We start from the raw sequence: 124,136 nt of genomic DNA, 5'->3' as shown, positions 1-124,136 counted from the left end.
ACTGAATAATGAATAAACATTTAGTAATTTAGAGATTGATAATTTTAGTCTAGTAACTTAAATTGCAAGAGTTATTGAAGCAAAAATTATAATTAATAAACGCAAAGCAAACAACATTGGAAATAGATTTGACGCAAGAATGCAAGTGAAGTTATATAGGTAAAACAAGGACCGTATAACCATCATGTCTATGAACTGAGCACTTGAAACAAAGTTAACTTGATTATGGTAGGGTTGTGCTCACATAATACAGATAAATAATGCAACGGTTAAAAAGATATGGAAAATGCAGTATTGAGAAAAACATACATATATATACATTATCTGGAAGAGCTTCACTCACCCAACAGTATTGCAGAATTAACTTGATGCATGTAACTGTCTTGGCAGCATTTTAATTACTGAATTACACCTGGCTTGAATGGAATTTAATTATTACCTCTGTTCTGAAACGATATGAGACAAAAGGATGCATTGAGTAAGAAAATTGGTTAATGACACAGATGGGTTGAGTGGAGAAAAGCAATAATGCCTTCCGGCAACACCATGACAGCAAGTGTTAACTGAACATGTGATAATGCAGTCTGACCACTCTAATGTGACCGCAACTACGTAATCGTAAACTTGATGTTTACATTTTTTGGTGGGAACTCGTCGCGACTGATTTCTGGACAAGCTTCACTGCATCCTGATCCATCCAACATACCAGAAACCTTACTTCTTGCAAAAGGTTGGTGCAAGGCCAAAGATCTTGCAATATTCATCCACTCTCTGCACAGTGGCAAGTTGTTCCTGAAATCTCGTAGCTCCAACCATAAAACGTGACAAATTTTTAATACATTTGGAATCTCCCAGCCCAATAGTTCACTTTGGTTAACAATTAGATAGGAGGCAATTCATCTGGCAGAAATCTTGGGGCTCCAGAAATGGCCGGAAAGATCTAGTTGCAGCCCTAAAGGTAGATGTTTTCCATGCTTGAGCAGAAGAATGAGGAGATTAACAGCCATTCTCCTTGATACTGATAGAAGTTTAATTGGGAAGTGAAAGATGAATGAAAAAATTCCATATATACTACTTTATTTTATCCTATTTGGAATCCATTTGGAAGAGACTGTAAAGATACTTTGATAGGTTAGGTACTGTAAAATGGGGTAACTTAGACTATTTTTTTTAAAGATGCCATTATTTTACGAGCTAAATTAAACATGCAAAATACAGGACGTGCGGGAATTCTAAGAATGGAAGTTCACTTATAAAAAAGCTTTCCATCCAAGGTGAAAAGCTTTCCTTTGATAGTGCTGACTGACTATAAATGAAAAGGTGGATTAAAAGTGGACAAACTGTTTCAATTGTATAGACAATCAGGTTTGTTATAGAATTATTTGGATGTCTCTTCACTCTCTTGCTTGATAGATATTTTTATTTTATTTAATGGATTTTTTGAACATTTTCCAGGCCCTTTGTTTATAATAATCAAGTTTAAGTTGCCAGGTGCGTGGGAATTTATTTTGTCATTTTAACAACCTGCGCGGTGCGCCGTACTACGTTGGTAAAAAAATGCGCCGTGCGCCGTACTTTAGAAAGCTAAAATAGTTCTACTATTTTAGTCGACAATATACGCGAGTATATTGACTACTCGAGTCAAACTGACAATAATAAAATGTAAGACATGTCCGGGTTACTTCTGACTCTTCCGGTTGTCCGCCTTGTCGGATACGGAACGTACAGTAATCGTAAACTGCGGCTGTTATACATATGAAATGTAAACAGACGGTGTTCAGTGTTGCCATATGACTTTGGAGAAAATTTCTTCTAAAAAAGATGGCCGTGATTGCGCGAACACGTGCACGAAGATAATCAATTTACATTACATTGCGCCAACTGTGCACAGCAATAGCTTAAAAAAAGTGAAAATGCGTGGGAAAATTCACCAAAAACATACATCATCCTGAGTGTAGTTTAAGTTAAGTATTTAGTTAGCCAGTACTGTAGTACATATACCATACCTGGGGGCGGGGCTTATGTGCACAACCGATCACAGCTTGAAAGCATCCCTATCAACCAATCACAGCTTGAAAGCATCCCTATCAACCAATCACAGCTTGAAAGCAGATAACATTACCATTCCATTAAACAATCACAGCTGGAAAGCTGAAAGGGGCTAAAATCACAATCCCATCAACCAATCACAGCTGGAATTCTGGAAAGGGATAGGATATGTAAATAATTGACTGAAAGTCTAAAGTTCCTGGCCTTTCCAAGCTTTCAGGTCCTGCTTTCCAATACGCTATGTGTACTGGTTAATTTAATATACCTCTAGAATTCCACACCGAATACAGGTCTATACTCTAGGTTTACTCACCAGAAATTGTTGGCTCTTGCCTCTCATACTTTTTATGTAATTTAAAAAAAAGTGATGGTCTTTGTTACCCCAGCTCTTGGGGTATCTTAGACTGTTATTCCCATATATTCTTAAGTTTGATTAGTGCGGTTTTGCTTAACACGGTAAAACTCGGGGATTTATTAACCGCGTTAATCAAGGGATTGCTGTAATAGTAGTTTTTTTGTGGGTCACAATTTTTAATTTTTTAACCTATTAGATGTGAAAACTTTTCAAATCTTTTTATTGTGTTATGTAGCCTCAGTATTAGGCCTTTAATGCCCATTGACCAAATTTTTTTATGTCAAATAGTTTTTGAGTTGTGGGGGTTTTTGTTAAAAAAACGTAAAGTGGTCTAAGTTACTCCGCCGGTCTAAGTTACCCCATTTTACGGTAGTTACTCGTTAGCCTTCAACTGGTCAAGATCGCTGCCATATCTACTGCTCACTTTTATCAAACTACATAATTTTACTTTACTTTGCTATTTTTCAGGATTCATTATAATTATTCCCATATATTCTTAACACGTTAACCGCCAGCATGCAATATTGGAATTTACCCCTAGCGCCAAGACTTCTAGGCGCCAAAATATCTCAGTAGGTCAGGAACAGCTGTACACTTGTTTTGATAATTCATCCTTCTATCCATGAAAAACGAGTGAAAAAGAAATTTGAAATTAAATTTGTAAATGATCCACCGGTGGTACATATGGCGTTCATTGACAGCTTTTTTTGTGCCACCGGTGGTACATGTGGCGGTTAACGTGTTAAGTTTGATTAGCGCGGTTTTGCTTAACACGGTAAAACTCGGGGATTTATTAACCGCGTTAATCAAGGGATTGCTGTAGTATGCTAAATTTCTATAATTAAAAAAGCTAACAAGTTAGAATGGTTATTTTGAGCAAAAGATAAAAATTTTGATCAAAATATTCATGTAGGTACTTGTGCATAATAATATTTTCATTTATAAGCTATTTTTGATAAACTATTGGGTAAGAGAGGACCATTTGTGAGGTAAAACGATCATTTAGCAGTCCCATCTTACCCCATGTCCAGTCCTTTTTACCCCATTTTAGAATACATGTCAGGCAGTGATGGTAGCAGGTAAGAATGCCTAGTATGTCTCAAAAGTTGCTTGTTACTTGAGGTTACCTGTCTACATTCACAAACCTGGCCAAAAATATTTATCATTAGACAGAGCTTATTTCCAAAATAGGGTTGACTATTTTGTGACCCCTCTTTACATAGGTTTTCTTTAAAAATTAACCAAAAATTCATTATTTGCAGAACAGGGTTGAAACAAACACTGAAATGACATCCAATGATTGTTCTAACATATTCTTCTATCAAATTAAATTCAGTGCAATTAGAATGCATGCCATGGGCTGGTCCTTTCTTACCCCTTGAAGGCTGCGATCCTGTCTTACCCCCATTTGACTATATATGGATCGTAATGGATGGCTAAAAGGGGCACTTATTGCCTTAAAGAATGGCCAAGGTGGTTCGTGGTATTGCCTTCAAGAATGGCCAAGGTGGTTCAAGGTGGTATTAGTCACTTCGGGACTTTTGGGTAAACAATTATTGATAAGTCTATTCATTAGCTTTGTAAAGTTTGTATGGAGCAAGGTAACGAGCTTAATATTGACCATTTAACTGGCTTCAATAAACAAAAACACTTCAGGAATGCGGATCTTCTAAACCAGTGGTTTCCAAACTTTTTCAGCCTGGCACCCCCTTTGGCTCCCCAGTGAATTTGTTCCATTTGATGCATGTTAGCACTGTTGCCGGGGTCCTGTCTCCCACCACGGGCAAGGCAAACTTGTCAGTTGTCACCTACTTTTGGTGTTTCTTTGGCAACAACCCAGTATGAATTGGAGAATGAAAGAGTAACTCTAATTAAAGTAATTATTTAAAACAGGATTTTACATTACAAATCTTTTATTACAGACATGGGCAGAAGACCCTGAGGTAAAATAGTTCAAGCTAACAATAAAGAATAAAGCAAGGACATGAGTGCCCATTACTTGCAAGAACCGGTGTAAAGACAGTGTGTAATGAGATACCTTGAGCAAGAGGTGAACAGGGTATGTGAAGTAAAAATGAATTCAGAAGAATTCAGTTGAAATATGGGTTACAGAGCATGGGCAGGCAAGGAGTTGCTGAACAATAACTGAAAGGAAAAATAAAAACGTTTGTCAGCAAACAGCCTACTCAAGCCTATTACTGTAAGAAAGTTGTTAAGATAAAACAGTTGCCTAGCAAGTGGACAGATGCAGCTTAAGGTAAAAATGCACCGCAAACCACCAACCAGGCCAAACATAAACCAATTCTTCCCTCAATCTCTAAGGAGTTGTGGGAAGTAAAAGGATAGACTAAATAAGAATTATGACACTCATGAACATAACTTCAAAATCATCAGGTCAATTAAATGGTAAACAATCAAATGCTAAATGAAAGCAGAATAACAATCACTAATTGTAAACAAAACTGAGGTGACTATGAAACCGCAGCATTGAGCTGATTCTCTAGAAAATCCAGAGTAAAATTAATTTGGAATACTGAGTAATTCAAATTAAGACATTATAGCAATTAAATAGTTACCATAAAATGGGGTAACTTAGACCGGCGGGGTAACTTAGACCACTTTTCGTTTTTTTAACAAAAACCCCCACAACTGAAAAACTATTTGACATAGAAAAATTTTGTCAATGGGCATTAAAGGCCTAATACTGAGGCTACATAACACAATATGCCCCCAAATGGGGTAACTTAGACCACCTAATGTCAGCCCTGATGGGGTAACATAGACCAGCTTGGAAGTTAATATAAAATTACCACATATAACATATTTTATGTTTGACAGCCTATTTATGTTTTTTCTTTATGTTTCAGACTCTACAGAGTCTTATATATGGTAATTTTAACTTAATTTCCAAGCCAGTCAATATTACCCCATCAGGGCTGCCATTAGGTAGTCACATTTCCCTCATTATGGGGTGGTACCCCCCATTTGCAAATTATGACACTTTCCTCAAGTTTGTCTTTTGCATATGTAACTAGAAGAGTTCGACTACAATGCACCAAAACCTGGAGTTATTTGGAATTATTTTACCAGAAAATAAAATTGAATGTACCACTTGGTCTAAGATACCCCAAGAGCTGGGGTAACAAAGACCATCACTTTTTTGCTAGTAAAAAAATGGCATCATTTGTAAAAAAAGTGGTCTAAGTTACCCTATTTTATGGTACTGGACAGGTTTCTAAGCGCATTAACCAAAGAATATTGGATACAGCCTTGCTAATACTCACTCTTCAGAGTGACGCAGGAAAGCCTGTCAGTTTTGGCAGCATACTCCTTGATGAAGTTGAATGAGGAATTCACTTGGAGAATTGATAATTATAATAATGGAATTTACTTTAATGTAATTTACTTTAGTATATTGTCACCACTTAGTGCAGCTGAAACAAATGGAACAAAAAGACAAACGTGAATGGATGTAAAATAAATAGATGACAAAAACTACTGTGCAATAAAAGGCATGAGGGTTGAGTGACAAGGGATCAGAAGCCTCATGGCAACAGCACTTCTTTGTTTCACTCACTTATGATCTTGCTTGAATCTCTAGCAACACCCACCTCCCAACAGACTTGCATAAAAACAAATGCTTCTTTCTTGATATTTAGTATGCTGCAATGTTAAAAGAGAAAGGTTAGACACAAATGTGTATTTCACAAATAGAGCCCCATTTAGTAAACCAAAATATTTTTTTGCAGTTTTAAATGTTTCAGCGCTAGAAATTTGAGACAACTTGGGTAAATTTATGGCCAGATTTGTGGCTGGTCTCCCAACCGGTCTCACGGCCAATCTCCAAATTCAGTGACAAAGGAATATCTCCCAAACTAATGAACGCAGCTTGATAAAACTTGGAAAACGTACCGTCAAATAGGGTAATAAGGGTATGTGAAGTAAAATTTGATACATTTTTTTACACTGCAACATTTTGTAGAAATGTTGTAACCGCTAAACTAATCAAAATAGTGGCGTAAAGTTAAACATTTTTACTATCTATGCAGCATAACGCAAGTTGAGAAATCATACATTTATTACCTCTAAAAATTCCCTGAAAAAAAGTGTGAAAAGTGAGATTTTGGAAAAGGACCTCTGCTAAGGTCTGTAGCAGAAAAAATATTTGTCGTATTGAAAAATTTTACTTGTATAAAAGTTGCACACTGGTGTAGGCTTAAAAACGTGATTGACAGAATTTGAATATCTCATTCCATGAAAAAATGGCGGCCATTTCCGCAAAACAGGGTAATAAGGGACACCCCCCGGAGTAATAAAGGACACCCCTAAAATTGCATTTACAGTAGAACCTTGGTTAGCAAAGACTCCAGTTAATGAAAAAAATCAATTAACAACAAAGAATTTTGATTACATTTACCTCGCTCAGTGAAAAAAATTTCACTTGACAAAAAATTACTGCATCGCAGCATCAGTCATCACTAACTTGTGCATGGAATGTGATAGATAGAATTGAGCACTAGGCAACAAAGAATGAAAAGTAATTAACCTAAACTATGATTTATTTCTCCAAAAAATATGATGGTTGTCACTAAAGTATTCCTTCCTGTTTCAGGTATGTTTTTTACAATCTTTTTTGTTATAGTGAAATCACTCGACTTGATCAAAATTGTGCGAAATTACAAGTCATCCTGTAAGCTTACAGATACAGAAGAAATGCTACATGGCTGCTAATATGAAATTTGCAGTTGACAAGGTTGTTGTCAATGCTCAATGGCATGTCCATAGATAAAGTAATATCACATTGATAATACGGTAATGTATGGATAAGGTAATATTATATCATAAAGAAAAACCTAGTAAAAATCACAGAAAGTGTCATTTATTCTATATTTCCATCATCTACAAAGGAAGAGGAGGACTTCAGAGTACTACTGTTAGTAGTAGGTAGATGAGTATGCTCTGCATGCTTCAAACATTTTAAAATTGAGTTTTATTTCAAGTGTCCCTTATTACCCCATTTCCAGATTAATTCAGGAGCCTTTTATATTGCATTTAGCACCTTACAAATAGCATATGGAATTTTTGTTGGAGATGCCATACAATAGCCCTAGCAAAGACCTTTAAAGTGAGCCTAAATTCGTTTATGAAATGTTTCATGGTAAGAAGCTATCAACAAAAAACGCTCAAAACCATCCCTTATTACCCCTTTTGATGGTATTTATTAGGACCCAACGGTGATGTTAAGCGCATGAAAAATTTTTAAATTTCACTTTCATTTGGGAGTTAGATGGTAATATGGGCCGAAATTTGCAGTGATTAAAGAATTTCTTCCAAACTAGCGAACAGAATCAAACAAAATTTTGAATATAAATTCCTAACTAACAAATGGTAATTTTTAGCTTGTGAAAATTTATTTGATTTGGAGTCATGTTCTACACGTTTTGTGTACAAATCATCTAACAAACATACGAACTTCTGACTTTGACTTCGCGGACTGCCGCCCCCCTACTGCCCCTTTCTTCCTCACTGCCCCCCCCCCCAGATCTTTCCACCGCCCACAGAGGGCGATATCACCCACTTTGGGAACCACTGTTCTAAACATTGAAGAGTCACATAACAAATAGGTAGCTGATAGCACAGTGCACAACACTATCAGTAGATCCACTAGTTTTATGTCCTATAAATCGACCAGATTCTACCCTCTAAACACACCAACTAGTAGTGACTGAGTGACTGACTGCACTGTTCCCATTTGATTCAGACCATTAAACAAATACTAAACATAAACTGAACGATAACCAAACAAACCTCAAATGACTTGAAACGAGACTTAAGTTATGAGAAAAGCTAACACAGTTTCAAATAAACATGTGCACAATTCAAACATTTTATTTCCATTCACTGCATTTAATTATTTTATATATAGTTTTATAATTGTAACTGTTCTGTTTCTTTCTATTTTTAAATTCACATATTTATAGATTGAAATTAAATATTTTAATTAGAAAACTCATATAAGGGTGGAAAATCTTTCTAATTGCCTAGAAGGTCAATACGATCTCAACCTCTCAATATATAAGCTAGCTAACACATTTAAATTGTATATTGTAATTAATATATTACAAATAGTCAAATAGTTGAAGACTACTTATAGCCTTATAAGAATTAGCTAAGCTGCTAGCTATGTATGTACCATGTATTGCAACACTTGATGCCTCTGTACCTAAAACATACAATTCATTGTATGTTTTTTGTTTGTATATATGAATTCATTCAACATACACACTAAAGGCAACAGGTTTATATTCCAATTTGTCATAGTACATTTATACTAAACCATGAATAACAATACCTCGAAATAAATTAAAGACTGCCACTCAATACATTTAAATATATAAAGAATAAAGAAATCAAAATAATGAAAAAATAATGATTTTTATAAAAAATCGAATGATTTAATCAAATGATTTAACTAGTTTGATTTAATCATTGCCAACCCTGATTTAAATCATTGATAAAGTCATGAGAAAATGGGCCAATAACATTTATAATTGAGATGGATGCAAATAAAATATTAGGAAGAGATTTACAAAACAAACAGTCTTGCAAAGGAAAGCTTAGTACAATACTGGCTATCTTGGGAACATGGTACTAGTGACTGACATGACTAATTGAAATTTTCTAATCACTTCTGTTGAGAAACATCATTGAAATGACAAATACATTAAACATAAAAAAATAACTAAATAACACAGCTGATTTTTAATGGAAACAGATCATTAATGGCTTGGAATAACAATGTAGGTATATAAATAAATTTCAGTAGAAATTAGAAACTGGTTTTGCCTTATGTTAGAACTTGTCAAACTGATCACCATTACTGGTCATTAAATCAGCCAGTGCTCCTATACTTAAGACCATTAGCATGATAAGGCAGCATTGTTATTAGTAGAATGGAAGTTTTTTATGTTTATTTATTAGAGTTACTAATTTCATGTTCAATAGGACTTTAAGAATTAATAATGAAAAAATATGGTTTCAACAGCCAGATAAGATAATAAGGCCCTGTAAGTCACGTGTGGAATTCTTTAATAAAGTTTGAGTTTTGATTTGCCATTTTGAGATAAGTTGGATTGTCAGTTCAGTTCTCTTTTATACCATTTTACATAAGATACCGGTAATTATTTTATTCTAAATTTATGTTCTTAATTATCTCTGCCAATTCGTGCTAATATGCCTAATTTTTCAGACTTGGACGCAGATGGCTCTGATATGGAAGATGGCAACTCGGATATGGAGGAGACAGAGAAGGATTTACATGGTAAAAATTCCGATATCAAATTGAGCTACAATGTAGTTCACAATTCACAGCATTATCGAGCCTATGAAGAGGATGATGCCGAAACTGCGGCGTGGTGGAAGGTTGTCGAAGAAGCTGTGCTTGCCATTCAGGAAGCTCGACCAGCCATTGATGGGTCAACCCAAGAGGACTTGTATCGCTGTGTTGAGAGCTTCATTACTGCACAGAGCCCAAAAGAGCTCTACAATAGACTCAAAGGTAAGAGTCTTGCTGAAAACTTCTGCCTAACATCATTGTGTGCTTGATCTAAACAGTTGATTCATGCTGATAATTTTGTCAGTCAACAAACTTCGAAGTTTTCAAAGACTCGTCCGAATAATATGTAATGACCTTGAATAATATGTATTTAATGTGTAATTGCTTTCATAATTCAGAATGCTTTCTCTCCATTGTTGCAGACGTAACGGAATTGTACATAATGCGACGATTAAAACAACTTCTGGACAGTTCAGCTGACCGGCTCGTCTTCCTCAAAGAAGTGAATTTTTGCTGGAAGCAATTTTGTGATCAGATGAAGATGGTGTGCAATATTTTCCTATCTCTTGACCGTGGCTATGTCCTGCAAAATTCTCAAGTCATGAGCATCTGGTGAGCAGCAGCTTGTGTTCCTACTTCATTGCTGGCTTTGGTTTACTTAAGAATAAATCTTTAAATTCCATTAGTGCTCTTCATTTTTAGCGAATTTTCTCATTTAAGGGAAAAATATAACTCAGTCAGTACTAACTGCAGTGAGTGACAGAGAGCGCTTTTTCTCGTCGACGAAAACGTGACGTCACGGACGGACAGACAGACGGACGGACATGACGAGCAAAATATGGCATTTTTTTCCATAAATGAGAAAATGCGCTAAAAAGTTGCTATTGTGCTCGTCATGTACGTCCGTCCGTGACTTCACGTCGCGGACTGACGAGAAAATGCGCTCTCTGTCACTCACTGCAGTGAGTACTGATCTATTTTTGAGAATTCTCCAACAAATATGTATTTTGTATTGTGAACTTGTGTGTGTGCAGGGACATGGGCCTGGAACTATTTCGTGTTCACGTGATGGGCGAGGCAGTGGTGGAGACAAGAGTAATAGACGGACTGCTGATGATGGTGCAGAAGGAGCGGGCTGGAGAAACCATTGATCGCTCCCTCATCAAGAGTCTGCTCAGAATGTTATCATCTCTTCATCTTTATACTTCTGTCTTCCAAACAAAGTGAGTTGCTTTTGTGAAATTGTTTTCAATTTACTTGCTACTTCTCTTCTACTGGTTAGAGGGAAACTTGTTATGAATTCAGCTATGCTCATTTCAGTCTAACAGTGGAAAATATTTGTATGCCAATATAGCTTTCTTCTATTAGTGTTTGTGAGGTCAATTTTGTTCCTGCTACAATTTGTCTTTTTTGAAAAATATATCATATTCATTAAGCTTATGTTCCTGGAATGTTCTTAATACAATTTTTTTAATATTACCAATGTCCACTAATAAAGCCCATCCGAAAATTCAGTTATTGTTTTACATGATTTGCATTGTTTTTTATTGCTTGAACTCTCCATTTATGAGAGGATGTTTAATTTTCTCGTTAGGTAAAGTTTCATGTAATTGTCAATTCTTAACTTACGTCATTTTCGCAACAATTTTGCCTGTGATTGCCAGGTTTCTACAGAGCAGCGAAGAGCTATACAGCAGGGAAGGTTGCCGCCTCTTGCAGGAGCTCACAGTTCCTGACTACCTTCGTCATGTTACCAAGAGACTGGAGGAGGAAAACAATCGACTGCTGCATTACCTTGACAATAATGCCACAAGGTTACTTACCTTCATTTAAAATGCTCCTTACGATATCTAATCCAAAATAATATGCGTTTAAAAATTACTTTTTAAAGACAACACTTCTGAACAATTCAGTGTCTTGGATGTTACACATGTGCAATGAATTTCTAATTTTATTTTCAAATATTGAAAAAAAAAGTATTTTTCAAAAATTTTTAAGATATCAAAATTTCGTAAATTTTTAAAATTATTTATTCTGTCAATTGATTCAAGCATCGTCTCTAACTTTATGCAATTGTGCTAAATTTCAGATCAATTGGACAGGTCAAATTGTGTCATATATGGATTACCGTAAAATGGGGTAACTTTGACCACTTTTTTATTTCGAAACAATGCCATTTTTTACTAGATAAGTTAAACTTAAATTGAAACATGCAAAATACAGGTCTATACTTTAGCTTTACTCACCATAAATTGCTGGCTCCTGCCTCTCATAGTTTTGATGCAATTTCAAAAAAAGTGATGGTCTTTGTTACCCCAGCTCTTGGGGTTTCTTTGACCAGGTGGTAAAATCAATTTTATTTTTTTGTAAAATAACTCCAAATAACTCCAGGTTGTGGTGCATTGTAGTAAAACTCTTCTAGTTACATATGCAAAAGACAGATTTTAGGAAAATGTCATAGTTTGCAAATGGGGGGCGCCGCCCCCCAATGGGCGAAATGTGACCACCTAATGGCAGCCATGACGGGGTAACATTGACCGGTTTGGAAATTAAGTTAAAATTACCATATATAAGACTCTGTAGAGTCTGAAACATAAAGAAAAAAACATTAATAGGTGTTTCAAACATAAAATATGTTATATAGGTACGTTACCTATGGTAATTTTAACTTAATTTCCAAGCCGGTCAATGTTACCCCGTCACGGCTGCCATTAGGTGGTCAAAGTTCCCCATTTGCAAACTATGACACTTTCCTAAAATTTGTCTTTTGCATATGTAACTAGAAGAGTTCTACTACAATGCATCAAAACCTGGAGTTATTTTACCAAAAAATAAAAAAATTGGAGGAGGTACTCCGACAGGCTTTAAATAATAGCTCTTTTTCATGGGTCACACCGTCACATACTCACATTATTAATTTTTTAACCTATTAGATATGCAAACTTTTTAAATCTTTCTATTGTGTTACGTAGCCTCAGTATTAGGCCTTTGATGGCCATTGCCAAAATTTTTCTATGTCAAATCGTTTTTGAGTTTTGAGGGTTTTTGTTAAAAAAACAAAAAGTGGTCAAAGTTACCTCGCCAGTCAAAGTAACCCCATTTTACGGTACGGTATAAGATTTGTAGCAGACGAAATTATTTTTTAATATTTTTTAATCATGAAAATAAAAAAAAATTATTTATAAAATTATTTATTCTGTCAATTGATTCATGCATTGTCTCCAACTTTACGCAAGTGTGCCAAATTTCAGATCGATTGGACAGGTAGAAGTGTGTTAAATATCGATTATAAGATTTGTAGCAGACAGACAGACAGACAAACAAACAAACAAGAAGTGAAGTTAAAGAGAAGTGTTGTAATAAGACTATCTTTTCTTTAAATAACTCGTTAGGATACCGTAGGCGTTATGTTTGAAATGTGACGGCTTTCCTAGCGTCATCATTTGATAGGTCATAAATAAGCTGCCTTTCAGGCCCCAGTTGGTGCACCTGCTGGTGAAGCAGCTACTGGGTGAGCACAAGACCACCATCATCCAGAAAGGCTTGGATGACATGCTCAATGAACATCGCAAGGATGACTTCAGGCTGCTCTATAACCTCATGGGGCGCGTCAAGGGTGGCCACCAACTCCTCTGCTCCAGCTTCAATGCTCACATCAAGGTTTGTATTCGGCACGGATATGGACTCTTGTAACATACGATCTTTTTAATCATAAATTTCAGCCAAAGTATTTGTCCCTACTGATCTGTTGTGATGTCATTGACAGACTCAAGTTCTACGTCCATATTTTCTTTTGTTTATTTAGTTTATTGTTACTATTAATTTATGTATACATTTTTTGTTTTATGAGAATGCAATTGTGTTTTCTCAGTTTCTATGTATTGTTATTTTAACAAATTTGCAGGCACATGGGAAGACGATTGTAACAGAGCCTCTGAAGGACAAGGCTATGGTGCAGGAGCTTCTCACGTTCAAGGACAGGCTGGACGAGATGGTCAACGAATGCTGTGGTCGCAATGATAAGTTTGTGCAGGCCGTCAGAGAAGCCTTTGAGTACTTCATCAATACTCGGCTTAACAAACCTGCTGAACTCATCGGTGAGCAGGCAGTTCAAGTGTGCTCATGGCTCTAAAATTGAGCTTGTATTGAAATTATGAGGGTTCACATAAATTTTGCAAGTGATCGATGCATCAAAATTGGTTACTTATGTTCTCAAGAATGAATGGTATGAAATTCGTCTCATAAGATGTTACATTATGTTTTTGTTTGGGCAAGGCAATTTTTTTCACAACTACCAAATTCCTTACATTTTCCTACTTCATATGAAGATAATTGTATGTTTTTTTGCCACGTGATTGTTATAGCGCCTGTGAAATTTAATTTGTCCAATTAGGCTAGCAATTATCTTGCTTTTACATTTACTTAGAACAGATTGTGGATGTGACTTGTGGCGAAGAAGTTCTCATTGAACTCATGCCTTCTCTGCACGTGTTCGATATTAAATATAACGACAATAATTTTATACCTGCAGCAAAGTTCATAGACAGTAAATTGAGAGCTGGCAATAAGGAGGCCACGGAAGACGAGCTCGAGCGACTGCTGGACAAGATCATGGTTCTCTTCAGGTTCATCAACGGCAAAGACGTCTTTGAAGCCTTCTATAAAAAAGTAAGTCTTCTCTCAATTTGTGAATTTTTTTTTGCAATTATTTGTAAATGTTAGAAATTTTAAATTGAATGTTGTAAAATTTTCAAAAATTTTAACTCATTATTGAAGTTACGATATGAGGGCCAGTAAATTTCTGGTATGCATCAACTCTGTTGACTTTGAATCAATTTCAATTTATCGGTACAAAAACAAGTCTTTATTTTTTGCCTGCACTCTAATAGAAAAGTAGAGTTGAATTATTTCTGTGTTTAGCGCGGCATGGCTGCGCTGAGTTGAAAAAATTTAACTCAGTTCTCACTGCAGTGAGTGACAGAGAGCGCATTTTCTCGTCGACGAAAACGTGAAGTCACGGATGTACAGACAGACAGACGGACGGACATGACGAGCACAACAGCGCCTTTTTTCCATAAATGAGAAAATGCGCTAAAAAGAAGACTCAATTAATTTAATAAATTTGTCAGGACTTGGCGAAGCGTCTGTTGCTGGGCAAGTCTGCGAGCGTGGACGCCGAGAAGAGCATGCTGAGCAAACTGAAGGCTGAGTGTGGGCCTAATTTCACGGGCAAACTTGAAGGCATGTTTAAGGACATGGAGCTTTCTAAGGACTTCATGCTCTCATTCAAGCAGGTATTGTATAGGTTGAAAAGTAATTTAATTTGTCTTCTCTTGCCGTGGTTGTGTGGCTGTGACTAACTAACTTTTCGAACGTCGATTGATTTATTTGATTGAAACGTAAATATGATTTCCATTGAAAATTATGTGAGTTCATTGAACTTGAACTAAAGATTATGATAATAACATGACTATTATTAAGTGAGTATTTTTTCTAGTTAGAATAGCCAACGTTGTACCTGAAAGACTGAATGCCAACGCTAAACCTTTGTGTCTTGCTCCGGCTGGGGCTACAGATGGACGTGCTCCGTTTATAACGTACGCCAGTGTAAAAATTTATACCCTCATGTGGAAAAATACGCAAATCGGTATAAATAATTTCTTTTGACTACGAGGACCACGCTTTGAATATCTTCCGACATTGAATTCTGTGCCTTCAAATCCGACTGTGGGCGACCGTTACTGTTCCGAAACCGATCAATCATCTTGGTAAGTTTGGCATCTTGGTTTTTCGGCCTATTTGGTCTGATCGGCCATCTTAGTTTGAATTTGAATGTGGCTGGAGTTGGCGTACGTCACCAGGTTCCATTTGATACTTTTTTAGCTGCTCTTGTAGCTTGCTTGATGCAAGCTACTTCGATGTCAGCGTGACTTTGACCGGGGACTGTATTGTGGTTTTTGTTCGAGTTGACTTGCCTTAAATCTGACTGTGACTTTAATCTGACTGTGGGCGACCGTTACTGTCCCGACACCAATCGGTCATCTTGGTCTGTTCGGTCATCTTCATTTGAATCTGAAGATGACTGGAGCGGACGTGACGCCAGGCTCTGTCTTTGTCCCGGGTTTCTCTTGCTACTCGCGTAGCTTGCTTGACGCAAACTTCGTCGACCTAAGTGTGTATTGACTGGGTGGACTATATTGTGAGTATTCGTTTTGACGTTCGCTTTATTCAGCTGCTAGCTGACTGTAGAGGTGCGTCATTGTTTTATGACTCAAGGCTGCCATTCACGGCGCCATTAGCCTAAACAGCGCCGCGACCGCTTGGCCTGCGGTCAGCTGCTGCAGCTTTTGATCCATCCCTCTGCGAGGGAGTAGATTTAGTCACCTCACCATCCCCACACCTCGCATATCTTATCCTGTATGCCGTGCTGACCAAAATAGGCGTCCTGCTGCCACCTTTCGAGCGACAACGGTTTGTTCGTTATCACTGGCAATAGGCCGCTGCTACGGCGGAAATCACTTGCGACTAATTCAACGTCTGCGAATGCTGCTGCTGAGCAGCGGCCTGTCGACCCGTGGGACTGAAAATTTGCGTAGCGTTTGTGTTGATCGCCACTGTGTGGTGTCGGCTGTTATCGTTCTGCTGCCTCAACATCCGTTCGCTGAATAATAAGGTGGATGAGTTTCTTCACACATGTCACTCGCGCTCATTAGATGTTGTCTTCCTGACCGAGATGTGGCACGACGCTGACTGGGTTTGCATCGCGCGTCTTCGCGCTGAATGACTCGAGGTAGTCGAGCGCGCGCGGCCCCGCATGCCACCCAACACCCTGGAGATGAATTACGGTGGAGTAGCTACCGTCGCCAGCAGGGGCGTGCACCTTGCCGTTCTTGGCATCGGCGCGTGCGACCCACAACTTTTGGGCCTCGTTAACGGGCGTTGCAGTCACCATCTACCGTCCTGGATCGGTCGCTGTGTCTCGCGATTATTTCGTAGAATTGCGCGGTGTCTTCACAAGACTTGTGACTTTCCCCGATCATGTCCTTATCACTGGCGATATTCGACTGTATCGCGTAGTCAGCTGAACGACCTGCTTCCACCTTTGGCATGGTGTGTCATGTGACCTTGCTGATGCTCGTCTTGGGCAGACTGCTGGACGTTGTCATCACGCTGACCGTGAAATTAAACCAGTTTACATAATCGAGATCGCATTATTCGACCATCGGCTACTTCAGCGGACGGGGCCGTGTGTGCGCCCGTGCCAGCGTACAAGACCGTTATACCTGTCGTCCGTGGCGCGGTCTCGACGGCGACGTCTCTTCTCGAAAAGCTGCAGTCGTCCTGACTATGTCGGCCTGATCTTATGGTCGGCACTGTCAGTCAACGACCTCGTGCAACTCTACAGTACCGAACTGACCTGTGTACTCGATGAACTCATTTATGCACGCACAGTTCGGGTACCCCAACGAGTCTCCGACCCATGGTTTGATGATGAATGTCGAGTCTCGAAGCGGGAGGAGGGGGGGTTTGACTGCTCCAGCGGGCTGTCTACTGTGCGAACATAAACTTATGGAAAGAGGTCATACAAATGCTTTGGGTGACGTAAGCGTGGAGGAATTCCACGCGGTTTTTTAAACAAAATTTCTGTTGTGCGAGCATCATCAGCCGATGCTCCGTCGGCAACATATGCACCGTGCCCGTTCGACTGCGAGCTCCAAGATTTCACTCGCATCACAACTAACGATGCCATCGCTGCAGTGCGCGCGCTGCCTAACAAGCAGTGTGCCAGCGATCCGCTGCCGACGGCGTTACTTATGGGGAATTTCCTAACCCTAGCACCTTTTCTGGTCGAACTTTTCAAGCGCTGCCTCACTGACGGTCTTGTTCCAGAGAACTTCAAATTACAATAAGATAACTTACATTACGCCTCTATTGAAAAAAAACAAGCCGTGACGCGTCTGATTACAAATCATAGCGACCCATCTCTTACCTGTTGATTGCGTCGAAACTCCTGGAACGTGTTGTGGCGCGACAGCTGAACAACCATCTTCAGCATTCCGGTCTCATATCTCGCCTCCAGTCAACATACAGTCATGTCCACTCGACGGAAACCGCTGTGCTGAAGGTGCTTCCAGATTTTCTACGAGCAGTAGACCGCGGCGACATTGCGGCACTAGCTTTACTCTACCTGTCGGCCGCGTTTGATATTGTCGACCACGCCACCTTATTGCGTCGACTTGACGTATCATTCGGCCTGCGCGGCACAGTGCTGCTGAGGTTCGAGTCTTATCTCAGCAATAGATTCCAATGCTTTCGACGCGGGAACTCTTCTTCTACGCCATCGTTGGTCACTTGCGGCGTAGCACAAGGATCAGTTCTCGGCCCAATCCTATTCCTGTTATTTACTGTCGACGTGTTCTACATAATTTATTCACATAGTTTCAATCCGCATATTTTTGCCGACGACACCCAAATTTTATGGTTATTGTGCGCCAGCTGACGCTGCAGCGTTGCAGGACCGGATGTCTATCTGCATGGCCGCCGCCTCAGATTGGATGCGCTCCAACCTGCTGCAGCTCAATGCAGCAAAAACGATTTTATTTGGTTTGCGACTTCTCGGCTCTAGCACATCTTCTGGACAATCCTGTTCGCGTGGGCAACGAGCTCGTCATGCCTGCATCTTCGGTTCGCAACCTAGGCATTCTGCTCTTCTGCTGGACTCAGAACTTTCTATGAACAATCACATTGCCAACCACCGCATATTTTGGCGCTCTGCGACGATTACGTGGCGTCAGCCGCTGTCTCTCGAGGCCCTTGTGGTGGCGCTCGTTCTGACCAGATTGGACTATGGTAATGCCACACTTTATGGACTTCCTGAATAAACTGCAATCCGTAATGAACGCTGCTGCTCGACTCGTGTGCAATAAGCGAAAATACGACCATGTGACGCCGATATTGCGCGATCTTCACTGGCTGCGCATGCAGCAGCGCACGTAGTTCAAGGTCGTTGTTCTGACGTTTCGATGCCATCACGGTCTTACGCCTCCCTATCTCACGGAATGTGCAACGCGTGTCGGATCTGCCTTCTAGAAGACAACTGCGTTCGTCATCAACAGCGGACCTCGTCGTACCATCTACACGTTTATCTACCGTCGGCGACAAAGCGTTTCCGGTTGCCGCCGCCAGAACCTGGAACAGTCTGCCGGCTTCCGTAACATTGGCTCCTTCGTTGCAGGTGTTTCGTCGACGACAAAAGATGGAACTATTTTGTAGAACCTATAGATCAAGTGCTTGGTAATTTCTATCCGGTCTCACTTTACTTCGTGTCAATCTATTTTTCACTTGCTATTAAACTTACGTGTAACGTGCCCTAGAAGTTCGTTTGAACCAGGCAGGCGCTTCGATAACTGCTTCGTAAAATGATTATAAGATTATAATAATAGCCCCGAAAGACTACCTGACATGTTCCCTACAGCACCTACAGAACACGGCCCGGCACAACACCAACCTGTCCATGGAGCTGAGCGTGAGCATCCTTACTCACGGCTTCTGGCCCTCCTACCCTGACTCTGAGCTCATCCTCTCCCCCGAGATGGTCCAGTACCAGAAGATATTCACTGAGTTTTACAGGAACAAGCACAGCGGCAGAAAACTTATGGTAAGTATGAAATATTTCAGAAATATAATGATTAGACAGGAAGAAGCAGAAGCAAAAAATTTGGGGTAAGTAAATACAGTACAACGATCAGTTGGAGTGTGAGAACCGAATGTGGTGCAAGAACCATATGTGGCGTGAGAACTACATCTGTTGTGAGAACCAAACGTGGTGTGAGAATCAAATGTGGCATGCGAACTACATGTGCTGGGAGAACTACATGTGCTGTGAGAACCAAATGTGGCGTGAGTACCGAATGTGGCGTGAGTACCGAATGTGGCGTGAGAACCAAATATGGCGTGAGAACCAAATATGGCGTGAGAACCAAATGTGGCGTGAGAACCAAATGTGGCATGAGAATCAAATGTGGCGTGAGAACCAAATTTGGCGTGAGAACCAGATGTGGCAGAGAATCAAATGTGGCGTGAGAGTCAAATGTGGCGTGTGGACCAGATTGGCGTGGGGACCAGATGTGGAATGTGGACCGAAATGATGACCTGTTTTACCATCCAATCAAGTTTGAAATATTTGATTCAGATTGTGCACTGAGAGTTTATAAAACTTAAATTTATGGTCTATTTGTGTCATAGCTTCCTTTTCTAGGTGAGATATGGAAATATTTTCTTCCTGAAAATAATTGTGTGTGGATGCGCGATGAACTCATGTTTTTAGCGCATTTTCTCATTTATGGAAAAAAAGACGCTATTTTGCTTGTTATGTTCGCCACGGACGGACGAGAAAATGCACTCTCTTCCACTCACTGCAGTGAGTACTGAGTTATATTTTTTATCAAACACTTGACGTTGTTTCTGCTGATTTATTTTAGTATTCGTTGATCAGTTGTGTATGTAGAGGAACTCATGCGTGTTTATTTCAGTGGCAAGGCACCTTGGGACACTGCGTGATCAGAGCGCAGTTCAAGGCTGGAGATAAGGAGCTGCAAGTGTCACTCTTCCAAGCCCTGGTGCTGCTGCTCTTCAATACAACTGACGACCAATCCTACGCTGACATCAAAGCGCTCACTAACATTGATGTGTGTAATATTGATACCATTACTGTCCCGCGTTGCTATTTACTGTTATGAAATATAAGTGTTTGTACCAATGTCTTCATCAGTTTGCTCACTAACATTGATGTGTGTACTATTGATACCATTACTATCCTGCATTGCAATTTACTGTTATTAAATAAATCTGTTCATACCGATGTCTTCATCAGGTTGCTCACAAACATTGATGTGTGTACTATTGATACCATTACTGTCCCGCATTGCTATTTACTCTTAGGAAATATAACTGTTTATACCGATGTCTTCATCAGGTTGCTCACAAACATTGATGTGCGTAATATTGAAATTATTGTCCCGCATAGCTATTTACTCTTAGAAAATATAACTGTACGAATGTCGTCTCAGGTTTCCAGTATCCATATACTTAAATGTCATGTAACTGCTCGCTATCAAGAAATCTATCAATAAATTTCTTTTGGTTGATTTAGATGCTCTATGTTATGGCATGTCTTATTAATTTTTCCTATTTGATCTACTTACTTGAGGCTCGAATTGGCACAAAAATAACGTTTTTGATTCAATATATCTGTTTCATACCAGTCACTTATTATTTTCTGCTTTCAGGACGGAAACCTAAAACGCACACTTCAGTCGCTAGCGTGCGGCAAGGCGCGAGTGCTCACCAAGACTCCCCGCGGGAAAGACGTGGAAGACAGCGACGTGTTTCACTACAACGCTGACTTCACCAATCAGCTCTTCAGGATCCGCATCAACCAGATCCAGCTCAAAGAGACGGTAGGTCCTGCTCTATATATCCTTTCACAAGCAATGAACAGTTCTTTTACGGACTCCTCTGACTATTTTAGCTTTCTTTTGTTGCGTTCAAACAATTCACAGTTTTTTGAGCCCATCTAAATATTTCAACTTTCCAACTATCTCACTCGTTGCCAGAAACTTCCATGTTCATGTCGGAGATGAAAGTGCTAAATTGTTAATATAGTAACCATAATATTCGATACTGCACATTTGGGGGCGTGTGTTATAATACGAGATTTTTTATTCTGTTGGCAAATATTTGGTAGTGATGTTGAATGATTCTTTATGCGCGCTCACCGCTGATTACTTTATCGTTGAATCTAATCAACATCAAAGTGTAGCGCTACTGACTGATGTTATTTACTTGAGGGTCTAAGCAAGCACCATTTCTCTTTCTTAGCGAATGGACGCGAAATAAGCGCGATTCTTTAACACTTCTGGCATTCTGTTCAGTCGTGATGGTTCTTATAATTTAGAGTAAATTGCCGGCAATTTTACATTCTCTTTGTATTAGTCAGATTCTACATGTCACAGTTATGGATTTGTTTGCGAATGTTGGTATAGTTGCGTCATGGTTGCGAATGTTGGTATAGTTGCGTCATGATTGCGAATGTTGGTATAGTTGCGTCATGATTGCGAATGTTGGTATAGTTGCGTCATGATTGCGAATGTTTTAGTATAGTTTTTCCAGTGAACGTTTGTATGCATGATACGCAACCTTGTCGTGCAGGTGGAGGAACAATTGAAGACCGAGGAGCGCGTGTATCAGGACCGGCAGTATCAGATCGACGCGGCGGTCGTCCGTATTATGAAGACTCGCAAAAATCTCACTCACAACCACCTTATTACCGAACTTTTCGACCAACTCAAGTTCCCCGTCAAGGTTTGTTGCTTGCCAATAAGTTTACTTTGCATTACTTAGGCATCTTGTTTCATTAGTTCTAAGTTTACTTGCATCAGTTAGGTATCTTGTTTCCTTAGTTGTAACTCGTGGTCAGTGCATTTGGCATCCAATGCTGACATCATGCCAATTGCTTTGGGAATTCAAGCATTATTATATTTCATACTAAATTTTGAAATTTATTTTTTTCTCTCTAATTTACAGGCTAATGATCTGAAGAAGCGCATCGAGTCTTTGATCGACCGAGACTACATGGAACGAGACAAAGACAATCCAAATGCCTACAACTACATCGCTTAGACATGACACTTTTTCTTAACTTTCCGGCTCACTCGCTGTATTCCCGCAACTTCTGAAGCTGATCGTTAGTAATAAGAGCGTCAAACTACCTAATATGGATTCTGATCGAGGATTAGGTTTAAAACATTTCGTAGATTATTAGAATGATTCACGATATCTAGATCGTTTATGCCCTTACGACCGTGATTATTTAGAAGCTTTTCCGCTACTTTGCTGTCCTGATTCTAATGAAATGGTTTTGGTTCTGAACCAAATTCTGAGTGTTGCTTCCTTAGGTGAAATGAAAACTATAATATTTTAAACGAATGAATTACTTTAATCATTGTAATTGGAATAAACTCGTGCATCCTCAATGTAAACTGAGGTCAATTGGGCTTTGTTTTCAGTTTGTTCACTTCTAAATGAAGGTTACAGCGGGAGATTCGTTATATTAACTCGATGCGCTGGACAAATACTGCCTAATGCAGTCAACTTTGACTTAAAAACTTGTATAATGTAAACATTGATGTTACTCGGGTGAGAATCTGCCTGCGAAATATACAACTTAGTGTGTGATTATGCACCTAGTGACGGTATGTTCATATCACTTCTTCACGGTGTACGAAGTAATATCTACCTGAACTACGGTCTCACCAAGTGATGTTACTCTTATGCGTGCGTAATTGTCTGGCTGTGCGCGGTGCATGAACTCGTCCAATCATTACCTTGCACCTCGAAAGTTTTCTGATAGAAATTGCCCAGTGAAATTGAATTGGTGGGCTGCACTGATGTGAATAATACCTACATTTTCTGAGTCCAATCCCACTCTTTAGATATTCATCTGGCATGATCCCTGGTACGACATTTTTTCCAGTAGTTCAATTCCTCTGTTAGTGATATCCTGATTATAAGTTTTAAGGGCTTCACTTATACTTATTTTCTCGCATTATAGTATCCTGAAATTACTGATATTTTCCATGCACGGTCGTTATTTTCTTCTCGTCTGTTCAGTTAATCATGACAAGTTTGATTCCTCGATTTTTTTTCAATACTTTGACTACCTCTCTACTTGGTAGAACTTATCTCTATTTTATTTGTCCATTACTTTGGAAAAAATTTCTATGTATTGAAGACGTGATTGGAATACAGCCTGTAAGATAGAGCCCCGTAGTCAAACTGATTCTTCAATTAATTTTCATCAGCCATGCATTTGCCGCACCGTTGTAATTCATCTAAAAAGTACCCATAATAGAACTGAAGCTCATTTACCCGCCAAATCCAATGTCACTGATACTCACTGCACCTTCAGTAGCCAGCCAGAAATGCCGTGTTCTACCCTAGGAGCCTATCCTCCTTACTGTGATCTGATGAATATGTGGGATTTTCATCATGAAATGCTCGCGAGTGCATTTAGGAATATTAAATCTTACGCCTAGACTAAAGTGATTGTGGCATGAGCAATATCCTGACATTGAGCTCTTTCTATGTGTAACAAAAACGAAACTTATTGAATTTAACTATCGGGTTGGACCAATCTTTCATTTTATGTAAACTCGGCCTTCGGCGTCAAGAGGCCTGCACCTTAATCAGCGACGGCGTCAAGAAGTCCAGAAGTATGGTGGCTGCCCATGAATTGATTCGCTATCGAAAAACTGCTAAATATGTTCCATGGAAATTAAAGATGTTCTTATTACACTCTATTACTATTTAAACTGTGCTGTTGAATGTCCTTTATTCTTGTCTGAAAGAAAGTTCGCTGATAGCAGTGATTGGATGTGGTTAAAGCGGTCGGTACAAACTCCTACTTTCAACATGGCGCTCGCGATGAATGGTTCTGACTAGTATTTGAATACATACATCACAGAGTTCGTTTATCAACAATGAACAAAATTAATCCATTGTCTCTAAAAATTGTTCAAATCAATTTGCTTTTCGCCCTCAGCGAGTTTGCACAAGACCATTATTCGTCCTGATTTGTTAGGTACCGGCCGAAAGGACTGGCCTTCCTTGCCTCTTCAGCCCTCTGCCTTGAAGAATAAATGACTTGCTTGATATAAAATTTAACTAATTGATTAAACACGTGCGTTGAATTGATGGATTTACTGGTCTTTTTTCACGTGCTTTAAATAGAAATCGAGTAATAATTCATTGGTGAAAATAGTAATGTCAGTTGCGAGCAATGTATTTCTCAGTTTTCATTGCAAATTCTGTAACTATGCTACTAAGCGTTGCTCAGAATGGCTGCTGTCATGACCATATTACAGGGTGTCCCAAAAAAAAACGATACTCAACTTTAAATGGCTGTAACTCGAAAAGTAATTGAGTTAAAAATTTTGGAAGGTCAGGATTTGTTCCCTATGTTTTTCTGCATCTCTCCACCAAAAATCATACAGATCGATGTAGCCATAAGCGTTTGATAGAAATTTCAGTGACATATGCTAAAATCGTGCTTGCGCAAAGTTTTAGTAAGATCATTTTGCATAATCATTACGATGTCTTGACATGTTTTCTTTTCGCTGTTATTTTTTTGTATCTTTGGTGAGACAAAAACATGGCAATCTTTGGTGAGACTCAATCATGGCAATCTTTGGTGAGAGACAATCATAACAATCTTTGGTGAGAGGCAATCTTTGGTTTTGAAATTCCCTCTCACCAAAGATTGCCATGATTGTCTCTCTCCAAAGATTGCCATGTTTTTGTCTCTCCAAAGATACAAAAAATAAAACTGCGAAAAGAAAACATGTCAAGACATCGTAATGATTATGCAAAATGATCTTACTAAAACTTTGCGCAAGCACGATTTTAGCACATGTCACTGAAAGTTCTATCAAACGCATATGGCTACATCGATCTGTCTGATTTTTGGTGGAGTTTTTTGACACCCTGTATAATAACAAGTGGCCAAGTACGGTTCGCAAATGAAATATCACACTTCTATTATTCCCAGCTTATTAGGCCTCAGAAAGAGCTAAAATAATTCGCCTCTGAGGCAACTGGAAGACTTTGGCTCTTATTAACATCATACACTTAATTCTGAACATGATTATTCCATCTTCACAAAACCTTTCAATATATTTCACCACGCCTGTTAGCATTCCGTTTCGTTACTTTATTTTGAAAAATATTCTCAATGTGAATTAATTCACCTAAAATTTTAGGCAGTTTTGAAAGGCGTAAAGATATCCGTAGTCGCCTGAGACTCTGTGGTAGCGATGCTACGGTCGGGGGCCGCGTGGGTGGGAGAGAGCGGAGTGTCGGTGCTGGCACGCGCGGCAGACCGGCCGTCTGTGGCAGCTCTCAACCCCATACTGTTCCCTCAGCTCAGTTCCGGGCAATGTGTTCAGGTCAGTATATTGATAGACAGACGTTCATGAAAATTTTATATTGCTCCTAGTGATCACGATTTTACAAGTGAAAGTGAGACTGATGAAAGGGCGGTGTAATTATATTGTGAAAAACAATATAATTACAATTATATTATGCAATTATATTGTGAAATGTTTACAATTAAATGAAAAAATGGAAGTAAGGTATCCATTCATAGACACGCACAGTTGAAGGATTGTGTTTTCCTTACAAATTTTTTCCTGTAAGTGAAGCTCATTAAAGAACAAAGCCGATCAAATGATTAAACAAGCATCATCACGATGAACTCTTTCCTAATATTTAGGCGTTACCACAATCAAGCGTAGCTCGCTGATACGCAATGAGCTCGTATAAGCGTCAATTTATACTTAAAGCTAATGAAATGTTTGCATGCCTACGTAAAGTTTAAATAAAAATTTGACTAAAATAAGATTGATTACTGTGAAGGCCTACCATTTTATGCTACGGAAGCCAAAATTATAATAATTATCACTTTTAATAGACGTGAATTTTTTTAATTTTGTGATGTTTTATTCTCACTTTGTTGTACAGGTGAGCGGTGATGCAGGCAGCGGCTGCTCCCTACTTCTGTACGACCTCTTGGCGAGCGCCCTCCTGCCCTCCTGCTGGAGAGGTGTAGAGCTGGGCGGGTGTGGGGCACATGCCGCCCTCCTGGACACCGACCTGCGTTTCTGTGTCCTGCAGCTCTCCGTCATTGCAGAGGCCCGCGTCAGGAGGAAGCTGAGGGCTGTCCGAATACGACTTAAATCTGAGTTGCCATTGTCAGACCCGCGGCAGACAACCTCTCCTAACACGCCTGGAGAGATTTGCGCTGAACTCCCATTAGAAAATAAGGTTACTCCTGTTGAATGTAATCAAGATGTGAAATATTGTAATGCAGCTTCTTGTTCGGTGTCTGGTGTTGCTGAACCACGCAGAGACAAATCAACTGATGTCTTTGATGAGCGCAAATCGGGAGGCGATTCAAGTAGAGAGTTCACTCTTCAAGGCTCATCGGATTGCTCTCGTCTGGCTGCGCAGGCATGGATTTTGAAGACATCCAGAGCTAAACTAAAGCGTTTGATAAAAGATCTTCTCGCAAGTTGTCTTGCGAATTTTTTATACTTGAAATGTACGTACAGCGCTCAATTTGCAACTACACTTCTGTCTCTAGATACGCTGCTGGCTACACATCCTAAGGTGTCTCTCATTTGTGTCGATAGTCTCTCGAACTTTTATTGGCATGATCGAAGCTTTGATTTCGAAACGTGGAAAAACACGGAACAATATTACAACAAAATCACAAAATTCGTCATGGATTGTGTTGCAAAGAATGGCGTGATATTAGTCGGCGTCCAACAAATTTTATTCGCAAAACAAAAACAGCATTCAGAGCGCTCGGGCTCTGACCCTGAGTCAGACTACGAACATTACGACTTCTTGGGCAAGTGTTGGGCCGGCGGCGTGCGGTATAAGGTGAACATCAAGCGGACTCGAGGGTGCGGACGTCGTGACTTCGTCGTATCCGAGCCTGCCAAGGCGCCGAGGACGGTGAAGGCTCTCTTCCGAGCTGAAGGCATCACTTGGCTGTCGAGTGAATAAGTGCATTATTATAGTGTTACTCGTGGCGGTCGTTAGTCTGCAGCTCAATTGGCCAGGATTGTTGTTCCCGATGCTTTTTCTATCTGGAGCAGTACACCTTTACCTTACTGCCTTCACATTTAGTCATGTCTCAATAATGATTGCCTTTACATTTGGAACAATTCTTGTAGCCTTGGATTATTGCCTCTACATGTAGGGGATTTCCTAAGTAAGTGGAGTGTTGGCACTGCATTTGACGAAACACTTATGAACCTGGAGCATTGTCAGTGCTTTTGGAAAAGTACATTGAAGATATGAGCGTTTATTTTTTACTTGGGGTAGTGCATGCCTTGACCATGGCCTTGACTACCATAATAGTGTTCATACACTTGAAGTGTGGCCTCTAGGCCTTTATTAGGTCCTCAATGCTAGAACGCATCGACGAAAAGTTTCCGGTAAAAGGACAGATGTTTGTTTGTATTGTGAGGAGGAGGAAAAAACTGAGATTTGGTCCGAATGATTTTTATTGCAATTATGAACATTTTACAACAACCGAGAGAAGCTGACCAGACAACCCGCACATAACTATGTAAGAAATATCAGTGTCCTGGTTACTTCTTGTGATGTATCAGTGCTACCGTGACTGCATCTGGTCTATCAGTGCTACCGTGAGTGCATTTGATTTAACACTAAGGGCCAAAGTATCAGTGCGGCTATGATTACGGTAGAATGTTTTGGCATTACAGTGATCTTATATTGTGTTGCAGTTGATTTATTAGTGTTACAGTGAGTATTATTGAATGCTATAGACATGAAATCTAGCTTCGCTACTCACCGTTCTCGATGCACACTCCAAGATAGCGTAGAGCACTGACTCTTAATGACTTATTGAGGCGTGCAGCATATCACCCCCCGGCTGAGGGAGGCTTATGACGCATACCTGCATTCTCAGTCTTCGACCCTTACAATAGACTACATAAAGGCATTCATCCAATCTTGAGACATGCAGGTTGAGTAAGCACATCACTCTCATAAAGAACCGATTTAAAAAGTTTATTGCTTTCAGAAAATAATTTAACTAAGTCGTTCGTTACTTGTTCAGACTGCTTATAGAACTAAATTTCATTGATACTAAGTAAAATTAATGCATCACAGTTGCCTTTGTAACTAAGGAATTTACTAATAACATTCTTGTCATAATTACTCTTAAGAATTAAAGGTGAACAATCAACGAAATCAGAATAACATATAACAAGTAAATCAATATTATAGAACAATATAATTGAACGATTTGTTTGTTATCAACGTAAATTTAATGATAACTAATCCTAACATTCCCCTAATATGTGCGCCTGATGTATATATTTGGCATCGTATTAAATGATGAAATGTTATAAGTGGTGGAAATATGTCGACCAAGTGGAAGATTATTAGCCCCCAGGGAACGAGCGTCGCCATGACTTACCTACGTGAGAACTCACGCAGCTCATGCAATTGATGCAAATGAGTCATTGGGACCCATCCGAAGTCGGAAAAGTGCATCGCATCATAAACAAACACTGAGCCTATCCAAGTGAGTCATATTGACTTGCTCAGTACTCTTGAGTTTACAGTCTTTAAAATTTAAATGCATGAACTTATTACAAATTCAGAAGTTAGAGAGATGAACGCTGCCTGCATGCCTACTGTGTGAGTAAATCATTCTATAGAACTTTTGCACTTTTAATTAAATATTTCCTAACAATTCGCTCGTTAATTGCAATTGCATCCAATTAGTACAGCAGCAAGTGTTCAATTATTTGAAACATAACTTGACGAATCTTGAAAAATAATGCCTCGGTATATTCTTAACAAGAAGTAATAGTAGTGCAGCGCAAACGTTGTGTCGTTCGGTAATGCCATGCAACCTTTTCACGATTACATCAAGCCAAGATAAACACGGCTATCAAAACAAGACTTGCGTTACCTACGAGTGATTTCATCGAGATTTCAGAAATGTTTGGTATAGCATATTTAGCGGTTTCAATTGCAATGTACGCCGAGGAAATTCACTAAAGCAGTTTTCAACAATAGCGACTCAAAATCTAAAATTAACTATGAGAAGAAGACGATTAAATATTCCGGAGAAACACTGAAAGCCTTAAGATTAGTAGTTTGAGTCCCCAAACATCGGAAATTGTCTTCCGTTAGCCGACACACCTGTAAAAAGTTTTCGAGACTAAACTGTAAATTGATGAGAAAACTCGATAAATTTGTTCACTCTAATTATTTTTTTTAATCAAATCATCGGAGCAGACTAATTTTAAGCATGCTGGGAAAGTTCAATTGTAGAATATGTTTGTATACATCACTTATACCTGCTACTTTCCACATCTATCACCCCTTCGCGAAAAAATCATGGAGATAGTCCGTAAAATGTAATTGGCTGTCGTAAAGCTGTATCATTATAAATAATACAAGTTTAAATCTGATAACGGAATACGTTCTCGTAAATTTACGGAGAATCTATCGAAGTTATCTTAAATTTATATTCCTAAAAACTGTCAGTATGCGGTACCAACAGTAACAAAAACGTGTATAATTAGTAGTTACTGTTTTAGTAACTATTAGTAGCTGCCAATGGATAATATATAATACCTAATGGCTTACTGCCTTTAACCGTTAATTCGATTTCCTAACCAGCGTTTGTTTTATTATTCCAATTTTGGAAGCCCATGCGCATTAATTACTATACTGAAGCCATATTCTAGATCTAATCAACATCCCTTCGAACGTAAAGGTAATACGGGTTTAACTTATTCCTGTTTGGTTCTATTCGAATTCAACTTACTCCTGTTTGGTTTTATTCGGAATCCGAATTAATAACATTCGAATTTTTTCCTATATACTTATCACTTCCTAAGGTTAACATTCGCTACCGAGTTATTGAAAAGCTATATCAGTTTTCAAACGGTTTAATTTTCTTAATTTTTACCTTTTTCATATTATTATTACCATATTATAGCATAATTAAAACTTCTAAAAATACACACCATATATACGATATCCATGCCTCGCCATGATTGGCGGAGAACTGTCACCGAAACGTTTGCACAACAAATTCATCGGGTTCATAACTAAATTACAAATTCGTGTTTTTTATCCTCATTTGTAGCGCATTTTCTCATTTATGGAAAAAGCACTATTGTGCTCGCCATGTCCGTCTGTCTGTCTGTGTGTCCGTCCGTCCGTGACCTCAAGTTTTCGTCGACGAGAAAATGCGCTCTCTGTGACTCACTGAAGTGAGTACTGAGTTATATTTTCTTATATGCCACCAGAGATGACTACTTAAGAGTACAGACTTAGGTTATGCCTCATCTGCAGTCTAAGCCAAGCTGTCGTCAATGCGACGAGACAAAGTTCTGTGAGCTTCGCTGGTGAAGTGGTGAAACACTCTGACTCTCATACCCAGCAACCTGGGTTCGTGTGCCACGTAGAACAAATTCTTTCGGAGATTTCGGAGAGTTTAGCTTATTGCCAATTCAGCATTAATCCAATTCTGGTTGGTAAATGAGTCACTAACTTGTCCAGAGTGTTTGGTAATGCAAAGAAAATTGTTCTGGCGGGTCAGCCGGCCAGTGATGTCGTGGAACTACCTGTGGTCTTAATGCCCTGATAAACTGACCTATTCACCCCTAGTCGCCACTACCAAGATGGGCGATTAAAACAACTACTAAAACAATGTGGGTTCTGTCCCTGTATCTTATTGCGCAACGTTGTCTTGACCACGCCGTATGATTAGAAGCTTAGCTTTACGGCCCCTAGGGGTCGGTCTACTACCGACCCCAGGGGTTGGTATTATTAATTAATAAAACCGCCGTAATAATTATTATTATTATTGAGGTCTAGCACGTCCCTCCCAGTGACTGAGTTCTGCTCCCCATAGCGTGAAATTAAGGAGAATCCAATGATCGCTGCTTGTCGAATTAACGGATCGGATCTACAAACGAGGACTATCCAGCCAATTATTACCGTCATCAATCTAGCTTGTATTAAACTTATAGAAAATCTGATAATTTCTGGCCAATCATTTCTCGGTGCTGTGATATTCCAATAATTTTCTGGTCATCGTCAATAGATAATATCTTGGTTCACGGAAATTTTAATCATACTTGGTCATCATCAGTCAAATACATCCACAAACTAGGCTATCATGATTAATCATGAAGTACAAACACGATTAATCACTCGTGTCTTAGTAAACGGCAAGTGTAATCATTCCTGGTCCTCAATCAAGCCAATTTCGGTACACGGGTGGTTCTCCATCTCCATCACCAGGAGAGTTTCGATACACATTCGAAGATGGACGAGCTTTTGAGCGTCAGGACTCTTGATGTACCGCGTCTGCAGCGTCGCGTTGGAGCCGCGGACTACGAGCTGCAGGCCCTCGCCAGACATGGAGGGCGGGGACGACAGGTCGCGGAGGCTCAACCGCCAACTCAACTCCCCTGCGCTAGCTGCGCTGCATCTCTCCACCAAAAACACGTTCCTGAGGACACGAAATGGAAAATTTTATATCAAGATTCGAAGATTGATTAATAAATAAGCTCACTCTTCTGCGTCCTCATGTTTAGGAAAATATAGTAAGCTGCAACAAGCGCACGTGTGTACTAGGAAGGATTTTTTTGCCTCAATGCGAGATTGTTTGCTATATATGAAGACGCATATGTTTGTTTGCTATGAAATCTTCGCCACGCACAAGCTTAAATCAAAGGTCCTGCTTACAAGAATTTTTTTATTGCAAAATGAAGATTTATACTGAAATATTTGGTTACTACATGAAAGAATGGAATTACCTGTCAGAGACTATGGCGACTGAGAACCTGTCGCAGTCGTCGAGGATGCAGTGGGTGCAGTAGGCGTCTGAGAGGGCGAACGCTCCTGAGCACAACGCCATCAGTAGAGCACGGCCCTGAGCGCTGTGCTCACTGTACGCCTGCAGGCTGCTGTGCTCGCTTAGGTGCCGGGGAAGGCGGTGCTGTACGCTTATCTATGCGTAAGGAAAAATCTTTTAATGAACGAAATCAATAGTCTATATACGCATCGAGTTTTTTTGGGGATACTATCATTTCAACAGGGATGATCGTTACCTTACTTTTAAAATGGCTCAAAATATGTCTAAGTCTAAGAAATTATAATCTAAGTCTAAGAAATTATAATTGAGATAAATTCAGTTAGTAGTTACTGCATAAAACTGACCTCAAGACCCATGGCCAGCGCTCTCTTGACAGCGTCGAGAGTGAAGGAGGCAGCGTCCAAGATCCCCAGCGCGGGCTTGGTGGTGAGGCTGTGAACCCCGCGCCCCACTCCGCTCAAGAAGCCTCGAAGCCCTTCGTTGTTGCTGCCTGTAGATAATCAGAACATTATTCAGCCTGCTAACCTTGTATTTATTGATTTAAACTTTTTATATTGTACATGCATAAATGAAAATAATTTAGAAATCAGAAAACGTTGACGGGAGAAAATTCAATCTTTTACTTTCTGGCTAAAGTATATATATTCTCGATTCTATTTCTTCATTATTAAACCATAAATTGAAGAATATTTTAATTTTAATTTAAATCAAACGAAACATATGTAAATTTATAATTTTTTATCCAGAAATTATTTTTATATCATTTCTGCCGAGAAAAAGTCTTCTTTAGGAATAAGCTTGCCTTTAGAAATTTTGTTCAATGCGAAAATCGATGGAATAATTTAGACCGGGTAATATATCTTCTTTATAAAATATAAGCATGAACATTTTAAATTATACCAATGCTGCTGAGATAGACACATACTGTAAGTTTATATATGACAAAATTTAAACGTAAGTTAATCCATGATTGAGAGAACACGCTTGCGTCAAATTCTTCCTGCTATCTAGTGCATACATCGTGTTGACTCAGTGATAATATTCTTATTAGGAAAAGATAAATTACCAAAATATGAATTACACGTATTCAGTACTGAAATTATTACTTGAGCGATAGTTAAACGATTTTTAAGCCGAAACCTTTTCCTAAAAAATTTTTTTTCATAACAAAAGATGAAGAAGCCATCCTTGAATGCTCGACCGCACTGGTTCTTCGTCTAGCTCACACTTCATGGGATTACAGCATAGCAGCTAATATCTGTATACATTAATTTTATTGGAAAAATTTCATACGCCACTGAGCATTTTAGATTCTTTCTTCCTCGTATATTGTTGACAGGAACCTTAATGTTGCCGAGATAATAAAAAAAAAAAAGTTCATAAAAATCCGATTTGTTATCAACTCGGGACTCACCGTAAGCGGGTTTCGAAGGAGAGTTGAAGGATCCAGAGATGAGACTGAGAGCGAGGGATCGTTGCGCTGGTTGCACCCTCCGCTCACCAGTGTTCACGCGCAGGTGTCGTTTCTGTAATAAAAATTAATTCAGATAAATTTACACGCTGTACCATACCAGACTCTAGCCATAAAACCGGGAACGGCATGGTCCAGCATCGTCCGATAACAAATAAAACATTTTACATAAAAAAATTGTGTCTTCATAATCCTCACCTACCAAGTCTCTGCATCGTATCAGCCCGCGATCGAAAGGCCAACCGTCGAAAAGGACGATTGATCTTGGAACCGAACTTAACCAATTGAAACCTCACTTCAGTTTCTGTTAGCAAATAGCGACGTAATTTAACGATGCCACCGAAGAAGTATTCGATCCACGGCCTTGTGGTGCTAGGCAGGTTTCACTTAAATTCCTACTGAGAACCTGCTGATTGCAAAACGTCGTGCACTTGTTACAGTTCCAGTGCTGGTCAGATTATGAAGTAATGCTACGATGAAAAGTTTAGTGGCGGACAGTCATTGCACTCAAGGCCATTCGCTTCTGTTCTTGATTGGCGGCCTTACGAATGATTGGCGGTTTTACGGAAAGATGATAGGCAATTCTATTAGGGCAGATTGGTGTCAGTAATTGGTGGTCCACGGGCCACGGCTGCGCGCTGTCCTTCAAAACTCATCAAAATTTCTTCGTTTGAAAAAAAAAATCTGTCCGCCTGTAATGGTTGAAACTCGTTAAATTATCACTAGATGATGGTATTATATGCCACAAAATAAGTCTTATTACACTCACTTTTTGTTCGTGCGGAGTTAGGACGGCTTTGGCAGCGACGTTTGACGCCGTGCGCATCATTGAGGCTGTCGACTGGATAGTTCCGCCCACTACGAGGCACAAAAGTCTACGGACACGCTTCGCCACCTTCCACTCGTAAGCGTCAGGTTCTTCCAACAAGCCCTGTGGCAACCGAAAATTTTCATAACCGCATAACGATTGGCACTAATAACTTCGATTGACACTAATGTTTATAGGTAGAGGGAATTTTCGCAAAGCTTATACTGATTCTGCATGTAGTGAATCCTACTAATCCTACTTTGAGTGTAAAATAGTTTTTTGTCTAGCTCTCTGCTTTTCATGATAACATCTTGAATTGGCCGGATATTTTGCCTGTTATTTTCTATTCAAGCATTTGAACATTCAAATATAGATGCAACCAAATACAATTTATAACAATTATGTCGGCACTGAAAGCATTTCATGATTTTGGCACATCAAGACGAAATTTTGATTTGTGCGCTAAAAAAACCCTTTCAAACATATTTTACCTTTTGATATATTGGAATCTTTAGAGAAGAATATAACATCACTCTTTTAATTAACATTATTTTAAAGCAGAGCGCACTTTTTTTCTTTTCGTTAAGACCAGCTGAAAATTAATGTTAAAGATGCAAATAAGACTAAATTGAAATCATCAGGAACAATGATGCAGATTTTCCTAGTTTATAAAACAATTCCTGGCAATTTAAGACAAGAATAAAACCTTATCAGGGTCGTAGATGACGTCACACACTCCCTCGGTGAGGGCACGGAGGCGCTGGTAAGGGTTGCCCAGTATGTCCAGCCCCAGCGCCAGCACCAGCTTCTGCACAGCGCCACGGCAAATCTTAACTCAATACTTTCATTAAAAAAACATTAAAGTTCCTTAAAACATTTTTCGTTTTTTATTATCAAAGCATCAATATCTGTGGGTAACGATCGCAACTTACCTACGTAGAATAAACGTAGAATAAACGCATATTCTACGTAGAATATTATTATTATCTATTTTACAGCAGTAACATCATTTTCTGGCCGTGACATCTCAAAGGTGGCAATTATTCTACATTCTCAGATAAATTAACAATTGTTGTTGGCAGATTAGATTATTAAGCAACATAGGCAACAGGCCATGGGCCTATTTTCTTCAATGCCGACACTTCTATTCTATTCTATTCTATTTGGGTAGGGCCATCACTATTGTGTGAAATATTACATGTTAATGGTAGAGATGGGTTAACGGTCTGCCAGTATGTTCCGAATTTCATTCATGTTTCTTATTGTGATTATGAGACTTCTCGCTTGAACCCTGGCGTACAGTTTTATGTGTTGCAATAAATGAAAATGAGAGTCATCATGAACTTACTGGATGTAGTTTAAAATTGATCACACAACCGTAATTTATACGAATTTGATTACAGCTAACACGACCTAACTAATTAATAAAGTATAATGATAACGTGAGAGCTGAACATCGGTCTGACCTGCTGCAGGAGTTGTGAGTAGGACGCCTCAAGGAAGTCCCACAGAACGTCGTTGAGAGGTTTGTTCTCGCGGTGGTACTGTCCTACGCTGAGCTTCACGTCCTTCAACTGCGCGTGTGGAGGGAAAAACTCCATCATTATATTCTCGTCTAGCGAAGTGTTGGGAAACTTCCGTTTGTAATTAATTTTCCTTAATTATGATTTTAATCCAGAAGCATTCGGAGTTTAGATGCGGATATTAGGCTTTGCATACAACCATCAATTAATGGTCGAGAAATAATGCAAGGAGTCTGGATCTTGATTCAAGCAAAAGTATTTACTAAATGCATTATACCTAGCGTAAGACAACTGAGAACGTGTAGCGGATCGCCAACAGTGACTCGCGCAATGTTTAACAACATTAACAGTAATTACGTCAAAAGGAATGTCGAGCATTTCAACTTCCTTTATTTTAGTCCATGCCTTTACTAAAAATAGTTATCTTCTCACTCTGGAATAAGAAGTAGTACGGAAATTTATTTGTAATCAAATTCAAAATTGCTAAATTAGTTCGTGGGGAATCTCATTTCTGAATAAATTTTAATTTTAAAACTAACTACCCTCAGGATAAACAAACATCTGACCTCGAGCAGTGAGGCTGGCAAAGAACAGAGCCAGCTTGGGTCCTGATCTGCGTTGTGGCTGAAGTGAGTAGCTGGGAAGTATGACAGGTTCAGGCTAAAACCTGCCACGCACACCTTCTCTACCACCACGTCCAACTGAGACCCACTCTCGACTCCTCTCTGCCGCAATTTCAATTAACATTACATCTATATTTGAAGACTGTGAATGCAACTGTAATATACCTTCATTTTTGCTATTTACCTTGCTAAATCTTTTAAATTCATAAATCTGGAAAATCGTAATCAGCGTGAAAAAGCTACAATTGTTAAAAATCTTCTCTGAGTTAGTAAAATGTTTTTTTTTTGTAACAATTTTCCTTCTCTGTTAACATTGTTATTCAGTTCATAAATTCAGGATATTAGTGTGGCTTCCGAGGGCGTTTCTGCACTACTTCTTCCTTTGCTGAACTCGCATATTTGTTCCACTCTCAGGGACTTGGTATACGAAATTGTTATTTCACCTTTTTTATATACTAACGTGCTATTATATAGTAACCTGAGGGTATTTACTAACCTGCGGGTATATACTAACCTGCTGGTAAATACTAACCTGCAAGTATATACTAACCTGCGGCCCTGCGGGTATTTACTAACCTGCGGGTATATACTAACCTGCGGGTATAAACTAACCTGCGGGTATATACTAACCTGCGGGTATATACTAACCTGCTGGTAAATACTACCTTGCAAGTATATACTAACCTGCGGGTATATACTAACCTGCGGGTATAAACTAACCTGCGGGTATATACTAACCTGCGGGTATACACTAACCTGCGGGTATATACTAACCTGCTGGTACAAACTAACCTGCGGGTATATACTAACCTGCGGTCATATACTAACCTGCGGTCATATACTAACCTGCGGTCATATACTAACCTGCGAGTATATACTAACCTGCGGGTATATACTAACCTGCGGGTATATACTAACCTGCGAGTATATACTAATCTACGACTATATATTAACCTGCGGTCATACACTAACCTGCGAGTACAGGAAGGCTAGCGGCGTGTGCATGTGCTGGAGTTGCGTCCGCAGGCAGGGAGGCTGCTGAGGCAGCAGCTGAGTGTAGAGGTCCCAGGCTTTAAGGTAGAAGTCTCCGTCCAACTTGAGGTTGAACTCCGTCCCGAGCAAACTCAGATGCCTTTGATTGACAGGAAATTAGGGCCCGTGTAGATATCAGCTTTTAAGTACGATTGTACTACCACATTGATTCGTAAGCTGCTTCTGTGATTGGTTGGATTTGTTCAACTGAAATACTGAGAACGGAAGGTTCTCAGTATTAATTATTTTTATATTTATATTTGTTCTTTTAATGGACACAGAAATGCAATGCCAAGAACTGATTAAATTAAATAGATAACTGCTCTTTAATTAAGCTCTTTAATTAATAAAATTAATAAATTCAACTTTAACTCCCCTTCTTTAATTAATAAAATTAATTGAATAACTGGTTACTTAAGGTTGCATAAATAAATTTTGAAGAATTCTTACTCTGATGATATGCTTCTCCACCTCAAACAAAAATTCAAAAATAAACTCTGAATACCGGAATGAAGTCAAAGTTTACAGTGCTTCTTAGAACGATCATTGGTTATTACTGGACCTGAACTACAGCTTCATGGAGAGGGCTACCGCAGGGTAAGTGGGCCCAAGGGCTACCTAAGGGTTGGTGGGCCCGAGGGCTACCTGAGGGTTGGTGGGCCCGAGGTGGGGTAGTGGAGCAAGGATCTGAGGGCGAGGCAGTGCTCGTTGGGTGTGGTAGTGGGGGCGGGGCTCAGGGCGGTGGGGTAGTGGGCACCCAAAAGCTGGTTGTCCACCTGTAACCACAACCATTAATTATTGAAAAGAACGTATTAAAAGGAATCACTCGTGTTCAAATAATTCAGAAAAGAACGTCATACATCGGCCGGTATATAGTACAGAGTTCTGGCCGCTACAGAGAATTTTTTAGGCATAACATTTCTTTTCGCATCGAATCACCGACATGTGGAACAGCCTTTCCGATTGCATCGTTGACGCTCCGAGTATAAACGCGTTCAAAAACAGACTAGATAAAGCTATGGAAAAATATATGTTCAGACTTGACATGCCTAGCAGTCTAGCACCATATCGAACTTGGTGAAAGTCCTTTAGCTATTCCAAACTATCGACAGTGTTGAAAAGATCCGGTCATAGGACCTGTTTTTAGATCTCATGTGGACAAGCCAGGAAATGTGCAAGAATCGGCGACAGGCCACATCAGGCCTATTCTTCAGCGCCGACATCATTATGATATGAAATAATAACTCATCACCTTGACTAACTTGGGTTTAGAAAGCCAAATATTTCTTCAGTAAATTGGCATACGTAGAGTTAGGTTGATAGTAAACCTCTGCATCAAACTGATTACATCTTACGAGTGGGCCTATCCAGCTCGTGAGAGAACAAACCAGTCTATGTATTACAGTTATGAGTGTGGCAACGTTTTCTTCAAGTTATTTACCTGGAGTCTGTGAAGTGTGAGGCAGATCTATGAATCACAGTTATGAGTAATGCAACGTTTTCTAGAAGTTATTTACCTGGAGCCTGTGAAGTGTGAGGCAGACGCCGCTGTAGTGTTGGGAGCAGCGGTAGTGTAGCCACACCGCAGGACTTTGCTGTCGGCGCAGCTTGGCCAGGAAGGGCTTCTCGAGCGTCATCGAGTCAAAGTTAACCTGCTCAGTCGTATCAGACTTCATCAAAACTCAACAAACAAATCATAAGCGTATCAGAGTTTACCGAAGCAGTCTCTTCAAAAGGTTGCACAGACTTAACGAGCGTGTCTGAAGGCATAAAAGTTCGGCATAATTCATTTTGCAAACATGTGCCATACGAGTCTCCACCATTTGAATAAGACAATCATCATTATCGACTGCTTACAACTGAGGGCTTTCTTCGCGACTGCTACAACTAATTGCCATGGTTCTGATTAATATTTTCGTCACAAGATTTTCTATGATGAGAGGGGTTTTCTAATTTGCTTCATAGTTGAAGGACTTGCATGTTACATCAAGGATATTAGGATATGCATCAACGAAACTACTTACTTACTTGGATATTTTTTAATTACCTTCACTGAGCGGGACCGTGCGACCGATTTCTACAAAAAAAGGAAAATAAGTTGAAAAAATTCCAGAAATTTTTCCAAACCAAAAATCTGCTCTCATGCCCAAGGGCTGGTCTAAAAATACAAAAGCAGAGCCTAAGAAAAATAAGGCAAGAGAGCAAGCATGAAATTGTCAGCTCAAATGTGCAGTAAAACATTCATTAAAATAACAATGCAAACTCCATCTTGATGCATAAAAATAACATGCATGTACAAAATAAAACTGCAAGACTTTTATAAAACTCACCCCAAAGATCTGACACCAATGGACCAGTTAGAATATTTTACTTTAATTTAACGACAAACAAATTTTTTATAGTTTATCCGATTAGCCGTCATTATTGGATTAAGTTTTTCCTAATAACGTGCATTTATGTGCTCATAAACTTACTAAAACAAAGTTCAACATGCTCGTGCGTTGTTTAAAACATTTAATATCCCTGATGTATTACATGCTTCCTGTTTTATTTGAGGAATTGAAGTAATGGAATCAGTGACGTATCTGCAGGTCAGATGTATGGGCGCTTTCCCCAAGCAAAGAGCGTTCGTGTTTTGGGCAAAGAGTTAAAAGCAGGCGTGGATGTCATTTTATTAAGCATGCTTTACTAACCTGCAAGGAGCCTGCGATGTTGGTAGAAAAGTCTTCACAATTTTGGTACTGGTACTCAAGCCACGTCGCTAACTCCAGAGAAGGAACAGACTTGAACTTTCCCGCTAGGAAGACCTCCCACGTGGCAGGGCTTGACTGCAGGCTAACATAACAAAGCTCTTCTTTCTGCTCTGTGATCTGCAGAATTTTCAATGAAAAATGTGTTTTTAATAATTTTTTATTATTATTTATTTAATTGTAGCTATCAGGTTGGCCGGTGTTGCATGGGATCGACAATCCTACCAATTTTAAAATTTTGTTAAAATATAAAATATATTATAGGTTAATAGAAAAATTCATTCAAACCCATATTTTAAGTAGAATATAAAACTTCTATTCTTCTCTCATTTCAAAATTAGAAAAAGTTATTTTGCGTCTTTTCGACGTGAGAATAATTTGCGTATACCATTTTTTCGCCAAAAATCCAATTTCATATTTTGATCCAGTATTTTAACCTAATTTTGCAATGCCGTACTATTCTCTCACTAAGAATAGAATCTCAGGTCATATTTTCTCTGAACAAATATCGTGGATACGCGCTCGAACAGCCCCCTTGCTATTTACGGTGCCAGACTTTAAACCTTCTAACACACAGACATTGCACCATGTATATGCAAGAGATATTTGAAACAATACTTCAAATAGGCACTCGAGAATAACACCTTGGCTAAAATAGCTTTAACCAAGCTTTATTTAGTACAGTATAGTATAGCTTTAGTACGGTATAGCGCAATTATTATCATTGAATTTATAGATCACAGATGAATTTAATAAGACTTATGCTCACAAGTGAGAGTCCGACATGGCTGAGTGACGCCACGAACTCGAGGGAGGCTTGCTCCTCGAGGGCCCTGGAGAGGGCGGCGAGCCGGGGCTTCTGCGAGAACAGCAGCACTCTCTGCAGACCGTCCATGTAGCTCACCCAGTACACGCGCACCGTCTCCTTCTGCAGCACATGTGTTGTCTTGGTGATAGAATAGCGATGATAAACAAAGTTTAATTTCAAACAGAAAATATCTTTAGTATTTGTTTCAAGCAAGTAATTCCTACACTAATCATTCAATGTAATTTGTTTCAAGCAAGATATGCTGTGTTCGGTTGAAAATTTTTACACTAATGTGTCATTTTTCAAACAAGCGTCAATCGTAATGATACGCTCATCAGCAGAGGTGGGCAGTAGCGCGCTACATGTAGCGGTAGCAGTAGCGCCCGCTACATATTTAAGTAGCGATACGAGGTTTTGCCGCTACAGCGCTACCGCTACATTTATAGATAAAGCCTTTAGATTTTACTTAATAGTATTAAATATTATTTAAAAACCAGCATGATACATACATAATATAAATTACAGAATAAAACTGTACCAAAGGTTTCGGTGCAATGTTGCCAACCTCAGCCTGTTACAAGTGTCAACATGTTAGTTGTTACTTGTTAAGTTGCTACCACTATTAGATATCTAAGTCTCCTATCGTTTGATCGTGTTCACAAGCATAAATTGCTTGTGTTCAGTTCAAGACTATAGTAATATGCCCGGTATTTTTTTATTTATTCAAGGGTATAATATATTTAAGTCACCTATCGTTTGATCGCGTTAACTAGACGATATCGCTTGTGTTCAGTTAAAGATTATATTAATAAGCTCAGTAACTTATTTAATATTCTAAGGTTTAAGATATTTAAGTCTCCTATGGTTTGATCGTGTTCACAAGCAGAAATTGTTTGTGTTCAGTTAAAGACTATAGTAATATGCCCGGTAATTTTTTATTTATTCTAGGGTATAATATACTTAAGTCTCCTATCGTTTGATCGCGTTGTATAATATATTTAAATCTCCTATCGTTTGATCGCGTTAACTAGAAGATATCGCTTGTGTTCAGTTTAAGAATATAGTAATAGGCTCAGTAATTTTTTTTTTTATATTCTAAGGTATAATAAATTTAAGTTTCCTATCGTTTGATCGTGTTCACAAGCAGAAATTGCTTGTGTTCAGTTCAATAGTATAGTAATTTGCCCAGTAAATTTTTGTTTATTCAAGGGTATAATATATTTAAGTCACCTATCGTTCGATCGCGTTAACTAGAAGATATCGCTTGTGTTCAGTTTATGGTTATAGTAATAACCTAAGTAATTTATTTGATATTTTAAGGTTTATTATATTTAAGTCTCCTATGGTTTGATCGTGTTCACAAGCAGTAACAAACTGTAGCAAAGGTTTCGGTGCAATGTTGTCAACCTCAGCCTGTTACCAGTGTCAACATGTTAGTTGTTACTTGTCAACTTGCTACCACTATTAGATATCTAAGTCTCCTATCGTTTGATCGTGTTCACAAGCAGAAATTGCTTGTGTTCAGTTCAAGCCTATAGTAATATTCCCGGTAATTTTTTATTTATTCAAGGGTATAATATATTTAAGTCACCTATCGTTTGATCGCGTTAACTAGACAATATCGCTTGTGTTCAGTTTAAGATTATAGTAATAAGCTCAGTAATTTATTTTATATTTTAAGGTTTATTATATTTGAGTCTCCTATGGTTTGATCGTGTTCACAAGCAGTAATTGCTTGTGTTCAGTTAAAGACTATAGTAATATGCCCGGTAATTTTTTATTTATTCTAGTGTATAATATACTTAAGTCTCCTATCGTTTGATCGCGTTGACTAGAAGATATCGCGTGTGTTCAGTTTAAGATTATAGTAACAAGCTCAGTAATTATGACTATAGTAATATGCCCGGTAATTTTTTATTTATTCTAGGGTATAATATACTTAAGTCTCCTATCGTTTGATCGCGTTGACTAGAAGATATCGCTTGTGTTCAGTTAAAGATTATAGTAATAAGCTCAGTAACTTATTTTAGATTTTAAGGTTTAATATATTTAAGTTTCTTATCGTTTGATCATGTTCACAAGCAGAAATTGCTTGTGTTCAGTTCAATAGTATAGTAATATGCCCAGTAAATTTTTTTTATTCAAGGGTATAATATATTTAAGTCACCTACCGTTTGATCCCGTTAACTAGAAGATACCGCTTGTGTTCAGTTTAAGATTATAGTAATAAGCTCAGTAACTTATTTTATATTTTAAGGTATAATATATTTAAGTCTCCTATGGTTTGATCGTGTTCACACGCTGTAATTGCTTGTGTTCAGTTAAAGAGTATAGTAATATGCCCGGTAAATTTTTATTTATTCTAGGGTATAATATACTTAAGTCTCCTATCGTTTGATCGTGTTCACTAACAGAAATTACTTGTGTTCAGTTCAAGACTATAGTAATATGCCCAGTAATTTTTCATTTATTCTAGGGTATAATTTATTTAAGTCTCCTATCGTTGGATCGCGTTAATTAGAAGATATGTGTTCAGTTTAAGATTATAGTAATAAGCTCAGTAATTTTTTTATATTGGAATGTATAATATATTTAAGTTTCTTATCTTTTGATCGTGTTCATAAGCAGAAATTGCTTGTGTTCAGTTCAAGACTATAGTAATATGCCCAGTCATTTTTTATTTATTCTTGGGTAAAATATATTTAAGTCTCCTATCGTTTGATTGCGGTAACTAGGAGATATCGCTTGCGTTCAGTTTAAGATTATAGTAATAACTCATCAGTTATAAAAGAATTGCTTAATTTTCCGTAGGACGTGCTAATGTCAAGATAGAGGACAAAAATTACTTTTTAAAGACAACACTTCCAAAGAATCCAGTGTCTCCAATCTTAAAGATGTAAAATGAATTTCTCATTTGATTGTCAAATATTAAAAAAATTAATTTTCAATTTTTTTAATATATAAATTTTTTTCATATATAAATTATTTTTTTAAATTATTTATTCTATTAATTAATTCATGCATTGTCTCTGACTTCACACAAGTGTGCAAAATTTAAGATCAATTAGACAGGTAAAAGTGTGTCAAATATCAGTTAGTTATAAGATTTGTAACTGACAAAATTATTGTTTTCAATTTTTTTAATATTGAAATTTTTTTTAATTTTTAAAATCATTTATTTTGACATTTGATTCGCGCATTGTCTCCAACTTTAAGCAAGTGTGTGAAATTTCAGATCGATAGGATAAGTAGAAGTGTGTTAAATTTTGATTACAAGATTTGTAGCAGACAGACAGACAGACAAACAAGAAGTGAAGTTAAAGAGAAGTGTTGTAAATAAATAAAAAATGTCATTAATATATAACATGGCCTTTTTATCAAACTCATGATGTGAATAAATTCCTGCTATTGTTACGCAACGTAGAATAATTTCTTAAGAACGTACATTTCGCGTGCGGAACATCCACGAAAAACGGATTTTTACAAAATTAATATCATTTAGAAGATGTTGGTTGAGTATAGTTATAGTGAGAAAAAATTGTTCTTCATAACAACATTATATTTTCATGCAATAATTATTATACTATTTGCTAGCGTTTGAAAAGAAGTTTATGTATAAACGAGGCTAGTTAACTACTTCTGGCGTGAGTGATACGACAGCCAGAAAGCGAACCTTGGTGGCGTTTGGATGTTCTCCTTCGTCAGACGACGATGACGACTGTCTGAGGGCGCCTTTAGAGGAGCTGCCAGGGCGCGTCTTGGGCTTGTCGCGGCTAGTTTGCGTCAGGTTGCGGCTCATCTCAATGCTGATCAGCTCCGATCCGCTGCCGCTCTGTGAGAATGGATCACTTTATTTGTTCCTATTTAGGCACATATAAAAATTTCACAATTTCCTTCCTATTTTACTGGCACGATGAGGTACTAGTTCCAGAACACAATGAAATCGGTAATTGAACACTTGTTCAATTTCATATTTTGGCCACATACTAAATACAACTCAACTTTAGTTTATAACTTTACTTATATTAATAATAATAATAATAGCGGTTTCAGCGTTTATTAGGCCGTAGGCCTGTCGCCGATTCCTAACATCACAGAACATTCACAGCTTGTTGCGGTCTCGAACGCGCAACTCACTGATTAAATTTTGCTTTGCTTTAACCGCCCGGCCTCCTCGCCGATTCTGACCAGAAACTGGCGCACAGAGCTGGGATCGAACCCGCACCTCTCTGCTCCAATCCTCGTACTCTGAACTTTAACCACTGGGCCACCCTTAACTTAACTTAAGAATTTAAATTAGATAAGTATTTTATTCTAAGCCGCAAGTATATTTGCATGTGCCAAGTTGAGACCAAAAAGAGATACGATATTTTCATTGAACTGAACCGTTTCCCAAAGCTCATATGAAAATATTTCTAAATTCATGCCAAATTAGAGATGTTCCTCAGATAAGAAGCTTTTCATCATTTTGTCCCAATGCAGCTAATACATCAGTTCTTCGTCTCATAATGCGAGAAAGTGAGTAAACTCGCTGTCATGACTTCATATGGTTCTTCCTCTTATCAGCTATTCATATGAATGTAGATCGAGGTTCTAAGACGAATATTTATAGATATAAGCAGTAACTCATTTAGTAAACTTAATAAAAGGGTCGGAAAGCATATCCGACCGAAGACATCGACTTCAGAAAGAAAGGAGAGCTACACGTCGACAATCAAAGATATTAAATACTAAATCTCTGGTAAGCTTCGGTCTGCGTCTGCAAATAGCTTTTTTTTACACCCGCTATTTTGTCTGTTCACAAATTCCTCAGACTCACCTTCTTGACGAGCGCAGGGAACTCCTTCCTCTTCTCGTCGTAGGCGCTCCAGAGCAGCTGCCGCGTCGCGCTGGGGTCGTCCCAGGTGTAGAGCAGCGACTGTCTCTGCTGCACCAGCGTCACCTGCACGCACTCTTCATTAGTTACTTATATCAAAATGAGCACAGAAACTTTCTTATTCGGATATTGTAAGAAACATTTTTATTGAGCTTATAGGACTCCAAATATCTCCAATAATATCGGAAGCTTCAAACATGCAATTAATTCGTTAACGCAGCAGAAGAAATATTCCCGAGCTTTAAATAAACACCCGGTTATTTCACGTCGATTGTGAGTCAGTTTATAAGAATCTTCATATTTTCTACTAAATAAATTAACTTGAATGTGATAGGTACAAATTTGGAACACTAATGGTCTACTTGGAATTAATCTTCATACATTAAAAAAGTGTAATAATAGATGCATTGTGATTTTTCCTTATGGAACCACTTTCTTGGCCGGCTTTATTATTCCTAGTGTGTTGTGCCCTGTAACTCATGGAGGCTTAGTTTATATGTACGAGTAGACTTCCATTGTAGACACTAGGCACAGGCTGGTGCTTCTTCAATGCTTAGCTGGGGGCTGGACTGACCTGGTGGGGTAGCTGTCGTACCCTCAGCACGAGGTCGTCACACCAGTTCTCTATTCTGACGGGCGCGTCGCCGGCGCTGTAGGGCTCCAGGCTCACCAGCATGGGCTCGTGGGTGCTGGGTCTGCCCACTCGCACCACCAGCGCTCTCTGATGACAAATCATGAATTTAATTTTATAAACTCATGTTACCATGTATGCGAGATCTTGACACTAAAGTCTAGCGTATTGCCCATGATATATAATAGTGTGTGCGAATCATAATGTGCGCTATATCTTTCACACCAAGTTGTTCTCATGGTAGGACTCGTATACCTTTAATGAAATTGCAGTTATTATTACAGTGAATATGATAATTATGAACTCGCCTCATTCATATTTAAATTAGAATAAATTTGACATAAATGATAATAAAATGTTGGTTATAGTTTCGTGAGTGAGATTTGTGATTATAAGAAAATTCGGGAATAGCTATTATTGAACCCCAGCGAATAAAACTCATAATACCTAATTATTTAAAATAAATGCCTCATTATGGTAATATATTAGTATATTACTGCAGTTCTTAATACCGAATTGCGCTGGCTATAGTGGTAGTAGAGAGCCTTCAAGTCTAACACAACTACTCTCTGTGTCCGTACTCCTTTCTCCGTCCGCAGAACAGTCTTGTGCTCCGAGTTGTAGTGAAAGGCCATGGACCGCATCCTGCTGTCCTTAGCCTGCACCACCATCAGCTGCTTATCCTGCTCCGGCCAGAACGCCCGACACTGAAGAACCGACAGAATTGTTAACAATAATTCTTTTATGATTTATGACTTTACGCGTAGCTTGCAGAATGTGTGTAAACAAACAAGCTTGCATGTTCGTCTAACATTAAATTTCAAACACTAATAGAAAAATTTTACACGATTCGACAGTGACTATTCAACATGAAATCCGTTACCATACGACGCAATGAGCCAGGACCAATTTGCCTTGAAACTAACAAGTAATACTTCCTATAAGACGTCATCAGCTCAGTGTAAACATGAAATCAGAGAACACTTGTATATATTTGTGAACAATGAAATTGTATATAGAACTCAGTGAAATTAACTATTCCGACTATTCAGAACGGTTAACCGCCGATATTCTACACTGCGAAGGACTGTTTAAGGACGGTTAACCGTAACCATTCTGCACTTTGAATTTGAGTATTTAGCTTTTCGAACCGATTCTTTTCTACACTGTGACTTCGGCTATTCAGTGTCGTCATTCTTTACGTTGACTTTTCAGCACAGTTATCAGTGTCCATTCTACACTGCTACTTTGACTATACAGTGCGGTAAACCGTAAATTCAGCTGCATTTACGACTGTGATATAATTCAACACAGTGACCATCCAACACTTCAGACAATGATCATTCAACACAGTTAACCGTGACTATCCAACACTTCAGACAATGAGTATTCAACACAGTTATTCGTGACTATCCAACACTTCAGACAATGATTATTCAACACAGTTAACCGTAACTATCACACACTGCCGACCGTGACTACTCAACACGAATTACACGATTAATAACGACATGATAATAACGTACTTGTTTAGGTTCGAGGTCATGCCAGAGGTCCATTTTATCACTGTCCTCCATGAACCTGAGGGTGCGGGATGTCATGTTGCGCACCATGAAGTAGGGAGAGAGAGTCACCAGCGTCGTCAGGTGCTCTTTGCTAGTCCTGTGCACTGTAAAAATAAAAAAAATTATTATTAGCAGTATAAATGTAAAAATATATAGCATATTGTAATTTTAGTCTTTAATAATTTTATCAGCATTATTTATGAAAGATTTATTTCTATTTTGGACTGTTTATTCATTTTTTATATAATCAATTGTAACGAGTGATGATGAATCGCTAGAAAATAATGCATTGTCATTTTATATCATACTATATTAAAATATTAACATTTCAATTTTAGTTATTGAATAATTTTTTGACAGTACGTGTTCAGAAAGAGTTGAGTTTTTTAATACTAGCCAGTGAAAATTTACAGACGCATCAGCTTCTGATTTGGATTACCAGAAGCTGTGGCGACTCTAAATTTTGTTAGGGTAGACACAAAGAAGTTGCTCTTGGAAATTGAATAGATTAATACGAAAACCGAAAAAAATCTTCTTGAAAACAGAAATAATGTCAGCTCTCTTCTGAAAAACAAAGGTTTTCTCGAGAATTTATTAAACTTTCGGCAACTCACCAAGCGGACCATCGGCGACGCAAATGGCGGCGGTCACGGCTGCCATCTGCGACGTGACGCAGAAGCGATATTTCTTGCCGCGCTTGCGGTCCGGACAAAACACAACTCCGTCGGTCCCCAGCGCGTTCGGGTTCCAGTGTCGGGACCAGTCGCTCTCTTCTTCCCTCACCTGAGTATAACCACAAGAAGCATAGATAAAATAAGATACTCTATTGTTACAAGACGTAACAAAGTGATGTCCATTGCAAGCAGGATCGGAGTCATGTAGTGTTAAGGCATTTTGCGACTTTTATTTTGTAATAAGATTATGATTTACCTTTACCTTGGCAACACCGGTAGGAAGTTAACGTCGCGCACAGAATTTTCTCGTTAGTCATTATTGTTCGGCTGATCCCCGCTGCAGGTTAGTTTAAGCTCTAATAGGTTCCTTTTTTTATTGTCTGAATAATTGTTATATTGTATTATTATTTCTCTTCATTCATCTTCAACGACGATCACTTATTAGATTCAATCTTCAACAGATACGCACGTTGCCAAGGGTATTATTCTTTACACTATTTTTCCATCTTGATACTTGTATTCAAAGCCCACCTTCTTGTTATATTGCCTTGCAGTAAAATCTCAGTTCCAGTCTCTTTCATTTCCATTCTTGTTTTACTGTGTGGGTAATGACTGGCACTTACCCCACAATTGGTGACCGCCACGCGAGGCTGTCTTGATAATCACGTTGCCAAGGGTATTATTCTTTACACTATTTTTCCATCTTGATACTTGTATTCAAAGCCCACCTTCTTGTTATATTGCCTTGCAGTAAAATCTCAGTTCCAGTCTCTTTCATTTCCATTCTTGTTTTACTGTGTGGGTAATGACTGGCACTTACCCCACAGTCATGTATGTAGAGGCATGTTAGGTCCAATATATAAATGAGTCAGTTTAATTTTAATTTAGCTCAGTTTTAATTTACAGTTCAGTCTCGATCGATGTTCCTCAAGCAAAATATTTGTGTCCATTAAATTTTATATTCAATCCTTCAACCCTGGTTATGACAAGCCGAACAAATTTTTCTAGCGATGCTTTCAAAGTCTTGCAAATTGTTTCGATTCATCAACTTCTCGTTCCCTGTGAAAACTCCATAATACGAGTATACCCATGAAATCAAGTCAATTGTTTTTCAATTTTTAATAGAGTCAAGTTCTTTGCAAGTCAAGTTTTATCATTGACGAAATTCCAGCGCTTTTTCGAAAACAACTTGCTTATCGTAGTTTGAAACTTGCCTTAGTCAGGACAAGAATTCTGGGGCTGATATTCATACTTTAAATTTCGCTGGTACGACAACGTGCCAAACCGGCGCATGTTTTACATTTTGCAGGTAATCTCATGACTGCACGCTAACTCTTACAATCAAATCAGACTCACCCTAATTTTTGTGGGCGAATTTGGCTTGTACTTGTAGAGCAAAATTTGATCTTGGGATTCAGTTTTGTACTCAGCTTTTCGAGCACCCTGTAGAGAAAAAAGGTTATGATAATTCAGAGTAAGCATTAGATGTCTCATATGTCTTCTTTTCTAAAGTGTAATACCTTTACCAACGAATAGTGTGTTGGAATATTTTTTTTACTCACTTATTATGTCTGTTACATAGCAAAAAAGAGGCGTTAGCTCAAAGGAATAAATCGGAAAAGATGAAAACAATGCATATAAATGGTCTATAGCATCATAATTCGTCCTCCATACCTGGACGTAAAGAGTCAGGCCGGTTTTGTTGATGATCCAGTAAGGAGTGTGGACGAAAAGTGCAAACGCTGGGCAAGATACGCTTCTAACAAGAAGCTCAAGCTTGTGACCGCTGTCCGCGTCAGACAGAGCAACACTCCGCATGTCGGAGGTCTTGTCAGATGAAACAACCAGGCTACCTTTCCAGTCCTTTCCAAGATAGTTATTCACCTACAGCAGTGAGGGTTTAGGTCAGCAAATTCCGATTGGAGAAGGATTTCTCAGACACCCAAACAATAGCAAACTATTCTTAGGTCTTTGGTAGTTTTTGCTGCCAAATTGAATACGAGAAACAGTCGTGTTTCATCTTAAAGATGCAAATGGTAGTCACTACCGCAAATTTTGAACAAAAAATTTAACCTAATGGCGCTCACAGAAAAAATCTGACCTGATCTGAAAAAAAAATCTCACTTGTAGCTGCACGGTGAGTTTTTGTTCAGGATCGAAGTGGTGGAAGGAAGAAGCAGCGCCGGGATCCAGGGACCGAGGCTGAGATAAATCAGGATGTCGCAGCTCGAGGGTGTAGGGGAGATGATTGTGAAGCACCAGAGGCGCCTGGATCGTGAGGGTGAAATCTGCGACGTTGCTCGAGATCGTCCCTTCGTCGTGTTGCTGAGAGCGAAGCCAATCACCCTTCTCCATTGATACCTGCAACCATCCATGAACAATGCATTCTGTTTTTCCAATGAACAATGCATTCTGTTTTTCCAATGCATTCTGTTTTTGCGTTCGATTCTGAATTTCTATCGTTTCAACACATCACGTGGCTAAGTACGTTTTTTTCGGCCTTATATTTTAAAAATTTCACTTTTGAGTTAAACTTTAGCATTTAAATAATTAATTTCAAAGAAATGAAATTCCAACGCTCGACTTTGTCCAAGTTCATGAAAGCTTTAGTTATTAGACAACTTTGTAAGTTGAACTGCTTGCACTAAGTAGCCGATAACTCACAGCAAAGGTCATGGGGATTTTGTCTGCAGGTCGCGTGCAGCTGATGAGCAGAGGGCGCGACAGCGTCTTGGCGTCCTGCCACCACACCCCGTCTCTGCTCACTCTGTACCTGCACACGCACCCGGACCATCAAATTTTAACTAAGTATTACATTTTTGTCAGTACTCGAATTTACGGATTTTCTAAAAAAGAAAAAATCGTACGGGTATTACCTTTGGATTTTTAAAATATATTCCTTTCTTGGGCTCTGATGCATTCATCACCAATCAAATTACCAAGAACTTTTCACATGTGTAAATAGTTGATGTTAATTTGAAAACCTCAAATCTATAAATAAAAGATATCCTAAAACTGAGACGTACTCAGAGGCCGCAGGCTGGAGGTAAAGGCCGGAGTGGTAGGCCACGAGGAGCGGCACGGTGTAGACTTCGTCAGGCTGTAGGGTCGTAAGCGACGGGTGCGTCTCGAACGGGTTGCTGGGTGACGCGATCGGTGGTAGGTTGGAGGACAAGTCGTCTGCTGGGTACTGTGGTAGACTGCTCTTGAGGTAGCATAAGTTCACTGGCATTCGAGTGTTGTTCATAACCTGTGACGATACCATAATCAAATGACTTTGGACGTTCAAAACGTAGCAATTTAAAAAAAAGTGCAAAGAAATATATTTATCATGTTTGATACAAAGTTGCTGGGCATTCCAGGGGAGTTGCAACGATCTATTCGAAATACAGTTTAAGACCCGAATTGAAAATTGAAAACACAAAAATTGGAATTTACAATTAGGTTCTAAGCGACCATATAATTTTTATTGCCTTTAATAAATAAATTACTGAACCTTGAGCGGGCTGCTGACAGTAACGTGAACTTCTGTTCCACAGTTGCGAACGTCCACGAAGAGCGGACAGGTTGTTTGTGATCGCTCCGACCGCAGGTGAAAGATGCGTCTACGAGACCTTGACCCAACGTAAACGACCAGCGGCTCGAAACCTGAAAACAAAGATGAATCTGAAAAATATTTTGTGCGAAAAAAATACAACCAGCGGCTCGAAACCTGAAAACAGAGATTAATCTTAAAAATGTTTTTTTTGCGAAAAAAATATGTGCACAGTGATGCAGTAAAAATGATCTTTGGTTGGAGTTCTAATTGATGGTCCGTTTAACTCAGTGACATACGTGGAACATTCTGTTTAATCGAGACCTCAGCAACACTGAAGCCCGAATTATCGTTCATTTTTAGTGACGCTGTTTAGACAAATTGGACGTCACTGTCTTACCTGTCACCGAAATTTTGATCTTGTACTTGGTAAGCCGTCTGAAAAGTTCGATGTAGTCTGTGCTGAACTCTTTTTTCGGGAAGTACTGATCACGCTGCTCTTGACTTGTCGCCAGGACGGTGGAAGGGTTAGGCTCGAGATCCAGTTCTATTGCGTCCCAGTCCAAGCTGCACTCATAATTAGATGAATAAAACGTTTCTTTCAAATAGGAACTGAGTATCAGCCTAATGTGTGATTAATGATGTTGTATACTCGAGTCGTTAGGATCTACGATACAACCTTTGTCCACATGTTAGATCTGCACAAAGCTATGCAGTGTTGGCGAGAAGTACGTAAAACTATGTACTGGTAGCAGTATAAATTTCTTTTCGTTAATATAAGAAGCAAATAATGATAGACCAAAATAATAATTCGTAATGCTCATCACTAGTTATACCTGCACCAGAAATTGGTGAATTGATTTACCGACAATCAGTTGCAATTGCATAATTTGCATAAAATATGAACTAGAACTTTTTTAATTAACGGATAAATTCAAAAGTTGAAATGATTCTGAACATAAGAGGTAATTATAATAAGAAACACCAAAATTCCCAGATGTATTCTGCTTGACATAAATACATAAAGCACACATGACACAGTCACACATGGCATAGTCACACATGACACAGTCGCACATGACACAGTCATTCATGACACAGTCACTCATGACACAGTCACACATGACACAGTTACACATGAGACATGACACAGTCACACATGACACAGTCACACGCGACACAGTCACATATGACACATTCGCACATGACACAGTCACACATGACACAGTCACATATGACACATTCGCACATGACACAGTCACACATGACACAGTCACACATGACGCAGTCACACATGACACAGTCGCACATGACACAGTCACACATATTACAGTCACACATGACTGTGTCATGTTACAGTCACATAAAGCTCACGTAGAGAGATGGTCATCGGAGGAGTTAAGTTCATCTCGGCTGAGAGGTCTGGACAGCGAGGCTGGACTGGAGGGCGTCGACCAGACGCCGTGCTGAGCGCTGCGTATTGCTTTCCACTGAACGCTGTCGCTCCTAGGGTCGTCCTGAACATAACGGTTGTGTACTCCATCAAATTAGTAAACAATTGTTTACTGTTGACATAAAAAACAGTGTGCGTCGTGTAGTTAACTCGAATTCTTGTAAATTTTCTGGTAAGCAATGCATTGAAATACGAATTACGCCTTTACCATATTTGCTTTAATTTCTGGCTCAAAAATAAATAATCACAATTTACGTTCCCAACCTATTCTTGGTTTTCTCTTCTTGTTAAGCATGACTTGTGTAGCTTTTGGCCATATTTCGTCCAGTGTTTTCGGGTCTCCATCATGATAATTCAGTCAACGTTAAAGGTACAAACTGCAATGCCTTTCATGCATATACTTCAACTCAACCTACCCTATACTTACTTACAAACTAATGAGAAGTCAGAACCTATACTGTTATATTGTTTCATTGAATTGTGGGATCGCAGAGACAATTGGTATCATTCACATCTATTATTGAATAGAGCCGTGAAGGCTGTAAAACAGAAAAATGTACAATAAACTATAATTTATGACTGAGATTATTGTGCTATTTCAAATATTTTAGCTTGGAATGTTGTCCATGGTAAAAAAAATGTAAACATTTCATGCTGCCAGTCACTCGATGAAAATTAATATATTAACGCCTTTTCCGACAGTACAAATTATGTGCAGTGGAGGTATATGATCAATCTATAGTCATTTTCTCTATTTCCGCCACAGTAAAATGAGGGACGCCTCACTTGAGTAGCACAGTAGAGGGTGAGTGAAGATTGAGCCCCGATATCGTTGTGAAGGTAGAGATTTGGTCCCGACTGATCTAACGAATGCGGTGGGCTCCAATTTAGGTCGCTCGAATCGTCCATTAACTTCGTAAGCACAAGCTGGCAACATAGCACCATCCTGCGCAGGGCAAAATGAAATTATAGAAAACAAATAATTAAGAGTTTCCTACGAACGAAAAATGACCGGAATAACCATTAGAAACAGAACTTGATGGCTGTAACTGAATAAAGAAAGGTCATGTTTTTGTGAACAAAAACTAAAAATTCTTGATCCTAAACAAAGCTTGGAGTATAGAAGATGGGTATGCTAAGTAAACCTTCCGATTGCGCTGAGTATTATCAAGAAGCTCATGTACAGCATATATTACCTTGGTGTAAGTGTGAACTCCAGGTTCTCTGCTGCATGTACCGTCACACACAAGCTCTGCTGGTCATCGCGTCTGCCGTCCACTGAATCTGTAACGTTAATGCCGCTTTATCCAAAGATTTAACGCTAAAAGGTTATTTGATTCAAGGATACTATTTTTTCGGTAATATTTATGAAGTTGAAGCGAAGGAGTTAAATGAAATTGGATGGGCTTCTGAAACACTCGATTCTGTCAGATGAATATTACGGCCTGATTTTCGAAAAATGAATTCCTGATGCATCCATGAATTCAGCAACAGTTTTTACCCGCTTTAACCAAAGATTTAACGCTAAAAGGTTATTTGATTCGAAGATACTATTTTCTCTGTAATATTTATGAAGTTAAAGCTAAGGAGTCAAATGAAAAATTGAATGGGCTTCTGAAACACTCGATTCTATCAAATGAATATTAGGACCAGTTCTTCGGAAAATAAATTTTTGATGCATTCATGAATTCAGCAACAGTTTATTTACCCATAGCGCCGTCTTCAGAGTTGTAGAGAGCGTCTTCGTCATCATCTTCGCCGGTGGCCGCCTCATGTTCACGGGGTGCTGTACATGCTGTATTTTCCTGAAGCGCTTCGTCGTCAGTTTGAATTTCCCCAGGAGGGTCGAGGTCTGGAGATGAGCAGTCGTCGCTCGAGTCTTGGCCCTCGGACTCACTCGAGAAGAGGTGGGTGAAGGCGTTCGATAATTGGTGGACGACAGCGTCGTCAGAATCTGAATCCGACGCCTGGCCTGTTGCATGCACAAGACACGAATCAACACGATTGCAGAGAGTGATGTTTAGAAGGACGGTTAGGCAGAATTTCGTTCTAGAAATATGCTTTGGAATCGCGACTGTAACTCGTTGCCCAATTGTGAATAAAGTTATTTCTCAGGTTAGCCACTCATTAATACAGGGAAATTTGGTCCAATGAATTTTATGGATCACACTTTTTGGGAATTTTTATGATTAGCGTAAAGCGTGGAAGTAAATTGGCTCATTAGCGTATTACGACGTACGTTCTCACCTGGTAAGGCCCTCGTGTAATGGTGAACTCGGAAAGATGACGTGTTTTTCTGTTTGCGTTGCCTCGGTGCTCGTAAGATCACCATTTCAGAGTCACACTGATCGTCTGAGTCACTAGAAGAGTCGGAACTTTGCTGTACAAAAGAAGACGTACGCTGGCTTCTCAAAGACTGTCCGCAAGTGTCCACTTTGTCATTTTTGTCAAAAGATTTGATCACGCCAATGGGTTTAGCGAGACATTTTTCTGTCGCCACAACTATCTCTAAAGGCTTACTGTCATTAGGTTCAAGCATAGGCTCCCAACAAGAATATTCAGGATTGAAGCAAAGAATTTCGATTTGCAGAACGGTTTTACTTTCCCCAGTGATCCTCCAGTCCTTGACGTGGCCCGTTAACGAGCTTTTTAATAAAAAAACTGGTTTAGGCACATCGTTGTCTTCAAAGAACACTTCGATGTTGGTGGGTTCGAAATTCACCTGTGAACTTCCTTTATGACACAGCGAGCTGAATTTATTCTTAGTTTCTATCTCATCAGAGTCTAGATTGATCGAATTTGCATAAAGACCCTTTGGAGTCCACAAGTTCTCCAAGTCTGCTGATGGTAGTTTAAGTTCTGGAAAAACAACGTGGGGATCTACTGCATCCATCATCTCCGATATGCACTTTTTTGCCATATTCAGTGTGGTTGAACTGATGTGTGCAGTGATCGGGGATACATGAACATCGAACTTTTCTTCATTTTCAGGAAATCTGGCGTTGGCCGTGAAAGTTACTTCAAAGGGTTCGATAATTCTGTAAGGTGCTTGCTTCTTACTAGAGTAAATCACGCTAGAAAACGATGCGTCCTGAGTTTGGATTTTCCAGCTTTCATAGACTGGATGACGGGAAAAATCAACACTCATACCCAAGTAGAGTAGAAATACGGGACTGTAGTGTTTTTCAGGTTCAGGAAAAATGAAAATTTGAAGTGGTTTTACGAGAACGGAGAACGTCGTTACGGTGCCGCTACTAGTAGAGCTGTTGGCAGACAAGTAACCACTGGTGCTACCGTCAGAACTTGATGGTCTTTGGTGAGGCCGAAGAGTCTCGGCAGTCACAGAGAAATCTTCGGTGAAGCCTGGATTTTCCAGACCTTTCTTGGTATCCGCTGGAGGTAAGGCTCCCATCATGTACTTATGGATTGATGCACACACATTGGCACTCAAACAAAGCCTAGTTTTATCAAGAGTCATTTCAATAGCCGTGTCTCCGTTTGCAGTTCTACTGAGCGATGCGTCCAACAGAAGAGGACTGCTTATGCAGACGCCGTCACAAGTATTTAAACTGAATTCATTCGATTGACCAAAGATTCTTTTGGCCACATTTGAGCTTTCTGGCCTGACGTCGAAGAAATCACAAGAACGTATCGTAAGTCTCGCTTTTAGACTGTTGTTACTGAATGTATCAGCACGTAAGTCTACCTCTTCAACATCCAACCGTGCCAATGCCGCCGCTGCATCTCGAACAGGAGAGCTCCACTGTTCGTCCATGTCAGTGTAGAGGGTAACTACCAAGCTGTCTAAAGTTATGTTACCTGTAGATTTTTTGTAGATATCTACCGATGTCAAGAAGGCGTGAAGTTTGCGAACATTTTCTTCCGTTTCGTCAGTGACTGTGATTGTCGGCGTTGCAGCTCGAGACCGAAGGTCAGCTGCTTCAAACTGACCCTCTTCCTTATTTTCGGACAATACTCCTTGTATGACGCTCAGATCCCTTTGTCCGATGTTGATACGGATAGTTCCCAACTGGACCTTAAAGTCCCAAGGATGCAATCCTCTACTCTGTGAGTCGCGGCAACGCTTGATATCACATCGGAATTTCGCTGGTTCAAGAATCGCTTCCTGCATTTCAATCCCTTCAGATAGTTTCAACACAGATCGACTGACTTGAAATGGGCCCAGCTCAACGAGCATGTTCTCGAAATTGAATGCAGTAAACATATTCTCCACTCTCATTGACCCTGTGTTGATTGTAAGTAAACTTGGCGAGTCAGATTTTTGAGGAATCATGAGAGATAATGTCCTTATGTCCCATCTATGCAGCACTCTTTTGCTAATTAACTTTTCGATTAGAGACTTTTCTGAATTGATAGCACTTTTGTTCAAGTTCGGTTGCTGTCTCTCTTTAGGAAGAACAGGGTCAACGAATCTAATTATATCTGCTAGAAACTTGTGCAAGAATACAATTTGAAGTTTTCCTACTTTGAAATCTAAAGAGCTTTCTGGCTTGTTGGACGATTCCTCTGCCTCCTTGACGTTGTAAGTAGCAGTCAGTTTGGGGCTCAGCTCTTCGTACTTGATGTCGAATGCAAAGTCCTCTTCAACTTCAAGGATCCGATTGTACAGAGTTATTTCTGACCTGTCATCGATAATTATGTTCTCTACGCATATTTGGAAAGTTTTCTTTTCGTTTGCTTTAAAGCTGTATCTAGTGAGCAGCCCAGTAATTTTCGCTTCGAGGACGTCAACGTCAGTGTCGCACATTTTAAGATTGATGACGGAAACATATGAAGTTACTGACCATTTGAGCGCTCCGAGTGGAACAGGATGGCAGCTTGAAGTTGTCAAGAGATGTGTAGGTAGTGGGTCCTCTAGTTTTACTTCCGGAACTTCGACATTCATTTGAAACTTCGAGGAGGAGTGTTTCAGGAAATTGATTAGAGTAATAATGGAACCTCGGTGCCACACAAAATTCAAGGTAGCCACGTTCAAGATCAGCTTGCGCTCCGTGCTTTGGAAATGACTTGAAAAGTCAGGGCATTTGGCATCAATGAATCGAAAGTTTATGGTTATCACTCTCTGGTTAGTAGGTGAAGAAATCAGCTCCAGATATTCTCCATCAGGACCGTTGTGAAATTTATCCACCAAGTGAATTGCACCAAGGTTTAAAAGAAAAGCGCTGCCAAAATCCAGCGTTACGATTTCAACCACTGAGTGACTGAGTTTTAGCATCAAATAAGGGCGATCATTCTCGTAGTTTGATCTTGAGATCCCAATTGTTATTTCTTCTATGCGCATTCGGGCCAAGATCTTTACTTTGTTGTGAGGTGAAACATTTTCATCAAAGCCTGGAATTTCATTAGTTCGTTTATTTGAGGCTGAACCATCCACATCATCGTCGCTGTTCTCCGAACTCGGGAAATAGAGCTGAAGTTCAGCACTCGTCTCCGATATTTCATCGACAGATTTCTTGTACAACAGCTGTTGTAGGGCTGAACTGAGCCTAGTATCTTCATGTGGAGGAGCCTTTTCATTTTTACTCGACTTTTTGATGGAGAGTAAGCGTCTTATGCTGCACAGCGTGGAAATATCTTTAGATGCAATCCAAGTTTCAAGTTCCGGTAGTTTTTCCATATAGACGCAGCAGTCCACTTGATCTTTCGTTGCAGGAAGAGGAAAGTTTTTCCAAAACTCGTTCAGTTGCTGGATGCGTTTTTCCGATATGTTAATTTTCACAGGAGTGACGCGGAAGTCAATTTTCTGTTGAGGAAGCTCTCTGTAGCTTGGGTGCACGCTGTTGGCTAGGAAGGCATCAACTCTTACTCGAGGCAGTAGATGCAGAACTGAATCATCGGACGATCTGAGAGCTCGCCACTCATCCCCAGAATCTGAAAAGATGATCTGAAGTTGAGGAACAGTGATGTTTATGCGGTCGTAGAGTTTCTCTTCAAGTTCTGACATGGTAGCGTCGTCTGCCGCATCAATGGACCCGCCAGTTTCAGTGTTGACCTGCAGTCCTCCCATGTCAACGACGAGCACGTTACCACCTCGCTGCAATGATCCGTGTTCAGGTAGTACGAGGTATGGACTCTTGATGTCGATGTCCAGATGGTATGTGGTGTTGCGAGACAACGCGTACATGAGAGAAGCCTTGGATGAAGACAATATCTTCTCTGAAGAGCTGAGGGCGACCTCCTGTACAGATCGTGTGGTGACGCCTGGCACGTCAAGGAAGCCTCGCATAGCAGTAAATGCGCTCTGTGAAAATAGTTTTGGTATTCACCACGGCATGGTAATGAGTAATTCTAACATGGTAAGGAGTATTTTTAACATGGTTATGAGTATTTCTACCAAGTTATATGGTTAGCATTTTTCATAAATTACTCACAGCCTTTAGATATTCACTGAAGTTTGGGAAAAAATTTGAGCTTTTCAATCAATTTAAGTAAATACTCCTTATTATACCCCAAAATCAATTTAGAACTTTCGATCACAGAATTACCCTAATTTTAGAAATTAATTCCGCAAGAAAATGTTACCTCATTGTAGATTATTTCCAATGGCAGCAAACGTGTCGTGAGGCTGCGATTTGCAGATCCCGGCTTCGGGTTAGTTTCGTAGTCACATGAGAAGGCAAATCCGTAGCCTACACCAAATGTTGCGATTATTAAGTAATTGAAATTATATTTACTATTTCATGAAAATGTAAGAAAAATATTCCTTCCATAAGGTCATATAAAGAACCACCTTAAACCATCTTAAATTGTATTATCTTGAATTATATCAAACGGTTTTCATTTCATTATTAATGCAAGCAAACCCTACCTCTGGAGTAGGTCTCCTCGATGGGCTTAACAACGGATACCAGGTCGTTGTCAGAGCTACATCCCTCGATTAAAAACGAATCCAGTTTAAACGAAAGTTTCTGATACGCGACGGCGGAACGACTCTCGTAGTTGAAGCCCAGTCCCATGAGCGATGCAAGCGCTACCTCGCGCTGCTCGTCTACCAAGCTCACGCTCATGTTCTGAGCTATTACGTAAATCTTTTTCTCTGAAAACAACAATTTATTGTACGTGAGTTCGTATACTTTAACAGAAACGTAAATTAAATCGAACATCATTATTAATTTAATGAAAAAAGTTCAATCAGGTAAGCTTGAAGTAGCCAATTGCTTATTTTGATGACTTGTGAGACTTACCTATGAGCGCTTCTCCATCAGCAGCTGCTGGCGGTGCTCCATGAAGTTTTCTGATGGAGTCGTGGAGCGTCTGTTGCTCCTCCTGCGTCAATTCTTGTAGCAGACCTTCGTCAGCATTCGTCCCCACCACGTCGCACTCATCTGATACATCAATCTAAATTTCAGCGTATACAACTGGTAACATTGACGATTGACAACTGATTTAGAATTATCAGGCTTAAATCATAGAGGATCTGAGTACCCTCATAACTGCTCTTTGAGTGAGTAACGTGGAGAAAATTTAATTAAATTGTGCATGAAGCTAAATTTTGATATTACAACACCTTGCGACGGAGTGCGTTCAAATAGCCAGCTGAAGAAGCTAACTTGAGCACGTTGAGTCTTCACCAGCTCGGGCTTCTCTCTTCCCACCTGCACAAAAAGATAGGCTGAGCCAAGCTATTAACTCGGATCACAGGCTCGCCTTCCTTCAAGCCAAATTAGTATGTAACGCATGAGTATCTTATGGCCCACTTAGAAAAACTTGAATGTTAGTATAAAGGTTATGCCAACACACCCGAATCTTTGCTTCAGATCGAGCGATTACAATGTTCATGATACAAAGCTCGTCTTCAAGTTCCTCCAACTGCTGTGTTGTGACCCCTTTCTCTGTCAGGTGACGCTTGTACAACTCCACGTATTTCTTGTACGTGGTTCTGAAATGTATAACGATATTATGTATTACATGAACGTTTTTTATCTATCAATGTGCACAATATCACAGAGACTAACAAAATTCGGTCACAGTTTACATATTTTTGCCGGAAGTCTACGGCTCCCAACTAATATGTTCCTCGCCTGTGTTTCTTTATGCTGGTCCAGCTGTAGGGTCGTACTCTAGACAGCACTACACATTCTAGGGCGTAGTGCCACCAGTCCACTGCGTGGCGCTTTAGTGGTAGCAATGGACGGTGTTCCCAGTAGTGCCTGCCCCAGGGAAAGATGAACAAAATATTCAGCTTGACCTCATGTTATCAATGTACCTAATTGCCTTAGCACTCGAAATAATTATTTCAATTTTTTAGCACTTTTCACACGTTCTGTTCGAAAATTTTATTTTATTGTCTATGCATCTTTTTATATTACTACTTAGTAATAAAAAAAATCAGGAAGTGTCAGCATCTTCGTCACTTCTAGCAGAATGTCACTCATCTCACCTTCTGCGAGCGACACAAGCGAGTTTACCAAGTTAGCTAGAACCGCCCGCTGCATCTTCATTTTTAATATTCTATTCTATGCATCTAACTATGTTAATACTCCGTAAACAAACAAATTAGTATAAGTTAGCAACTTCGCACATTAAACAGATTTTGTTTCTCGTACCACCTTCTGCGCGCGACGCAAGAGAAAGAGTGCGTCAAGTTGGCTAGAGCCGCTATCTGCTCCTTCGAGATCACCACCGAAATTGGGCTCTTGAAAACCGAGTCCACCAACAGGGCAGGCACCCGGGACTCTGCGTGCTCTGCTGGTCGCTGTTGCTTCAACTTTATTTTGCAGCGGACAGGTTCCACAACTGCAGGTTTGCCAAATAAAATATAAATATTATGTTTTATGTTAAGATTAGTTTACATAAATTCAGGTTAACGAATGAAATTTTTGAAAAGGTGTTCAAAACAATCCGAATATTGAACTTACTCGTGCAGCACAATGGCTACGACCAAGTGAAATTAAAACTCGCTCAGCATGAAAGCAAATTTTTTAATTAGGCTAATATGTACATATTAATGAACCGCATTACACTTGCCTCAGACTCTCAGAAAGTTATTAATCTACCGTAATTGTTGGGTATTTGCCATTTTATTAGTAATCCCTAGCTTATGACTCGTCAGTTATGGAAAGATCGGGTTCCAAAGGCCGGATCCCTTGTGAATCAAGTCACGAAAAGTTCAAGAATCGGCAACAGGCCATGGGCCTATTTCTTCAACGCCGACACTTCTATTCTATGATGATGCTTACCGAACTTGAAAGGCTCGCTGTTGATAGTGTAGCTGTTGAGGCCGAGGTTCATGTAATCCCTCCAGAGGTGAGACCCGAGGTGAGGGGTGACCATCCTGAGAGGATCACTCCTGGGGTTGATGTATACACACAAGCCTGAGAAGTCGATGATCTTGTGTAGGCTGCTAGACGTCGTGTCCGTCGAACATTTCTTCCATTTGCTACTTATTTGGAATAGAAAAACACCGAGGGCATTATACTGATCATTGTTTGCTCAATGATAATGTTTGCATGGCAATTATAACGATTTAAAGAGAAATTCACATGATAGAAATGATAGTTACTTTTGTAAGGTAGTGGAAATTTCTTAATTCTAAATTAAACTGTAAATTGCAGACAAAAAATTTTTTCTTCTTACCAGTGGTAATAAACGCAAGTATTACATTTCCTATGCGTAAATGGATCTGTCGTATTTTATGAATGACACAATTCACTCATTAGCGTAAAACTTTAGTCTCAGAACTAAATACTAATGTTTTCTAGAGCTGACCTGTTAGTGGATGCGATTTCTAGAGTCTTGAGACACAAGCCCATGGTGAGCGGATGTGCTGCGCTGGTACGATCTTCGTAGCGAATGTGCACGTCGTTTACGGACAACTGCAACTTGTCCAAGAGAAAATTCACCACCCAAGACCACGCTGTTAGATACACCGACAAATCTTTTATTATAACAAATTCATTTCTGTTCAAAATTCTAATATTAGTTTTTTTTATTAAGCATTTTCGACTACTGCGAAGTACGATGTCTCTCACGGTTCATATTGGTCAAAATCCCACTTTATTAAGGAGCTCATTAAAAAGTTATCTCTCTAAAATGATTTCCATTTCCTACTGCTAAAACTAAATTATTTCATTGTATATCACACATTTAAAGAATTCAACTTCAACTGTAAGAATTGATGTCTGACACAGCCATGACGATGTCTCGTGCTGGGGTGGAGGGAATATCTTGTCGAGCTGGACACGCTTGCTCGAGCGCTCTATGACTCTCAGCCTCTCGACGTTTGGGGGGTCTGAGGCAGGGCCCACGACCAAGTGCATGTCCTTGGTTAACAGAAAATCATTTATAATGATAATAATAATAATAAAAATTATAATAATAATAGCGGTTGTAACTTTTATTAGGCCGTAGGCCTTTCACCGATTCTTAACATTACTGAATATTCACAGCTTGTTGCGGTCTCGAAAACGTAACTCACTGCTTCAATTTTGCTGTGCTTAACCACCCGGCCTCCTTGTCGATTCTGACCAAAAACTGGCGCACAGAGCTGGGATCGAACCCGCACCTCTCTGCTCCAATCTTGGTACTCTGAACTTTAACCACTGGGCAACTCTGCCACTATTGATCTCAAATTTTTTTTATGTATGTAACTGACGTACACTTATCGAATTTTTACGTTACAATATATAGTTTTATAGAAGAATGGCACTCACTGAAACATGCAGGACCACTGGGCTGGTGAAGAGACTGTCATAGCGAACAGACAAATGAAGCTTGCCGACTGTGCCGCGCAACACCTCGACTGGCAGGCTGCTGCCGTAGTAAGCGTCCAAAAAAACCTGCACATAATCAAGTGATCGAAATGTATTTTATATTAACCTTTTTAAATAGTTGTGCTCACAGTTGAACAGAATATTTATTTTAATCTAGCTTGGTTGTTTTAGAAGTTACAATTCAACTCACCTTCTATGTATTATCTCGTATAATCATATCCATTTTCAATCGAAACCTCCTCTAAATACAATCAATAAAAACACATGAATAACAAACTAGGCCCCTAGTCGCCGACATCGCAAGAAAGAATGAATAATAAATTTAGTAATTAAGTCGAGAATTAAATTCAATTAATATTTTTTTGTCAATAATTACAAACTTTTGAAAGCACAAATCGCACCAACGCATCTCTGCTGACGCCGACGTCCGTGAGCGTGACTTGTCCCTCAGCAAGGCCGGCCTGCAGTTGCTCCTCAGCCACACCTTCAAGCCATCCCTTCAAGGCGAAACTAACAACTTTTGAGACGATTTTTTTCACTGCCCACTCCATGGTTCAGGAATTTTCCATCTGCTCTGCCTTTATTTATTATGTTTTTGTCGTCGTCCATGTATCGGTATAAAGTTGGTCCGGGTTAAATGCTCTGTTTCAATTTGTCGGTTGAGCTTAATTGAAGTGCGGCCATCTCACCCGTGGAGTTTCCCCACTCCCACATTTGATCATCTTATAGCTCCCAGATTTGGTTACCGCGTGTTTCTGAACCTCTTTCAAGTTAGATAATGGTTAATTTTCACTGGTGTGCTTTTTGCTTCTCAGTTGGACCTTTTTATTGCACAGATAAAGCTTAATAAATTTACTAAATCTTAATGCAGTTGATAAAGTTTCTTCGAGTCTATTTACCTTTATAAGCTCCTTAGGCAAATTAATGTAACAAATATATTTAAAGTAAGACCTAAATATTTTTGTAAATGGCAAACACTCCTTTGAATTGATTTTGATTGCATGAATCTAAGATGCTACAATTGAGAACATAATCAATAACCAACTTCTTATGTCGTCGTCGCTGTTAATATTGGATCATTTGCTTGGAGGACACGTTCTGATAACAAAAATTATTCTCTACTCGATCAAGTCTCACGAACTATGGACAATTGATTGAAATTAAATTATAAACATGCAGAGATTATTAATGTATCCTCATTTAATTAAGAGTTATAAGGCTTGTACAAACATGTCAAAATCAAGTATATACACATAGTAAATAATTTTACGTGTAGCCACAGCAATTTAGAGATGAAACATATTTTTTAAAACACGTGGCCTTGTTTCAAAAGTTTGTTTTGGAACAAAACCCCTCAGTGAAAATAAAGACTTTACAAGCCATGCTTAAATACTTAGCAATGCTAAATAAACAAATTGTTAGCTAAAATTGTCTCGTAAGTGTCAGTAATGTTCCATAGAAATTCATTAAGATTGCACTTGCGGGGCGTGGGCGTTCCCTTCGCTTCTTTGCAGACTAGTGACTGCAGCATTGTAAAAAAATTCATCAAGTTGTCTTATCTTAACTCGTCTTCATTTGCACATTTCAACAAATCATGCATTATCTTATCTTTAAAAGTGTGGTTTTAATTTTGCCCTGCCCCAACAATCATTCTTCAGAATTTTTGAACAGATTCGGGACGAAACTTGCAGATGATTAATTTATATTTTTCCCGGCGGTATTAGCTAGATTGTAACCGAGAAACACAACACTTTTGTAGCATCTACTGGGCAGGGTGAACAAGAAATGAGCTCAAGTTGTTATCAAGTAAGGACAGACAGCGACAACACACTCTGCTGTCAATGGCAGCGGTAGCAGCTGGTATACTGACGCCTGCTTCTCGTCCGAGTTCTACGATCGATCGTACGGCACAGCTTTTGCGGCACAGCTTTTCATTCTGACCATCACTTCGGCGCTCTTAGCTCCATTGAGCTTCTGTGTACTGGCAAACAGAGTAACCTGCCATCACACTACCTCATTAGTTTACAATTTAGGTAGGAATAACTTCGCATCAATTATAGATTTAGGTATATGTGAGCAGTTAGCTATATGACAATGAGCAAGTACATGAAATTATGTATCAAAGATGTCTTATTTGATGTGATATTTGCACGAATGTTATTTTTTTAGTAATATATTTACAATTCAATTTGTTTGTTTTATTTTTCACAACGTATATGCAGGAATGCTTCTATCGTAGTAAGAGACTGTGCTTTATCTTATCGTCTCATCACACTCACAACCAAGATTAGAAATTATTGCGAAGTAACGAAAAAATTATCAGTGACTAATCTGTGCGATAACGTAGATAAGAAAATTTTGTGTAAAACAGAAGCTAAGCGTTGTGGCAGTTTTTCAGATAAACTGAAGTTAATAAACATACATTAAAAAGAGATGACGATGAGGCAAATAATCGCACTCTAAACTTAAGAGCAAAACAAATCGAAATTGCATGAATTATAATCATAGTAAAATGCGTTCAAAAAGTCATTAATTTTAAGACCAATTTTTTATGATAGAGCCTTGGTGTTAAGACAAGTAGCATATGACCTAAAAAACTAGCATTGATAAATTTTTATTGAATTCTCCGTAAATGATGGCATTTATTTCTCATAAGCATTTACTGAAATTTGCCTTTTTCCGTGTAAACAGGATACCAGTACAATAATACAATTGGGTTCGGCGAACCGTGGTTTGAGTTCGGCTAATATCTCCATTATTGGAGTCAGTGAGGGTCTTTTCCAGATTTTTTCACCAACGATGACTGAAAAAATGACCCGGCTCTTTTCGCTCCCTGCAAAAAGCAATTGATTCGATGGACGAAATGGACGAACAAGAAACCGGTCGTGACTCTATCCGTCAATGGCATTGGCAGTCTCAAAATCTGAAAGTTATTTTATTCATAAGTTCGAGTGCAGTCCTTAGCAGTTTTGCCCTCGTTGCAGCATATAATTTCTTGCCGATATTGACTCTGAATGAATAAAGGCACGGCAGCGCCATAAGCATTTCGGATAACCAGCCTCTTTCTATCTGCAATTATTACAACTCAACATCTGAAAATAAGCTACCCACGACGATTGTGATCGGAAATAAATCCACGGACTCAGTTGAGGATATTAACTATGGACAGTAATTCTGCACAGCATCTCGGTACATAAGTGCTTCACTTATATTTTTAAATTGGATTCACGGAGCGGCAGGCTTAATACCAACCTCTCGATTGCCGTTTGCAATCTGCCTGATGGTGGCCGAGTGCGCAGTTTGCCTGGCATGTTTGATAAATTTTCTAGTTGTTGATACTTAGATGTTTATGATAGTCGCTTTTCTCTTTATGGCGTTCCTAGCAGCTATAAATATATTTCTCTGAATGAGAGTAAGTCGGATCACTCCTATCGCTTATTTAATCAATTTACTTACTGTAACAAATAGCAATGAGAGTTCCGAATTTAATGTTGAGTATGGTCAATTGGTAAAATAATGCATCCAATAAAATGCTTTCGTCAGATACTGATTACATCTAAAAATTGTTTTTCTCATCGATGCCTTAAAATAATCTCAATTATTAATCCATTAATTGCATTTTGATTTAAGAGATATGTATATAATGTATGGTGCCAAATTATATTTTTCAGGATTAATTTGAATTTTCATAAAAACCCTAAAATTCGCGTGTTATAATTCGTATTATATTACGAATTCCAAATCGCCCGGCAACAAAGGATGGACGTGCATGTTAAAATATTTTAATCGCGAGGCTCACCTTTTTAACCTAGAAATATCTCCGTATGATGCTTCATCGTGTACGGATCGATTTTGAACCTTCTTTAAAATCTGACCCACAGCTAACATTGGTAATGTAACTTTACGCGAGAATATGTTGTTTCATATTGTTTAGAAATTATCTATACATTAGAAGCTCGGTAAATTGTTATTAATAAATTCTATCGTGCTGGTATTCAATTTATAGTTTGATTATCAAGGCAGAAAAGTTGCCCTTAAATATGCGCTACGAAGTTGAGTTTTCCCGCGGGTCGGCGTCTCGAAGTCGAATCGCACTATCGCAGATGCTTGCCGTTCAGCTCACTGGCAAGACGCGTTTTCATATTTTCCAGAAATTTTAAAATTTGTTAGTGTGCATTTCACGACCGTCTTGAACTTTACTGTGCTCTTTTCAGCCATTTCTATGATGATGCTGGTTTCTAGAAATTCTAGTTTCTGAAAGTTTGTTTACTAGTAGTCTAGTAACTCTAGTAGTCTAGTTCTCAACTTATTTCATAGCTAGCTAGGATTAGGTAGGTAGGCGTAGGCTAGGTACTTTGTTTTTGCTGCAATATGTAGGCCTATCCAATAAATTGATCCATGATGACTCATTGATGAGCAAAGTAGGGCCAGATCTCAAATTCAGAAAATGTTTATCTATTAGCTACCAATTGTTTTGATTTATTTCTAGGAAATTTTATAAAAGATTCTAATGAAACTTGATTTATTGCATAATTCACAATATCACATATACCATGGTCAGGAAGATGTGCCAGGTGGGCGGGAATTTATTTTGTCATTTTAACGACCTGCGCCGTGCGCCGTACTATGCTGGTAAAAAAAATGCGCCGTGCGCCGTACTTTAGAAAGCTAAAATAGTTCTACTATTTTAGTTGACAATATACGCGAGTATATTGACTACGCGAGTCGAACTGACAATAATAAATTGTAAGACATGTCCGGGTTACTTCTGACTCTTCCGCTTGTCCGCCTTGTCGGATACAGAACGTACGGTAAATTCCACTGTGCAGAGAGTGAACGAAGATTTAAAGACCTACGGTGACGCATTATCGGCAAAATTTTCGCCTTCAGAAGATCTTGCCGACACATTTAGATTGAAATTCTTGCATTTAATATATTTCTCAGTCTTCAGCCGACTATTTAGAAAAAAAGTAAGGTTTCCGGTACGTTGGATGGATTACGATGCAGCAAAGCTTGTCCGGAAATCAGTTGCGATGAGTTCCCGCAAAAAATGTAAACAACATTTTTTCGATTGCGTAGTTTTGGTCGCATTAGAGCGGTCAGACTGCTTTATTACTTATTCAGTTGACACTTGCTGTACAACCGGACTGTTTTTAGAGTAAAATTAGTTATTTGGGGTAACACGTGCATGCAACCTTGTAATAAGTTCGTGGCTTGTAAATAGTTCGTCATTACTCAGCGTAAATGGCTTTTCATTAAAAATTACCAGGCGACGCATCTTTAAAATGGCTGGCGACGCTTTGGGCTTGAAAATCCATATATTGCCGACGCTGCATCCACCCTCTGCATAGTGGACGGTAATCGTAAACTGCGGCTATTATACATACGAAATGTAAACAGACGGTGTTCAGTGTTGCCATATGACTTTGGAAAAAATTTCTTCTAAAATAAAGTTCTAGATTTCTTATTCACCAAATTTCCGTATCGAGAAAAATCATATATTATTGAAAGATAATTAAAGGCATACTGTACTCAGTATTACGTCTGTTCCTCCACAAACTGCTCGTGCACGGCAGCGCGACGTAGAATTGATGGCCGGGATTGCGCGAAGAGAATCGATTTTCATTACATTGCGCCAACTGTGCACAGCAATAGCTTAAAAAAAGTGAAAATATGCGGGAAAATTCACCGAAAACATACATCATTCTGAGTGTGGCACATATATAGCTTATTGTGAATCAAATATTTAGTGAATCAGAATTTCTCAGACATACATACTAATACTTAACATAACTAGCATACAGGGCTGGAAAAGTCCTATTTTTGTCTGAAATATCACGGCTCTAATATATAATTTCAGTAGGTAGGAAATCTCGTGGCTCAAATGTCATAAATTTTTGTTTGATTGAAAAATTTCAGTTTGCACTTTGCAAACATGTCATTTCATAAAATTTTCAACTTACGCAATCCACATTGTTTTACCGTTCCTGCCAAAATATCCTGCAGAAAAACATGAACATCGTAATGTAAACAAATCAACTAAAAGTTTTGTTGAAGATTGCTCATAGTTGCGGTCATGTCAAAGCGGTCAGACTGCATTCATGTGCTCAACTTACAGTAAAGACAATTTTTATTGTTGCCATTTGACTGTTTTAGGGTAAAATTAGATATTTGGGGTAACATGTGCATGGACTTTGTAAATAAGTTTGCGCCTCATAAATGGCTTTTCATGGCTAAGATATGGAATTCATGGCTCAGTGAAATGGAATCACGGCTCAAAGAAATGGAATCACGGCTCGCAAATCCATAAAACCACGGCTTGAAAAATTCTGTCATGGCTTGCCAAGTGGATATATTCCATGCCTGACTAGCAACAGACAGCAAGTGTGAAAATTTCCTACTTGATAGTTCATAGGCTATTGGAATCTTGCAGCTTCAACTTTTGCACTAGCTATTTTGCTAATGCTAACTATTAAGAGTTAGTTCATCTTTCACTGGAATTTTCCTTCTTTGGACTGGAGCATATGTAATTTTTATGGATGTAATAAATGGAATTTTGGAATTTTTTGGTTTTTGCCAATGCCAAATGCCAATTATGACATTTGCCTTCTTAAGGGGGAGGTATCCCTAAATTTTTGGATTTTTGGCTTATCTGGTATTTAGTAACATCTTAAAGCTGACATTCTGCCCTATCCAATGATACCACTGCGATCCATGTACATGAATTTATACGTACATCACGGCTCTTTAAAGGGGGGTGGGTGGGGGAGCTCCTTCACTAATTAGATACAAGGTAATTAGCTGCTGAGCACTTTAAATATGGTGTCTGATTGAGTTGCACTTTAGTTACTCGTTTAGTCTCATCTTAAAGCTGACATTCTGAGCTTTCCAACGATACCACTGCGATCCCTGTACCTGAATTTATACATAACCTACTTGGCTGCTCTTTAAAGGGGGGTGGGGGGTGGAGTTGAAAGTTCCTTCACTAATTAGATAGGAGGTAATTCACTCACCAACACTACACATATGGTTGTATCTGGCATCAAGGCTCAGTCACCCTCCTCGCTTCGTACGGAGAGGTGTACTGCAAGTCGCTGCTAGCATCCTTGAGTGGAAGGAAGTTACAGAAGCCTGTAGTTTGGTATCTATGCTACATTGAGTGACTATTTCAAGGCACGCGGTACTTTGTTGTGCTGTCCTGAAAAGTTTAACTTTTTGTCATGGAAAAGCCTACTCCTCCTAGAGTTTTGAAGCTACAGCGATGAGACATATACCATTTGATTTATAAAGACCATACCTATCGAGTAATGAAGCCCTTTTTTTAGATTTGTGCATAGTTTGGATTCAAAATGGGGGGAAGGGGGGGAAATTTGAAGACAAAAAAAAATTTAAATGCGTGTAAAAAAAAATGTAGGCATAAATAAAAAATCGGGCTTCATTACTCAATTGGTATGGTCTTTACAAATCGAATGGTATATGTTTCATCGCTATAGCTTTAAAACTCTGGGAGGAGTAGGCTTTTCTGTAGAACCCCTTTATTGGCCGTTTTCTATGAATTTCACATTTTCTATGCATTTTTTCGACAAAATTACATGAACAAAATGTGATTCTTTTGCAGTTTTACATATATATGTGAAGTTTCAGAAAGATGTGACTGTAAACAAAAAAGTTTTTCCGGAGGGGATACCTCCCCCTTAAGTTCTTCTTAGAGATCAGGCATCATCATCTGAGGCATGGAATATATCTACTTGGCTAGCCGCAACTGGATTTTTTGAGCCGTGGCTTCCTGGGTTTGCCAGCTGTGATTCCATTTCTTCAAACCGCAAACTTGTTATTTGCATAGTCCCATGCACAAGTTACCCCACATCTCTAATTTTACCCTAAAAAGTCACTAGCATTAGTCTTCACTTAAGCAGCGACTGAAGAAGTGAAAATGCAGTCTGACCACACCACTCTGATTTGACCGCAAATATGCTGTCTATCAAGAAGGAAACATATTGAGTTGACTTGTTATTACCTTCTGCTAGTTCTGCATATTATTTTGGCTGGAGGCAGGATAATTGAAGTATATATGCTGCAGATTGCAGTTGGAAATTTTATGAAACATGTTTGCCAAGTGCAAACCGCAATTTTTTCAATCAAACAAAAATTTATGACATTAGAGATGTGAGATTTCAGAAAAAAATGGACTTTTCCAGCCCTGTTCAAGATGGATTTATCATTGAGATTTATGATTGATAGCCAAGTTTTATGGTGTGGATGCACTGGCCAGAGTTATCTGATTTGCAACAACTTGGAAGAGTAAGTGACCAATATTTGGTCTTTTTAACAATTGTAAAGCCAAATAAATGGTCAATATAACATTTTCAATGACTATGAAGAAATGATGATTTTTAAAAAGTACTTAAACTTATATCACTGATATTGTATTGTTCCAGATTGTTTTCACTGCCAGAAACTGAAACAAAAACTGTAAGTGTCCACAGATACATCACAACAGTTTTGTTTTACAAGTCTAATGCAGCATTGCCAACATATGGATTTTGAGCCCAAAGTATCGCCAGTCTTTTTCAAGATGCATTGCTGGGTAATTTTTAATAAGAAAATGCTGCAAGCAACTTTGATAGTATATCCCTCACTCTCCATGCACTGCAATACTTACACTCATTGCAACTGATTTCCAGACAAGCTTCACAAGTTCACTGCATTGTGATCCATTCGATGTACTGGTAACCTTACTGTGTGCGCTTGCAGTTTTTCAGATTTACAATAATTTCAATCCAGATGTGTTGGCAAGATCATCTGAAGACAGAAATTTTGCTGCTGATATGTTGCTAAAGATCTTTCAATATTCACCCACTCTCTGCACCCTGGGTCTAATGCAGTAATGGCTTGTGAGATCAAAAGGTCATGCGCTCCTATTTTGGCCATTGTGCCCCTAAATTACATAGGTAATTGGTCATTTAGAAGGCATTTAGAATGCCACCATTTGGGATAATACGTGCACTGTGCACAGGACTTTTAGTTTGCAGCTCATAAATGACTCTTCATGGCCAGGATATGGAATTGCTGTTATTCATGGCTCAAAGAAATGCAATCACGATTTGCAAATCCATAAAACCATGACTCAAAAAATCCAGTCGCATTTCAGAGAGTAGATGTTTTCCTACTAGTGTAATAGTGTTCCACTATGTCCTGGAGCTGGTGACTCCAGCTTAATTTAATACATATTTACAAAAAAATTTAGCCAAAGTTATTTTTTTTCAAAAAGCCAATAATTTTGGATCAATTGAGTAATCTGGTTAGATTTCAAACTAGAAAATTAAGCAGAAGTCATCTGTGAAGGATACAAAAATGTCAATGTTTGTCAACAAAATGAGCTTGTTCCTCTGGCTTTTGATCAGTTGATTTTTGTAAAAATTAGGAAAAGGTTACATTTTTTCCTGCATTTTCAATAATCAATCCCTGAAACTATTGTTTTTGATAATAAATTTGGGATAATTTTGTCAGACAATTCAGGTTGAGCTGGATTGATATATTTTATATGAAGAGACATGACAAAAGAGTCATGAGCCTATAAATTCAGCACAATGATGAGATTTTGGGGCCATGATATTTTTTGAAGCTATTGTTTTTGATACCGGTACCTAATAAATTTGGGATAATTTTGTCAGACAATTCAGGTTGAGCTGGATTGAAATATTTTATATGAAGAGACATGACAAAAGAGTCATGAGCCTATAAATTCAGCACGATGATGAGATTTTGGGGCCATGATATTTCAGTAGAAAGTAGGAGCTTCTAAATCTTGGCAAGAGCATCCCTCAGAAAGATGAGGGTTTGCTCAATAAAAGCCTTTTGACATGACCATAATTATGGAAAGGTCTAGGACATTATTTGGCCTTTTGATTTCACTGAGCACGGTACTGATGTGAAAATTTTTAGTGGTACATTCACATTTAAAATCATACTATAATAAGTATCTTTGGAGCCTTTTAATATCTGTTTGAAGAGCAAATATCAAATCAGGCCCTGTGACCAGGTGAAATTTGAGAGGAGCAATAAAGTATATTAGGAGCAATGGATTTAACTTGTATTTTGCATGGATCCTTACTTGTTGACAGGGTTGGCGATTTTTTTTATTTTTTTTTCTAAAAATCAAAAAAATCAAATCAATGATTTTTTTTATTTTTTCATGATTTTTTTGATTTATTTGATTTTTTTGATTTTTTCAGCTTTTTGTCTTTTTTGAGGTGTTATTTTTTATGTTGCAATTAGCCTACTAACAATAACAGTATATGGATCATAATGGATGTCTAAAAAGGGCACTTATTTGCCTTCAATAATGGCCAACAGGCCAAGGTGGTGTTTACCACTTAGGGATTTTTGGGTAAACAATTACTGATAAGTCTATTCATTAGCTTTGTAAAATTTGTATGGAGCAAGGTAATGAGCTAAATATTGACCATTTAACTGGCTTCAATATACAAAAATACTTCAGGAATGCAGATCTTCTAAACATTGAAGAGTCACATAACAGATAGGTAGCTGATTGCACAGTGCACAGCACTATCAATAGATCTACTAGTTTTATGTCCTATAAATCTACCAGACTCTACCTTCTATACACACCGACTAGTAGTGACTGAGTGACTGACTGCACTGTTCCCATTTAATTCAGACCAATAAACCAATACCTACTAAACATAAACTGAACGATAACCAAACAAACCTCATAGGACTTGAAACGAGACTTAAGTTATGAGAAAAGCTAACATTGTTTGAAATAAACATGTGCACAATTCAAATATTTTATATCCATTCACTGCATTTAATTATTTTATATATATTTCCTGATATTGTTTTCAAAACATAAGTATTTTAAATGGTATGTTATACTAATCTTGAGGAAAATAAACTTTCTTCTTTATGTACCTCCATTACTTCTTTATTTGACTCAAAACTGTTCAATCAGTTATGCCCCACCCTGTATAAGCTAGCTAACACATTTAAATTGTATATTGTAATCAATATATAACAAATAGTCAAATAGTTAGACTACTTATAGCCTTATAAGAATTAGCTAAGCTGCTAGCTACGTACAATGTATTGCACTCTTGATGCCTCTACCAAAAACATTCCATTTATTGGAACCTAATACACACTAAAGGCAACAAGTTTATATACCAATTGGTCATTCACAGTACATTTATACTAAACCATGAATAACAACACCTCAATATAAATTAAAGACTGAGAGAATTAAATATTTTGTATTGCATTAAAGAATTAAATTAAAGACTCAATATTTTTATAGATATGAAAAAATCAAAAAAATCAAATAAATTGAAAAAATAAAAAAAATCATGATTTTTTATAAAAAAATCAAGTGATTTAATCACATGATTTAATCATTTTGATTTAATCATTGCCAACCCTGCTTGTTGAAGAATGCAGACTAGATGAATAACCTTGGACTTGCTTAGAAATGCTAGTGATTCTGTTATCTGTGGAAACTGGACTCATGCTTTAGGTCAAGACATGGAGCTTTGTACCAATAAGTTTTTTTGTCTTATTTTTTTCCTGTGAAGTTTATCTTCTCATCTCCGTTTACTGGCTCATTTGAGAAAATATTTGAAAGACACCGGAGTCTAATAGTTTTGCTTCTGTCTTGAATGGATTGGAGTTCCATAGGCACATAAGATTTATTATTATCAGAGAAAGTTGCTTAGTATTTCTTGGCTGATACAATGCAAAATGGCTATTATCTTATCTCCTAACTAATAGTGTTCCAACAAGTAATTACTTACACAACATGTAGTAATTAATTTTTTATTTTCTAACATTGTGTACTAACTTGAATTCAACTGAAATTGCCCTCTGTTTCTGTCTAATTTTCCTGTTTCTGTACAGAACACAAATGCTGGCCTTATTGTTAAGAATTCTAGATCATGGAGAAATATTTTTCATGAAATGTATTATTGTTTGAAGAATAAAAAATTAGGCATATAAAAATTAAAAACCACTAAATTTTATTAATGTATTTCCATTTTATCTTACTGTTTTAGCCAGAATAGAACTTGATATCATAAATAAAGGCAAAATGATGACTGTATGTTGGTTCAACTAACTATGAACTACCAATATCTTCAAAAACAAATTTCTTGAGTAGGTAGCCTAAGTCTCCATACAATTAATGAAAATTATTTGTTTGCATTTTATAAGTTATCTTAAGGAACTTGAAAGGAGAGTGCATGTTGAATTCATTTTCAATGTATGCCGATAGAAAGGAAAAAAATCAAATATTCCACTATTGTGTGCCATGGGGAAGATAATGTGCTGTTAGCTTATGAGCTTTGCAGACTTGATTCACTTAATTTATAACTCAATTCATGTTGTGGCATGTTAATGAATCTTTAGGTTGTGTCAAAACCAGATTAAACTTCATGCATTGGTATGAGCTTTAAGAAATTTCTACTTCATCTTCGTGTATGTATGAGGGGGATCAAAGGAAAATCTAAGTCAAAATTGTCTTTGAAGCAAAATCTGTGATGCATCTTTGTAGAAAGACACTTTCTGCAAAGTATGTTGAATTTAGTAAGAGTTAAGTAATGTGCACGGGTTTCTGAAAATCTAATTGCTCTCATTTTATATTATAGTAATTGCTACCCAAGTCCATGTGGAAGGGAAGAATATGCATTTTGTAAGATAATATTTAAATGCTCATTTTTCAGATTCATCAAGTAATTGTTGAGACAAAGCAATGTCTGGTATTGCTATTGCTCGCCTGGCAGAAGAAAGAAAAGGATGGAGGAAGGATCACCCATTTGTAAGCTTGGACTTCATGCCTAGATACATTTAACACATTGACTACATTTGTCCTCCAAAAGTATTTCATTATGATGTTTCAAAAAATATTAATCGTGAAATTCAATCCTTCATGGTTCATATTTGTACTAAAGGCTGCTTTATATGTAAATTTGTTCTTAGTAAATGTGTTTAGCCAGGACCCATGGCACTACTTATAAATGGCAGTCGATTCAGTATGAAAATGTGCAGGAATGTGTCTAATTTTTTTTTCAATTGAAATGTAGTAGTTTGGGTTATTTCTAAAGCTTTTTTTCTAATCATACTCCTCAAGTTTCATTCCCCAATACTTGAATTCCAAATAAAATATTATGAATTGAGCAGCACTAGTTAGACAGACATTGGATTTATAAAAAATTTATTTCAGCAGCTAAGGCTCTGAGTAAAATGATGTCGATCAAAGCATGAACGTGGAATTATTTTGTGTACTGTGAAACATTAGTCATTTGCTCTTTACATTTAAATTAAGTGGAGTCTTTATTTTTAGGGCTTCATTGCACGACCAACAAAGAACCCAGATGGAACTCTGAACTTGATGAATTGGGAGTGTGCCATTCCTGGCAAGAAAGGGGTGAGTTCAGCAATGTTTATGCTTTGGAAAGGAATGATGCACATTATTTCAAGTACATACCAGAAGAGTGTCTAATTTATAGCTCTACTTTGATGTTGGTAGAAGTTGAAGAGTTCTGCTTCCAATTTAACAATGAATGAGGCCTAAGATGAGGTCAGCTAAGGTAATAACAGTTACTAATTTTTTAAATGATTAGATTGTTTAGATTATGTATTGTGTACGATTTAAGTGTTGATAAATAGTACAATTTGCAGACACCTTGGGATGGAGGCCTTTACAGACTGAGGATGATTTTTAAAGATGACTACCCATCAACTCCTCCAAAATGTAAATTTGAGCCTCCACTTTTCCACCCAAATGTTTATCCATCAGGTGAGTTTATTTCTGTGTTTCTTCATTGTGTAATTTCAAGTTTACACTTTTCAATGGAACTCTTCTAATTCAAATGCTTCAATCGTTAACTTCCAACTTGAATTAGGCCAAAAATTTATAATTTTACTGGTATGAAATTGGTGTATGAAGTATCGGCACTCCTGTCAAAATATGTACATAGTAAACCTGAGTAAAAATTCGTGTATAATCTTCAGACACGTTTCTTTGACTGTTTAGGTACTGTGTGTTTGTCACTACTGGATGACGAGAAAGATTGGAGGCCGGCAATCACCATCAAACAAATTCTGCTCGGCATACAAGATCTCCTCAACGATCCCAACATCAAAGATCCTGCGCAGGCCGAGGCTTACACCATTTATTGGTAAGTATGCGCCTGTGAAGGTCTTGGCTGTTTGTTATTCTCACACAGGAAACTCTCGCCTTCGACATTTTGTTTGATGGTAGACGAGGCCATTTTTGGAAAGAAACGCATTAGATTATTATCTTGTTGCTCTGAAGATGAGCCTTGCTCAATGCTGAGTAGGGCAAGTATTATCAAAACTCGCTAACGTACACTAATTTCTTTTTTTTTATTGGTTGGTTAAGCTAGAAAAGCCTTCAGTGATTGGCTGACGGAGTCAAGACTTCCTAACTATTTTCGATAAGCACGACTCCAAAGCGTGTCTTGTCTCAAGTGATTTTAATAAAAAAGGTTGAGGAAACCTGCTTAATAGGATAAATTAATTGAAGAAATGTATTTTTCAGCCATTAATAGTTATTAGGCTTATTTCAGAAGTGTGAATCCGAATGCATGGTTGAGATGAAATAATTTTAATGCTAGACAAATTGGAAAGATTCCATTTTTTACATATATATAAATGTTCAATTGTTCGTTTTCAAATGTGTTCATTTCAATTGTTCATGTTCAAATGTGTAAATGTTCACTTGTGCTGCAAGGCAAACGTCCAAACGGTAGCCAAAATCACTCCACACACGAGAAAGCATATCTTCCTTTACCGAGTGCATCGTAGCTGTGATACGGTTCTACAGATCAACCAGAGTTGCTGGTAGAGGCGGGACGTAAACAGAGTTGCTGGTAGAGGCGGGACGCAAACAAAGTTGCTGGTAGAGGCGGGACTTAAACAAAGTTGCTGGTAGAGGAGGGACGTAAACAGAGTTGCTGGTAGAGGCGGGACATGAACAGAATTGCTGGTAGAGGCGGGACAAAAACAGAATTGCTGGTAGAGGCGGGATGTGAACAGAGTTGCTGGTAGAGGCGGGATGTAAACAGAGTTGTTTGCTGGTAGAGGCGGGACGTAAACAGAGTTGCTGGGAGAGGCGGGACGTAAACAGAGTTGCTGGTAGAGGCGGGACGTAAACAGAGTTGCTGGTAGAGGCGGGACGTAAACAGCTTCCTTGACGTAACCACACAAGAAATAGTCACATGGGGAGAGATCAGGTGATCTCGGTGGCCAGAAGTGTAAAGCCATATCTTCATTTCCTATGCGTCCTACCCAACGCTAAGCAAGTGACTGATTCAAAAAGTTTCAGAAATCAAGATGCCAATGTGGTGGCGTATTGAACATTTATAAATATGTAAAAAAAACATTAAATCTTTTCCATAGGTGTATAAATTATTCATTTTAAATTTATACATGAATAAATTAAAATACGAATTTACTAAATTTGGTCCAACATTTAGAATAACCCTGTACTATGAAGAAATATATAAAGATCATTCAAAATAAAATTAATCGTCAAAGGAATTAAAATTTTGTGCAAGTTTCCTGCCAATTTAGTTTTGTGCACCAAATTGGTAGGATGTGGTAAAGCACGATACATTATTAACTTCTTAGCTTATGAAAGATTTAATCTTGAGTTTCTTGAATATATCTCGTTAGTTGAGGATAACTTGACACACAGATTTAATATCGTAATAAATTTACGCCTTGTAAATTTCAGCCAAAATCGCCTGGAGTATGAAAAACGGGTCCGCGCACAGGCAAAGGCAATGTCTGCGCCTTTTGAATAAAGGCATTCTTTTGGGATGACTTCTTCACCGGACTTCTTGTTGTGAGTCCGGCTGGTCTGAATTAATTCTTGCATCTTGCAAAGTTTACTGGGCTTATTTTGTTTTATTAATCAGGATGCTGCATTATTATGGACATTTTAAATTCAAATTTTCGTAAAAATTATCAATGTCTCTTTGAATGTGATTTCTATTATTTTTACAAGACTATTGAAATTTGCGTCTGTAACTGTTTTCGAATATGTTTTCATTACAGTTTGAAACCTTAAAGGCTTCAAACAAAGCGATTTAGCGCGATGACAAATAATCTAAGGAAACTTTTTCGGCGGAATAGCCATTTTAATGTCAAGAACAAGTTATCTCTTCATCCAGCCTACACATGCTCAGTTGTGTACGAAGTGTATCTTGACAGCCCTATGTTGACACTTGTGCTCGTAACGAAGGAATACAAAATAAACTTATTTTAAGTCAGTCCGGTCTCGTCATTTACCGACCAAAATATCAGAAGCAACATTTCGAGTGACAAGACCATTCGAAGCAGCTCTTTTAATGAACAATCGTACAATAGAATTGATGCAACAGTTAGACTCTTGTTATAATTTATAACATCTATATTATAATCTCATTTAAACCTTAGGTGTATTTTTCGATGGACATTTATTAAAATAAATATAATCTGGATGGATAATAGTTGGAATGAAGATTTGTGCCTGTGGCGTCAAATCCTTCTCAAAATAAAGGCTATTAAAAATGTTTAGAAGCCCAGAACGAATACAAATCGGAGCAGCCACCACTTATTGGAACCTTCAGCAATTAAAATAGTGATTACTATATTTTGTTTGGTATTTTGGTGCCAGAATTTTCATTTTGATATTACAACTTTACCTAATTGTTCATGTTAATCTTTACGAGGTTCACTTTACCAAATTGCTACTTTTCCATTGTAAATCATCAGAAACTGCAAATTTCGTTACGAATTCCACAGCAGCAAATCCCTTTACATGTATACTAAAATTTCTGTAAACTGCGCACGGCAGTGTATTCACACTAATAATTAGACATTAACGCAAGCAAACATCGGCCAATTTAAAACTCCGGCATAAATAACGTCTTCCAAGCAAATAATTAATTGAACTGGCGTATGAACTGTATCAGTGAATTTAATTCGACAGCATCCGTGAAGGACATCGACATCTAAGCAAAAGCTTTTATACGCACATTGATTTCAAACAAAGCAAATTTAAGTTGACTACCACAAAGGCTTCAGGCAGCGACTCAAAACCCCGACCGACGATGCCGCTACGTGAGGCCTCCTGCAGGCTCAACTGGAAAACTCGAGAGATTATGCAGCAGCGGCGCTGAGGCGAGGGCAGTACGGCTTGTCGCAGGCCGAACGAGGCAGGGCGTTAGCACGGTCCTCGTACACCGTGAAGTTCAAGGGCTTCTTGCAGAAAGTGCATTCCTGTTAATACGATTGAATTATTTCACAACTCACGTTATCTTATCATTTTCAAACTTGATTCAGAACATGTTTGTACATCTAACAAAATATTGAGGTATCGAAAACTGCTGATGTGTAATACTGTGTACATTTCACACCAAAAGTAGCGTCTAGAAACACACTTCAGAATAAGTTAACACCAAAAATTCGTTTACAATTTTTGAAAAATTTCGTTGGGTATTACGTCTGTGGGAAGAACTTACTTTGCTCTCAGCACATTTGTGGTCAAGAGGAAGACCGACGTCTTGCCACACGGTAACAAGATCCTTGACGAGCATGTTGATCATCTCCGGGGTGTGGTAGGGAGTAGCAGCAAGACGCAGCTTTTCCTCTCCGCGCGCCACGGTCGGGTAGTTGATGGCTTGCACATAGTGATGATATTCAGACAACAGCACGTCGCTCACTAATGTTGCGTGCGCTGGGTTGCCAACCTGGAATATTCAAGCAATGAGTGAAGTGTCTGCAGGCGTACGATTATCTGAATTGAAAAAAAATTAATCAAGCAAAAAGACCGAAAAAATACATTCATGAGCAGAGATATGATGCATGTTCATTTGTGGTCACATGAGTTACCGTTTAGACAGGAATTATCGTGATAAACACATTAAACGAACGTGAAGGAAACTGCAACTCTTCATCCAACGCATGCACATGTTCGGGGCATCTTACGTGTACGGGGATGATGTGCGATGGGCAGTGCACCACAGGCAGACCAGCATCAGTAAGAGACTGCCTGAGCAGCCGCACTGCCGCTTGATGTTGGCTGCGCAGTTTCACACCTTCTTCGCTGCTCAGGATCTGTACAAAAATTTAATAGGTATGAAAACAGGACGACACAATAAAGTCCGAATGATGGCTGGTGGTACTGGATGGCTTTTCCGAGTCCTTGTCTGCGACCCATCTTGGGTCAGATGGTGGAATCGTCTTCTATCATAAATCGTAGCTTGAATAGTTCCAACGGGCATATACTCAGCCACATCACTTTAGGAATTCTTTTGAACAATGAAGCAACACGAAAAGTGCAGACCAAGAATTAAAGTAATTAAGATAATCGCAAACATAGGTCTAATTACCAATACTGAACCCACACATCCTTTGTGTGAGACGCATGGTTGCATTGACTTACTTGGAAAATGTATAGCCTGACCCTCCATCAACAATCGCCAAATGACAGAAAAGTAAAACATCATGATGCGACATTTTCACCAGTGAATTCACTCTTCTCTACTGCGTGAATCTAAATTACTGTAAGTCACAAAAGGGATTTCAAGTAAAAAACATTGAAGAATTACCTCAATGGCGGCTAGAGCGCCACCCAGGACCGAGGGCGGCAAGGAAGTGGTGAAGATGAAACCCGCGCCGTAGCTACGCACCATGTCCACCACCTCTTCGCTGCCAGCGATGTACCCGCCTAAGTTACCAAACGCCTTCCCTGCAAGTTAAAAATTATTGTATGTATGATTCTGTACGCACCTTGATAAATAGTAAGTGGTTTTGTCATGAAGTCTATTGTAAAATGTATATTATATAAATTTAGGTTAAATTTTAAAGCTAAAATAAAAAGACTACACTCTTTAGTCTCTTAAAATTAGCTCAAGCAAAAGAGACGGCTCCATGCACCACCTACCCAGAGTCCCCGAGACGATGTCAATCTCATGAGAGAGGCCGTCACGATCGCCTATTCCACCCCCGCGGCGACCGTAGAGCCCCACAGCGTGCACCTCGTCAACGAAGGTCATCGCCCCGTAACGATGCGACACCTAGTGGTAAAAACGGACAAGTTCCTGCGTTATACGGCAAATAAACTAATAATTTATACACCATTCACTGAATTATACTTGGTCAATTGTAAACCGTAAGAGACTAATTATAATATGTAAACGAATAGTTTCAACAATGCACATATTTCCTTCAATAATCAAAAATCCTAATTATACACGCATAAAATTGAATGTAACCTCTCCTCCAAAAAGGAGTTAGCAAAATCTTAAGAAGATACAACAAGAGGCGGAAATAATGCATGGAGGAGCTTTAACAATAACAACTCATCTGTATAAGAGCTTATTAGTCGTAATTACCTCACACATGTCCTGTAAAGGACACACTGCACCCGTCATGGAATGCACAGTTTCGAATGCGACAATTTTGGGCACGTGACGCGGCACCTTTTGCAGCAGTTCCTCCAGGTGCTCGGGGTCGTTGTGGCGGAACACGTGCTTGGGACATCCGGAGTTACGGATGCCTTGTATCATCGAGGCGTGGTTACCCGCATCAGAAAATATGTGGCAGCCTACGAAAGAAATCAATAAGATCTAGCAATAACATTAGTCGAAATCGACCAAAAAAAATAGATGAATTGAATGATTGAAAGTGCTAGAATATTAAGATTTATTTGTAAATGCCATAGCCGTGAAGTGTAATCAGCAGTGATATGGGAGCATTTGGAAAAGAATAATCTAAAATGAATTCTTAACTTTAAGAATATATACACCAGGTTACGTGAAACACGCATCTATAGTTAACCAAAATTGATACATAAATAAATAATAACGATTTCACCAGATTGTGCTCAAGAAAAGTTCATTAGACGATATTTCAATCGATATAAGTAAAGAAAAAATAGCAGGAAATCAAATGGAGAATCAGGACAAACCAGGCAGTTGACGAGACAGAGTGAAGAGCGTCGTGTCATTAGCAACAAAGCAGGAGGTGAAGACGAGGGCTCGCTCCTTCTGGTGCACCTCGGCGAGTTTCTTCTCGAGCGCCTCGTGCAGGATGGTGTTGCCCGAGATGTTGCGGGTGCCGCCAGCCCCTGTCCCGAAATGATCGATTGCTTTCTTGGCTCCTTCCATCACGCGAGGGTCGCGCGACATGCCTGTCATCATAAATAAATACCTAAAAAACTGAAAATTGATTGAGAATAAACTGAAAAGTCACTGAATTTCCTGTAATTGTTTTATTTAGTGTTCCGTCACTATGAATCAAGTTTTAACTCATTGTTCGGCGTCAGATTGACGGTCAGAAATCTGTATTCCTACTACAGAATTAATGATCACTCCACCGCAGATAAGTGGTGGAACTATTGCCACGAAACTGAAACTTTTTCCTTCCATTATTGAATCATTTCAAAAAAAAGGCAATAGATTCCTAACAGATCACACAACAGATAGCAGATGAAACACGATTCAAAGAATAGATTCAGCTTAGTGCCTTGAATAAATTGAGCTTAGTGCCTGGAGTAGATCGATCTTAGTGCCTTGAATAGACTGAGCTTAGTGCCTTAGCAGAAGTTGAATATATAGCAACAGTCAGACAATAGAGAGCAGAAATTCTCACCAAGATAGTCATTGGAGCACCAGACATTGACGCGCTTTTCATGACCCGTGTGCTCCTTAGCATGCGGAAAGCTGTTAGCCATGCGAGCCACCTTACGGAACACTCGGTACGAGTGATCAGCTTTTTTAGCAGCCAGCTTTTCTTTGAAGCATTCAGAGTAAGCAAACTGATGCGGCGTAGGCAAGGCTGCAGCCTGATCCACCTTCAGCTCACTAGAGATGTCTGCTGAATAATAGGAAAAAAAATTAAACATAATTTTGATCTGGAACTCATAAGCAGTCTAAAGTAAAGAATTAATAAATTTTATTTGAAGAAATCACCTGTAACCTATATAAAACTACTAATTTAAAGACCATCATCGTAACTGTAGAAATATGTACACTTTTTCTCAGACAAGATTGAATGAGATATCAAGTTCAAATAATAAACCGAATATAAAATCTTTCAATCGTCCCAAGCAATTGCATCTTCACAGACTAACTAGGTTGAGAATCATCATTGAAAAGTGTAGGTACATACCGCCAGCAACACTCTCGTTGATGCTCAGAGCAATGATGTCATCATGCACTTCTGGGCTTGCAGCGGCCACAACACTCGAGTCCATCTGCTTCTCAGATGAGACGTCACGAAGAAAAGGGCACTTCAATGCAGTTGGTGACTGCCTCCCTCCATCAGCTGCAGGTATATATAACTTCAGTTCATGTTTGTAATAAATGGCAATGGATATAAATTCTTTCTTATTTTTACCTCAAATGTGTTTAATTATTGCAAATAATAAGGAATAATTAATTGCCATAATTTAATTTATGGCGCAACTGCATGATTCTATCAAATATCAAAGGTATTATTAATATTGTGGATTCCAAGATATTCATATAAAGTAAATAAATTATTTAAAATGTGAATAAAAGTAAACAAAAAACAAAGGTTTTGTATTTTACTCTCATGTTTATTTTTTGCACCATACTCAACAATTCAGTTATTTATCATCACACAGAGTCATATTGCAACTTTGGGGTATTATGAAATCCTATTAAGAAATCTGATGACATATAAATTACCTACCAGGCCCAGAAGTGGAAGAAGCATCAACATGGTGTGCAGTTGAGGGCATTGCAGCAGTGGCTGAGGTGGAAAATGCTGAGCTTCCAGAATTTTCCAAGGCCAAAGCACGCAGCCTCGTGCAAAAACCCCCATACTGCTGCAGTAATGCAGCTCCATGGTGACGAACAAACTGCGCAGGGAGGCGTGACAAGAAGGGGCACTTCATACCTGCAGCCTGCAGAGGTCCTGGAAAAACAAACCATTCTATATAAACAGACCATCAATGAAACGATTATAGACATGAAAAAGATCTGTAGACACAATACTAATAATGGATTGATTTGGATGAAAACACATTTGATGATTAAACACACATTATTCCAGAGTGCCTTACATTCATTTAAAAACTAAAAAATATAATATATTGTGGGACTGCTGTTAACAGGGGGTGTCATGTGGCAACAGTTGCCAGATTATCTCAAATTAGTTATGCCTGAGCAAGTGATTGTATTCCCAGAGTTTGAGATCCTTGGTCTCCCACTATCACTCTCATATCAAGTGAAGATTACCATTCTCATCTAAATTGATGTTTGTAGCATATTTGGTCTCAAGAAGTTAAATATTTTGTGTTTCTTTTTATGTGTCATCTTGTTTAAAATAGTGTCCATTAATGTTATATATTATATTAATGTTAAAAAATAAATATTTAATAGTGGGACTATGACATGGAATTGTGGTTAACTTGGACAGTTCAGGACTTCAGGTCACTATAAAACAAATGAAATGACCAATGCAATAGGGAAGATTGCATATAAATATAATGAGAGGCCATAAGGTTAAATAGAAATTGTACTTTATTTGCACATAGATATTTTCATGCCACAAATATCATTTTATATTGGAATGGCCAATGGTGAAGTGGTGCCATTCCAAGTCAAATGGGTGAAGTGTCAAATGGGTGAAATATATGTTAGAAGATTTAATGGTGGTTGGTGCCCATTAATAATTTATCACTAATTATTTAGTATATATTATTAGTATGTATTGATAATAATAACAATTATTATTGTTATCAATTTTATACTTTTATTATTAATAGACATAAAAGGTAATAAAAATATAGGCTAACATATTTTTGCCATATACAGTAGCACATTTTTAAAATATATTTCTGGAAAATTAGGCAGAAGCCACTGGTGAAGACAAAACACCCATGAATCTAGCAAATTCCCTCATTCCTATGGACGTTTCTAAATTTCTCCAGTGAAAAACAAGAAAAACAATCTATTTTCACTTATAATTTTCAGAAATTACTTGTAAAATGTAAAAATGACAGTTTTTACTGGCAATTTTAGGAATCTTCTGCCCATTGGCATTAATAGGTACAAATTGGATGCCATCGAGGCGTGGTTACCCACCTATTTCCAGAACCTTTTGTATAATTTCTTAAACAAAAATCAAGAAAAAAGGCACACTTTTCTAGCCCAATTTGTAAAAATCATCTGTAAAATGATCTTTATTACCAGCAATTTTTTGTAAAATTCTGCCTGCTATTCCAAATTGAATGTCAACTTGTCAACTGTCAAGTATATAGGCCAACAGTTGGCTGTTGGCGCAATGTTGCCTGCGATTCTGCTGCCTGGACAGACGGTTTTTCTCACACCTTTGACTGTTTGACATTTGGTCAGTCTACTCAGTCCTGTGCTTTGGTAAATGGTGAGGTCATTTTAACTTCTAACTTCTTTCAAAAGCAGGCATTACTTTTGAGTTTCAAGATGGTATCTCTAGAAACATCAAGCATTCAGGAAGGTTATTACACTAGCACTTGCCATTATCATGCCATATGGCCCATAGTGGCATACTGGCAAAGCAGAGAGTTTTTTAGACTCTCCCTCAGGCCTCAAGTTCATTTTTGAGTCCTATAAGTAGACAAGCAAAGTATCATGGACACCAGGCTTACCAGTTGGCAGTTACCAGCATTATCATACATAAGAAATTGGTTTAAATCTTGAGTAAATGAGGACTGAGGAGATTAAAAATGAACTGATTCTAAAAAATCTCTGGTTTGTCACTATGCCATTATTATTGCCATATGCCAAATGGCACCATTGCACCAACAATTTGGCTTCTTTAAAAGTCAGAGACAGAGATGTTTGCCATTTATAGGTTATACACACAAAAATTAACTAAAAATATTTGTGCAAGGATAAAATGTCAATTACCAGCAACGTTACACAATAATTTGAATAAAACATAAAAAATGTCACAATTTCATTGTTCATAACATGTTTAAAAATTACGATCTCAAAGTGTCAGCTGTCAGGCGTTTTCATTATTTAGTCCAAACCCTGAATATATACTTATATATATTCTGCGGGACAGATGATCCGTTAGTTAAGGAAATATACTCACAGTTCAAATAAAATCGAGGTAAAAATATTACTCAATGTTGATATCCGAGTTACGGCCCGTCACTCGCCAGCCGTCAAAACTCGTACGCCCAAAGGGTAATCTAAAATCGGAATATAGTCGGCATCCGGTAATAAAAAAAATCATTTAGTAATCGCGGAACAAGCAAGCAAAAAATAAAAATTTTGTCCAAAGAATGCCAATATAATCTATTATTTAATAGCTTCTTAATTCTTTGGGTGTATTTTTTTAATCCTGTATGTGCAAAATGTATTTTATTAGATAATATAGCGGTTTCAGCGCTTATTATAGGCCGAAGGTATGTCGCCGATTCTTAACAGCGCAGGATATTCACAGCTTGTTGCGGTCTCGAACTCGCAACTCACTGCTCCTATTTTGTTTAAATTAACCGCCCGGCCTCCTCGCCGATTCTGACCAGAAAGTGGCGCGCAGAGCTGGCATCGAAGCTGAGCAGAGCTGGCACCTCTCTGCTCCAATCCTAGTCCTCTAAACTGTATGTGTAACCACTGGGCAACCCTGATGGATATTAATCAGAGGCGATTGATCATATCAAAGGAGAATAATCAGAGTTCAGCGAACGTCAATTATTTAAAATGGAACAATACGTAACAGCTGTTGTAACATTTAAATGAGCCTTTTGTGATTTACTACATCAAAAGCTTAATAAAAAGTCAAAAACTTTATGTTAAAATACTGGTATACTCATCCTGTTACCCAGACCACAATTATTCACTGCATATTTACCTTAAAATCGTTTTTGATTGATAAGTTATTTCAAAATATAGCAAGTCGAATAACCAATAAAAACCATCCATGTGAACCTAATGATAAAAAGTCACACTTTATTTGTTACAATGGTGTGCAAGCTTGCAACCTATCTGCATAGTTTCTGGATGTCGACACACTAAACTATAGCGTGGCTCCCAAACTGAAGGCAACGTGTAACACTGGGGGATGCGCGAACGTTCCATCGGATACGCAAAAAAATTTCGGGCCATAAAATTTTTCATCTGCATAACAATTTTTATGATCAAACACAAGATACTCTGCGAACGACTTGCATCAATTACCACGTGCCACTTACCTGATCTCGGCGGCCGATTGGTATAATTAAAATACAACTTACTCCATGCCTCCATTATTAGCGCCATATGTAAATCAAATTGCTAATAATGACAACTATATTAGCGGAATTACACTGCAACTAATAGCGGTTGCAAGTGATACTCGATCACAAACAGTTTTGAAGAAATACATAAAAACTTCGTGAGGTTCACGCATACGCGCACAGTGAGCAGGATGCATATGAACAAGTTTGTGCTCTACGACTATGCTGAATTTTTGGCAAGTGCGATGTTTCCTTAGGCAGCTTGCCCTAAATCTATCATAATAAGTCTAATAATTTAATTTTTACACAAGAACTAATGTCGATCCTATCGAATCGTTTCTAAGCAGTATTCCTGCAGCGGCGACTATTGTGCCTTCACACCAAAGAATAACCACAAAACTCTTGATACAATGTTTTTTCCTGTGACCTTCACAATAAACAGAATTTGAGGACATTCGCAATCGCCAGGCCGGAAAATTCTTTGTTCCATTACGAATGACCATGACCCAGGCACCCATGCTCGCGCGCAGCCGCCATTCTCTTCTACCATTGGCAACGCGAGTTTGAAGCAATAGTCAATTTAATAATGATCATTGAAGAGTAGGTCATGTTTCTAATAGGTATAGATAATAATCTGTTAGAATTTAGTAGAAAAACTATAGATAAAAAAGAAGGCTTATTAATCAACCTTCAGAAAATCCCGGGTGTTGGTGAATCATTTGGCTGAAACCAGGTTCTGTATGCTTTTGGTTATTCGGCTCAAGCCACAAAGTGAATCTATTTATATCTTGCGGGTAACCTTCTAAAGTCTAAACACCTTCAGTTCCTGAAAACCGGATGAGTCCAGATTGGCGGGCAGCGAGGGTGTGGTGGTCGTGGACGAGTGATGCCGCTCCAATAACATAACATAACATAACATAGTGATGTCGGCTCTGAAGTGTAGGCCTGATGTGGCCTGTCGCCGATTCTTTTCCATTTCGTGCCTTGTTCACAGAAGATCTAAACTCGTGTCATTTGACCGGATCTTTTCATGACTGGCGATAGTTTGAAGAAGCTACTCGACTTCCACCGGGTTCGATAAGGAGCTAGGCATTTCAAATCTGAACATATATATTATATTTTTCCATAGCTTTATCTAGTCTGTTCTTGAACGCGTTCATACTTGGAGCGCCAACGATGTCATCGGGGAGGCTGTTCCACATGTCGGTGATTCGAAGCGAGAAGAAATTTTGTCGCGTGGAGAAGTTGCAGCGCAATTTTTTTAGCTTATAGCCGTGGCCCCTGGTGTTGGTTCTTGTTTCAAATTCTAGTAACCCTTCAGGGACCTTGTATAGACCATGAGTATACTTGTATACTTCAATGAGGTCCCCACGCAGACGTCGATAACTGAGGCTTGGAAGCTTCATAATCTTCAATCTTTCTTCATAGGACTTGCCCTTCAAGCCTGGAATTATCCTTGTTGCACGTCTTTGAACATTCTCTATTAAATTTCTGTCCTTTTCGAATCTCGGTGACCACACAACGTTTCCAAACTCTAGACTCGGGCGTACGACGGCAATGGATGAATTCTACTGCATTTTTCGAGGATCAGGTACAAAACAAAAAGTTTTCAATGTCTTACCGTGGATCATGAAAAAACGTTGATATCGGTGTTGTGATTTGAGCATTAAATTACTGGCTGTAACATAATAGTTGTCTATCGCAAGATTATGCGACCAAGAGAAGTTCGATTCCATCAGAAGTTAAGCTAAATGACACGCAAAAAGACAGGGCAGTCAGTTATTTGACCTTTCACTTTCACCACATCATGCTCATGCAGAAGAGCTTTGTTCACCACACGCACGCAACATCGCAAGCAAAATGCAAGATCAGCCACGCATTAGTCATCTGATTCACCAATGTCCAGCAGTCCAGCACCACACTTACCAAGGCCTTCATCAGAAATTCTAAAATCACAACGTAACTTCTGGACGTTCCTGTGCCTAGCAGGTTGTCATAATTAAATATAAGTTATGGTAAGTATAAGCGATTGATCCTTTAGAGGTAATTGATTGATGTTGTTTGCCTCATTGCAATAAAATAAATTCGCAAATCCGTTTTATTTTGTACAATATCTATATAATTTGTTCAAAAGCAGTCAATACAATCTACCGACATAAAAACACGGAAATTTTTGCTAGACAGCTAATTTATATACCTACATAAATGTGGCATTGCATAGGAATAAACTCTGACGTTTTCTAAAGTTCAAAACATTTAATTTAGTTTTGTGTCTGATACTTACCGTAAACCTTGACGAACATGAGTTGTTCACAATTGGTGGCTTTCGCACGAAACTGAATCAGTGAATGGCACGCCAGATGTTCGTATGGCAGAAATTACTCAGCAACAGTTGTCTGAAAAAGATAGACAATATCGTGTCTACGTGCAGACTTTATCTGAGTGACACAATTAGAGTAACGTAAATGATGACCTTGTGTTAGAGTCCGAGAAATACTACCACAACCTCCCTCAAGCGACGTCGTTAGAGAACTGGAAGCATTGAAGGTGAGCCGCTATTTATACGTAGCGCATGGCAACCTCGTCGCTGCTGCAGAACTGCAGCTTGCCTGAGGCTCACACTCTAATCGCTCAGAAATATGCGCCTGCATTTGCCTATAGATAGAATTAAGTCCGAGTATCACATGCTGACTCACCGCTGAGCTTGAAAATAACACGTGTTGCCATTGCCAAGACAAATCATTAGGAAGTTCTAGCAGAAAATGTTGTGAAGGTCCTAGTAAAACATCTTAAATATGGCTGTATGACTCCATCCGACCTATGCAGCTTCTGACTGAAAACGTGACAGCTGCAGCGGTCCATTTTTAACGCGATCTCTGTAACGGTGGCACGGCCGCTGCTGCCTGTGTGAAAGTTCTTGTTCCACTTTCTCATCAGCAAAGAATAGTTTCCTCACTCCACACGCGGCTGATCAGAGTGTGATTTAGGATAGAGTTAGAAATAATATGAATTTTTATACGAGAACCGAGATCGTGCGAAGAAGTGCTATCATATCTGCAGGTTGTCACTCTCAGGAGGATTGATAACCATGACGCTACAAATTTACATAATTATACAAAAAGAGAGGATAATGAATAAAACTTGTACAATTACGCCCAGTGTTACACATATTTTTACATTTCAGAACTCATCAGCCGATATTCTAGAATTGCTACCTTATTAGAAAGATGACTGTTTTCAACTCATTACTGTTTTCAACTGTCGGTTCTGATTTTAATCCTTCCAGTCTCCTTTAAAAGTCGAATAATTATTATATCAAATTAGAATCTTCATTCGAGTGCACTCACGCAGCATATATAGGAGCTACGAGGGATAGAAAATCATCATAGAAACAACTTATACACAGCATACACTTGATGTGTATGTGCATGTGTATTATGTGCATGTGTGACATTTAATTTTACATTAACACTGATTGTAGTTGGGAACGAGTTGGCTCGCACGACTAGAGCCTATTTAGATTTAGGGTGAAATGGCCCTGAGAAGACATTCAGCAGTCAGGCCTTTGTATCGACTAGCTGCCCAGCATCATGTATTCCTTAGTCTTGGTAAGAGAAGAGGGAAGCAAGGTCAGGTAGGAGAGATTAGTACAGCAGACGCTACATAGACGGGTGGGAAATTTAAGTTCTATGCATGCGGTTGCGCTCTCTCGATTGAATTCCAAACAATGTTCTCTAGCGTTGCAACTGTTCATAACACTATTATTTGTAACCTACAGAACTGATACATTGTTATGCAACACTTAGGAATGTCCCCAGAGATACAAGATTTTGCAAAATTCGAACTTTGGAAAAGTTACAGCAACAAGACTAGCATAAAAACTCTGGAAGACTTCCTACTTGGATGATAGTAGCGCAGGCGCCCCGGATCACCTGTACACAACGACCTATCACAAACCAGGTGAAGACAACTTATAGAATAAAGATTGAATTTCATGCCTCACTTTACTGCTGGCTCAGCTGATAGAGCTCTTAATCTGATGTCAAGATAAGAGTTGATACATCCTGACATCTATATCCCTGATTTACACTATGATTATATGTTATGGCAACTCCAACGTAAAATTGTTAATGTGTTAATTGCAGTGCTACGAAAACGCAAGTAAATATGACATTTATATTTTTAATTTAAGTTTAAATAATTTTAATTCATGTATAATTGATTTTAATTGAAGTTTAAATAATTTTAAATGCAGTGTGACATGGTATTGCTGGATTTTTCTGTTGTAACGCACTGTCGTCGTCAAAAATATCAACAATTACTATTGTACGTTGAAAACATCCCTAAAATAACATTCGCACATAGTCGGATCACAGAACTAACGAACGAAAATTTTAAAATGAATGAGTTTTTGAGCCGTTGAACAGGCATACGTTATTCGATTAAAAATGTCGGGTCAGCTAACAGATTTTTCAGCGAATTCCAATTCAAATTCTTTCAGATGATACATTGCTGAAAGGTGTAAAATTTAAATGATAAGTTTTTGTTGCTTCTGATCGTAATGCATGTCATAAAATATATCAGTAAAATTATTATGAAACACTTTCAGTTCCAAATAGCAAGTGAATTTTTTGAAATGTCAGAATGTGGTAAAATAATTCATGTCTGCCAAAGATTAAGAAGTAAAAAAACTGCTGGTTTTGAATTTTCAAGGTACTTTAGCAATATGAAAATCATCACGTTAGCAAGTTCTATTTCTATGATATCTAGACATATAGGCACAATAATGACCACGCAATTACGCGCGGCGATGCTAGCAGAGATTTTGCGGTATCGCAGTTGTACACAAATTATTTACAGTACCTGATGTTATAATTTGATAACCGTTACAACAGAGCATTCAGCGTGTCTTGATCCTTACAAGTAAACGACACTGGACTAAACATCTTTCTGTTTCGCTATTTTTCATGACGTCGCGTTCGGCATGGGGGCTTTCCTTTTTTTTCTACGTTCGATGGCGAGGCGAAGGGTTTGTTGGAGTTCGGCTGAAGCTTCAACTGATGGTTCATCAGCGTCCACAGAGTCTGGTAAGAATGAATCTTTGGGGACTCTTCCTATTTCAGGATCAGGAAGCGGTTCGTCAACTTCCACCTGCTGGATCTTATCCAAATCTTCTGCCATGGTCACGTCGGTGTGGTTGGACTGTAGTCCTGGGTTGTCGTAGAAGTGGCACCGCGCATCGTTTTCATGCGTATAGTAGAAGGCCGAGTGGCGATTGTACATGATTATCCCTACAAAGAGGATGACGACGAGCAACAAGATTACTACTGACGATATGGCGACAACTAATATGAGCGTAAACGTGGAGCTGCTGCCACTTTCATGGAGCGAGACGAGTGAACCTTCAGGGCACGGCTGCAGTGACAAGCCATCGACTTCTATAATAGGTTTATCGAACATCTCGACTGGCAACTGACACTTCAGACAATTCGCGGCATCAACATTTGGGACACATGCATCTCGAAACTCTTTGGAATTGTTAATCCATGTCTTCATGTAAGGAATGTTACATTGGTCGCAATTCCAAGGATTGTGCGACAAATATAGCTGACTAATTCGATCTAGACGTCTTAATACAACTTCTGGAAGACCTTGGATATTATTATCACTTAAGTCAAGTTTTTGTAAATTAGGCAGTGAGTGCAAAGTTTCTACAGAGAGGAATTTAAGATTATTTTTCGAAACGTTTAGACTTGCGAGTTTGGCTTGAGCCTGGAAGAAGTCAGGCGGGAGAGCCTTGAGGTGCATGCGGCTCAAGTCGAGCTGCTTGAGCCGACTTGCTCGTTTGAGCAACTCGCTCATATGGTGGGGGCTTATTTTGTTGTTGCTCAGATTCAGCTCGTGGATGTGCTCAGAAATAGAGTACAAGTGGCGGATGGCTGAAAAACCCAGCTTATTAGACGACAAATCCAAAGCTAACACGGTGCTATCTTCAAAAGCAGAACGAGATATTTTCTCCATGTGATTTCTCGATAACCCCAAGAAACGTAAACCAAGACCTCTGAATATGTTATCTCTAAGCTCAAAAAGTCGGTTCCCGTCGAGATAAAGGGTTTTTAAGTACTTAAGGTCAATATATTCTTCAGCTGATAGAATTTCAATCTTGTTATCGCGAAGATCCAACTCCTCGAGTTCTATGACATTCTTATACACCTGGGCGCGAATTCTCGTGAGTTCGCAATTTGCGCACCGAAGGATACGCAATGATGGAAGGTCCTTCAGTACTTCTGGATCCAGCTCCCTGATGGGGTTGCCGCTCAGGTCTAGAGTCTTGAGGGATGACAATAGGAAGAACATCCTCGGCGTGAGTCCCCTCAATTGGTTGTTTGCGAGTGTCAGGACCTCCAACTTCTCCAGTGACATGAACGTCGCTGAAGACACCGAGTCGATCTTGTTGTAGTCCAAATGAAGGGCCTGCACAAAAATACTCAGTTATAGCCAAAGATACGTAAGCCACAAATTATTAGAAAACACGAGGAAATGATTACGAAAAAAATTATATATTTTATAGAAATGGAAAATTTTGCATAGTCAGAAGCTGGATTGATTCCGATAATTCAACGATTTTTTTTTCTTGATCATGTGCGTTATTCATAAGCTATTCAGTACAATACGCCTCGTAACGTTTTAGGAATACACGTGCCTCCCATTGTTGATGGAGTAAGGCGGATTGCTTTATTTTATGTTGCGTGAGAAGCCATTTTCCCCATACCATGTAGCCGGGCCAAATTCTGTGGCATCAAGCTTATAAAAGAGAATTGTAGGATATTTAAAAGGTAGCTAAAGTAGTCGGTTGAATGGTACACGTTGCATTGAATACATGATCTTACTTGTCACCTCTGAAGTGGAGTCTCCAGCTGTATTTATATAATTTGTTCGGACCTGCGTTCATCAATTGTTTTTAGTCAGCGAATGCTGAACGTTGAATCGTAGAAACACGTTTAAATTATCAAGCTCTGTTACCTGCTTCTTGAAAAAATCGGATCAGCTGGAGCTCAAACATGTTACCTTTTGCCTAATTTTGAGTGAGAAGTTCGCGCATTTATCCAACGTAAGTGCATTTATCCTGGCAAACCCTAAAATGTAATTGTGATTCGAAATATTATGCCTAATGCAAATAAATACATTTTCAAGTACTAAACGAATTTTATTTACGATAAATCCGGACAGGCCCTGCCAATAAGATACCAACAACGAGAGCGTGATGCGTGTTTGAACCATCTCTTTCGGTCCAGTTTACTCTGTATGTGCCAGGAACGGAATTGAAAGCCCGCTTCAAAGCGCGGAAATTCGGTGTGCATCTGATATTTATCTGGAAGCTCTTTGCTTATTCTAAAATGGGCGGGAGAGTTCACTTTGTGGATAACGGTAAAATTTCCCACATTACATGCGATAATTTTTAGCAGGAAACTCAATCTATGTAAAATGTACGGTCGTGCTGATGAGGGAAAACCTAGGATTCTGTTATTAAAAGCGTTTGGGACGCTCTACAGATCGAGTCATTCAAAGCTTCTGTGGAGTGTTTTTGAGGAATATCAATAGAAATTCTTGTCAAGATCCTTGGAAGGGTTCATGACTTATCTTATTCCGAATCCTTTGATAATCCTGACGTTTAGTGTTACTCACTGTATATGAACTATAGCCCAGCGATCTCAATAGAAATCATATTCCAAATTTTACCCTCTACTCAAAATCGACAAAATAGAAAATAAAGTAAATATTGTGTCATCATTTACTCGTGTATCGCAATTGAGTTTGCCCAATTTTGTAATTCTATATCAATACCTAGGTAAACAACGTCGACTGCCTGACATGAGCGAGTTTTTGGAATGCACACTAGTTAGAAAAAAACCCTCAATCCCTTTTAAATTTATAAATTTTGAATCAGCTATGAACGGTCGATCTCAAACTAAAGAGCTGCTATGCCAATGTACTAATGCCAGCGAGCATCAGACGCTAGACCCTGCAAGTTAAGGTGGCGGGGCTAGCTGTACCTGCAAGGTCCTCATGCCGGCGAGATGGTGAGCGCGGATGGAGCTGACGTTGTTGTGGGTGAGGTTTAGGAGTCGCAGGTGGGTGAGACCCCAGAAGCTGTTCTCGCCGATTGCAGGCACGTTAGCACGGGTGATGTGAACCTCTTCCAGCCGTGACAGCGGCGAGAAGATCGGCCCAACCGTAAGGACGCGAGGCTGCTCCTCCTCTGACGTGATCACCAATACCTGCCATCGAGATAATTATTAATTGAGAAGCTCATGCGCTTATGAAGCAAGTATCAACCCTCGCGAGATATTGACTGGCGCGAGAAATTTCGAAGTTTAAAAAATCCAAATAATAGGTTTTTATTTGATACATGTAATTGCAAAGGCGTCGCAGTAAAGTAATTAATGACGAAATGAACATATATTGCAGAGAATTACAGAGGCGAAGTTTAGAAAGTTTCAATTTTGTTTTCACAAATACATTTTTTTCGTTTATGAGTATGCTCTTTGTCCATTTTGAGTGGCTTCCACAATAATTTTCTAACATATATTTTGTAAATATTTTATAGACAATCGTACGTTGCAGAATGTTTGTAAGATTCAAAGTGTACTCCATGCATAGTCGGCATAGAAAAGCATGTTAAACTCCCTTAATGTGGTGGACAAATTGCTATATTCGTCATCCAATCATTGTAAACTGCGTGCTAATTTCTGTTCCTCCAACATCAATTTGTAGTGACCATATGTTCGCTGTACGCTGACATGTAGTTTCGTAGGTACAGCAAACAACTGCTTGATATTAAGTTCACGTGATATTCATAGACTACGACGGTTCTAATGAAGGGTTCACTGGCTACTGGCTGAGGGCCATTTTTAAAAGCAATTAGAGCATTTATTAAATGGATTCACCGGCGTTATTCTCCCGTCATTTACTGCCACATAAACGCAGTAGGGGAGATCCGTCCGCAGTGATGTTTGAAGTTCACAAGCATTCTAATACTTTAAAATACATTTCTCGTCAATATTAGTTTTTCTAAATTTATCAATCTCTTAATTTCGATTGCCGAGCCTGGATGCCGAACCGGTTGCGACTCTCTGTCGACATTTCCTTCATTGGCAGAAATAAATTTGTTTGCTTACAAATGGTGGGGCAATTATTAATAATCAACGTAGTAATTAATCGTATTCGGCTTCGAAATTTGCTGCTCTGATATATTTATTAGAATGGAACTAATAATTTTGGTATATTTCAATCTTGTAACTTACGACGAGTTAAGAAAGCTTTTGCCATGAATTTTCAATGGGTGTAACACTCTGCATAACAGACATAAGTCGTGAGTGAGAGGCTGGTTATTATTAGTGATGTCTGTACGTTTGTGCCATAATATATCAATATCACAGCGGCAATACTTCAGCTAGATTACAATACGCCCAGAAAATCCTCCCATTTTCCCATTTGAATGATCTATAACTTAAAACAGAGTATGCAATGCACTCCGAATGAACAGAAGAGTATAATTGCTCCATTGACACATTTTTACGGCTCGTTTCATGCTCGGAAAGTTTTATTTTCTGAACAAGTTTGTGATGAGAGTTTTACAGCTCGCATTCAGCGCCAGATGTACGTTCATAAAAGGCAGATAATCAACTCCGAAACTACGCACAAAAGCAGGACGCAGTAAAATTTCAGAACTTCATTTTCTCTCAGAAATAAATTGTGAAACATTTGAATGCAGTTGAAGGGAAATAGAGAACTTCAATGAGCACATTTTTGGCTCTGAATGGGTTGCATAAGCTTTTCTTATTAAACTGCGATGTAAAATTACTCATTACACTGCGTTTCCCGTTTAAAAATGTGCAGAGATGTAAAAGAAAATCATCAGGAACTGAATATTTGGACCGTTAACGCGCCATAAAAACTGTTATCGGTTATCCGTAAACACCAGCTGCCACGTTAACCGTAAACACCAGCTGCCACGTTATCCGTAAACACCAGCTGCCACGTTAACCGTAAACACCAGCTGTCACGTTAACCGTAAACACCAGCTGTCACTTTAACCGTAAACACCAGCTGTCACGTTAACCGTAAACACCAGCTGCCACGTTAACCGTAAACACCAGCTGCCACGTTAACCGTAAACACCAGCTGCCACGTTAACCGTAAGCACCAGCTGGCACGTTAACCGTAAACTTAAACACCAGCTGCCACGTTAACCGTAAACACCAGCTGTGATGTTAACCGTAAACACCAGCTGCCACGTTAACCGTAAACACCAGCTGTCACGTGAAACGTAAACACCAGCTGCCGCGTTAACCGTAAACACCAGCTGTCACGTTAACCGTAAACACCAGCTGTCACGTTAACCGTAAACACCAGCTGTCACGTTAACCGTAAACACCAGCTACCACGTTAACCGTAAACACAAGCTATCACGTTAACCGTAAACACCAGCTGTGATGTTAACCGTAAACACCAGCTGTGAAGTTAACCGTAAACACCAGCCGCCACGCTAACCGTAAACACCAGCTGCCACGTTAACCGTAAACACTAGCTGTCGCGAACTGGAAATAGTTTTGACATCCAACTTCGCTGATTTTCCTTCGAACAATGCCTACTGAGAAACGTTCAGGACGATCTCTTAATTAACTAATTTGAGTTTTTTATTTACACAGAGCACGATCTTGATTTTCTTCGTACACTAACAATTTAGTAAGCCGTTGACTCACGTTACTTGACGACCTTCAATAAATCAAACTATGGTTCATAATTCCAATAGAGACGTCTCACAAGTCGTGGGTTCTCTGTAAAGAAGTGGTAAACAATCTTTAAAATCCAACAGCGTATCGTGGACTTTGATTATATAGAGTTCGAGCACTTGAAGTTTAATGCTGCTCGCAATACACTGAACGTGAGTGAGGGAGAAACGAACTCCAACAAATCATTAAATAAATAGCAATATTGACTGCCAAGACATCTTGCTTCGACAAACCGATGAATAGAATACAAGTAAACACAAGTGCTGAGGCTTCTAACCCACCCTTCGAACTATTCTAGCATGAATTACTACGAATTCTATTGTGACCTGCTATCGAATAATTAAGAAAGATACCCTTGATTCGTCGTCATTTCTAAGATTCATGAATACAATAATACTTATATTCATGCTCATAAATACTGTCCACCACGGTCAGAGTTTTACAATGTTTGTAAACTCAAAATATCAATGAAGAGAAAAGAGATATCATGCGAATTGTTTTTCGTACACGTGCCAGGCCAGCCTTGATTATTGGAGTCGAAGTTAGTCACGAACTTTGCCTCACAGCGGTCAATTTATATTTTAGTTTTGTAACTGACATTTCATAAAAAACTTTTATTCATTTTCAATTGAGTCTGAATATTGGTGATGACTTTGACAGCTATTATTTAATAATTAAAAACTGTTAAATAATAGCAGTGAGTGAGAAATTGCCAAAATTTCTCTCGCTTTCAGCACTAGATTATCTCTCGTTTATGAGAGAAAAAATTGCATTAAAAATCAATCATCTAACTTTAAAGAGGAAAAGATGAAGAAATATGTATTCATGTACATAGTTTGGTCATTAGAACATTGAAGCGCGGGAGAATGGGAAGACGCAAAAAAACTACAACAGCAAACGATGCAACAGTCAAAACTTGAAAAATAAAACAATCAAAACTTGAACGAGCACGTTAATTCATATTGATTGCTGAAACACACACGGTATTTTCTCAAGCTTCTTCAAGTAGAATTTTCACTAATATTATTCTTACTTGAAAGACCTCAGAGGGAATCCACAATCGAATGCATCCAAAATACGGACATTAATTGTATCCAAGAGAGGTAATAAATCGTTGGAAATGAATTAGCTTTATTGCAAGAACATAATTGAAGTCTGCGAGTTTAATTAAAATCTAACAGACTTTCGCTCGTATTTGTAAGCATGCAATTTATTCTTGGGGATTAAATCATTAATAATTCTCCAACGTACGGTGAACTATGAACATCGAAATAGTGCAGTAATTTTTGCTGCTATTAAAATGTAAACACAACTAAAGACTGTATAATCACGCCAGTTAATATTCAAAGGTCAAAATAAGTAAATAGAAGATATATTTTCTGAGAAGTTCATGCTGGCAGCAGAGAAGTTAGAAAAACGATTGATCTTGGGCTTGGGCTTCTTTAATGCCGAGCTGATTTGGGTATCACTGTAGAGGTTTGTTAGCTAAGGCTGAATAATAAAACATCAAATTACCACTGCATGAGGTTAGGTAGAGGGTGGACACTTGAAATTGATTTATTGTTGTCAAGCGCTGAAACGGTGGTGAACAGATTATAAGTGCAAACTTAAGTGACAAAGTTAGAATCGAATAGAGACTGTTTCTTAACTTGATGGATTGCAGTAATCGGGAATGTTGCAGGCCCGAAATTACAAAATATTAAATCACACTTTAATCGCCTACCCAGGACTAGTGATATCATAATGCTATTGTATTGGCCAATCATCCATTGACCCACAAGCAAAGGAATAGCGAGACTTTAACAGTGATTCCAGGGTCTAGAAAATCTTCGCCTCGAGCGGTTTTAATCTCATACTCAGCCTCGCTATTCCTTGACTTCTGGGTCAATGGATGATTGGCCAATACAATAGCATTATGACATCACTAGTCCTGGGCTGCAAAAACCTTAGGTGACTTAGGTTGGAGCAGAGAGTTGTAGCTTGACGCGTGTACTACTATTGTCGAATTGTGGAACTAATTCGCGCGTTTATAACATTTACCGACGCTTTGAATCGCAACAATTCGGCTGCTTCAGAACAAACTCGTTCAATCAATGCAAGAACACGGATCTAAACTACGGCCAATTTATTCAATTTATCTGTGATATTTTCTAGGATTAAGCTTTCATTGAAGAGCAAAAGGAATAGACTTTAGTGTATATTGTTTACTTTGTGAACCGTGCCTCAATTTAATCACAGACAATAAACGATTCTTATGTTAGTTTCTTTTGATATTTAAAGACCAACAATCATTAAAATGGATAACATATTAATTAATTGAGTTTAATTGAAGCCCGACTTGTTACTTGTGGATTCCGGTCGAAGAAAAGCCCTTTAGATTTGGGCCAAGCGTTAGTTTAATTATTTCTATGGTCCGCGAGATTAAAGCGCTATAATTATAACGAATGCCAGTCTTTATCTTGAGCTCAATACTTGCCCAACTTGTACATATTTGTTGATGGAATCGTCTATACGCGATTCTTAAATATTGCACATGTAAATGGGATTTATTTTCTGTCAAGTAGAGTACATATTTTTTATTAATTATCCAACGACTCCCTTGAACCAAGTCGGTTTAGGACTACTACCAATGTTGATCAAGCTACATCACATTATAATATTTAATTAGTCCTAAAATTGAGTTATATGGAAGTTTTTTTAATTATCTATCTGCATTCGCTTGACAAGTTCCTTGAAAAATTCCTTTGCGTAATTCCTTTAATATCTAGAGTTTCGTTCAAGATGCGGCGGTGCTACGATGTCAGCTCTGATGCGTCCTCTATAAGGAACTCTGAGGACATTGTTGCAGGAGCGCTGCCATAGCATTGGCGGTATCATCGATTATGTAGTCGATGCCATGAAATATTAAACGGACCTTATGAGAGCTCCAGATGTATGGTCGATATTGGGACAATATACTGCACTCTGTGTGAAACCATGATGCATCATTGCGCAGTATTTGCATTTTTTAATGCGGACGTGTGCCAAATTATGTTACTAGTTTGCGGACAATGTGTTTTATTCATCCAAATGCTCTCTTGATACGGACTAAATCAAATATGAGTCTAGCGTATGTGATCGAAGGAAGTTTTGGCTGTACTGTAGTGGTTATGAAAGAGGGTCCGTCGTGAATTTGCATCGGAAAATTATATAGTTATGTTAACATGCTAATTAAAACATAGCAATAACATTTAAAACTAAATCATTTAATACCGAGTTACACTTTAAATTACGCAGCAATTGGTGTTTATTTTACTTACAAGTGCGGGCGACACCAGCAAAATTGCAAGTTGGAGGGCGGCCCAGCCTTGGCAGCCGCCATGCTAGGCCGTAAAGCACAAGCGCTAAAAGCCGTAATTGGCTCCGTGAGTTGAAGACAATGTGGCATACAAGCAAACTTTATGGACACATCTGACTCAGGAATCAGGCAGTAAACAAAAACATTTTGACAGCTCTCTCTCGTACAGGAGCTGGACGTATGCAGACGACCGGGCGAGACGAGATTTGTTGAGACGGTTTGCCGCCGTACAAAACCGAGTATTGGCCTGATGTTGTTTGTAGCTCAACAACTCTGGGCAATGTTGAAATTGAGTTGACTTACAGAACTCAAAAACTTCAAAATTTGACTCAGTCGAGACCAGAGACTATATAGCGGACAAACAAGCAAGGCAGCCCCGACACCTGCTGCAGCAAGTTCGGACTGACAGTGAAATGTTGACGCTTGATTGCATCTATACTTGACAGCACAAGGGATTCGAGGATGTCACTGTTCGATCCTAATACTTCACTATGTGTGAAGGGTTCGATCCTAATCTTTAACTATCTTTACTTTCTCTTCAATGTTTTTCCCTATACAACGTATAAAGCCTAGTAACACTTCATTGAAGTCGCAATTATTTCAACAATTGAAATGGTTATGGTTGCCTAAAAATAATTTTGTTCCATTCAGTGGATGGTAGACGAGGGTTTTCGTCGGGACAGAAGCAATCGAGTTGCGTGTTCACCGCAAGAAAGAAGCGACTCGTGCAGAACTGATGAGCAGAGGACCCGTTTTTACTGGCACCCCAGTGAAAATTTACAGACGCGGCAGCTTCTGATTTGGAATACCAGAAGCTAGGGCGACTCTAAATTTTGTTAGGGACTGGATTGCATCGAGGCAAGAAATATGGACGGGTTGAGTCTCGCGAAGAGTCCTTCGAGTGGATAAGATTTAGTATGCCCTAAAAAATTTAAGTAACATTGATCCATTCATAGGTTATGCAAGAGATCTATGAATATTCAATCATCTTCCAGATGTAACTTGACTACTAGCTAATTCCAAATCAATCGGTGTCGTGAATAAAAAATAAATGTCTTCGGCATTATGGAAGGCATATTGCTTCCTTCGCTAAAAGGCTCCAAGTTTGTATTTCACTATAAGCTTTATTTTGTAACTATTAATTTCATGCTAAGGAGTTAATTCGAATCACATCTGTAATTTGCCGTTGGAACTTTCCGTTTGATAATCTAAATAAAACTAGTCAATCGGTAAGAGAAGAGAAATGTTCGAAGTTTTGAATATAACTGGAACATTAAAGTTATAGAAGCTTTGTTAGATTTTGACTGTATACGGCTAAACTCTATCTCCATTTAAAACATGAAAACAATAGAGCTTAAGCACGGTAAATTCACAAATAATGCATGACTTATACATATATAACCGGTAAGTTCATCTATAATTACTACATCACCACACGTGTGCCTATAATGAATGCAAGGAGCGCGCAATAAAGCATGTACAAGGATAGACCAAGAGCCATGCAAGAAAGCTTAGCTATAAAAGAATGATATTGCTGGCTTCAACATTGCAAAGACAAAAGCAATGGCTTTGTCGCACAGCATCGATCACGCTGGTGTCGATATGTTTGCTCCAGATCAATGGTAAGGACGGACGTGCGACCGATTCTGCTCTCGAATCGACGTGCGCCGCATACCCGCGGTCTATATTTCTAGCCGTCAACGACGGTATTTACTGCGGCCGGCTGTAATAGGGACTTTTTCTAAACGTTACTTATAAGTGGATTTAAATTATTTCTTCGCCTTTTCGATTTCAAAAGTTTTCTTCGGGCGTATAGGAACCTTTTAAACACCATTTTGACTTCAACACTACAAATTTCTTCATTTTGAGGCCGAAACGCAGCCGTATATTTCAAATCAACACCAACGGAGCATAAATCTTTAGTCTGAAAATATTTTCGACAGAACGGGAACAACCATACCAGAAGTTTATTTTTAACCATTGCATGAGGGACACGGGTGCACGGAAAGCAACGCGATTACCTCGATGTAGCCCGACGCAATTGATCAATGGGATTTTATTATAAACATTTTTTCACAGACAAATAATTTCACTTCATCCAACCTACTTGTAAATTGATGTCTTTTCCTCGGAAATTTCAGTTTAACATAGACCTCAATCACGTCATCATTGTCTTCCAATGTTTGGAGGGTGAATGGGTGTAAGATCTGTGCTGATATTCATGCGTTTTCCTAAGTGAGTAATATTACTTGATACACTTTACGCGATAATATTCACGTATTCATACAAGTCATATATAAGATGCTTATTAAAGTGCAAGTCCAATTCCGACACTTACATCTAAAATTTCGGCACTAAATTAAGTTGCATTCTACGTATTCCTCAAGAGCAGGCAACGCAACACTCGGTGCAAGCAACACAAAAAAGCGGTGCAATAGGCTGAGCCTTTTCCTTCAAAATGGTTTGTTCTTCATCTAGAGTCAATAAAAGAAATAATAAAATGAATATTTCTTGGCACTTTTTGAGAAGTAACTTTTTTAAATTTACTTAGCTATTATCAGTATATATAATTCTTCTTTTGAAATAGAATCGAGTCACCCTCTATGTTACATGCATAACAGACTTTGGAATGTGACACCACTTGAGAATTGTGGCTAATTTACTACAGAAAAATATACCATCATCGGAACTGATGCATTTATTAATTTTACTGAAGCTACTGGTGCTACACAAACGTTAGCACCGGTCTCGAAATGAGCGAAGTATGAAAGCTTAGCCTGGGTTGTCGGCATTCTGAAGGCTGTACATCGTTAGGTTTTACGAGTAAGAAGGACCGTCACAGCCGCATCAAATACCACTTTAAAAATGTAAAGTTTTCGTGAGGCTTTAGAAGTTTTCATTCCACAAAACCTGTAAAACTGCATGCATTTGTCCGTGTAATTAAGATATCGCATATTTGCATAAATTTGTTATGTATGTGCTTCATTAGTTTTTAAATGAAAATAATAGGGCCGGGGTTGAAGTTCGAGGATCCTCAAATCCTAAGATTCGGTGGTGGAGCGACTTCCCTTCGTACAAACCACACATGAAGACATTCAAAGTCATGCAGATCTTTCCTGCCGATCCTTCCGTCCGCTCATGGGATCGATACTAGTCTGCGGGATTTGTGTCCTATAGAATAAATCTTTCAGGATTTATGAAGTGGTGTGGGATTTGCGATGATGTCTTCGCTGAGCGTCTGATTCCGAGTCCTTGCAAGAAGACCGCCAAAAACTTTGCATAGATCTCGTGCAGCTTCCTTTGTGCATATTGATCCTGTTGTATAAAAGGATGGCCGCCAACTCCTGTTGAAAGCCGGCCACGATTTGATTGGATCTCGACTCGTTATACGCGTGCTCTTTGCGAACGCTGTTAGTGAAGTTAACTGTCGTTGAATTTAAGAGAAAATGCCGTCCACTGATTATATTCAAGAGATGACTCGAAATGCCCGTTAATACAAAGTTAAAAAACCGGTTTCGGTCGTTAGCGACTCTTGTAGCTCTCGAAACATCCTCACTGCAGGATCCGCTTTCATCAGAGCTTTAAAAAATACTGCAATTTGTCAACCAAATGAGATCTTTGACAATGAAATTATTCCCGATGGTACGGTGCTGCAAATATACATCTTTATATAAGTATAACATTATTATCTTGTACAGCTGCATTTCGCTCATTAATATGAATCATTAAATGAGTATAGGGTGCATGACCGGCCCCTACAGCTTGATCCTAATCTTGTCAGTGCTTGAATGTTCTGAATTCTGATGACTGATAATACTACATAGCGCCTAAGTATATATAGTATAATGATGCATATTGTGAACTCCACACGATCGTCATCAGATCTGTTCAAATTGAGGCTAACATAACAAGCAATGAGGGTGGTTCTGAATTGAGGAATCCCATGCATTATAAATCTCTTATACGTGGCGAAACAGCAACGTTCCTAACTGCATGAGCTTGCATCTCTGTGGTTCATCAAGCCTCGTAGTCGTAGGATTAAATAAATACAGTGGCGCTTTATGCCCGAACTGCCAGAAGCTCACGATAAAAGAATCGAAAAAGGTAAAAGGTATTCCCGTTACAGTTGAGGTCATCCCGCAGGATTATTCTTTTCGTAGAACTAACGAACAGAACGCGTATTTCCTTTTTGAGCATCAGCTTGAAGCCTTTTGGGAGAGGTCGGCCACAATTCTCTAGAGAGCTGTTGACGACATGAACTGTGATTTACGAGTTCAAAAGTTCCCTTCAGAGTTGCTTGATCTGCATCCTCTTAACTGGGCGTTCGGCTCTCCAGTTAACCGACGGCTACAATGCGACTGCGGTGCGAGCTAGTTCAGGATTATATTTTCATTATATAATCATAATTATATATCTGGATTATATCTATTCTGTAGCATTGATATTATTAGTCATGCCAACGAAGCATTGAGTTGAGAGAGTTTATAATATTTATCAATGGCGTTACTTGTGCGAGTCCAAGATTTCACTCGAAGAACAAATATTATTACAACAGCACCATACAGTGACTTATAGATACTCGCCTTGAATAAGAAGTTTTATTGAAGTTTTACGTGCTTGCCTGAGAGTTTCGTGTGCAGTATAAATTATTATTATGCAAAAAATTGCTACCAACACATTAGTAGTTCCACATAAGTTTTTAAAGAAAATGTGAAAATTATATAGTGCAAGTATAGATTCTTAAAAAAATTCACTAGTGAAGTACCCAACGAAAAGCTGCACGGTCTATGCGAATTCATGGCACTCTTTGTTAGGAGCTGCCCCGTCTGTGAATTTCCAAACTATGGGTTCTGCAATATGGTTCGAAAGCTTTGATATAAATGGCTTGGGATCGTAACAATTTTTCCTTACTCCACTTTCCCATATTCTAGCTCAACCGCCTCCTGGTGACAACCTTCCGTGTTGATGGACAACATCCGCTAGGAGTAGAAGGCATACAGTTTTCATTTCCCGTAAAGTTCGTAATGCCGCTGCGCCCAGGTGGCATGAAGGGATTTGTAGCTCTTGTTTGCGTGACAAGATAAGCATGTTTTACAATACAATCGATGTTCTGAATGAATTTGCTTTAAGTTTTTTTTTTTGTGCTTTAGATCGCATTCTATTTTTGATCTTCTAAGCTGGCGGAATTAGACTTCGGTTTCCCAGTAACTTCCGTAAATATATACTGTAGGTTTCAAAAATTTTATTGAAAATCATTATTTCTTTCAATGCCGAGCAAGAGAGGCTATGGACACGATGCAGTAGCAGTGATCGAAAATTCGACAATGAAAATTAAAATTTAAATGAAAAGCATTCAAATTACTCGAAGCAGTAAGAGAAAAAAACGCACTATCATGCGAAACATTTTTCGATATGCAGGAAATAATTTAATATCGTGGAATATCATTTCTAGTTATTAGTTTATGAGTTTGTGAAAACTTATATAGAAATTCTGAAACATTATTGATGTTTAGAGAAACTTCTAGTGGATCAGGTTCAAGGAAAGCATCCTCCTAAATTATTACTTATTAAAATTCACTTACCCCAGAATACTTCTGATAATACACTTGGACAATACACATACAACGGATACGTAGAGCTTCATTTAAAAATTAGTATTTAAAAATGTAAAACTTTGGGTTAGACAAAATTAAATATATATGTTTTAATTTCATTCATAAGGAAGCATTTTTAAGCAATTATTCTGAATTATATTAAAGTTTGCATACTTCTGATAACCGACTAGCAGAAAAGTATCCCATCACTTTCAGTTATTAAGAATTTAAAAGCAAAAAATACCCCGAGTCAATTCACCATATCTTCAATGATTTTTTGAAGATATAACGAATTTTTTTATCGTTATCTTTGCTTTTAGATTCTTGAAGGCGAAGTTTTTATTTAATAATGATCAAGATTAATGATAGCAGGACTTATATCAATTATTGCATTGGAATGATACCAATGATACTAATGATACCAATTATTACATAGGCCTCACCTGCGTGTCGCGGTCCATGTCAAAGACCGGTATGGCGCTGCCGAGGTTGCCAGCATCGCACTCGACCACCTTACGTCCCTGGTCGTCCGTACGACACACACAGCGCTGGGGGCACCGCGCCCCTCCAGCCAACGGTGACACGAGCAGCAGCAACACAACGACCAGCCTCAGGAACAATCCAGTGCTGTGACTCGCACGCAACTTTGCACCAGGGTATTTCGAAGACAGGAACAATCCAGTGCTGTGACTCGCACGCAACTTTGCACCAGGGTATGTCGAAGACATGTTGTGGCTCGCACACAACTTAGCACCAGGGTATGTCGATGAAGAGGGATTTTTGGAGTAAAAGTTTAAGTTACGTGACTCTGCATTGGAGTTTTCATCTTTGTAGAAATCAACACTTTTAAATTTGTAACCGAAATGAATTACATTTGTGTCGCTGGTAAGATGTGAATTTCTTTTGAAAATTTCTGGGTTCAAGAACTTTGCGTAGTGCGATCGTGGCCTATTGTGATCTGCTCTGTACACACTAGAAGGAAATGAACCTTCATGATTGAATTTAGTGTTTAGTTCGGAAGCCAAGTTTCGCTCTGTGACATCCACACTGCCCGATGAGGTGGACTTGAAATGACGTCCACTCTTGAGTTTTGTAAAGGAAATTTCAGTCGTGATATGGGGCGGTGATGAACCGTTGGTGTGGTTATCCTTGGTGCTGCTCACTGCCATCGTGGTTAGGTTTCTACAAGCCAGAGAATATCTTTTAATATAGAAGCTTCTATTAATATTAGAGTAAAGCTCGATATAAAATCATCGAGATACTGAAAATTTAAATTCACAAACTGATTGGCCAATTATTCACAATTTTCTGGAAAAGAAGAAGAAATAAATGTTTAGTAAACACAATTATTGAGTATAAAAGCTGACAAAAGTCTGATACCAACAAGCAGTAAATAGTTACGTTTATTACAACTGGGCATACAAAAGACACGTCACTTCTTTCCCATGGCATACCGGATGGCTCAGTTCTGCCTAATTTTTCCAGAGTTATTTTTTACACATTTATGAAAGTTGGTCATTCTAATTACATATATTAAATTTCAAGGCCAGTAGACGCTGCAATTCAAGCGAGAAATGATGACATAATGTTAAAATTGAGGAATAATACCCATGAATGCTGAACCCTTTGAAATAAATCAAACTTTTCTGGTAAGCGTGGTCGAATAATAATGAATTTCGCACAGATAATATATGGCGAGTTGAAAAATTTAATAGGTGAACCCAGAATGAATTTTGGATTTGGGTGTGCGCTCATCGAGCAGCAGGCTTTGTATATAAGTTAGTGCTTACGTCTAATTTATCAGCAACGCGTCAGGTTTACTGAGCAAGTTAGTGATGGACGAGAGCGATCTACATCCCTAACAAAATTTAGAGTCGCCCCAGCGTCTGGTAATCCAAATCAGAAGCTGACGCGTCTGAAAATTTCTCTGGGATATATATATGTCTCGGGCACGTCACGTTGATGGCGCTGGTTTGAAGCATGACCTCGAAGCTCCTAATGGTATAGCCGAGGTGACCAAGCATAAGAGATGGATCATGGCGCTTTAATGCGACGTATAATCCGTGCCATACGTGATGGATTATACTCTGTCCACTGATGAATTGCAGGGGCCATAATTGATTGGCATCCGCATCCTCAATCCTCATTTGACGGCCTGGAATTGGCCCTCATTAGTCGGCGGTAATTACGCGCCATGTTGGCTGGGAGCAGCAGACCACGTGAAAAATCCGCGGTAATTGCACGCGTCCCCTCAAAGCGTGAAAACATTCGCGGGTTCAAGCATTTGGCAGTAGCAAAGTGATGCGAAGAAGTTCAACCTTTGATGAATTCACAATTTTCTGTGGCGTACCGAAGCCCTCAGGTAGCGTCAAATATCATTGATTTTTTTTGTTATTCTTCTTACATTTCATGAACAAAGAGGAAAACGGATGGAATATGATCCTCTTCTGATTACTTCCCCAGCAGGAATACGAGTCTCATCAATACGCGCGTTACCGCCCCAGCAGGAATACGAGTCTCATCAATACGCGTCTCATCAATACGCGCGTTACCGCCCCAGCAGGAATACGAGTCTCATCAATACGTGTGTTACCACCCCAGCAGGAATTCATTTTTGGACGCCTCGAGGTCGCTGTAAAGGAAAAAAGAATGAGGTATTTTGGCCGAGCTCCGATGGTATCACAGCTACACCAGCAGCGATCGATCTCCCAGCACAAGGATCCTGAAAGAAGCTACGAATACTTTTATAAAAAAGTTTGGAAAGGAAATAGTATAACCTGTATAAACGGTTTTATAGACACCGCAGTATTCAAATTTCTGGTACTTCTGTGATTGGTATTTATGTGATAATTAAAACGTTATTTGATGTTTGCAGGCGATTATATTCTATAAATGATTCACTATTACTCATTTAACTATCTATTCAACAGCAGTTGTTCAGTGCTTAAATTGTATCAATGGTCAATCCCTGTCAATTATGTTTTACTCGAACTTTTACCAATCAATAGGATTAAAAGTAAGGATTTAATTAAAAGACGTGTAGTTCAATTTTGTTAGTCATGCCTCGGGACTGTCTGTCTAGTCTTATTATAGTGGGTATTCAGGCCATTCATTCTTTATACAGCCGCATTCCGGCAGTTCTGTTAAATTAAGCAAACGACTTTCGGCTCATTTACTCACAGTGGATTTTAAAGTGTTTTTGTGGTCTGAATACTAGGAATAATTAGCAATCATCTATCTAATTAGCATATATATTCATATAATATAGATAAACTGTGTCATCTAATTAGCAATCAAGGCACAGTTTATCTATAATATATGAAGGAAGCGTACAGTCGAATCGATCATCGAGTGTTGATTTGGACGGCTTTGGCACCCTTTTCCGTATAATCATTAATAATAATTTACTATAAAAATCCAAATTCAAGTGGTTAAAACATTTCATTTTCATCAAAACGGCCTGATTGATCCAAGACGGGAAGGCTCGTGCAATACAGCCAGGAAGGCAGTCTGGGCTCATTTGCATGTAAGCAACAGATGTCCCTCCAGAGTCGCCGCCCTCAAGGAGCCTCGGAAATTGTGGCGCTATTGCACAAATCGCCCTGAATTGCCAACGCGTTTCCTTTAGGCATCAGCTTCCTCCAATGAAGTCAACTGACTTCCTCCTCGTGCAAGTTTTTGCACGCGTACGGTCGTCTTGGAATGGCCGGCGATAAGCCGACCATATGCCGGCTTAGACTTTGAACCGAATTGTTTGCGTTGTCTGCAGGCTTGTTCGCGTGGTTTATTTTGTCGGCACTGATGTAGATTATGAATTTTTTTATAATGAGGAATTTTTGTTGTTTATTATAATTACTTTTTACTTGCGCTCTATAGTCTGTTCAGAGAAAATGCTTTAATTGTGCTAAAGTCGCTTCTATACATGAGCGCTGCGAAAGATTAAATTAATTATTTTTTCTCACTATCATATCAATGCATTGCAATTTGTGTTTCATACAGTGGTTATTTGAAAGAAACTTGCGGGATAAAAATGTTTAAAAATATTTTATGATAGAATATTTCATCAGATTACTAATGCCACAATAGATCTTATTTCATGGCCTGCCAGTAGGAGTAAGCTATCACATTCTGCAAAGCGCAAAACAATAAAAATCAACTCTCTCAAAGCACAGAACTAACAGCAATTTATTTTGTGCACTAATGGGAGATCCTTTGTTTTATGTGATAGAAAAGAATAGCTCCAATTGTCTCGCTGAATTATTCATGCCAGGAGGCTGCGCGCTGTAGAAGAGTCAACAGGTATTTTTTATTAACGCTCTTCTACCTGAAGAATAATTATGCAATATATCGGAGCTATAAAATACCGGAATAAGACTTCTCGTACATATTGTAATGTATAATTCATTTCATAACTGCTACTATATTAGTCTTTACCAATACCTATTGCATATAGATATAAGTAAGGGTTATGTCCAACTTCAGCACCAGTAAATGGAATGCCGTATGATTTAAAAACTTAAAATTGTTCTATATGTCACAAAGTGTTCACAGAATATTAAGCATCGTAAAAAAGTTGAAGAATAATTTGAATCAATTTCTTTCAGCAGAGAAGGTTCGCTCCACAATATCGGCGATGGTTTACTGGAAAACGTTTCTTATTCACAACCATCGCTCAGGCCGCCTTCAAAGTGTTCTTTGATCACCTAAGTTCCAATTTAAGACTTCATTTCGCTTAAAGCGCAAATCCTCAGTAGCTGCCAGAAGTTTGCTCGAGGCAAATATATTGCAGTTAGCAGTGCACGCAGGTAAGATTCTTTCCGCCAAAGCCTTCTGGGGGCTTTCAACTTCAGGCCAAGTTAAGACCCCGACTATAGTTCTTAGAAACTTTAGACACCACAATTAATCATAGGAGGTACGAAACCGGGACTAAAAAGCCTTCTGACTGACGCTTTGGAAGCAACAGCTCAGCGCGTTGTCTCAACGTGGACTGGCACAAAGTGTGTACAGAGAACCCTTTTATTTACCAGATACTTCAGTAGTATAGAAGGCGTGCTTACAGTCCAACGGAGACAGCAGCAACTCAAGCACTTCTCACTATTAACTCAACAGGTTCATTTGCTCAAATTAAGTTCTTTGAACCAGCCTGTCCTATTGTTCTTTAAAATGATTTTGTTTAATCATTCACCAGCCTTTTGACACCAACACAGTACCAGGACAAAATAAAAAATATAAAAATACATCAAATTCTGTAACATCATGAAGAGAATTTCAGGAGGGGTAAATGTAGATGGATTCGCGCTGTAATTACTTGCATGAATAACAGCGAATTTTAACTACTTTAGGCAAATAATTAAACGCTGTACAATTAGCAAAATTTTTACAAGAAACATTGAAATTTTCTTCATATTTAGTGACTGCAAATATAGGCTCTGTTGCACAGTAAAATTTCCCAAAACTTTGGCTAGTCCTGCGAACCTGCCGCTCTGCATTTGGTTTTAGAGGCGCCACGCCTGAGGACGTATAGGTGCGATGATACGCGTGTTATGACTAACAAAATACCCACTATAATAAGATTAGGCAGACAACCCCGGGGCATGACTATCAAAATTGAACGACACGTCTTTTAAATCCTTTTAATTCCATTAATTGGTAAAAGGTTGAGGAAGCCGCCAATCCTGCAATAGTGCGACGTGGTGAAGTGATACAACATATATGTACAAAATTCTCTGCGATACTGCGAAGGAGCGAATATTCTAGGTACATTCAAATTCAAAATTTACTCAGTGTTAAAAGTATACTCGACTATGAGCAGTAAGCGTTATAGCCTCCGGGTGGACTGAATTTTTTATAAGGTCGAGCGGATGTCCTTTTTTATAAGGATTAAGAAACATCAATTGATGCTAACGATGCTATCAGTATCAGTGCTATCAGTAACGCTTATGAGCGAATTTCCAGCATTAATTAGACAGTAAAAACGAATGAGAAGTGCAGTAGAAAATACGTGTGAAGTTTTTATTAAATCCTGACTTTATTGATTTGCGTCTCTGGTGTCAATAATTATACTGATGCGTGAATGAAATTTGGACGTTGATGCAGAAATGAGCGGCTGTCATGAGCAGCCGGTGTCTCGGAATCAAGAGCACTTCATGTTTATGGCGCTGCTTCTTAAATCTCTACTTTCCTGTCTGAAAAACGCGACGTTTGTCTTTTCAATTGCGCCCTAAAACGCAGCCAAGTCATAGAAAAAAAGAAGTCGTGGAGTGGCGAACCTGACGAGACAGTGAGAAGACCTGGAGTCTCGACTCTGCCGTCAACTTGCGTCATTAAGCGACAGAAGGACAAATGAAAAATCCTTCTCTCAACGTACTGTTTTTACGTTACTTAATAATCTAAAAAGTTTTTTCCTGCGTAAAGAATAAAGGCTGCAAAAAATATCAATTAAAAATTCAAGGCTCATTACGAATATAGATATCGAGATCTTTAATTCCGGGTGCCGTTAATGAGGGCTTTTTTGAGGTCCTAGCTCAGAGATTGAGTTTTATTTGCACCTGAAATTGAAAGCGACATCCTACTTTTTATTTGTCGTGTGTTCGCTTGCATTGATATTTCCTAACGACGTATGCATTTAACTAATAATATTACCCACTGCACCTTATTTCATTAGCTAACTTCGGTGATAGTAGGCGTGTTTATTTAATTTTTTGTTCGTTCTTAATTAGTTAATTTCATAGAAGATTTTTAGAACCACTACTCTATATTAATTATGTGATTCATAGTTCAATTTGTATTCATGACAACTGAGGAAAATAAGCTCACAATGACACTGTAATAAAATATCATAAAATTGTCCGCATTGACAATAAAAGTAACAAGATGAAAGAAAGTTTATGTGACGATATACCAGAAGATTGCATCGTCATTAAGTGCAATCGTAGATTACAAAAAAATCTAAAGTAAGCAACTCTCAGACTAATGACGTGAAAATTTTAAACTATAAGATTGATTACGACTTCATACTTTTCGGAACACATTTATTAGCAATAGTATTCACAGGAAGTGCAATTAATGGATACACACTGAAAAATATTAGATATTCAACCCAGAATAATCATTCAGTAAATCATGATGATTAAATAACATTAGAAATTATCTGAAAAAATAAGGAGCACGCAAACACAATCGAAAGAGTGTATATTTTTTCCCTAGATTAGCTTCTTTTAATGAAACTTAGGAGGACGCGCTCGACTTAGGAGCTCGAAAAGTGTTATGAACTTTTGCCTCAATTAGCCGCATTGATTAAAAAAAATAGAAAAAACTCCAGAAAATTGACGATTGGTGAAATGTTAAAAGTGGGATAAAAAACTTACGAAGCAGATTGTATTTAGAGTAGGGGAATAACATCAAAGTGGGGAAATGATTGAATTTGAGGTACATGGATAGATTACTGTAAAAAAGTGGGCAGATGACAAAAATCTCTAATGGAATAATCAATTTCTAGTGGTCTCCCCTGACCGATGGTAACATTCACATGTTATCGTCGCGGTACTTTTTTTGCATTAAAAGATTATTCCAACTTTAAATATCCGCATTCAGACATATTTACCTCAAATATTCTTTATAAAAGGATTAAAATTTACAATAAGGGTACCGTGGCTTGCGCTAACACCAGCGTTGCCTTTCTCAATTTCCAATTCAGTATCATGCATGGGGGAACGTAAATTTTGTCACTCGCAGTCTGATGACAGGATCGCGCTCAGATTTACCGACGAGCTCCACACAAGATAGTGCCGGAGAGTGAGCATGAACAAGACTGATTCATGCCCAATTATAGCATCACCTGACACAACTGAAAAAATTCAACGGTTAACCTACTACTGAATTATTTAAGAATGCAGTTTATTTTAGCAATAGCGGCGTTGCCCGGGCCGGCGTTCATTCAGTAAGCTGTATGATTCTGTTTACACTGGCATGTTGAGCATGGGGATACGCTAGGAATTGGCCGTAATTTAGAGTGGCAGGTACGAAGCTTCAAAATTTCAATGATGGTCGAGCTTTGAGATTTTAGGCGAGAATTTTTGGACTGCCGTGTTTGAGATATTCGGAGCAGGTTTTGGTTTTGAGTGGCAGTTTTGGCTTGTCCTGCGTATCGCATTTGGAAAGCTGCGAGTTGCAGGCGCGGTGCAGCATTAAGGGCGGCTGCTCATGCATGACGGGGAGCATGCGAGCTGCATCACAATATGGCAGTTATTAAATATTTTAAATCCTGACTGATGCATGCCGTAGACAGCAGGGCCAGCATAAGCGATAGAAAAAATCTGTCTAGGAGTACGAGTCCCGCGTTCGACGAGTCATCGCGCTCTCGGGACCAGCGTCGATCTTTAGCCTTGCGCTAAATTTATCCAGTATAACCGAGATTCAAAGGATGTTAGAAATTTCGAGATTTTCAGGTAAATTTAACCGTTTTTGTGTGAATTGGATTAATACAATATATACAATCACTGGAACTTGGAAAAACACAAGCATAATGATATCGGATGAAAATTTGACGAGCGCATCGAATTGGTAATAAAATTAAAATGACCATGAAGCCAGGCTGATCAGAATAACAATTTTATATTTCAAAAACAATGAAGATATTCCATTCAGTCAAAATTACATTACATTCGAGGATTGACAACTATAATTATAATCCCAAGCAATAGTTAAATATTTCTAGCTCCCAAATATTAGCAGGCCATGCAGTGGTCTGAAACTTTTTTTTCTGCTGGAGTGATGCCCGTAGGGCCCGCCTTAGACCCCCAACACCACCGCATACCCACATATTAATAACACAAGTTGGCCGTTAATATGTAATATTAGTTGCATTTCATCTTTCTTAATGCGAAAACAATAAGCGCATAAACCGATACTCTGTTTTAATATAACGCGGCCAATGGGGCCAGGTTGGTGATGTGTGGAAACTGTTGAAAGTCCTTGCCACGAATCATGTGTCATGCTGGAAATATTTTAGTTACGTAAAAAATAATGAACTAAAGCCGTTCATGACGTAAAGATTTTCATACCGTATGAAAGGTCCTTGCCTATCACTATCTTGTACGCTTAACAAAGGTTTGTAACCGCTGCACTACATAAATTAACACGTATACTTATGTGTTCTTCATACAGATGATTCATACAAAAATGAAAAGCTTGCAAATGTCATTCTTTACAGGTACCAAGAGGCCTTTTGCGCAGTATTTGATCGTCATACATTGCAGCATTATTCACTGACCTTGACACGCGTGTGGGAATGACTGAGCCTAAAATTAATGCTAAATCCTCAGCAGAATATCAATAGTAAATCCGTTCACTGCAAGGGCTTTCTCTGATCAACAGTAAATTTTAATTCTATTCCCTGAGAGCTTAATATTTTGATCCTCTCCCTGCTGTGAAAGTGGCAGAGTTGGAAGAATTTAAAGGAATAACAGGGAAGAAATGTGAGTGGTTCAGTCCTTTTTGGATAAAAAACGAAATCCACACAATTTCAGAATGAATTTTTCATCTCCAGCGCAAGCACTCTGGCAAATTCGTTACGCGTGTAGTTTATAACAGCGAAATATAGACGGGAGATATTCAGAATAACGAAGGATCTAAAACCTATATGTAAATGAAACTATGCAGGAATAAAAATTAATTTGTACGTAGGTCAGAAACACGAATAAATATTCGCAAAATTCTACGGAACGGTCTGGGTTTGCGAGATGGTTTCCGCGGGGCCATTGTTATCGTGGTGCTGGAACTTGATGCTCGTTCTGTGCCTGAGGAGGAGCTACCTCCGGCCGCCGTAATTTCCCTCAATGAAAGCCAGACACAACGCTACTTCCATTAACCTGCTATTTCATGTAAGTGGAAGCGTTTTGACCCAACACTATCATCCATGGTATTACATTGTAACGATTTTCACCGATTTAGTCATTTATCTGGAAGAACCCTTTTGTTGGTTAGTGATTTATTACTATCACTATAAAATATAACGTACACTATATAATGTAACGTTCACTATATAAATTGGCGTTCACTATATATACTATTACGTTCACTATATAATATAACGTTCACTAAATAATGTAACGTTCACTAAATAATATAACGTTCACTATATAATATAACTTTCACTATATTATGTAACGTTCACTATATAATATAGCGTTCACTGTAGAATGCCAAAGCAACTTTGCGGTATGAAAATATTGATAAAACTCCTGGAAGGCACCACAAATAAATTTTAAGCTCATTTAAATTACCTCAACCTCGCTAACAATTCATAACACTAGAGTTCAACAGAGAGTCATAAATTGTTTAGGTAGAGAATGTCCATTGCCTAGATATTAGAGGCATCAATTAAATCATTCATGGGCAGTAATGTATTAATGTTAGCAAAAGCTGTGCTGCCATATAGTTCACAATATATCTGGAGCCTATAACAGAGCTAATTTCATTTAGACACTCTATAGGCCTAAAGCAATTAGTGACTCGTTCGTCTCTCGTGGCTGGCGCGGGCTTGAGCTAATTTTGATTTGCCTAATGCCTGGGCTCAATTATGTCCGAGCTGTTTAGTTCTCAGACTAAAATTGTTCGGTTTATGATTCGAAAATTATTCATTACTAGGTTTTCAACCCAGGAGGTCTGAGATTTTTGATTTCAATAATATAATGCTTAGTGTGTAGCATTAATCTTCTCTTAATCCCAATCCTAATATGGTAAATTTAAATGAGTATTCATTTTACAAATCTGCATTAGATTGATGATTATTAAGAGCCTCCTTTTACACAAGGCAATTAAGAAGCATTCGGTCAGCGGCCGAACAGGTATGGCAAGCTCGGCCTGCGCCACAATATTTCGAATTGTTGCAAGTTAAGTAATTGCCAGATCCCGAACCGTTCGCATGTGCATATCAAAGTGATAGCTTTACCTGCAAGCAAATGAATCTTTCGATCACCAAACATTTGAAATTGTTCAATAATTGACTCTGATCTCGTCGATGCAGCTCAGGCCTACTCACATGCAAGGCAAATGAAATCATGCGGAGTAAAATTTCCAATTTAACTTTGCTTCAGACGAGGCACTCGAGGAATGTTCCTCGGCGTGAAGTCCGGAGTCGTCGCTGTAATGATATGAATCTCGTTCCTTTTATATACCAAGTATGAAGTCCGGAGACGTTGCTGTAATGATATGAATATCGTACCTTTGAAATACCAAATATGAAGTGCGGAACCTTCGCTCTAATGATATGAATCTCGGACCTTTTATATACCAAATATGAAGTCCGGAGTCTTCGCTGTAATGATATGAATCTCGTTCCTTTTATATACCAAGTATGAAGTCCGGAGACGTTGCTGTAATGATATGAATATCGTACCTTTTATATACCAAATATGAAGTCCCGAGTCTTCGTTGTAATGATATAAATCTCGTACCTTTTATATACCAAATATGAAGTCCGGAGTCTGCTGTAATGATATGAATCTCGTACCTTTTATATACCAAATATGAAGTCCGGAGTCGTCGCTGTAATGATATGAATCTCGTACCTTTTATTTTATGCACGACATGCGATTTTGCTGGAGCTGGCGGCCGAAATCGACTTTGAAGGATTTTGGTCATAACCAGACTCGTCATTCGATGACTACTTCCAATCACAATTAAGTGCCAATAAGATTTAGAATATGAAAAAAACTTGCGCCTGCCTTTATCAAAGTTTTTTTTTTTTTGTGCACTATCGACGAAGTAACGCCACCAACCGGTCGGCGGTCCGCCAGCCACATTGAAGTCATTTGGAATTTCTGTTCCACGAATATTAGTTAATTAGACAAAAAAAAAATATTGGCAAGGCTGGCGGTCTGGCAGAGCGAAGCCTAGTACAATATTCGCGTGCAGCGGACAGGCAATATGTCCGTATTAACTCAGCCACATTAGCCAGCGGAATATTGGCTCGGTTTGTTCGCGCTGCAGTGAATCCTTCAGGCCGAGTCTCTCCCTGCAGGTAAGTTATATGCCGTGACTGGTGCATTCATACGCAGGTGAATGGCTGGCAATACTAATTACGGCCAATAGCTTGCAGGGGCTCATAAGTATATAATGATACCTGAAAATGATTACAGCCACTACGCAGGTGTAAAATTGACATATTCCTACAGTTTGGTGGAGATCCAACGTAATTTATGGTAGTTATCGGTAATTGATCACTCATACAAAAAATAGATTTTAGTGTCCAATAATTTTGCATAAATAGATTTAGAACCTTCACTTTTTACACCAAAACGTGAGATTTTTTACAATTGCAGATGCTAAATAATTTCCAGGCTTGCATTGTTACCATCTTTTTAGTCAGGAATCAAAATAATGCAAAATTTAAAAAAAACCATCTGCTAAAAACATTGTTGAAAAACTGAATCTCTGAGAGCATTATATTATTAAGAATAATACATACCTTGAAGGTTTGATTAATTTTTTAATTCACCAGATTTTGGTTGATTGTGTTGTTAGTCTTGGTCGAGATCTCAGTGTATGTATGTCAGGAGCTAAAATGTCAACAGGTTACATTAAAAAAGTCTGCGGGTTTAACTCCCCTTATCTGAATGCTCCGTTCTCCCCCATGTCCTAGACTATGTGTGATATTAGTTTTGATAAATATTTTCATACTTGTTTGACGAGCTTTTTAGTTAGTTTACACAAACAATAACATGAAAAAGTAAATTAAAGTCTCAAAATTATAGTTTATGTTCATATTATTGAAAAAAATATTATTTTAGAAGTAATATGTTTTCCTATTTCCACCATAAGAAACTATTGTAAGCAAATTAGATTAAAGCTAAATTTGAAAATGATGGAAAGCATACAAGTTAGGTGGGGATAGCACGAAAGAGTTTCAAAAAACACTTTGTGTGACTCTGGTATGAGGGAAATTGAATTGTCTTCTATGAATATATAATTTCTTTAGAATTATTTCAATTTTGACGTTCTGTTAGAAGTAAACAATCATTACAGACCTTTTTCGTCCATATGGAGGAATTTTTTAATAAACTCTACGGTCTTACGATCCACATTCAACAGCTTCAAGAAATTTTCAGGTTACCATACCCGAATTAATTAGTCTGACTTTGCTACCCTGACTCGGAGAACTTTTCAAAAAACAAAGTATCGACCCAACATTAGCATATTATTGGTATTAAAGTGTTTTTTTACGGCGAAAGATATGAAGGTAAAATTCTGTATCGTTTAAATCAAGGGTAAAATAAATAAATAACAAAATCTCATGGTCTCATCTTTTACGGCGAAAGCTATGAAGGTAAAATTCTGTATCGTTTAAATCAAGGGTAAAATAAATAAATAACAAAATCTCATGGTCTCATCCGTATTTCCAGCGTCTCTAACAACTTTGTGGGACTCAAATGAAAACTATTTCAGCCGATGGCAACGTGGAGTCTAACGTGGCACAAAACTCAGCGTATATCGTCAGCTTCTACAAGCTTATGCAGGCGAGAACACGAGTATATTCAAGGCAATTTCTGCCGTTATTATAGCACAATACCTGTCTCTTATACACATCTAGATGTGTATAAGAGACAGGTGTTAAAAGTATACTCGACTATGAGCAGTAAGCGTTATAGCCTCCGGGTGGACTGAATTTTTTATAAGGTCGAGCGGATGTCCTTTTTTATAAGGATTAAGAAACATCAATTGATGCTAACGATGCTATCAGTATCAGTGCTATCAGTAACGCTTATGAGCGAATTTCCAGCATTAATTAGACNGGTGGCAGAGCGCCTGGCTTAGCGTGAGAGGAACAGACTAGCGCGGTGGCAGAGCGCCTGGCTTAGCGTGAGCGGAACAGACTAGCGCGGTGGCAGAGCGCCTGGCTTAGCGTGAGAGGAACAGACTAGCGCGGTGGCAGAGCGCCTGACTTAGCGTGAGAGGAACAGACTAGCGCGGTGGCAGCTTTGGACGTCAAGGTTATTGAGACAAATATATTAGGTGGGAAAAAGTTCTATAACGGCAATAAGCTTCTCATGCGTATCGTTCCTGAAGTGAGAAGATACCACACCTATAACGGAGCTCGGTGCAAACTAACTGCTGACTTCCAAACTGGTTTCCATGCCGGTTACCTTATGCTCTGTTCGTCTGATTTGCGCTACTGTATCAACAATATAAAATAGAGCAGAAAGCAACACTAATTAACCTTAACTTTAGTGTCAACTATACTTGAAGTGAACCTAATTTCGTGCTTGCGGTTTTAATTTAATTTACGGACGCTCCTGTATGCCCCGATACGCGTAATATCGGAGCTAAAAAGCCGGTACAGCTGCCGGACGGGCTCCGTATAACAGGTAAGCCGAACAAACAGCCCGCAAACATTTGCTCAGCGCCAGAAAATGCTTACTTACACCGA

The 124,136-nt window shown here is 38.7% G+C and overlaps 6 protein-coding genes across 8 annotated transcripts; 3 read left to right on the top strand and 3 right to left on the bottom strand.

The window, feature by feature from the left end:
* Nucleotides 1-9,622: 9,622 nt before the first annotated feature.
* LOC108671393 (cullin-4A) lies at nt 9,623-24,112 on the top strand. The gene is made up of 13 exons (XM_018158941.2): nt 9,623-9,962; nt 10,163-10,352; nt 10,775-10,963; nt 11,405-11,554; nt 13,214-13,400; nt 13,645-13,837; nt 14,272-14,408; nt 14,870-15,034; nt 19,216-19,398; nt 20,273-20,428; nt 21,029-21,199; nt 21,951-22,103; nt 22,326-24,112. The coding sequence occupies exons 1-13, from the start codon at nt 9,638-9,640 to the stop codon at nt 22,419-22,421; spliced, it is 2,295 nt and encodes a 764-aa protein (XP_018014430.2). The 5' UTR covers nt 9,623-9,637; the 3' UTR covers nt 22,422-24,112.
* Nucleotides 24,113-25,372: 1,260 nt separating this feature from the next.
* LOC108671394 lies at nt 25,373-28,129 on the top strand. The gene is made up of 2 exons (XM_018158942.2): nt 25,373-25,744; nt 26,319-28,129. The coding sequence occupies exons 1-2, from the start codon at nt 25,613-25,615 to the stop codon at nt 27,366-27,368; spliced, it is 1,182 nt and encodes a 393-aa protein (XP_018014431.1). The 5' UTR covers nt 25,373-25,612; the 3' UTR covers nt 27,369-28,129.
* Nucleotides 28,130-30,611: 2,482 nt separating this feature from the next.
* Nucleotides 30,612-65,274, bottom strand: LOC108671385 (vacuolar protein sorting-associated protein 13A). The gene is made up of 44 exons (XM_047879902.1): nt 65,125-65,274; nt 64,664-64,789; nt 64,138-64,273; nt 63,720-63,867; nt 63,191-63,390; nt 62,561-62,747; nt 62,033-62,161; nt 61,752-61,890; nt 61,519-61,606; nt 61,196-61,336; nt 60,820-61,047; nt 60,534-60,640; nt 56,238-60,252; nt 55,699-55,962; nt 55,187-55,274; nt 54,777-54,936; nt 53,912-54,054; nt 52,938-53,104; nt 52,499-52,650; nt 52,029-52,252; nt 51,667-51,775; nt 51,127-51,363; nt 50,677-50,886; nt 50,359-50,445; nt 48,943-49,111; nt 48,290-48,432; nt 47,345-47,470; nt 46,707-46,853; nt 46,076-46,198; nt 44,930-45,088; nt 41,218-41,394; nt 40,392-40,568; nt 39,746-39,775; nt 39,216-39,350; nt 38,344-38,474; nt 37,639-37,798; nt 36,610-36,768; nt 35,987-36,094; nt 35,227-35,328; nt 34,482-34,643; nt 33,656-33,767; nt 32,586-32,731; nt 32,183-32,376; nt 30,612-31,875 (listed from the first exon to the last, which is right to left on the bottom strand). The coding sequence occupies exons 1-44, from the start codon at nt 65,272-65,274 to the stop codon at nt 31,602-31,604; spliced, it is 10,569 nt and encodes a 3,522-aa protein (XP_047735858.1). The 3' UTR covers nt 30,612-31,601.
* Nucleotides 65,275-68,540: 3,266 nt separating this feature from the next.
* On the top strand, nt 68,541-81,033 carry LOC108671389 (SUMO-conjugating enzyme UBC9-B). The gene is made up of 6 exons (XM_018158933.2): nt 68,541-68,613; nt 77,458-77,552; nt 78,078-78,161; nt 78,416-78,533; nt 78,771-78,915; nt 80,496-81,033. Exons 2-6 carry the CDS (start codon nt 77,487-77,489, stop codon nt 80,563-80,565), a joined length of 483 nt encoding a protein of 160 aa, XP_018014422.1. The 5' UTR covers nt 68,541-68,613; nt 77,458-77,486; the 3' UTR covers nt 80,566-81,033.
* A 60-nt stretch (nt 81,034-81,093) lies between these two features.
* Nucleotides 81,094-92,501, bottom strand: LOC108671388 (5-aminolevulinate synthase, nonspecific, mitochondrial). 3 transcript variants are annotated; one of them, XM_018158930.2, is made up of 11 exons: nt 92,266-92,501; nt 86,465-86,689; nt 85,919-86,074; nt 85,400-85,624; nt 84,717-84,938; nt 84,142-84,353; nt 83,691-83,823; nt 83,356-83,495; nt 82,733-82,861; nt 82,267-82,494; nt 81,094-82,024 (listed from the first exon to the last, which is right to left on the bottom strand). In XM_018158930.2, exons 1-11 carry the CDS (start codon nt 92,282-92,284, stop codon nt 81,905-81,907), a joined length of 1,809 nt encoding a protein of 602 aa, XP_018014419.1. In that variant the 5' UTR covers nt 92,285-92,501; the 3' UTR covers nt 81,094-81,904. The 3 variants fall into 3 exon arrangements, with proteins under 3 accessions (XP_018014419.1, XP_018014420.1, XP_018014421.1); XM_018158931.2 differs by having other exon boundaries at nt 85,400-85,621; XM_018158932.2 differs by lacking the exon at nt 92,266-92,501 and adding an exon at nt 88,856-88,972.
* A 640-nt stretch (nt 92,502-93,141) lies between these two features.
* LOC108671380 (insulin-like growth factor-binding protein complex acid labile subunit) lies at nt 93,142-111,018 on the bottom strand. The gene is made up of 3 exons (XM_018158921.2): nt 110,152-111,018; nt 98,036-98,260; nt 93,142-96,455 (listed from the first exon to the last, which is right to left on the bottom strand). The coding sequence occupies exons 1-3, from the start codon at nt 110,875-110,877 to the stop codon at nt 94,947-94,949; spliced, it is 2,460 nt and encodes an 819-aa protein (XP_018014410.2). The 5' UTR covers nt 110,878-111,018; the 3' UTR covers nt 93,142-94,946.
* Between the last annotated feature and the right edge of the window lie 13,118 nt (nt 111,019-124,136).

The sequence above is a fragment of the Hyalella azteca genome, unplaced genomic scaffold (assembly GCF_000764305.2).
Source record: "Hyalella azteca isolate HAZT.00-mixed unplaced genomic scaffold, Hazt_2.0.2 contig4153, whole genome shotgun sequence".
NCBI lineage: Eukaryota > Metazoa > Arthropoda > Malacostraca > Amphipoda > Hyalellidae > Hyalella > Hyalella azteca.
The sequence above is the reverse complement of the archived record's forward strand: the minus strand, read 5'-3'. Positions and strand labels throughout refer to the sequence as shown.

Excerpts from the sequence above, each read along its gene's own strand:
- LOC108671393 (XM_018158941.2), top strand. The coding sequence starts at position 9,638 with ATGCCTAATTTTTCAGACTTGGACGCAGATGGCTCTGATATGGAAGAT. Across the intron at positions 13,401-13,644 it reads GCTTCAATGCTCACATCAAG|GCACATGGGAAGACGATTGT; the intron begins GTTTGTATTCGG and ends ACAAATTTGCAG. Across the intron at positions 19,399-20,272 it reads ACAGCGGCAGAAAACTTATG|TGGCAAGGCACCTTGGGACA; the intron begins GTAAGTATGAAA and ends TGTTTATTTCAG.
- LOC108671394 (XM_018158942.2), top strand. The coding sequence starts at position 25,613 with ATGCTACGGTCGGGGGCCGCGTGGGTGGGAGAGAGCGGAGTGTCGGTG. Across the intron at positions 25,745-26,318 it reads GTTCCGGGCAATGTGTTCAG|GTGAGCGGTGATGCAGGCAG; the intron begins GTCAGTATATTG and ends TTTGTTGTACAG.
- LOC108671385 (XM_047879902.1), bottom strand. The coding sequence starts at position 65,274 with ATGGAGTGGGCAGTGAAAAAAATCGTCTCAAAAGTTGTTAGTTTCGCC. Across the intron at positions 61,891-62,032 it reads ACCAGCATAAAGAAACACAG|AACCACGTACAAGAAATACG; the intron begins GCGAGGAACATA and ends TATACATTTCAG. Across the intron at positions 33,768-34,481 it reads TAACTCCGCACGAACAAAAA|AAACGACACCTGCGCGTGAA; the intron begins GTGAGTGTAATA and ends TTTTTATTACAG.
- LOC108671389 (XM_018158933.2), top strand. The coding sequence starts at position 77,487 with ATGTCTGGTATTGCTATTGCTCGCCTGGCAGAAGAAAGAAAAGGATGG. Across the intron at positions 78,162-78,415 it reads CCATTCCTGGCAAGAAAGGG|ACACCTTGGGATGGAGGCCT; the intron begins GTGAGTTCAGCA and ends TACAATTTGCAG. Across the intron at positions 78,916-80,495 it reads GAGGCTTACACCATTTATTG|CCAAAATCGCCTGGAGTATG; the intron begins GTAAGTATGCGC and ends TGTAAATTTCAG.
- LOC108671388 (XM_018158930.2), bottom strand. Across the intron at positions 83,824-84,141 it reads CTTTACAGGACATGTGTGAG|GTGTCGCATCGTTACGGGGC; the intron begins GTAATTACGACT and ends TTTTACCACTAG. Across the intron at positions 82,495-82,732 it reads CGCACATCATCCCCGTACAC|GTTGGCAACCCAGCGCACGC; the intron begins GTAAGATGCCCC and ends TGAATATTCCAG.
- LOC108671380 (XM_018158921.2), bottom strand. The coding sequence starts at position 110,877 with ATGGCAGTGAGCAGCACCAAGGATAACCACACCAACGGTTCATCACCG. Across the intron at positions 98,261-110,151 it reads ACATGGACCGCGACACGCAG|GTATTGGTGATCACGTCAGA; the intron begins GTGAGGCCTATG and ends TCTCGATGGCAG. Across the intron at positions 96,456-98,035 it reads CCGGCATGAGGACCTTGCAG|GCCCTTCATTTGGACTACAA; the intron begins GTACAGCTAGCC and ends ATTTTTGTGCAG.